At 42.2% G+C, this 126,308-nt stretch overlaps 4 protein-coding genes across 5 annotated transcripts; 1 reads left to right on the top strand and 3 right to left on the bottom strand.

The window, feature by feature from the left end:
* Window positions 1-16,669: 16,669 nt before the first annotated feature.
* ctdp1 (CTD (carboxy-terminal domain, RNA polymerase II, polypeptide A) phosphatase, subunit 1) lies at window positions 16,670-88,305 on the bottom strand. Its single transcript, XM_078290582.1, has 13 exons — window positions 87,434-88,305; window positions 85,608-85,691; window positions 84,375-84,468; window positions 83,670-83,798; window positions 82,702-82,852; window positions 80,871-80,961; window positions 80,288-80,454; window positions 77,408-78,460; window positions 68,720-68,861; window positions 66,647-66,877; window positions 63,267-63,420; window positions 46,888-47,105; window positions 16,670-18,541 (listed from the first exon to the last, which is right to left on the bottom strand). Exons 1-13 carry the CDS (start codon window positions 87,727-87,729, stop codon window positions 18,367-18,369), a joined length of 2,985 nt encoding a protein of 994 aa, XP_078146708.1. The 5' UTR covers window positions 87,730-88,305; the 3' UTR covers window positions 16,670-18,366.
* Window positions 88,306-88,468: 163 nt separating this feature from the next.
* On the top strand, window positions 88,469-97,913 carry adck5 (aarF domain containing kinase 5). Of its 2 annotated transcripts, none has more exons than XM_078290322.1 (15): window positions 88,469-88,526; window positions 91,570-91,656; window positions 91,764-91,913; window positions 92,950-93,025; window positions 93,621-93,821; window positions 93,908-94,048; window positions 94,309-94,422; window positions 94,525-94,656; window positions 94,752-94,835; window positions 94,937-95,018; window positions 95,141-95,219; window positions 95,309-95,400; window positions 95,679-95,931; window positions 96,490-96,606; window positions 96,700-97,913. In XM_078290322.1, the coding sequence occupies exons 1-15, from the start codon at window positions 88,522-88,524 to the stop codon at window positions 96,800-96,802; spliced, it is 1,716 nt and encodes a 571-aa protein (XP_078146448.1). In that variant the 5' UTR covers window positions 88,469-88,521; the 3' UTR covers window positions 96,803-97,913. The 2 variants fall into 2 exon arrangements, with proteins under 2 accessions (XP_078146448.1, XP_071769469.1); XM_071913368.2 differs by lacking the exon at window positions 88,469-88,526 and adding an exon at window positions 90,657-90,802 and having other exon boundaries at window positions 91,565-91,656.
* A 67-nt stretch (window positions 97,914-97,980) lies between these two features.
* Window positions 97,981-114,739, bottom strand: cpsf1 (cleavage and polyadenylation specific factor 1). Its single transcript, XM_071913367.2, has 38 exons — window positions 114,635-114,739; window positions 113,652-113,817; window positions 113,526-113,553; window positions 113,287-113,420; window positions 113,097-113,177; window positions 112,696-112,847; window positions 111,980-112,126; window positions 111,616-111,755; window positions 111,318-111,428; window positions 111,094-111,187; window positions 110,918-111,005; window positions 109,877-110,032; window positions 109,618-109,669; window positions 109,437-109,510; window positions 109,264-109,338; window positions 108,411-108,491; window positions 107,985-108,080; window positions 107,693-107,872; window positions 107,318-107,459; window positions 106,749-106,927; window positions 105,809-105,948; window positions 105,518-105,692; window positions 105,189-105,395; window positions 104,550-104,639; window positions 104,309-104,455; window positions 104,028-104,180; window positions 103,340-103,456; window positions 102,927-103,017; window positions 102,652-102,736; window positions 101,625-101,766; window positions 101,008-101,160; window positions 100,148-100,324; window positions 99,537-99,603; window positions 99,391-99,438; window positions 99,141-99,296; window positions 98,579-98,708; window positions 98,311-98,449; window positions 97,981-98,225 (listed from the first exon to the last, which is right to left on the bottom strand). Exons 2-38 carry the CDS (start codon window positions 113,793-113,795, stop codon window positions 98,178-98,180), a joined length of 4,419 nt encoding a protein of 1,472 aa, XP_071769468.1. The 5' UTR covers window positions 113,796-113,817; window positions 114,635-114,739; the 3' UTR covers window positions 97,981-98,177.
* Window positions 114,740-115,726: 987 nt separating this feature from the next.
* parp10 (poly(ADP-ribose) polymerase family member 10) lies at window positions 115,727-124,023 on the bottom strand. The gene is made up of 11 exons (XM_071913363.2): window positions 123,938-124,023; window positions 122,283-122,458; window positions 121,216-121,458; window positions 120,849-121,079; window positions 119,705-120,732; window positions 119,303-119,515; window positions 118,467-118,593; window positions 117,386-118,393; window positions 117,130-117,263; window positions 116,869-117,043; window positions 115,727-116,754 (listed from the first exon to the last, which is right to left on the bottom strand). The coding sequence occupies exons 2-11, from the start codon at window positions 122,455-122,457 to the stop codon at window positions 116,456-116,458; spliced, it is 3,633 nt and encodes a 1,210-aa protein (XP_071769464.1). The 5' UTR covers window position 122,458; window positions 123,938-124,023; the 3' UTR covers window positions 115,727-116,455.
* Between the last annotated feature and the right edge of the window lie 2,285 nt (window positions 124,024-126,308).

Here is a 126,308-nt window from a genome sequence, read left to right as displayed (position 1 = left end):
TCCGTGGAAAAATCCTCCAGAAAAAGGTACGGCTCGTCTGATGGGAAGTAGCTCCAGATCTGTTGCACAACAAGGCTGTCCGCCCACAAATCTGATCAAACTTGAAGGAGAACATTGAGTGTGAGTCAAAAGCCTAGATAGAGAACCAAAGCTGTGCACAGTAGGAGCTCATCTAATATGCCCGGAAAAAACCCTAATTGAAAAGAACTACAACACTCTCCTATAGTATTCCCTGTAGGAATAGTGTAATGATACCATAGTGATACCACAGGAGATACCAAACATCATAAAGTACCATAAGGTCACTGCCGAGTACCATAGACGCACTTTAAGTCCCTACAGGAGTATTATAGGGTTGTTATAGTGATACCATAGGAGAAAGAAAAACACCATAAAGTACCATAAGGGCACTATAATCTCACTAATTAAATATCATAGACACACTTTAAGTCCCTGCAGGATTATTATAGGAATGCTATAGAGATATAAGATAGGAAATACCATAAAGTACCATAAGGTCACATTTAAGTACCATAGACACACTGTAAGCCCCTAAAGGAATATTATAGGAACATTACAGCGATATTTTCTTTTTAAGGAACATAGTCAAAGAGTTATGAATTTTTTTTTTTTTTTAAGAAAGAAAAAACAGGCAGTGTGCACTTGAGCCACTGTTTGAGTTTCAGCACATCAATGGAATACAGACCTGTGCATTAAACATAAAACACCATAGGAGAACATATAACATCTGTTGAAGACTATTCAATCCTCATTACAGTTTCAAACACATCTGGTCCACCCGGTAGACACGTTAAATCATTCCGACAACCTGTGCGGCTCTATGGAGGTAAAAACGAAACTGGACGACTTTAAGAACAATATTATAAAAAAATTCTGGAAAAAAAAGCCCAGATGCTCACTGCTGCCGGACTTACCCGCTGTGTCGGGCTCGTGTCCATCTGCTTCAGCCTGCTCGCATGTTTGCTCCCCTCAATATGCAGCATGCCTTTAAGTTTTCCACGCAGATGCGCTGGGACATTGGAATACAATTAACAGCCGAGCTCAATTCGCAGGTATCGGTACAGGCGAGCACATCACACACTTGGGAGGGGGGGGGGGAGAAAAACCACATTGAGTTTTTTTAAGGCTAGATAAAGTCGCGCATCATTAGAATAAACATGGTTAGAATAAAAAAGCACTTAGTCCATACGAGACGCCCGAAGGGAAGATGATATTCCACATGAACAAAGTCTCCGTCAGGTTTCAGCTCTTTCCGTTAGAGCCGACGCGGCAGGTGTTGTGAGAAGTGTAGCTGTGAGCGGATTTGTCAGTAAAAGGGTGTTTCCAGTCCGGCGGTGGTCACACCGGTCGGATTGTTCAGGCGCGTCTTGGCGCTGCGCTCCGCTGTGCGCTGCGCTGCGCTGCGCTGCGCTCCGGCAAACTGCGTTTCTGGGAGACCACGACCGCTTCAGTAGTGTTTTGAGGGTTTCGGGGGTGGAGTGTTTAGTATGTATTTATTCTTATTGTTCCCTCGTAACAATGAAGTCTAATTATTTCTCATGCCTTGTGATTTGGATTGTTGTGCGTGGGTCTATGGTGAGAAATGTATAAGGGAGTCATTTCAATAAAACCTAAAATATGGTAAAGTCCCTGCATATGAAATCATCTAACTTCCAAAACCTCCTGGTATAAATAGATGACATTTCTGGGATATAAAGTGGAACAATTACTGCAACTGACAAGATGTGGTCAGTGTGATAAAGGTCACAGGGAACACGAATTTATATTATTATTATCATTATTATTATTTTTTATATGGCTTCCAAATAGGTTTCTGTGGATCTTTGCTCTGTATTATGATGATAAAAACTAAAAGATACAATTTTGATTCACTTACAATAAGTTAAGGTATTGACAGTGCCTCACCTTGCCAAACCCCATTGGCAGCCATGGAGAAATTCTGACAGAACTATTGGTGCACAAGCAGGACATACACAGTATTGACATGAATTTGGTGTTATTAACACTGTGGCTGTTGCTTTGAAGTTGCAGCAAACATTCCCATCCACCATGCTGGGATGTGCACACAACAGTCTAGAGGCGAGGCACACCTGGGCGATGCAGCAGGAGTGGCTTTTTGCATAGATTTCAAGCTACAGTGAGCAGCATAGGCCGCCGAGCTAAAAGCCTGTCTTACTGGCTGGAGCTTCCCTTTAATTTCAGCCCAGTCTGTCAACACCGTGCTAGCTGAACTGAGTGTATTCGAAAGCAGCGACAGCAGAGAGACAATAATTGCATGTGTTTGATTGATGCCAAAGTAAACAGTGGTGATGGCAGTAGAAATATCCATTTGCAAGGATATCTTGTTCTCTCAACGCCTGCTAACAGCTCAGGGTTAAAGCTGGCGATGCAGTGACACTAACCAAACTCATCAGCAGAGAGACACTACTTTCAACTTATTGAAAATGAGCCAAGGTGATTCATCTTTGGGGTTTTGAAGTGATGACAGGGTTCAAATCCCTGTGTTGGCAAGCAGCTGCCCTGCTGAAGTGTCTTTGAGCAAGCTTTCATACAAAAACAGGGGTAAAACTTCTCAAATTCATTCTAGGAGTACTGAATCCATACAAGAAATGTGTCACTGTATTAAACTTGGGTATAGGAGCTTGGTAGGATATCGACCCGAGCCTCCACTTCATGTGAAGAAGTGTCTCCTTCAAATGTCTCCATGCCACCAGGGGGCATCAAAGTGGCCAAGTGAGCATGATTGGACATGACCATACACAGGTCATTATGTGTCATAGAGTGTAAATCAGGTATTGGGAGTGGGCTAATTGCTTTTCCCTTTAATTAAGAATAGATATTCCTCTTCCTTGAGAAGCTCTGACTTTTAAGACTGCATTCAGCGATCATTCTGGGATAAAGAACCATAACACTCACATCTATTTTATATATATAAAAAAAAGGCCATTTAGAAATGAATGAATTATGTAGGTATGAATTATGCAGGCATTTCTCCTTTTGGTTGACTCTTTGAAATGTCACATTCTCCTTCCTGACTTTAAGCAGGAAGCGGGTTCATGAAGTATCTGTCAAGACCAGACCTTGTAGAGAGAGAGAGAGAGGGATGATGCAGCCTGCCGCGCTGTATCCAAAGTTGTTATGTGAAAAATGCTAACATCACTTGATGCATCACTTAAGGGTGAACAATCCCAGTGGGGTGACTGTGGAGGAAAAAAGCCACAAAGGTTTAGTTGGAACAGATCCTTAAAATTTGGAAAAGAAAAAAGGTAATTGGATTTTCCCCCGCCAAAAAAAAAACCCCTTTAGATGTCACCTTAAGAAGTGTGGCAAGAACTCTGCGAGTCCGTGTCTCTCTTTGTTTGTGTGTCTGACTTCAGTTGTGTTTCCAGAGTTAATTCTCGTTCCCATCGAGGAAGAAAAGATTCTCCCAGGCCCCTTTTGTCTGCTGACAGACATTATTAATCTTCCCTCCCTTCCCTCCTCGTATTCATCTGCCTCTCATGCTGAAAAGCCTCTCCCAGACCTTTCCAATACCATGCACTTTGTTATTCACGGTGTTCTCAATTCACTTTACTTTGCGGGTACAGGTGGACTTTCTGATCTTCCCTAGATGAAATGGAAGTTTGTTGTTTGGGGTCAAATCACATTTAACTTAACCGTTGCGGGTCTTGTCAGCTATTCCGGGCTATCCATCCACTACATGTAAAAAGCTTACCTGCTCATGAGAAAATAACAAATCGGCACAGTCTCCGAGATAAGTAAATATGAATTGCGTTGATACAGCTATTAGCCCCGCTCCACAAGACTCTGACATTGATGAATTACCATGCGGAGAATGTGCTGCGTCAGCCGCGGAGGTACATAATAAACTTTGATTTCATCATCTCGGCTCTCCGCTCCGCACCTCTGTGGGGGAATAAAGCGACCGGGCCGTGAGTAATGAGTTGCTGGACCTGTGATTATGTTGCCGTGTTTTCCAGGCCCGCGTCCTCTCGCGCTCCCCGGCCTGCGACTGCCGATTGTGCCGGGAGAAACAAAGGAGAAAAGAAAAGAGTCGAGGAAAGATGAGGCCAAAAGCGGGATGAAAGAGCGGGACGTGTGTGTTTGCAGTAGGGTAATGACGCAAAAACACGTCTTCCCTCGCTCTTTTAAGGATCGTTAGTCTCGTTTCCGAGTCGGAGCCGAGGAGGGCCGGCCGGGTCGTACTCATTACAAAGCCGTTCATGTGCTTCTTCTGGTGTCTTTGTCTCTTGCTTATGGGCTTTGAGTGAACAGTGCTTTAGATCTAGTGCTGTGCAGGTTTTGAGTCGGCCCCATGTAGCCCAGCTGGGGATATTGATTCACAGGAGGAGTCTGTTTTAAAGTCTTTACAGAGGAGAACTCACAACAGGGCGTCTGTCCAAACCGACTGTGTATGTGGCTCTAGCTGGGGGAACATACGTACACAGCATGTAAATTATGAATCAGCTAATTACCGAGTTTGGCTTTATGATTATGAACCCCCGTCCCCTCCCCTCCCCTCTATCTTGTAGAATATCTCACTATGATTCAAGGTCAGTAGAGAGGGCTTCAATATTAATGACTCAATCTGCTGATGAATGCTCAGCGTCCGTGTATTTACGGTTCAGTCCTCTGGGGCTGGGCTTACAACCGCAGCTTGCTGTCTTTCAAAGCACGTGTCCTCTTGAGTACAGCTTCATCCAAGAGCAGTGCATTTCCCAAAGTTCACAGACTGTGTAGATCCCTTTGGGTTTGTGTGTTTGGAGTGTTTTATTCAAACTCTGGAGCGTTCCTTGTGCTTATTTCCACTTGGTCACACAAGAATGCATACATTTAGACAGTACAATACAGCACACTATCAGACACAAACACACACACAAATACACATGCGGTTATAATTTGTCAAACATAATGGAATAGAGTTGTTCCATTATTGTTCAATTTTGGAAGACTAGTGATCACTGAGGTGTCAGCTAATGCTGGTACAGTTGTAAAATAAGTAGATGCCCATAAAGGGAAAAGAAGGACAAATATCAGCTATAAATGGCACTTATTCCCACATCAGCCTCTTACCTTTCTTAATTGCAAGTCCCTTTAAGCACATTCCTCTTCCTGCAGAAGCTCGAAAGGTCTAGAGCTCTGACTTTTAAAACTGCCTTCAATAATCACCCTGGGATAATGAACCTTAATGGTCACATCCATTAAAAAAAAAAAAAAGGCAATTTAGAATGAATTATGCAAGTATGAGTCATTGTGGCCGCTTTCTCCTTTTTATTGACGCTCCTTTGAAATGTCAGTCTCGTCCTGACTTTGAGCAGGAAGCGGGTTCATGAAGTACCTGTCAAGACCAGACCATGTAGAGAGAGAGAGATGATGAATCCTGCTGCACTGTATCCAGGGTTATTATCCTGAGTGGGAAAATGCTAAAGACAAACACGTATGCTGATTGACATGCACTTTGTCGTCCATATGAAATGTCTTATCCCTTGCCTTGCAACAATAAAAAAGGGAGAAAGTAGATAAAAAGGATTAACATATCTCCAAGAGTGTGGAAAGCTATTGTGAAATTCAATGCAGAAGGTCAATGTGTTGATAATTGTTCACATTTTAAATAGATAAACATTCAAGAAACTCAAACGTGAAGACCATTTGAGAAATAGCTTCAATCCATTTTTTCCAAAGGCGAAAAAAAAAATACAAGGCAACATTTTAAGTGGCTGGCAAGCCAAGTACCATGCAAAATTGAAGAGCGCCCACGTGAATTTGACCACCATGAGTCGCTCTCCACAGTCTCAACCTCTTTTATTATGAATTCACATCATCCAAGATGTGTGTATGCACCGACGAGGAAGAGAAGCATTCGATCAGAGAAACACAAAGTTGACCAGAGGCTCCACAGACAAAGAAGAAGAAGTGGAGTAGCTGTTGTTTGTTTGTTTGCTCGGAGGGGAAAAAAGGTGTATTTGGAATGAAAAGAAGTGTAGAGCAGCAGTAATCTCAGTATGGTAGACTTCTGTCAGGAGCTGCACAGACATGCGGGTGTCGGAGAGAGAGAGTAAATAATGTAGAATCTTCTGGCAAGGCTTTTTCCAAGAGATCACATCCCATCAGCGAGCAGGTCTTTCTGTCTCTTTATTGGCCCCATCAGTTTGACAAGAGCTCTGGATGCTGTTGTGCAATATTGAAGAGAAGGGAAGTTCAGAGAGGCAGAGAAATTCCCTGCTCATCAACATGACAAATGGAGGAAGACAAGCCACCCTACAGTACTGAAAGCAACATTTTTCTTTCTCTTTCATGTCACTATCACTTGTTCCTTGGATGGCAAAGAAATCACATCTTCACCAAGCCTGAAACTGAGGCTGCTGAGGTAAGATTTTTTGGGGAAATTGCTTCAAAGGTGTTTAATATCCCATTACTGTGCGAACAGAAACTTGTCTGGGATACTCGTAATGGCGCTTGAGTGAGTATTGATGTGCGTACACGTGTACGTCAGCAGGTGATTTGTAGATGACGAGAGGAAAGGAAAATGACACTTACTCCAACAATCAGCTGTTCTGCAGATTTTGTCACTTCCAACGATCACGAAAGTCAGGGAATAAAGTGTGCAGAATCTGACACTGTCCTTTTTTCATCAAGAACATAGACACACTTTTTTGTTAGTAAAATGAGTACAATCCTAAAAGGAAGAAAAAAATCATCCATAATTACATCGTAAAACCCCAAAATCTGATCTCAGAAAAATTTAACTGAAAAAAGCTTAAAGTTGAGATTGAAAAAAAAAAAAACATTTGAGAAAAAACAACATGGAATTTGAGAAAAAATAAAAGCAGATAGGTGTTTTGCTCATTGAAACCATACATTGAAACATCCTCTCAGTGCAGAAACTGTTATGATTGGTTCAATCAGGCGACCAATCAAAAAAGAGAGGAGGCGGGCCAATTTGAAACATCAAGTGGGGGCAGAGCAGGCATTGTCAAAGACAGAGGTAAGCTAACACAAATGTTTTTTATTTGTAGGTATTTCATTCACAATTTATTAACTTTCCTGTTAAATAGAAAGAGACAAGTGCTCAGGTGTAACAGTTTGCTGACTATGTAAACAAGTTGTTACTAATGTGAGCTGGTATAGTCACGGCCATAGAGATCAGTTAGACATAGCCAGCTACATATTCTTTGGTCACGGCTTGTGTGCTAGCTAACGCTGGCTTGCTACATAGCATAGTTAGTTGTATTTAACTTGTTTTAGGCAGAAATAAACACCTTCACCTTGCTTTTCCCCCAATGTGTAAGCAGTTTTGTCCTATCTGCCCCAAGCACAGTAGGCTATACTGCTTGTTCTGAGGGCAGATTTATTTACACTTAATAATACAAAGTTAATAAATTGTGAATGAAATACCTACAAAACATTTGTGTTAGCTAACTTACCTCTGTTTTTGACAATGCCAGCTCTGCCCCTGCTTGACATTTCAAATTGGCCCGCCTCCTCTCTTTTTTGATTGGTCGCCTGATTGAACCAATCATAACAGTTTCTGCCCTGAGAAGATAAAATGGACTTTATAGGATCGTAGGTATAATGGGCAATCCTCCAGTATTGGGAAGTTTCCAATCCTAAAGTTAAAGTCCCAACGTGCTCCAAGCAAGTTTTTTATTTTTTTTTTTAAAGAGGGATTTGGTGCTTGACAGTAGAGAACAACAAAGCTATTTTACCTTCATATAGACTTGAAGTAACCACTACTAGGGACACATGCATTGTTTTGGTGTCTATGTTCTCATCACTTAACAGGTAAGTTGACCAACAGTAAAGCCTCCTAATAACCTTGGTGTATTCACACACCAGTGCTACAACACAGTATTTACCGTCACTCAATTTAATTCACGTACTCAGATTTTCTGAGCTGAAGATCACAGCTGCCAAGAATGAATTATGTGGTTAAAGTCCAAATGCTGGAAATGTCAAAGTCACAGGGAGGGGCATTTTTGTGTGTGTTTTTTTTCCCTCCCAGGCTGTCAAAGCATGTGTCTGTCGTCTACGCCCTTCACCGTCGGGGCGGTCTGTGCACAATAAGCACCCAGTCAGTGAGAGGCATTCATGGGACAGCGGTGCCTGCCACATTTGTTACTCCTGTCACCGGCTTTGGGAGACGTCTCATAAATGGAGTGGGCTGTGGATGTCAGAGGACGTCTCTCTTGTCTCACAGTACCACCCTCCTCCCCCCCTCCCTCTCTCTTCCCCCTGTCTCTTTGCCCACTCATTGGTGTTGCGCGACATTGATCGAGGGTCAAAAACTGCACAGAATGCCGTGCGGTGGTTTGCAAACACTGGCAGAGTTGTGGCAGAGGCCTCCGATTTCAAACCAATTTCAATCCTCATAAAGATTTCATTCGGATTCCGTCATTTTGTTTTTATTAAATGGTTTCTTGAGGGTTCGCGGTATGTATAATGAATGACCGTGAACCTCCGAGGCTTTCAGGTAGATGCTGAGCGGTAGTTGAAAAATTGTGATGCTCTCTCATGCACAAACAGCAGTTTCCTCACCTTACGAGCTCTCTTTAGCATTAGGCTATACCTCCACTGCTTCACTGGTGGAATGTTAAAAGGCTGGTACTTAGATAAATGGAAAAAGGCCGGTAAAAGCAGCTGTTTCTCATCATGGTAATTGATGTAGCAGAACCTCAAATGAACCAGACGGTTTGTTGTCATTGCATTGAAGAACCATATGTATTGTTTTACACCAAACCAATAATTTACCCAGTTACAAGCCCCTGGAGACATGAAGATCATCAGGGCTAAGCATCGAGTATGACTCTGCAACTGTTGGAGCAATAGACCTTTTTCATAGCAGCCATTTTGACATGTCATAGCAGGTAAACACAGGTGTAACTAATAACATTAATGATGGTTCCATTCCATTCAGGTGTCCCAGTGCCAGGGCCTGGTATTGTGCATGCTGGCTCATTGGAATGGCACTGGAACCATCATTAATGTTATTAGTTACACCTGTGTTTACCCTGCTATGACATGTCAAAATGGCTGCTGTGAAAAAAGTCTATAGGCCTGGTAAAGACGCAGTAACTAGGTACAGCTTCTACTGTAGTGAAGCAGTGCCTGATTTACCTTTACCTTGGTCTCAATGCTTTCCCATAGAACTTGAATGGATAGAACATTCTAGGGCTGCCCCCTAATAGTCGACCAAACGTTAGTTGATGAGAAGAGTCTTAGTCGACCAAATTGTCAATGGTCAGTTAGTCGCAGGAAAAAAAAAACCCCAAAAAACCCTTCAAACTCCATTCGGGAGCTGCGTCTTGTCGTTAAAAAGTTATTAGACCAGGATTGCCAACTTTGGGTACCTGGCTGGAGTGAGATTTTGATGCCATCAAACTACAAAGCAAGGAATCTCTGTATGTCTGTATACGTATGTATGTATGTGTGTGTGTGTGTGTGTGTGTGTGTGTGTGTGTGTGTGTGTGTGTGTGTGTGTGTCCCCGCATATTTCGACAACCGTTCGTCCGATCTACTTCACACTTGGCGGGTGTATTGCTGGGGACCCAAGGACGTACAGTGTCGGATTTGGTGCAATTTGGACACGCGACACGTTCAATATTAATAAACTTTGAATAAACAAGCGAACAGCGCTCTGTGCAGCAGCGGGGCTCAAAGCAAGCGACTGATAGCCTACGCCTATTGTGTGGTTTTTTTGGGTGAACCAGAGTGTATTTCACCTGTGTTTCTGACCACGAGAAGCCGCGACTTGGGTGTGTTTTTTCAAAAAATATATATTCTCAGACTTGTCACCATAGCAACTAACCCTTAAAATGCCATAATCACCATTTTTTGCTGTACTAGCCAAATTACCATGGCAAACAGTGAAAGGACCGTTCTATCCATTCAGCTTCTGTGTGCTTACCTATCCAGAGAGGGAACACAGTGGCTTACACTGAGGCTTATAGGGCCGCTGGCTTTATGAGTGCCGTAAATCAAAGTGGCACAGATATGTAATTTTTTGCTTAACTCCACAAAATTCCTCATGAGTTGCATCGCTTTTGTTTTTTATTGGAAAAGAGGGGAATGAATTGCTCTGGCGGGCTCCTTGCTGTTTCTCTGGGTAAGAGTGCAGCGAATATATATATATATATATATATAATATAAACTTAATATATATAAACTTGTCTGTATATCACCAACAGTGTGGATGATATTATTCCCTCTGTTATGGTTGCCATCCCAGATGTTGTGTGAAATAGTAATTAGTACATTTCCCCCAATATGATTATCTCATTAAGTATCCAGTATGTATCTAATCAAATCATAATGATGCTTATATCATCGTGGGGAGTGCCGTTAACTCAAACTGTAAAAATGAACTGCTCTGATACCAGTAAGAGAGTGGAAGCACAGAAAGTTGATGAAAAACTACAAAAAAATCGAACCCTGTGTTTTTAACGTAGAGGGATGCAGACAGGAAAGCAGATGAGGCGCAGCGAGACACGGGTGTGTGAACATGATTGGAATATGTATGACCCATGATATTGCTCATCTTTCTGATACAGATTGTAGTTCTAAAGGTCATTTCCATAAAAGCCCCGGCCTCTGCAGAAGTCTCCGAGGCAGCGATCGCGCTCTCCAAAGGCTGCGGCGTTCAGATCGAACTGATAAGAGAGCGAAGGAAAATACAATTGGCTCATCATAAAACTGTCAAGCCAACCCAATCATCCACATCAGTGAACACAGTCACAAATAACATGCCTGCCGTTAATAAATCCAACAGGCTTCAGCTTCCCCCTTTTTTGCCTTGTCACTGAGAAGGTTGTGGGCTTGATTTCTCTGAAAAGCACTCTAATCGTTTCTGTCAGTTATGATTTCTTTGAATGGTTGATGAGACTTTTGAATTTCAAGCACACTGTGACGCGTGTTCAAATGATTTACATCTACAAAATTGTGTGGATGTCTTCTTGTCATTGTGAAATGAGCGCGCATAATCACACACAACATCCTTTAGTATTGACAGCCACCAGAAGTGCATGAACGGGGAAATTTGAATGAATTTGAATTAAACGTATTATTGTTATTTTCAGCTCCCTTTGGCATACGCTGCAAAATATTCCATCTTAATTTAGTCTAGTATTGAGTCTTACAATTTTGTTTTCCTTAGAATTAGCCAAAAAAAATTAATAAATCTGTCAGTAGGATGAGATAATTCCACTTGTTTCCAATGCAGTTTCACATTTTTCAAAAAATGTTTTTGTCATAAGGCATATCACTCCAGTGGAATCAAGATAATGTCAACTGATTCAAGAAATTGCATTGGAAACAAGTCAAATGATCACACAACTTTGGCAGATTCTTTCCCTTGTTTTGAGAAAAATCCGATTTTGAGACTCAACACTGAGTCACTTGTTAGGATGGATATGTTTTGCACTGCAAGAAGCCCAGTCATGCTTTTTGTTTCTTTGTGATCCCGAAAATCCCCATTACATAAACAATGCATAGAGGCACAGATAATGCAGTCTGCCGGTATACAAAAGCCCGAGCGGCTCTACTTTGATGTTTTCAAAGAGAAGCTGCAAAAATCAACCACGGCGCTGGACAAAAATATCCCGGGCATTAGCCACCGCTGTATTTTTGTATTGGAGGAGCGGAAATTGGCTGAGGTGTGGTGTTCTGATTAATATTCTCAGTCACTAATAACTGGTGGACCAGGGAGCTATTGGCTGATGAAAGATAGGGTTAGAGACCTTGATGTGGCGAGAAATATTCATTACGATCGGTCCTTGGTCCTTTTGGAGACACTCTGTTTATCTGTGCGGTGAGAGAATTGCAATCTTCAGACCGTAATAAAGCCTTAAACTCACCGTGGAAGGAAAACAATATGACACCATTTTTAGTAGCAGAATGGGAGTTGGCACATATTGTTGAACTGGCCCAGTTATCACACGGCTCTATGTCTATTAGTAGATTTACACAGCTTATTGAAACAGTGTGCCTCATTTATTTCTGGAGCCTATTCAGAGCAAAAAGCACCGAGCAACTCCGATGCCCTGTTTTTAAAAGTTGGCTTCAGCTGCTGAGAAACCCACGAGCACAACTCTAAATCCAAATGTTTAATGTGACATATCTGTCAACTCACACTGAGCTGATTTATCATCTTTCATTATGCACTTTTGAACTTTTGCACCAGCTATCTGCTGTGTAAATAAGACTAATATGCATTGGGGTCGATTGATTATCATGTTTGTATGTAAAGGAGTTTCAGCTAAAAGCACCTTGAATATTGATATTGAAGGAGTACATGGCTGAAAACATAAGCATCATGCTGAGTATGTAACACTGATATGGAAAGAAGTTGCCGTATTACTGAATAGCCCACAGGCTTCAATGTGCTCCACGCCACCAGACCATGAATTCAAGAGGCACACTGTAAACTAAGTTAGGATTTACTGTGGGATTGATCATTTCAAATAAAGATGAATGATGCTCTAAGTAATCACACAAGTATATGGTTGCCTCATGCATTTTCATGATAAGCCACGCTTATTTAACGGATGGAAGCAATAACGTGGGATGCTCCTGCAATAGGTTGCTAAACTTGGAGTAATCAGTCCCTTTCATTCTCTTATTAATGGAAGCTCCCAGGATGAAGCTCCTCGATTTACAGCCGCCTCCACCTCCCTCTGCTGCCCTACATACACTGAAACCTGCGGCTACTACTGGACTCTAATACCAAACTGTCTGAGAAAACATTTGGCAATCTTTGATCTGAGCCCTCTTTCACTTTTGTGCAGTTCATCCTTGGAGATGATCTTGCACGATTCATGATTTGAAGGAAAAATCCACTTGTAACACTGTTAAAAAGAAGTTATTGGTGATGTATCTTGTATTTATGGGTGTATTTTTATTATTCCTGTGGATAACTGGTCAAACGTAGATGATGTGACATCACGTCCAGATACTTCCAGCTCAGCTCCAACGGAGTTTGACAGCATAAAAGTTTTCAGCGATCTAAAACATCAGCGGTAAACATCAGGTTTTGATGTCAGTCCCTCAGAATCAAAGAGCAAGAGCTTCTTTCTAGACTCACCATTTTGCACCGACGTTCAACAATCATACAGGGAGAAATCCATCGTAGAAGAGGCAGAAAGACCAATTGCTCCACTGAGAGTAGCCTCAATAGACCAGAATGCAATGCAGCCACGAGACATGTTGCGTTCGATGGCATTTTTGTAATTCAAACAGCCGGGTGCGACACACCATGGCATTCTTCTCTCTCCACTCACTTTTTCTTGAGTGGAAAACATCTCGCTCTCTTGCTCTTACTATGCTATCACTATTGCTATCGCTCTCTCCACCTACATGTGTGCAGCACAGAGATCCCCCGTCTCTGGAGGCATTCTGGGTAACGTAGCAAATCACTAACCGAAGTAGACGAGGCATGTTGAGGGAAAGCGGGAACATCTTCATCACAAAATAGGAATGGAATGCATCACAGATTTCAAGATGCAGTAGAATGGCCGATAATCTGCAGAGTCTTTCCAACTGTATACCGTGGACTGAAATACTACGCTACAGCCAACACATTGTAACTGACACCTCTGGTAGGGTGGGACGGGGTAGAAGGTTAGGTAAATGGCTGACAAAGCCTGAGGGTTATTTTCCTCCTGGTGTCAGTGATAGACAACATTCATCAGTGTCTGCGGTCTCCTCCTCGCTCCTCTTCTCAAGGGGGATTCCACCTCTCCGGCTCCCTGCCCTAAAGCCACCACGACTTGCTGAGACCGGCGGAACAGAGACCTGGCATTCAGACCGAAGCTCCTCCCCGGCTTCAAGGCCCGTCAGTCACATCGACGCCGTGACACCTTCAGGGAGAGGACGAGAGAAGAAAAGCCGCGCTCGGCAGAAATAAGATGCGAGAGATCAAGGTATCCTTGGGAAGGCCGGCCGTCGCTCCGACCTTTAGGAGAGGAAGCCTGGGGGAAAAGAGCGATGAGTCTTCTTCAGGACGGGATTTTGTTTGACTGATACCCCCCCCTCATCTGCATTCCCAGTCTCGCTAGGCAGGCAGGAGCTTTGGAGGTATAGCTCCCAAAATAAAGGACATACATTTGAGTGTCTCAATAGGGCATTTGGCCCGCAGATATAGATAAGAAAGAGATGCTGCCTGTGTTGTTCGTTCCCAAAGCACAGCGCATGAGTCAAGAGCCTGCAGTCAGCTCCACCAGTCAATTGTGCATTCATGTGCCATCTGATATATCGTAAAAACGACTTTCCTACTTGGACATTTCACATGAGCGCCCTCCAGAGTCGGATGATTAAGTCGGAAACTTTTGCTACCCGAGTTTCCGAGTTATGACGCAATGGTGACCTTTAACCTTCTCAACAAGATGAAAAAGTTTTGTGTAAGAAAACACATACACATGCACCTTTATTGCAAGTTTGAAGTTAGCCAGACTAGACCACCTCCACCAATCAGAAGAAACACTAGCTTGCAGTCAGTTCCACCAATAAGAAGTAATGTAATACTAGTCTGTAGTCAGCTCCACCAATCAGAAGACAGACAATGAAAACCTCCCAGTCTTCTTTAACATAGATTATAGGTCTGGCACTGTTTCCTTTGCTTACACAGCCTCCATATACAGCCATGTTGTGACTTTTTGTGTGCAAATTCTTATTTTGTGTTTTTTTCTTTGGTGCTCAGCGCTCATTGCTGTGGTGTTTCTGCACTGCTCTTCCCAGAGATCACCTGTCAATCAAACAGTGTGTCCAGTACTGTGACGTCTTTCTCCTTGGATTTTCTGTTGATGCAGTTTGAGTTTCTGTAGGTGGCGCTCTGTTCTTTGTCTGTTCAGCCATGGTGGCTATCACTGCTCATCATGAGATCTTCTATCTATTCCAAACAAACCGCTGTTGCTGCTTCCAATGTTGTGGCAAAATTTGTATCCCCTAAAAATGTGTGTCCCCTGGTGATGTGTCTTCGCCTCGATTTCACACCAGGGAAGAAAATTACAAAACCATTTTGATTTTTGTAGATTGTTTTCCTATTGCTGGCAATTGGTAAAATGTTGAAAACATTACAAACATTACAAAAAATTAAAGTAGCCTACCCAAAATAACCTACCTAGTTGCCTCGTAATGACCTGAGGTCACACTTGTTTGTGATCTCAAGCCTCCATTGATTCAACAAGGAAGTTGTCAGGCTATTTATTAGTTTATCATTGACATTTACTAAGCTCATTTCCCCCGCAGCAACTTCCTTGTACAGTGGCAAAACAGCAACACACACCAAGGACAAAATAAAAACACACGGCCAGGGAGAACACATTTTCTAGGAGTTAGGGTCTGCCAGAGGATTTTTCCCAGGAAAGACCTACCAGACACCAGGTGTTTAGAACAGCAAATGAAACTGGCTATAGGTTGAGTCACTATTGTGGTATATCAATCAGCGATAGAGATTTATATGGATGTATTTATATGGAAATGTCACCACCACCAATGTCCTGCGGATGGGAGCAAATAGAGACCAGATAGAAATGCTTCACCACAGGATGAACAGCTCTCTATTTATTGGTGTGTTTACCTTGGCTTTTAAGGAAGTGGATGGTCCTAAGCCATGCCGGGAAAAAAAATGCACCCAGTGCCATAACAGACCAGATTCATGCTTTTATTACTTTATGACCCTGCTGTTTCCTGTGTAAACTATAACCAACATGGTACCTGAAGACCCATTACTTTGACCAAATGACATGGCATGATAGAGTGATCTAGAATATATATAGATTCCCATCCCTTTCTTTTTTCATTTATTTATAATGGCATATCATTGCCAGGCAAGACGTATAGAAATAAATGCAAAAAAGATTAACAAATTGCAATTATGAAATATGTTGTGTTAAATATGCTGCATTATCGTCTGTCTCTCATCAAAAGACAAACGAGGAAGACACGCCATGCTTTTACCGCGCAGAAATAATTCCTCCGAGTCTTACAGAGCGTCCTTTCCCTTCTGCATCTGAATATTGAAAGCGTCTAGTCGGCTGAAATGCTGATGACTTCTGATAATGAGACTGTTTGTCTCAGCAGGGACAATAAAGGTTGTTCACCGGCTGCGTACATACAGTTTCTGCACATGTATCAATCCAGAGAGCAAGACAGATTCATATGGCACAAGGCCTAAAGGTTCTGGTATGGATTTCATGACACAGAATCCATTTCTCATTAATTGAGTAGCATGTCCACATTAGGAATAACGTCCTATTGGGATTCCCATAATAGCGTATACATTATGATTACAATGTTAAAACCTGGCAGTCCTCCAGCAAAGACACTGGCAAAAGGGTAATGGTATTTATCTGGCGTATCATTTGAAAGTATGAGCACATCCAAGTAGTAATCACATTCAGGGAATATCAGATTAAGCAAAACATCTGATGGAAAACACAATGCTCACCTTTACAGTTCCTTGGGTTGCAAAAAAAACAGACTGAAGTAGGATCCATTACTTATAAAACACATCTTTATTAAATGAAAAGTATCTTTTCTCTCCGGGTCAAGTAGGAAATAGACTTTACAAATACTTTACATATCCGTTTTTTGATTGAAACCTAAGACAAAACCACCACACACAAACAAAAAAAAACAACAAAGAAACAAAATGTGATGACTGTCAGTATGCAAAAGGAAAAACTGGTTTATTGTTGGGTACAGTAGGTGACACTGGACAGTGGCAGTTAAGGGTGATACATACATGGGCAGTATGGGACCTGGACCCCAATGGGCATCAGGCCAATTAGTACAATTGTTAATTAGTATAACCTAAATGCATAGGAGGCATGATTAGGGCTTTTAATTTGAAAAGACTGGATAGACCACAATGTGCCTCTGGTTCCACCAGCAGACATGACTTCCATATACTGTATGTTTTATTCTGGACCTGTGCAATCAAAACATGAACCGAGAACAGTGACGATGGGTGTGAGTCTATTGAAACAGGAACTTGTTCAGTGAAACCTGATCCCTGCATATGGAAAAAAACAGTCCTAGGCTTTACTGTCTAGACACTAATGGAGGATTGAGTTCAAAGTAGTATGTTCATGGCTGACTAATGAGTGTGGACCACAGCCTTCCTGACATGAATGTAAATGGAAAATCAATGAGAGCAACCAATAGTAAGTCGTTGTAATGATACAATAATATAATGTACAGGGATGTAATATGCTCCATTAAAGCTGCACTAGGCAACTTCGCATGTTGGCGGCTCCAAAGAGGTAACTTTTTGAAAAATGTTAACTTCGAGACTCAGAAATCCTGTAAGGTGAGGTCAGTAAACTGCACACAGCACGCTCATGTTTACCAACCCGGCTGGTCTGTGATGCTTTATACCAAAGATACCAAAGAGACGAGAGAGGAAAAAGGTCTAACGCTGGTAAGTCCAGAATTCCATTTGGGCAAATCAGCACCGTCTCAATTAGTGGGGATGGGATGTTCTTCTACTGCAGCCGCACTTTGTAATTTAGGATGATAAAACAGGTTTATTTTTATATAAAATCTTGCCGAGTGCAGCTTTAAGGTAATAGGACTTGACCGGTTGTCAGAGAGTGGCTTTACTTCACAATCTCACAACAGCATTATGTCACCCTACATCTCACTCAAGACCTGCCTGAGCCAATGGAAATGAACAGTAACTGGGTGTAAAGTTGGGTTCAGTTCACCAAGGGGGCCATTTATCACAAAAGGCCGAGAACCTTACCTTCCATTATGGTATCAAATGTACAAACGCTATGAAGAGGAAGAAACGACTCGAGACCCAAGAAAACACATTCAAACGTCTAGATCTGCTGGTTGCAATGTTGACCCCTAAAAAACGGTGAAGGAGGCAAAAAAGGAAATAAAACATGAAAGTCAAAATGTAAAATGTTTAGCTGCAGGCTTGGCAAACCTATTCCAAACTCTTTGGCATATAAGACCAGCAAATTTGATGTTTTGTATTTGTTTTTTATTATCTTTATAAAAAAGTGAAATAGAAAAGGAAAAAAAAAAAGTAAAACAAAAAAAAAAAGTATCAAATTTCACGTCTTCTAGGTTATCTCAGGATAAAATGTTAAACGTCAAAGTGTTTTACGCCAAAAAGGCTCTAAATCGACCCTAAAAAAATCTCTAAGCCTTTATTTACACAGCGACATGACTCATTTCTGTACAGCACATTCATTTTTAGAACAGCACGCATTCATGGCTCATACATCCTAAGTACACACCGACTTCGAAGCAGAGAAAAATAGGAGATTTAGGTACCGCTCGTAGGGGGGCTGAGGGATTCCGGGGGCTGCCGTTTGTTGTTTCCCGTGACCGGAGTCCACGTCACATAAAGTCATTGAGCTCTGCCTCCAGGGCGGCGGCCATCTCGTCCGCCTCCGAGCTGCTGCCCTCCTCTTCCTCGTTGGAGTCCTTGGAAAACTCGTCGGCCGAGTCCGCCGCCGCCGCCGCCGCCGCCGCCTCCTCCTTCTCCGCCTCGTCCAGCTTGCGTTTGTGCCCCCTAGAGAAAGGAGACAGGGCGATTTCAGAGATGGAACTGTAAACCTTTCATCTCTGGAACTCCTGTACTGTACTGCCGCCGCCGCAAACGGGATTTGCATGATGCCGTTTGCAGCGTCACAGATTATAGGCATCTAAAACAGAGATAAGAGAGAGGCAAAATGCTGTATATTTTTTCTGATGTTACCCACAAAGCAAGTTATGTAATTCTTTTTTTCCCCCCACAGAGAGCAACCCAGAGAAAACATGCGGTCCTTGAAATAAAAAAAAAAAGAAGTCCACTCTGATATCAAACAAAACCACTGAGCAGACTTGAGTAAAAGATTGAAGCATGGAACACAAAAGAAAAGACTTTAACGGCTTGTAAATCTCGCCTAAATGCGTAATGAGACATGACAACAATTTGGAGTTTGGAGAGCAGACTTCCCATTCTTCTTCAAAACCCCCAAAAAAGAAAGAGATTTACCATCAGGAAAACAAAAGAAAAGGAGTAATTTGCACTGTGCCATACTGCCCGCTCGCCGCAGCACGCCCTCTTGAGAATGACATAATGTAATAAACAAGGGTCTGTGTTCTCCATGCAGACTGTTCCCACTGTGAAGTCTAACTCCCCCTCCACTCAAACGGCGCTGCGCTGATGAGGGATTCGGAACGGTGACGAACGCCGAAAGAGGGAGATGAGGATAGAGGAGGAAGCAGTAGAGGAAGAGGCGGAGGGGATGGAGAGGGGGAAGGATGGTTCGGAAGAGCAAAGAGAATGGGATGAGACGCTGATGCCTTTTCCCCCTAGCATTAATGTGCGGATAGAGCAAAAACACATAACATTTAGGTGTAAATGCACCCGAGACGCACTGAAGGATCTGATCAGAGATGCATCCGGACGCATTTACATCAAAGTGTAAATGGAGTACAATTAGTAATTATACAAACAAGCATAAACATCCAATAAGGAAGCTAATGCAATTCAAAGAGGCAGCAGGCACTTGGATAGTAACATACTTGTCAAGAATGGATTGTCAGGATACTGGATAGGGAGCAGGAGAGGAGAGTGTGAGTGAGAAAGTTTGAGTTTCTGTAGGTGGTGCTCTTCTCTTTGTCTGTTTAGCTATGGTGGCTATCACTGCTCATGCTAACTACCCAGTTCTTCTTCTAGTTATTCCAAACAAATCGGAAACGTAAAAAACGCATCACTTCCGGTGCAGCAGAGTATTTTTCCAAGGAAAGAGCTGCCAGACACCGGCTGTTTAGAACAGCAGATGTAAAAGCTTTCATGAACTGGGTTGAATCACTGTTGCGTTAGATCAATCGGCGATAGAGAGACTTTTATATATATGGAAAGGGAGCCGCTGAGATGAGGCAACAGAGTGTGTTCAAGATCAAACCAAAAAGTAGGGAAGGAAAAAAAACCAGAGAAGCGCGCATTGCCAAGTGGCTAAAGGCCTCTCTAACATGGCTGTAAACATACACCCCCCCTCCCCCTCCTCCCTCCACCTCTGCTCCAGCATCTCCGTGACATCTCCTCTGCAGAGCGGCTTGTTAGCATGATGCTAATGAGGCAGGTAGGGGTTTTTGCTGCATGATTGTGGCGGAGGGTCTGACACCGGTCCTGCAGAGAGGGACCTCTCATTAGACCGCACCGCTGTCAGAGGGGGGGGGGCCCTCGCTCGCCTCCCGCAGCGGCGAGAGGCTCTGATTGCCGCGTTCATTAAAGGTCAGATGTCGGCTAATATCGGCGGAGAGGCGCGGCGAGATGACAGTTGCGGCGGACCCCTGCGGATCGCTCGGCATGTAAGCGCGCGCGTGTGTGTGAGGGTGTGAGTGTGTGCGGTACAGCTGCACAGCTCTGATCCTCCAAATCGACGAGTGGTTTCATTCACTGGGGCTGGATGGTCAGAGGGTAATGGCGAGGTTCGGCGGTAATGGCTCAGAGACGAGCGATTAACCGCGTCTATTTATTTTGCGACGGCGCGAGAAAATGAGACGGGTGGCAATCCCTGACGTGCCGCCATCAGCGATATTGTTTCTGCAACCTGGGTTGGCTGGTGACACTGTATGAGTCACTGTACATGAGCGTGTGTGTGTGTGTGTGTGAGGGAGAGCAAGTGTAACTGAGTGTGTGCGTGTGTGTGTCTGTACATGTGTATTGCACCAACCCTCTCCCATCTCCAAATATTAACATTCGAGACAGCGGGGGGGAGTTCCTTCATTGCTTTCTGCTTCACATCATTACACCCAATCTGAAGCCTCGTCTATTAATCCAACCACCCACAGACACACACACACACACACTCAGACACACACACACTCCGGAAACATCCAGAAACTCCCACAACGTTACAGTTAACTCTAAAACAGGATTCAGCAGTAATCCACTTATATTAGATTTCACATGTCTTCGTTTTCTGTTATAACTACACACTTGATTTTAAACTGTCATAGATTTAAAGGCTCCATACTAACTTGCAAGTGTTGCACTGTTACTATGTGAAATGTATCAGCTGTGTGTATCATGTGTTTAGTTTCCTCTGTATCACTTTGTAACTTTGTTTAGAGAAGTGCTTTACAAAGGAAATTTGTATTAGTAAAATTATTATTGCTCAAGGACACCATGACAAAATGATCTGATCAGGCTGAGATGCACACATTTGCTGCCTTGGCAATCTGACCTTTCGGTGACTCTACCCACTACTTTAAAGGGCTTCACCTTGCAGCAGTGTTTACGATACCATAAAAAAGGGCCAGGCAGTGTGTGGCTGAGCAACACATATTCTGTTGTGCCGTGTGTGACGGATGAAAACAATCTCTAAACATTTAACCCAGCCTCTCCCGATTTCGCCGTTTCCTGCCTGCTTACCTCTATCTCTAGGGTAATCATTACCATCTCACCTTTCCAATGGCCTGAGGGGTTTGGCCTTCAAAGACTGGAGCGGTGTCGAACGCAAAGTGTATTCAGCGAGCTCCAGGAGAACGAGAGCTCCACTGTTTTAAATGGTTCCCCTGGAAATGTCAAGAGCTGAGCTGAACACTCCGGTACTACGGGGGGTTCGCCACTGTGATGCCGAATTTGTCTCGTCCTCTTTAAAATTAAACACCACAGCGACTCGGAACATGAGAAAGAAAGAAAGTCTAAAGTTAGACGGAGGCGAGGGAAAACACACCCAATTTAGGGGCCAATTCATCCCCCCCCCCCCCACCACCCCATTTCATGTTAAGAAGATGACTAATTCGATAGTTCCATTATTAAGAAGCTCCAGGGCTCCTTTTCAGAGGGAGCGAAGGGTGAGGCCGGTGTGGATAAAGAGAGAGGTAGAGGCAAAACCAACGAGGGAGAAATAAAAGTGTATGGGTTCCCCAGCTAGAAAGACAAAACGATTGAAAGATGAAACCATATGGGTTCCAAAGTGTCCGGTTCACTCACTAATTGCGAGTTTCCCCCATTATTCCCTTTCATACACTTCACGCAGTGAGAGTGCTCGGATAATAGGACCTCATGAAACATTTCCTTCATTCAAATTTCCTCATTACTGGCGCTCACATCGGCCAATAAAGCGGCACCACTGGCCTAATGGGAACGGGCCACCCAGCCGGCTCCAGTGAGCAAGTGGCTGCGAGGGAAAATGACATTTACACCATCACTACTTGGATTCCCAATGTTGCAGCGCTGCAAATGCAGTTGTACTTTTAAGCGCAAGCCAGCAGCCTCTCACTTGGTTATATTTCTCATCGAAAGGGGTTATCCACTGCAGAAATGATGGCATGCAGTCGTGGCATGTTGACAGATGGATGGATTGCACGGGGCCCAGAGTGTCGCTGGCCCTCAGCCCAGAGAAAGCACTTTATATGGAGCTGCTGTCAATGAAAGTAGAGACGTCGCAGCCCTGACCTGTCAAATAGCAATCATCAGGTACAGCTGTAGCCATTTATACAACTATTAAAATCTCGTTCGAAGATGTGCATCTTCGAATTGGCACCATATCAACAAAACCATTTGTCAAACAGCATACTGCAACTCCTGCATCAAGTCCTCTCCAGGGGTTTTTGGAAACAAAACTCATGCATGGAACCAAATTCATCCACAAAATTCCTGCTACTTCCACTGCTGATACCTCTTTATTTTGGCATTCCGCCTTTGTTAGATTCAAAGTAGAGAGAGAGACAGGAAAGATTGGGAGAGGGACTGACATGCAACAAAGGTTCTGGGCCGGATTTGGACCCAGGACGTCACATTTACATGTTTTGACATGTTGCACTGTCAGAAATGTTAGAGGAGCGTCTAAAACAACATGAGTAGTGGTTGTGATTGTCTATAGCATAGGCGCAGGTGTTGCGGTCATTACTTTCCAATTCTATTATCTCTGTATTCTGTGAGGAGTCTGATTGAGTTAGGGGTGTCAGGAGGACATGCTGCAGAGCGCCCGGTGGTGAACAAGTAGCCTGGAGCTGCACCCGCTTCAACACAACATCATTAGCGATACATAAGTGATATAAAATGACTAATATCGCTCAGGAAAACTGCATCTGCCCTGGGTCGAGCCCCATTTATGAGATTGTGCGCTTCAGTCACCCGGTCCAGACGGCACTAACGCTGCCCCGGGGAGCGCTCAGAGGGGCCAAGTAGTCTACAGAAACGGCCCGGGCTACAGTTTTAATCTTGTGATGCAGTGCACACAGTGTGGCGGAGTAACTACTCCCACTGATAAAGCAGCAGCGGGCTCTTGCTGAAGTCCCAGGCTCCAATCTAGGACTGGAGAGGAGGGAGGCGACAAAAGTAGGGAGAGGGGGGGGGGGGTTTGCAGAAAAAAAATGAGGAGAGAAAGAGAGAGAGAGACAGGAATTGTGGGGGAAGCCCTGCAAAAGCAGAGACTTCAAACATTTGACAGCTCTGTGAAGCTCTGCTTAGAGCAAAGGGGGGAAGGGTGGGGGAGGGAGGGACCGAGTGAGAGAGGAGGAGAGAAAGTGTGAGAGAGGAAGAAATAGGAAATAGGGAGAGAGGAGAGGGAGGTAAAATAAAGACCCAACTACACCGTTAGGAGAGAGACCCAGACCCTCTTGGCTTTCAGGCTTCCACCTGCGTAGGAGGTATGGAAATAGACTGCAGGGTCAACAGTGAGGTCTCGTCCCAAGAGAAGCTGCTCAAACTAAGAATCAGATAATTTAATCCACACTCCTCAATGGTTTTCAAATCCATAGGAGTCAATGACTTAAGGTAGCAGCTACAAATGACTCTATGTTATGGACTTTTTCCTGCCAGTGAGTTATTGCCTAACAAGAGTACAGTACGCTTACAGCATAACATTTTATCATATCCTATTCACAGTGGATTTGTCAACTGCAGATACATTCATATATACACACACTCCTCCCCCATACATTTGAATACTCCACAAGCAGAGAGCTGATAAGCAGTGCCATTAAAAGGTAGTTTTTATACCAACACCAACTTTCCCTGCCCCTCATTATATTATCTTACCATGAAGACTCAAACAGAGGAGGATGAAAGAACCAGCGCTGATGCAGGGATGGGGAGGGCTTTGTGAGACGTGACAGCTTCGCTTAGCCACGGAGATGCATGACCACGCAACAACAAGGGCCCACGTAATTACACCTATAATTACAAGTAAACACCATTCCCGAGCCCACATGCCCCTGAGCCCCTCTTGTGAAAAATACATGTTGGCAAAGTTTTTCTTCCACGAAATAAAGGTTGGCCAAGTTTATTTCCCTTCGCAACGCAGAGGAAAAAAAAAAAAAAAAAACTGCTGACGCCGACATCCCAGAGCTAAAAGTGTGGGGAAGGTGTGATGCGGTGTGTCGACTGTGTGAATCACTGTCACTGTCATTTATATCTCCCCGGTCTCCCATGTATGCATCAACCCCCCTCATCTCTGGCTCAGCCACATGCTGCAAAATCAGATTAAAGCCCCCAGGCTTCCTTTCATATGAGTTACATCTTTTTTCTGTCTGTTCGCTGGCAGCAGTGGCTTTGACAAGGCTGCAGGGTTTCCTTCGCAGCAGCTTGAGAAGGATTTAGACCTGGAGCTTTGGGCCCCACAGTTGGTTCAACAGCAGAAAAAAAAAAATAAAAAATCAGCCTCACCCCATACTGGAAGTTTTCAGGATCGATCCTCATAACAGCCAATGTGTCCATCAACAGCCATATCCTGTCAAAGTGGCCTTGAGCAAGTCACTGAACCCCCTACCAGCTCACTCATTTTTAGTTGTTCTGGATAAGAATGACTAAAATCTAAAATGTACATAATTGATTGATTTAGCCAGGCCTCGAACACAACAACTCTACAAAGATGAATATGGCTGTCTTTAGTCTGGCTGTGATTTTTTTGCTATGTTTTTTTAAAGGCAGTTGTGTTTGGAACCGTTCCAAAGCTGCTTAATTCTTTTATAAGCTCACAGTGTCCCCGTCCATAAAATATTTGAGATTAGTTTTTGCTTTGGGGTTTTCAGTCTCTACGCTCACTCTTACCGAAAATATGCAAACACTCCCGCTGCTGCTGATGTCTGCTTTCCCTCATCTCTCACAAATAGTAAAGCCTATTCAGGCAAGTTGACAATGGCAGGTGACACATGATAGGTAGGCTGAGTGATGATACTGTAGGTAGAGTGGAAACATCGGCGGATGCCTTTACCCAAAGCACCGAACAGCTCTTTTTCAGCGATTTTAGCAATGGAACGGGTCCCCAACCCTGGCAGTGAGTGTCATGCTCTACTGACTTCTGCCAGATTCATGCTTATGAGCAAAGTCAGTGGTTAGAAGACAGGGTATGCATGATTGCAGTGAGTGAAATTGCTTTAAAAACTCCACCTTTTAACACCAAAGTGCTAAAATTTTTTTAATTAATGTGTTGACTTAGCCACTATAGTTAGAAAATCACTGAGCTACTTCCTGGTATGTGGATGTACAGCGCACCAACCTCCAGTTGGTTGGTGCTTGTTTGACTTGTACCGTACTGCCTGGTGTATGAGCGCACACTGTATTTCCCTTTCCCCCGTCAGTCCATCAGCCATTGAACCACAACAGGCTGGAGCCTTCTTCGTCAACGTGCTGTTCTGCTCACACAGGACTCAATAACATTGACCATAAGCTTTTCACTATCATAACCACGGTGAGCCACAATACGGACACAAACATGCTGAGTCAACAGGTCGATACTGTGTGGTTGTTTTTTTCAACTCATCGGGTGAATAAAGCTGATACATAATGAACCATAAAAATAATATTGACATTAAATATTTGGCAGACTGAGATAAGGAATAAAGACCCATCCATGCATATCACCTTACAGGAGCTACGGTGGCCTGTAACTGACACAAACAATAAAGTTGTATCATCAAACGAGGAAAAAAGGGAGAATAGTGTACTCCAAAAACACCAAGGCACTCTTGGAGCCTTTATATCTTGGCATGTCCAATAAGGAGAGTAAAAACACACAAAAGGGATGTCTATCCCACGCATAGCAGCTTACCTCACCTTCATCAGGGTATGACATCCCAACTGGCAAAGGGATATACTGTATATATAGACATAGAGGGCAACACTAACAAAGTTGTATTTTCACAGTCGAGATGAGCCAGTTAGGTAAGGAGGAAATTAATAACAACCCTATCAATCCGCCGCAGATAGTTTATGGCCATTTGGTGCTATGGGCCAGTAAAAACCATACTCACTGCACCTTTAAGGTTTTCCTCAAGTTCACACAGTGGGCGGTCAGAGGCAATTGAGATGTCGATTCACACCTTTAATACAAGGATCTGCCCCGCTCACTGTCTGTATCAGGCTACCTGCTGGGGCATATCAACAACACTCAGATGGATGTCGTTTGATTGTACATGAAACAGAATTTTAGAACTTCTCTCACCGTATCTAAGAGCAGAAGTGAGAAAGGAAACATGTGGAGATGCCAGCAGGATATGGAACAAGGCCTACGCTACCATGGCCAATTAGGATGAGGCATAGAATATGAACATTGGCAACAAAGATCTTTCAGTGTGCAGAAGAAAATGGATAGATAACACACTTGGGGAGAAGAAAATCCACAGATAACATTAGGGTTTGACTGATATGGGTTTTTGAAGGCCAATAACAGTAATTTTTGAATTGAACAATAGAACGCAATAGAAGCTCTCAATAAAAGGACTACAAAAGCCAGCACAGCCTTGCAGGAGCGGTCCTGTCAGTGGGGCAGACGTGATACACGCCTAACTCCCGTCTTGCCGCTCTCCACCTTCGCTTCATCGGTCCATCCAGTGAGCGGAGACGGTAAATGAGCGGTGCCTGAGCTCAAAGCGTTTCCTCCACAGCCGGCTAATTGCCCCGGTGTGACGGGGCGGCTCCTAATGAGCTGCTCCTCTCTGTACACCGCCAGCGCTGGCAGCCTTCTACTGGGGAACAGAACAGCCAACAGTTTCTCAATGTGTGGCCCCCAGGCAGAGACCACACTCCGGGTCCCCAATCAGCGGTGGTGAAAGTGTGTGTGTGTGTGAGACAGCATGCACTTGTTTTGCTATCCTTGCGAGAACCACCTAGAGTTTGACATTTTTGCCAAGTGAGGTCATTGTGGCTGGTCCTCACTCCTTCAAGGGGTTAGTTTAGAGTTAGGACTGTAAGACTGTAAAACTGTAAGATTAAGGGAAAATCAACCCTAAACACATTTTAACACTGTTAAATAACTGCTATTGGCGATGTAACCTTGCATTTCTGGGGCCAATTTGTTGCATGGTGGTGTTTTTTTTTAATCGATTAAATTAAAAAACAAATTTAATGAAATATTAAATTTAATGATAATGAAAATAATCATTAGTTGCTGCACTAGTTGATTTGGTCTTTAAGGTTAGGGTTAGGGGTTAGGGAATGAATGTAGTCAACAGAAGGTCCTCACAAGTATAGCAATACAACATGTATGCTTGTGTGTATGAGGGAGAGTGTGAGTGTATGTACGTGTGTGGCTGTGTGTGTATGAGTGGTAATAAACACTGGATATTAACAGGCCAGCCTGCCCCCAGATGCCTCTCTTTGCTTCATAGCGAGATCAATCACACCCAAGCACATAAATAGAAAAACCGCCTGCATCACCACCTTGGAGCTGAGAACCGTGAGGAAAAACTAGGTCAGATTACTGCAGTTTTATTTTTCCTATTTATGTATTCCTCCTTCCTCTTCCTTTTTTATATGTGAAAAGCCTGAGTAAGCATTCCTATTTCTCACAGTCTGCCGCCCCTCTCGCGCTGCTGAGCTCTGTTTATCAGGGGCAGGGAGTGCTGGGATCATTGTGCCGCTTCTCCCTGCCGCTCCAGTGAGAGACACGCGCTGTCCGTTGGATTTGTGCACCCACGGGGGCAGCCGAGCAGCGCGGAGGGCTGTCAGTGTCCCTTAAACCCATGTTTAATCTTCCCTTTTGTGCATAGCATCTCTCATAGCGCCTTTGGGACTCAGGTGTCAGGCTTCATTGTCAGACTAACAGGACACCTGTGTGCCACATGACAAAATGTCCCACGGGCCAGGCTGCTTGTCACTAATGGACTCCACATGGGATGAGACAAGGCTTTCAAGTTGTTCCTCACAACACATACTAGAGATGGGACGATATATATCGAAACTCAATATATCACAGTATAAATGTGACAATATGCATTGTGGGGCAGAAAAATGAATCCATTTTCAGATGGCTTGCCCATCACAATTTCACAAGCTTTCCACAGAAATTATATTATTTGCAATTTGTAACAACATTTTCATGAACCTAATATCGCGTATCGAATCGTATCGTGACAAAAGCGTATCATCCAATTCCTTGCACACACTTGTATTACTATGCTTTTGAGGACCTTCCATTACTATATTCACTATATACTATACTATACTCTGAAAATTCCATGATATTCTAGAACTTGACCAGTGGAAACCCTGCTCATCTTTCTAACCATGATGAGGACACATGAAAGTACAAGATCCCCCCCCCCCCCGCCTCTCTCTCTCACGCACACACACACACCCTTCTAACTCCCTCTTGCATCTTCCAGAACAACTAATCTGACAGCTGACCTTATAACGACTTCAACAAACTCATCCTCACCTTTCCAGGAGCCATTCGTCTGAATACAAACTCTGGCCAGAGCTGCCTCAGTGCAGAAAATGGAGGCTTTGTTCACTGAATCAACAGCAGCACGAAATCAACTGTGCCGGCAAGGGCTGCCAAACAGCATTTGCACCTGACAAATCACATAACCGTGGAGCCCGGTCCAACAGAAATGGCTCTGGCTTCATGTCTCAAAAATGGAACAGATTGAATGCAGTCAGTTGCATGTAGTTATGTATAAAGCGCTGAGGCAAAACTGTTATAAGCGACAAACTAAATTCAATTAGTCTGTTTGTTTTCTCACCTCTCTGTGAATGTCAGACACCTGCATAAATTCCAGCTTTAATGGTAGACATTTAATTAATCTGCACACAGCATCAATATGCCCCACAGCGGAGGATACATATGAAAGCTTCTGCCTTCAGAGAGATTAAAAAAACAACAACAAAAATAACATCGCTTTGGGACAAACAACCGCGCTCTGTTTATCTGTGGGTAGAAAACAACAGGTTTCATAAATGCTAATGGAGTAATTTGAGCGCCTGTTGGATAAGTACAGTGCCATTACGACAGTCTTCAGGGTATCGGCCCGTCTTTAAAAACAATTACCCACAACAGGTTAGAGGACCCTTGGGTGCAAACGCTCTAATTGGAAAGCTCATATGTAGTCCAACTTACAGTACACACATGGTGATAACAGCTCTATTTCCCACTTTCCGCCCCATCATCCCCTCTCTTAGAGGATAGGGAGTGCGCTGTTCCACGATCCGTCTACTGAAATGTAATGAACACCACAATGAACCTCTCATCCAGGCAGTGTTTAATGGTAATTTCTTAACATTTAGCCGTGTTAACGAGGTGTCTGTGCTGAACGCAGAAACGGTGCTCTACGATGAACTGAAAGAAGGGAAATCGGGGGAAGATAGGCTACGTTCACACTGCAGCTGAAAATATCCAAATTCTAATTTTTGCAGTTGCATTGTTTTCAATTCCAATCTGGACCACATGTATATGTGGTAAAAAATCAGATCCTGAGGCATGTGACTTAAATTTGAATGCTCAAATTGGAATTTGTCAGCATTGCCATTACAATAAGTAAATCCCATGTCATTCACCATAATTTTGGTGCCACGGCAGCTTGGCTGAGCCAGTGTTAGCAGAGACATGAAGGACAGAAAGCCATGATGGATAGAAAGCCAAATAACTGACTTGATTGGTATTTGGGGAGACATCTCAATCTGGATGTGACGTATTTAGTTATTGTTGCTGTCAGTTCATATATATGTAATGGACAAGGGATACTGTATATCCTAGAATAGATATAAATCACCAAAAAAAACGAATAAATAAATGGATATCAGCAGCGATTCAGAATTGAGCATTAAGGGCTGCTGTGTGAATGGAGTCTTAGTGAGGACAAGCAAGGCAGTATTGACTAATGTTGGCTCAAAAGTATATTCAAAACACCATCAAAGAGGAATAGGAGCCCACACACCAGCCAGTTAGGGCATCAAGCCTCAAAAAAGGACATTAAGAAGCTGAGATAAGTAAGAAAAGTGCACAAGATGTACAAGTGAAGACAAAGAAAGTTTAAGCAAACCTCTCAGCCCATCAGGCTATCATCAGTGCTCTCAGTGCTTTTCATTTACTATCTCAGCCTCTTGATGTCCTTTTTTGAAGCGTGATGTCCTCACTGGCTGTTATACTATATCAGGAAATTTCATTCAATAGAGATTTCATCCTCCATTTGTGGGGCTAAAGATCTGCAGAAGTTTCATTTTTGTATCTACACTGGTGTCATGCCAATAATGACTATAGCCTATGAAAACTCTCTCTTAACTTAGTTAGACTGATGTGCTTTAAAAGGCAGTGCTAAATTAACCATCAACCCCATTTAAATTAACCTCAAACGTACCTTCTACATGAATATCCAAGCGAATTAAATTTTTTTTAGAGCAATTTTTAATTAGAGCAATCTAGTTTTTTCCACCCAAACTGTGTTGGAATGTGTTTAATAAACACAAGATACAATTCCTAAACAGTACTTGAGAGAGAAATGTCAGGCCCATCTTGATGAATGATAGTTTACCCCTACTCATATACACCCAAGATGTTAAAATCTAAAATGATGAACACCAAGACCTAAATGTACTGTAGCGAGGTATCAGAAAAACAAATTTAAAACTTTTTTATGCTACCTGGAATTGAATTTAAGACCAATTTAAAAACCAAATTAAAGAAACAAAGCTGGCAAAACCAGCTTACTTCCAACTGAACATAGCTGATGAAAGTTCTAAAACTAGGCTGGGCAGTAAAAGAAAAAGGACAACAGGAAAGTAATTGGTCAAGGACATGATGTCTAATTGTGTTCTGTAAAGCAGATATAATGAAAAGCAAACAAAAAACATATTTGCATATTGTACTACTAACCCTGTTCTGCATTATTCTAAGAGTGAACATGCAGCACAATGTAACCTGTCATTGCAAATAAAAATACATTTAATGTACATTTAATGGCTTTGTATTATATATAATATATTTTAGGTTTTTCAGAGTTTTTAATGACCCTCAGATGGGTTCACTGTAGGACTGTAGTAGCAAATGAGAAATAGTGGCTACCATTAATTACATAACATAGGGCTCCGTGTGGGAATTGAGGTTTCACACTGAATGATTAAAAGCGGGGGAACAAGGACAGAAATAAAATAAAGATCCTTGGTTTAGCAATATTTCATGAGAACATGTAGTCCATATATAAGGCTTTCTGCTAATCCTCAATATAAGGGCAGGGTGCCAGATAATACAGCCAGCTACCAACAGCACTGTAGCCTGGAGAAGAAGAATAAAAGGTACTGGGCGGGAGGAAGGGAGGGAGGGACAGCAAGCAAAGAGAGTGAGAGGAAGAAAACGAGAGAGAGTTCAATTCACAGCATAGTGAGATGGGCTACATTTTTACTTTTCCCTTTCATCTCAGTCAAAGCACAAATTGAACAAAAGGCAGCAAATGCTGATGAGATGCACAACCAGCCCGACCATGTTGTCTTAGCGCTGCTCTTGGGAGAGGAGCAAGGGATTTGAATAATCAGGCTCTACAGCGGTCCTACAGTGTTCTACCCCAAACGCAAACGGCAGAAATGCAGAACATTTTATCTTCTTGATTCCCCATTAACCAATATGCTTTGGTTGGGCTCTTTGAAATTTTCTCTGCCGCAGATGTAATTGTAAATGCTTGCTTGCAGATGTGGAATAAATAAAGTAGGGCAGCACCTAAAATCTAAATACTGCATATCGCATTATGTAACCCTGCCATTCCCAGGCAAGGCCGAGGTGGATTCGCAAAGCAATGTGGCTGTAAACACCATGAATGCATGCAACAAGCAATCATGGTGTGTATGTGTGTGCGTGCTAACCCTTCCTGCAAACAGGCTTTTTCAAATTATAAATTCTCACACAATAAATCTTGCACCAAATGTGGGAAGCTCATTCAATCTTAAGTATCCCAGTAAGTATTATTTATGCACAGGGCATAAAAGAACATCAGCTAAATTTGTGTTTACTAAGCCATGAGGGGGCAGTTCCATTACAATTTGATAAGGTGAAGAATGTCAAGTATGGTAATTTGGCTCCTCAGACTGTTTATTGAGACAAGTTGACACTAGAGAAGTTCTGCAATGTGAAAGCATCTATCATTTAATTGGAGATATTTGAGTCATGGTGGGCGGTCTGGGTTCGCTGCAGACAAACAAGCCATCACTGACACATCGCATTTTGCGGTCATAAAGATTGAGAAACACTGCAGGATGACACTGAGGGACTGGGACTGGGTATCAAACAATGATAGGTTTCCATTCTGTACTGATTTTTAATTCTGGTACCAGGGTGGGACATTTTTGATCCACTAGCCACTGTGTCTGGTAGATTCCTAAATTCTACCAGCCACAAGCTGCAAATTATAGGCTATCATTCATGTATTTATTCAAGTATGTTAATGGGATGCTTATAGAAGATAACATTGACAGTGTGACAAAAAGAAGCTGCTTAAATCGACAGTGGCAGCGATACTTGATTTGATTTGAAAATCGCGCATCAGTCGCGCATCTTGCCTCGCTTGTCCTGTCGACACTTCTCATTGAAATATCACTTCTCTTTTTCTTCCTCCAATCTCTCCTCCTTTGCTTGCTCTGTTATCGCTCCCTCTCTTATTATCTGTGTCTGCTGGTCTCTTAACTCCGACAATATGTTGCCACATTCTGCTTCTAGTTTGACGGTCTTATCTAGCCTCCGGGTAGACAAGCTAAAGTGATGCAGTGGGTGGTGAGCCTGCCTTGTTTAATGTTTTCCTTGGTAATGACGTTTCATATCAAAACCATTTGTTTTGAACGTTGTCACCCCAAAAACAGTAACAACAAAAACGCATATTGGAGTCCAGAGAACACTGGACTCACCTACATTAGATCTTTTGCCTCTCTCGTGACTTTGGTATCCTTCTGTACAAAGCATCACAGACTGGCCGGGTTGGTAGACATGAGCGCGCTGTGTGCAGTTTACTGATGTTGCATAATTTCTAGGTACTGAAGTTCAAATGTTTCAAACAGTTAGCTCTCGCTGCCATTTGGAGCTGCCAACTTGCCAAGTTGCCTGGTGCATCTTTAAACTCTACGAATGGATTTTGTGGGCTGTGCAGTGAAATGACTGGACCACACAACGGGGCGATCTGTCAGAATGCTTTCATCAGCGCAGGTGTTAAAGTTCACGAGGGCGGCGTGTAGTCTGAGGAAGTAGAGGTGATACTGCGCTTTCTCCCCCAGGACAAACAGCTCTGCCTTCTCAAAGAAACAACAAAAAGAAAGTGGTGGCAAGTGATGACAGCTGAATCAATTGCCTTTTTTTTGGGGGGGAATAAGGATATCCTAAAGCGGTGTTGAAATGATAGGGTGGATTTGGCGTTAAATGAGCTTACAAATGTGTGGATGGGGAGATACTGGGTTTGCTGCGTCTCTGGGGGAGGATGCACATTTCACATTAAAACAGATGTGAAAATGGAGAATCTTCAATGGTAAGGCTTGCCATGAATCAAAGGCAAGAGGATGGAAAATATTCAGACCATTCTCTATTGACCGCAATAGAAAAAGGACAATCAACTGACTGATGCAGAATAAATTATTCTGCCTTGACAAATTGTAATCCTAAAACTATCGTGGTGTTCTAACACTTCAGAACTTGTAACAAAGGATTGAAAATGTTTGCATAACATTTGTGTGTCCAGTATGTATTAGACAGACTTTCATAATATTTTGCCATAAGCTATTATGCAGGTTAATGCACTAGAATAACGACATTGTAAAAATATAGTGGTTCTATGATTTAACTGCTTTGCTTTTGGCTCAGCACCATAAGAAAGCTAAATTACTGTTCTGTGACCACTTTCACACCGGGGCTTTGGGCTGCAGAGTGATGGATGTATCAGTGAGAGGAGAAGGTATATCGTCTCCCTGCTGGACACAGAGGGAGGAACTAGTCAGCAGATTGGAGAGAACTGCTGCAACAGCCTCTTCACCACGGATATATGGTTGAATTTCTCAGCAGATAAGGTCCGGAGTCAAACACTCGCCCTTAAACACACCACTACCTACACACCCATGCATTCCCCATTAGACCGAATCTTTCTTGGGAGGATTTCTGGAGTTTGATGACACTGGCAATGGACTCAGTTCCCTTTGCAGGCTTGAAGAGACCTCAAAAGGAAAGGGGAAACTAACGTGACGAAAAGTAATGTTTGGGTGGTACTGCAGTTGGGGATATTGGACTTAATCTGGGACATATAACCAAATTTCATAAAATAACTAAAGCCCCAGGGCTCAGGCTTTAAAACAACCTTTTGTTCCGGTTGTTTATGTCCCCAGAGAGAAAAACCTGACAGTAACTATGTTTACATGCACAGAGTAAACTTGCTATTGGCCATATTGCGGTTAAGGTCTTATTCAGGTTAAGCTGTTTGCCTGAACCTTTGATACCCTGCAATCGAGTCTCCCTGTTGCCATGAATAAACCAGTTAACAGAATATTCCTGTCCAAAGATAAAATGGTGCGCCGGAAAAAAAAGAATGAAATGATGCAGTCGCCAGCTACTCCCTGCCGCTTGGACTGAGCAATAGCAGTTTACTTGTAATACATGGGAAAGGAATGATTCCAGTAAGTAATCTGTGCTATTTTCGTGACGCTCCTGACAAATAGCCCGATGTTATAGGCAATTGTAGTTGCTTATGGAAATGCACTCGCACCTAGAAATTTACTGATGATGCCAGCATGAAAAACCTGACAATTATAGACGAAAGCTGGGAAGCAGGACTGGTGGAAGATGATGGTTATGCTCGAGTTTACAGATGCAGAATGGAAAAATTACTTTCACACGTCACAGGCTTCATTTGTCAAGTTGTGCGGGATTATGGAGCCTATAATGCAGCCTTGCCATCTCACTGTGTGCACACCTACTGTACACCAGTTGCTATGAGAGTTGCACTTGTCTTGTATAAGTTAGGGAGCTGCTGGGAGTGTTGAGTCTGACCACCAATTCACCTCAAAAGTGGAACTGACATGTAGTGAAATTTACGGCGAGTTGCAGCAGGGCAAACATACCAGGAGCGTGTTTCCTTGTGCAGTCCAGCAGCTTTCCCTGAGTAAAAAACATGCACTACACGGACGTGAAATGACTCGTTATCCAAATTAACGAAAATAGGCTATACTTGCATAGTGCTCAGCAGCAGCATTCTGAGCCGTATCTTTTTTTAATGTTGTCTTTGTAGAAGGTGCTGACACATGGTTGATCCCTGTCAGTATAATGAAATAAAAATCCAGTTTCACGCTGTTCTCGGTTTTAATGGGTGCTCGTTTAAGAACGTTTTCATGTCTTCAGAGTGAATGCATGCAAGTGACATTATATCCTTAAGTCATTTGTGCGTGCTATATAGTCCCTTCTCTGACCTTGTGATAACTGTCATAAAAGGAAATTCACAATTTATATCCATATAGCATACGTTAACGACTTAACGGAAAATGCTTGGTGATTAAACGAGCGTTCATTAAAACAGAAAAGAGTGTGTGACTGGATTTTTATTTCATTATACTGACTAGGATTTTTTTGCAGCCATTGTTGTGACTTATGATTGAGCAATCTTTGAACAAGACTTTAGGACCTATACCTATAATAAATCTGTTTAAGACAGACATCCTAACCAGGTTTCTCATAATCGGAGTATGAGTTTACCCAAGAGCCAATTATGATCTAGAATTGAGCTAAAAAGGAGTGCTGCCGTGATTCCAATGGCAGAAATCTCTCTGATGTTTTGCCCTGCTTGGAAACCAAAATACACACAGGCCTAAGACCTACATAAGTAGGCTGAACAGCAGCTCATTTGGGATTACACTGCAGGGGTCCTAAACATCAGGTCACAATGAGGTCTGAAGAGACCTAGTTCTAACTCTAAATCTATATAGTACAGTATTGCCCATTACATGAAGACACAGAAAACCACTCACAAGTCTCCAAAGAGGTTAGTATGTCTATGTATTCGAAAGAACATATAAAACAGCCAGTACCATCGGGATTGCTAGAGGCTATGAGGAAATCTCATGATGACTAAAATCAATATTTCGCTCTTAAATAAAGCATTCCACATGTACTTATCATTGCATAAGGTAACCCAATATGGAAACAAAATTGATGTGAATGCTTTAATAATTAATCTAAACATATAACAAATACCGCTGAATCGGCGCAAATGCTAGTACTGCTCAAACTCTGTCAGTTCAGATGCCAGAGGCAAAATGCCTCCTGGGTCGTGTTGTGTTGTGCGCTCCCTGACGTTTAACAACAGCGGCCCATCTGGGTGAACCCATTTCCAAAATGTGCCTCGGCTTTATTGCTGAGGCACCAACAATATCAACCGAGGAAAAGTGGACACGCACCATTACGTGAAAACAAGTCCCTTGGCACTTAAAAACATGTTACTTAAGAACGGCCTCTGCGTCTACTTGCGGTGGCACGAGCTGACAAAGCACCTATAAAGACTTTTACAACAGCGGCTTGTACATACAGTCCAGCGGAACTGTGGTCTCTGCAAAAAAAACGTGGCTTTCTTTTGGTTTTACCGAGCAGAAACCCCGCCTTCGAATCAGAGTCATGAGCATGAAATGATGTGTCAATATTCATGAATGCGAAACAATAGCCGTCATTCTATAAAAACCCTCAGAGGGGAGAAAGAGGGCAGTAAATAATATGCAAGCTGTGCGAAAATACTGTGGAAATTCTGCGCTGTGATTGAATTATCAGTGAGCGTGCATCTCATACTGTAAGCTAAATGGAACATCTGTATTGAAAAACAGTGAGAGGGATGAAACAGCCTTCTCACCACATGACCACAGCTTACAAAACAGACATACTCTTCCTCTCCTTGGACACGCCAGGTAAATCTGAGAGGAATACGAGTGAATATTTCAGATAAGATGAACTTTATAATACACAGTAAAACCTCCATCTAAACTTTACAATGGGGAGAGACGGGAGGAAGATGGTAAAATCTAGTGGGCAATCTGGCCCATTGATCTTTTGCACTGCAGGAACAAAAGAGCTTCGCTTTGGACATTTACTGGAGTCAAAAATCAATCCAAAACAGGTAGGTACTACTGCCAGATGCAGGTAGGAATACATTGTCCGGCTTGTGTCAGGAAAAGAGGAGGCCATATGAATAAATGTAACACATAGGGGGGAGGGGGTGCAGACCAAGAGAGGAGACAGAGTGTGAGAGAGGAATGAACACACTTCTTGGTAGGTCCGGTGGGTTTGGCAGCGTGATTCATTCATTTTTAATCGGCTCAAACAAAAAAATGAGTCAAAAAAGAAGATGTGACTTCATGCCCTGATGCCCGGCAGCATATCTATCCCTTTCCTAATGAGAGTGCACAATTTGAGGAGGCAGAGTCTGTGTACGCAATAAGCCAGAACAGTAATACCCTGGGTGCAAGAAAATGGATTAAATCATAATGAAGATCCAAACACACCGCCCTGCTTCGCCAAGATGGCTGCTAAATGAAGGCCTCAAGGAGTTGTGGTCAGGTTTCCTTTCCTGTATTTGAGTCCCATCTTCTCTAGAATCTAAAAGAGTGGGTTAGAAAAGACCCGAGAAACACAATCTCATTGAGAATAGTACACATATTGTGTTTGATTCTGATATAAGCTTGGCTGAACGAGATGCTCATCTTTCTCCTCCTGGTTTCAAACAAAGCACCTTGCCATTTCTAACACAATTAGACGATCATCAAGTCACAGCAGCGCCGTTCCTCCGGAGCGTCAGGAGATTTCTCCAAAGTCAGTGTTTCGTAAACCCAGAAACTCCATTTCCAAAAGTTTTGTTGAACAAATTTTACTGTTTACATCCAGATCCAAGCACAAGTTGTGCTTCATGAAAATTTGATCTCCATGTCAAAAACAGTTTAAAATGATTTCCTGCAAATCCCTGTGATATATCAAAAGCTAAAAACATTTTTAAATCATATTCTTTATAACATCCAACAATTGAACCTCTGATAAAGTCAAAGATCTTTTAAAATATTGATTTTTAAAATGCGGATCCTGAAGATAAAGTGTTTGCTCCCTAGTGCTGGTTATGCAAAAAGTCTTAGTAGACGTACTGCAAAAAGACTGCTTTTGATATGTGCTATTGTGTGCTGCAGTATTGTAGCGCGAGTCTTAGACTGCAGAATCCACGTGTTGGTTAAGAGTCTGATGATCTTGATTTACTATAAATCCATGATGAGAACTGGTAAATAGGGGAATTGCTTCACACATACTTCAGTCAGACCTCCACAGCAAAATCATTGTTCCGGTTCTTCCTTCACAAACACATGGAACTTAGCCTAATCAATCCACATAAATGCAAGTCCTAATTATGATTCATTATGTGAAGAGCCTTTAATTTTCTATGTTGTATGAGTAGCTATGCACACATAGGAAATACATGTATGAACAAAGTGCATAAAACAAGAGGAATGCAACATCAGAGGAAACAAGATGCAAGGACCGATACTCAAAGGACGAAAACATACTGGCTACAATTCAATCAAAGTCTCACTGGTTGTGGATGTTTAAATAATCTTGTTTACTGTGAACAGGCCATCACTAATTACTGCTTCGGCATACTGCTGAAAAAAAAAGATAATGGTTCATGGTGAAGCCAACTGCACATCTATAGACTACATAAATATCACTAGCCTGTGCAAAGTCCTGCAGTAGCTACAGTAAAGCCACATTCATATGTTGTGGACAAAATGATGAATAAATGATTTGGATTCTACCTTGATCACAGCAAAATCTGATGTAATGAACACAAAAGACAGATGAAATAGCTGCGTCCGTGTGGCGTTTAACACTAAATAGGGGCTGGATTCACCAAGGTATGCATTTTTTTTATTATTATTTTTTAAACCACTCCACCCTCTCTCCGAATCTCAGTGTTCGGTCGGACAGCACAGTGACAGGGGAGAGAGCAGAGAGAGGCTTGATTGCACAGCGGGAGCCATATATAAACCCATGCAGTCACAACACAGACGCGCTGCTGCACCGATCCGCCAAGCCGCCGCAGCACCTTTGGGTTCAAAACGGACACATTTTGAGTTTCGCACTTTGGTGTCTGACAAGCTAAATGGAAACCCCCCACGCCACCCCCTCTCCACCCCCACCCCAATTCACCTTCTCCATCACCTCCGTTCTGCCAAAGTTATAATAACACACTCGCTCAAGCTGACAATTTCCCCCACATTCATTTTCACTCGGAAATAAATACAGTCCAGAAACACGCGGCGCAGGACAGGAGAGTGAGGGAGCGTCCGAGTGAACGCGCATCACCAAGAGAGACGGGAAATTAAAATGACGAGAGCAGACAACGGCAGACGCGTTTCAGCGGTGAATGGAGTTAATTGCTGTAAAAGTCATGAGCCGAAAATATGTGTGACGTAATACATTTAGCGGGAGGGAGAGAGAGAGCATCGGGGGGGAAAAAGCAAGAGGTGAGATGGGGAGATGGCGAGGCGTGGGGAACTGACTCGTTCATTCATCATTGACAAGAAATAAGTCGGGTATAACACCTCAGCCTCTGGAACCAAATGTAAATGGTGTGCTTGGCTGAAAAAAGTATAGAAGTACAAGTACAGACCCAAAGCCCATCTACGGAAATGACATATAGTCTTAATTGGTTTATTTGAATGTGATTTCATGCAATGTGGATACAGGTGCTTCAAGATTCACCCCCTACGAGACTGAAATCGTTTATTGGCCTGAGCAGGTTGCCTCGGGTCTTCTTGATTTTTATCATTTGTGTGATGATGTCAGCGTAGCCTAGATGTTGGGAATTATTGGAAATTGTGAATGTAGAATTATGCTTTAAGCTGTGATATTGGTCAACTTCACACAAAAACAAGTGGCAAGTTTGAAACTAGCAAGTTCTGTTTTTTTTTTTGTTTCAGTGCAAATTGCATTAATGTACGTATTAATACATACTAATTCACGTTGGATCGGGAAAGTTCCTGCGAGATTAGAGGTCTTGACATCAGTGAACTATCAGGAGTCGGCAAGATAATTTCAGTTATATCATTTAGTGTGTGATACACTATTCCTGCCTATTGGTCTAGTGTGAGAATATTTACGAGAGACAAAAAGTCTGTGGAAATGACATAAATTTGCTGGGGACCCCCTGGAACCCCCTCAAGGACCGCTGGTGGTCTCTGGACCCTACGTTGAGAACCGCTGGTCTATTGTGTCCCCAGCCTTAGCGGCACAGACCTGACCTTATTCCTGAGTGCAGGTCATGGGAGCTATTTAAGAGGAAAAAAATATTCCTAGGCGGCTGTCTGTATCGACTACACCACTGGCCACCACTGCACACACCAAAAGTGAGCAACCAGACGCATTCATAGACAATCTTGCTCATCTTATTAGTAGACATGCATCACTTGGCACCAAAAGTGCCAGTCACTAATCCCCACCTGGATGCGTGAGTCTGTGTTTGTTGCTTGGCTCCAGCTCCGTAATCAGTCCACCGTATGCAGTCTCATAGCCTCCCCCTGCTAGACTGGGTGTAGTGCCAGACAATCCCTCATGATAAAGACCCACTCTCTGCGTAACGTGCCCAAAGACAAATACGGGAAGCGCTGGAGCCAAAAGGATTGAAGTGAGCTAATGGAATGAATACACAAACTTAATCACAGTGTAAATGTCAACACAACAAGTAAATCGCTTCAGCTCCGCACCCCGGCAGAGACCCCCAGCTTAAGTGACATTTTAAACCACTTAAAAAGGAATCTCATGAACGATCACGTGACTGGAGGAAGATGCTGAAAAGTCCTCGGTGAAAGGATTTTAGCATTCGGTGTAGCAGCAGAGAAACACAGTGATCAGACTCCTTGACTTTTGGCACATTTCGCTGTGCTATGGAGTTATTTCACAATGCATGCATTTATTCAGTCTATGCTCTATACTCTATTCAGAGGTCTATGCAAAGCACGCTGTTCTATCAAACTGAAGAAATGTATGAATAAATGTATAAAATTCAAATAGCAGAGAAGTTGGGTTTGCAAAAGTATTCAACCCCTTTGTTCGGTTTGGGATAAACTGCCACACTAGCAAAAATTAAATTTATTTTTTGCTCACGTCATATTTAGATTGTATTTAGTGGCTCCGAACAATGTTTCCTCTCAAACTTTTTTTTTAATGTGTCTTTCTTGCTTACAAAGTGGAGAGCAGGCCTGTTCGCTAGATCTTAATGGGACTCAATGGGATTTTGTGAAACATGCACTGAGACTCCTTTCCTTCGATGTATGTTCCTGCTGCTCCAGCACCTTGGCAGAGACGGTATAGCTAGGTGAACGGTAGATTCCTCGAGACGTTAATTGTCCAATAAAAACTCAAAAAAAGTTATGGGGTCTGAATACTTCTGCAAGGCACTATATTTGCTGATGTAGCGCATCAGTGACACTCTCTCTCTCTCCCTGCCCATAGTGTCCCTGCTCGATAAACCCTATTTTAGTATTGTCATTCCAACTATTTCTGGTCAGCATAATTACATGCAAAATACAGCGCTGTGTTATGACAGAAGCTATGCTTTTTGAATTGCTGCACCAAATGACCGATATATTGCAAGCAACAATGAATAGCAGAACTTTTACCATACTACCTTCTTGCATTCTGCTATTGAATTCCTTCAATAGGGTTGTGAAAACTAGAATCTGGCTTTTACACCGCTATTTTTAAAGACCTCTGAAACATGGCTGTGTGTGGAAAAAACTGTGAGCATGTGTGTGTGTGTGTGTGTGTGTCCAAGAGTACATGTCTGCACTTCTGTCTGTCACTGCCTTTAAAAAAAAGCAAGAAAAACAAGAAAAACCAGAGTCCAAGAAAAATAAAACAGAAATCCACAAGGACTGAGGAACACACGAGTGAAGTTGAGGGGCAAAAAAATTAAACATGTTCCAACATCCATGCCCTACATACTGTATGTCTGGTTATATGTGTCAGCCAGTGTTATAGCTCCTACCAGGGCATTGTTAGGATATCAGAACATTGGAGGCTCAGCCCAGAGGCAGCTACAGTACCATAGTAATCCAGGGGCATCCTCCTCCAGAGAAAAGTTTTAAAATTTCAACAGCAAAATGCATTAATCTGGTGCACGTTGACTGCAGCAGGTGCAGTCTGGTGCAGTCTGTGCAGGCCTACAGTGATTTAATGCAGTGTGCCGTCTTGTCTTATCTGTTGCTGTTGCTCTCCTCACTTGGAACTCTTCACCTTGGAATTCCTCTCCTGCCTCCTCTTATTTCTCTCCTCCACTCATCTCTCTTTGGTTCTGTCCTCTTTTCCTCTCTCTTGTTCAGCTCAGGTTGGGCATAGGAATGTGCAAAAGTCTATTTTGTTCACGGCTGACTAGTCGGTGGGGTTGTCTGAATGACTATTTGACTAGTCAGTGTATACAAAATGCCAAAATTCAACATATGCTTATTGGGTTATGGCCAAAATAACCTCAAAAAATAACTATTAACTAATATTAACCATAAAAAACAAGGAGGAACTGTGCGTTTTGACTCCTGAAAATGCATGTATTAATTTATTCATATATCGTGCCTCGTCTTTTCCTGACTGATTGTGTTTTCTGGCTCTACCTTGCCTCCTCTGACCTAGGCCCAGGACTGTCTGAATAAAATCATGCATTAACCTTTAATTCTACTCAAATTAGATGATGGGAAATGGTCCATTTGTGCCCTGGTGTGTACCTCAATGCATCCAAAGCCACATTTTAAAGCTGGCTCATGTAAAATAACTTACCTTAAGCCATGAACGAAAGCCCTTAGACCTGTACGCCTGATGTATGAGATATGGCAAGAGTAACCAGAACAAAAGTTTATTAGGAAACCTCTCAGATGTATACATCCCCTAACCGAGCCACTTAGTCTGACACAGAAATCACACCACTTCAATCTGACAAGTGTACTACAGCGGTAAGTGTGACCGCATTGCTGCAATCATGTGGATGTGATGAGATAAAGAGTTTCTGTGAGTTGGTGGGAGGCGAGATTCACCCGCCTCTTGTACCTCACCTCCAACCTCCTTCTCCCTTCAATCCGTCTCTGCTCTTTTAAGGAGCCGAAAAGCGCTTCTGGCTGCTCGTCATAAATCATCCATATCAATCTTGGTAGACTAACAGCTAATAACCACCAACGCATCCATCAGTGGGCTGAAACAGCAGCTTTCCGGAGTTCCTCTAATTTCCGAGGCTTTAAAAACACATCTGACTGGCGTTAATGCACTTCAATGTCAAGCCAAGAGCTCAGACGGAGCGCCGATAGACGGGAACTTAAGGAGGTTGGGGTTAAGCTGGTTCAAGGCTGATTTTGATTGAACAAGGTCAGTATTTAAATTCTCCCTTTTGCTCAGCAGTTAATTGGAGGAGAAAGTAATGGAAGGGCTTACTAATAGTCTGCACAGGTGGTTCCCATGGAAACTGACCGCGTCAAAAGGAAAGAAATATAAGAAAGACTGATCAATCAATAGACATGTAGATGGAAGCATTTCTGGAACCTAGACAGAGCTATGCAATGAGGTACAAGGAGCTAACAAGAGCTGTCTATGGATATTAGTGCCATCATTTTCATAATGTACCAAAAATCATCTTTGTTGAAGTTTAATTATTTTGAATCACCTAAGTTAATGATGGCAACAGTATGGTGGATCCCAATATGATCTAAGCTTTCTATAAATGTGGATATGTTTGTATCTCCAATGTTAGCTTTTGTGTTTGTTGATGAATAGATTACAGTAGAACTGTCAATAAGAACTGAAAGGAAAGCAAAGTTTTTTTTTGGGCTAAAATTGCTGCAGATTTGCCGGAGTGAACTGGAACGGAAAGCAAGAGGGCAGCAGCAGGTACTAAAAGACGGCAGGAACAAAACACACGTTCACATCGCTACTGTATCTTAGCAACAGCTCCATGTGTATTTTGTGCTGAGTATGAGGAAGTGGCGGAGGGATGGAGAACGACAGAATGGCAACTATTAGGCCAACTCCCAAAGGAGTGCAGGTCCCACAGAGTCACGTCTAAATCAGGAAACAGCCATTTGACTTCTTCTGCAAACCACAAATTGCCACTAATGGCCTATTGAGCAACAATACAGTCAAATTCCTTTCTCTGTCAGACAGGAGAATTACATTAACTCGGCCTGGCAGACTTTAAGCGGTGGATTTCACATTTTATTGTCTTCAGTACCGCTATTAGACAAGCGATGAGGTTTATAAACTTCCTTCAGCCCTTCCAAAACTGGAATGTTAGGCTCTCACAAATACTCTTAAAGCTAATACACATTACTGTGTTACAATTCGTGACATAATGTGTTTTTAGTGATTTTAACATGAAGAAGATGAAGAATGCAAAGCTAGTTGACATGTGTACCGTATCCCTCCCATATGAGTAAACATGGCTGCTAGTGAAAGAGGCAGACCATATTTAGACAAAAATAAATACATTTCAAGCACATCAACAACTAAAACTACTTTCTCCTAAAAAGCCTAAAAAGGAACATTTTGAGAAAACTATCTGATCATGTTAGGGGAAACTTTAGATTACGTCTATCTGAAAGTCTAGCTTGTTTTCCATTTTTCTCTTTCCCCCTTGTGTGACAGGCTTTCTAATCACTTGACACTGCTTTGCACCACTGCACTGATACCGGAGCACAGGCTTTCAGAAGTTTTGGGCAGCGATTAAGCAGAACTCTGACAGTGTGTATCAGCCTCCGTTCATTAGCAGCAACCAAGGGTGTCTTTACTTGGGGAGATGAGTCTGACAGACCAGGTGCCCAACAGACCACAGACTGAAGAACAAATCCATCATGCCTGCTGAGGACCAGGCAGCCAGAGCGCAGACCCTTTGGACCAAAAAACAAGGGAGTAAACACTCCGTCTCAAATCTTCCTACAAAGTAGACACTCGACAGAAGCACACACAGAAGTAGAGAACAGGCGAGAGATATTTTTGAGAGCGAATGCCTGCACAGAAAGACACCACAAACAAGGTAACTATCTCCTTTCTGCAGCCTTGACAATCAGAGCAGTGAGGTCGAACATGGACATGCAGACAGGAAACTCAGGTCTGGTGGTCTACCATTAGGGCTGTTGTTAAGAGGAGCTCAGACAGGTGGGTGGGAGTCTTTGCTCGGCCAAACAGAATGCAGTGGCTCTTGTTCTTCGTTCTACCCATTCATCGCCTGATGTCAAACTACTGAAACTCACTCATCTACAACTCTCTGTTCAGATTACTTGAAACTTGCATATGAGAATTCCAGAAACCTATGTGACCGAGAGCGTCCAAAGAATGGCAATTGTGCAACATACTGTACAGAAACCCAATAATACGCTTTCATCACTGTGCAAATTAGCAAAAATTAGCTGAAAAGAGAAAAAAAAAAATCATGGTTTTGCACGTGGATGCACATGACAGTGCAGTAGCATATCAAGTGTTACACAAGATGGGTTAACCTGCTATCATTATTAAGAAGGAAACACTGGCAACTGCTACTTTTACTAATGACCAAATTACATAGTACCAGTTTGGCAGGAGTGCAAATTCTTGTGTTTTCCAGTCTGCCTTAAAAATTAGCTCACTGGCCATTACACATGCTACAGGAGATGGCTAAGTCTGTACTGTGGAGTGTAATCTAAATGTAGCCTCATGCTAAAATGTAATCTGGGTATTTTGATGTATTCAACATAATGTCTTAACTTTGAAGTCAACTGCAAAAGGTTTTAGTGCAAATTAGTTATTTAGATTAATTAATAAATAACTGACAGACTAACATAACAAAATAATCAGTACTTGCAGCCCTAGTGTTAACTGGGGAGCGCTCAGCCCTGTTCTGCAGCAATAGAGACTCTCATGTCCAGATCTCTCTGTCGGCCTGCTGTCTGCTTGGAGACGTCTCCATGGCAATCAACCAGGCCGTCTGGCTTCAGTAGGACATGAGGCATGGTGTGTGTTGGTGAAGCGGTTTTATGATAAGAGATATGGAAAAAGTGAAATCTATATACTTTGTAGCCTCAACTACATTTAGAGGATGCTCAATGGTTTTGGATTCTTGCAGACTGCCATAGTGGTTACATTGATGATACCGCTAATATGAGCCAAAGGATGTGACTTCACGTCAAGATATTTGCAGCTGCTACAATGGAGTTTGATAGCAGAAAATGTTTAAGCTTTCAACGGTAAACGTCAGGTTTTGGTGTCAGAATCAAAGAGCAAGGGCTTCTTTCTAGAGCCGCCATTTTGCACCAAAGTTCAACAATCATACAGGGAGAAATCCATCATAGAAGAGGCAGAGACCAATTTCTCCACCAACATTAGCCTCCATAGATCATGACGCAATGCAGCCACATGCTGCATTTTGATTAAGGGGCACAACTCACTTTTTCTCGATTGGAAAAAATCACTTTCTTGCTCTTACTGTCTGTACTTTCTGTACCTCTTTCTATACCCACAGTTGAATACAAGTTCACATCCTCTCTCTGGGGGTTGTCGAAAGGCATTCTGGGAAACCTAGGAAATCACTAACTGAAGTAGAAGTAGACGAGGCAGGTTGAGGGAAAGTGCATACGCCAAAAAACACTTCTTCAAGAAAACAAACAAAAGAAAAAACTCCTGGAATGCATTTTTCCATGAAGCTGTGTCTCACCTTGGCACACTAGCCGTCAGACTGGCCTCACTGGCTGGTGTCTGGATCCGCTCCTCCGTGCTCAGCGCCTGAGGACCCAGCCCTCCTGTGCTCTGCCCAGTTCCTGGCTGCTGCTGCTGCTGCTGCTCCTCCTCTTCATCCACCTCCTCATCCCCCGGTTTCTCCTTCCCTCGCCCCTCACTCTCGTTGTCGCTCTCCTCACCTAGGATGTCGTCCACCTATGTGAAAAGAGCTTTCGTGAGCTACGGTTTTGCTTTGGTCAGGACAGGGTCAGGGCTTCAGCGTCACCAACAAATCAGTCTATTCATATTTCCACTTTTAGTATATATACATATTTTTTTTTTTTTTACTTTGGATCATTCAGACATTTGGCAGCTACAGCATGCATACATGCCACGGCTGCAAATAATATCCTACCCTTTTGCATATGGATTAGACTGTAAATGAGTTTAATTAATTTCCGTCCTCCCACTGAACACCAATCAGATGCCATTTGGCCCTCTATTATTTTGCAAAGGAAATTAAGCAAATCAGAACCTGGAAAACTATACCAAAGATAATTGCATGCACATTCCATACCACTGGAAAAAAAAAAAGCTGAATTAAGAAAATTTCTATTAACGGAATACATTTCTGCTGAGAGTATCATAAAGAGGAACCACACATATCTTATCTTATCTATAACATTATAGCCAATTCCCTTGATGCATTGCAGACTGGATTCCAATTATGCATCTAATTATATCAGGAAAATGGTTTTGCCTCTGCAAACTACTGCGTTACATAAGCCTGGAAAGGTGATTAAACTGTATGGATTGTTGGGTCAGTGCATAATGGAATAATATTTATTTTGAGGGGGAGCAACTAACAGTGTTCTCCCAACTGGTTTCTGCCATGACGACACAATCCACGGCCTAAGACAACACAGCAAAAGTCTGTTCCAGTGGGGTAATCCAGTTGAAAGTTCCAAGGAAAACTGTCAGCTCCATGACCTCCCCATTCTTGATTCCTGCATCCCTTCAAGAGCTCATAAATCACAATGCCCGAGGTTATTGGACCACTTTCAACAGGTTAGCCGTTTTACAGTCTCCAGATCGACGTAGATAGGGATGGTGGGAACCTGAGGTGAATCCCACCAGAGCAAACATGTAGCCCTTCATCCAGTGACTCATTAGCAGCACATAATACTTTGTCAGTAGCTGAGGAAAACCTAGGATAAATGCAGAGGGACATTTCTCTTGGGGCCAAAGCTAGAATCATTACTGGCATCAAGCCAGGCTCATTAAAGCAATGTTGTTGGTTATTTGGACAGCCGAAGAGTGCCTTGGTAATGGTAACAATGCCTGAGGCAAGGCTGATCTGGAAACACAAAAGGGAAAAAAAACTCTAAACATGTTAGGCCAGTGTTGGTAGGCCTCCGATTCCATGCTTTGAATCAAATTCAAATTAGATTGACCCCACAGGGCAAAAACAAATTATTGGGTAAGAAACAAATGAGACAGCAAATGGGGGTTTGTTTATTCTGTACTGACAGCAAAAAAAGCACACAGGATCTAAGATCTCAACACAAATTGCTTTTTTCCACAGAAAAGTTTCCCTTCCTTAAAGCATTTTCCACATCACTGTCTCCCATGAGCTCTAACAGTGAGAATTTAATGGGTCTTGTCTTTGTAGCAGTTTCTGATAAATTAAAATGAGGTGGGGTCCATTTGTCAGTACGGATGTTTAACCACTCTATACATCACTGCACACAAATACCTGTAAGGACGACTTGCACAAATGAGAGAAGGGTCTTCAGCTACAGGCAGTTAAACAGCCAACATTCATCAATGAAGGTCAAAATGCTCTTGACTTCAATACTCAATGCTTATTTACAACAGTAAGATTCAAGTGTTGCTCTGTGCTTCAAAGTCCTGAAAAGACTGCTCTAATACATGTATTAAAAGTCCATGCCACCATCAACAGAGATTAGTAAAAAGTGACATCAGGAAGATATTTCAAGTAAATCAAGTCAATCTTCACAAAATCAGATCTACATCCATGGCACTCAGAAAGCAGAACTGCGTCCCTTGTATATAATGCATCTACAGCAACATGGCAGTGTCAATATGTAGAAAATTTCTGAGCAAAGACATGCAGGCTTAACAAATTGATAAGTAGATTCTAAAGGCAAAATGAAACTGCTGCAGGGTATGATTCAAACAGTTCATTAATACAAGGCCGTTAACCCTTCAGTAAAGCTTCATAACAGCCTAGAAGAAACCAGCTGTTTCATTCTTACGAGTTAGGCATGGTAGCAGGTAGAGATGTAACAACATACCGGTACTGAGGTATACCGTGATTAAAAACAATGATGGTAGTTGTAGAAGGTCAGAAATAAAGAGGATTGTTTGAACTCCAAATTCATCTCTTACTTTATCCAACTGTATAGGCAGCAGGCCTGCTGAACTTTAACGGTGTCTGTGACCCTTCATTTGCACTGAGTGAATATCAACATAGGCTACAATGTTATTCATGAAATTGCTGCATTGTCCTACAAGAATGTAATTGTTTTCATCTGCGCTACACATTCTCCCTCTCTCACACTGCGAGCTGTACATCTATAGAAGAAGAGATACTTCCAGGGGAATAGGCCTATATGTTGAACTGGGATGAAGCTCATTTTTGAGCACAGAAAACAAATAAAGGAGCAAAACACTGGAATGCAGTCTCTCACAGTGTAGCACTGCTGTGTTCCCAGTATGAATCAAAGCGATTCTTGTCCCCTCCTGACTACTGACCCATACCATAGAGGTAGATCGACAGTGGAGCCATGTCTTGACTCTGATCACTACCCTCTAAAAACCAATCCACAGTTCACAATGTCAGAAAGGGTCTTACAGCCTTAGCAGAAGTGGAGGCGTTAACAATCCCCAGAAACAGCATGGTCATCTTCACACAGTGTCCTTTTCCTGGCTGTAATAAGAGGCCAAGCAGAGAGCGCGCCACGAAACTTTCCAAAACACGGCAGTCCCTCAAAGCCTGTTCAGAGCCCGGCTATTGGTCTCGTCGTCGTAAGCAGCAAGTTGAGTTAGTGCAAGTGCGATTTTATTTAGTGCGGCTGCACAATTTTTTTGGCAAATGCTTCAGTTGCTAGTCGATTATTGAAGGGGGCACCATTTGTAATGGCCCTGTGGTCTACTGTGGTGATTTATCAGTTCAGAGGAAGATGTACAAGCATGAAATTTAGTCTCTAAAAGCATGCCATATGAATAATTTCTAAATCACTTAAAACCTGATTGTTTGATCATCTGCCCATAAAAGAACACCTAGCCTGTGAGCCTAACCATTTAAACCCACAAGATGGATCGCATGTCCATTTTTATTAAATCTATGTGGCTGTTCCAATGATGAACAATGCATACTTGTAACACATAGAGGCTAAATCTGTCTCCTAACAAAAGTTACCTTGGACTGCAACCATATCAAACAATAATACAGGACAGCAGTCAGACCTGAAAATTGACAGCAGGACATTAGAAGCTGCCCACACAGCTATTTGCTTTGATGCCCGAACTGCACTCTGTGTCACTTCAAATGAAAAATATGAATGTGTATTGATGAAACATAAGCAAAACATTCTGCTAGGAAAAATGTAAAGACCAGATGTGAAGTCAATGTGATTCCTCCTTGAGGAATACTAATAACGATTGGGGTGAAAGTTTGAACAAAAAAATAAATCTGTCTTGAGAAACACTGTTCAGTGACTGGTCAAAGGACATGTCAATCACAGTGACCGACAGGCGAGAGCCAGCCGGTCCAGCGAAGCCATTGGAGTTCACTTCTTAACAATGTGCACATTTCTGCTTCAGAATCAAATCAGGCCCGAGGCGCTATGCTTACATCAAGATGCTAATTAAATCCATTATGCACCTACAATGTCTAAGTGAGTACTACAGGGCATCACATGCTGTCACACTGAGCTATGGGACGTGCTACAATGTGCAAACATTATGTACTTTTGTGGCACTGATGTCCAAAATCATTAAACTGCATCACATTAATTAAAGTTTGTATGTAGGCTGCAGATGGGGAGAAGTTTGTGAGGTCACACTTGTGAAGATCAACCATGAACCACAGGTTAAATGTCGGCGTTACAGTGATGAATGGCTGGAAGTGGTGTACTGCCACAATGACTTGTGAGAGACAAAGTACCCTCTCTCTGGTTATCTGAAAACAGGAAGCAAACACAACTCCTCATCACTCCTATCCTGGACAGGCAGAATGAAACAGATCCATTTCTCACATGGGTTGTTTCTTTCCAACAAACAACAATGCTCTATCAACAGTAAATTCTATTGTGATACATTTTTTGAGGTGAAAGTTTTAACAAAAATCTGTCATTAGCAACACCGTTCAGTGATAGGCTAAAGAATAAAATAATCAAGACTGACAGGCAAGAGCCAGCTTAGACAGCTTTACTTGAATGAACTAAACAAATGATTTAGCATTTTATAGCATGAATTATTATGTTAATTCTTTGTAGTCAATAGATTAATGCTTGGGCAACCTCATAAATTAGAGTTTGAGTCCAACCAAGTTGAGTTCAAGCCAAAGTCTTAAGAGGCAAGAGGTTGTATAGCACGTCCTGGTCCAATGCTGTTTGCTCTGGATTATTGGAGAAAGAGCTCATGTCCTCACGAGACCAAGGACTGCTCAGATATAAATTTACACTGCAAATTCCCACTGAGGAGCGATTATACAACCTTTACACCCTGCCAAAATTACTGGCTTCAGCTGTGAAAGGTACCACAGGTAGTAATGGGGCAGATTGTTGATTGATGAATCAAGTAAGACAGTTGACGGGTCATGTAATGTGGGAACAGGGGAAGGTAGGGGATTTGCGTTTATAGAGGAAGGCTGACTTGATGCTCTGGGGTAATAAAACTGGGGAATAGGAAATTAATGCAAATGTCTAGGGAGACAGGAAGGCATGATGACAATACTAGTAAATCAAGCCACAGAAAAGTCTGGGAATCACTGGGAATGACCAAGGACTTTTAACGCAGAGGAGACCCGTTAAAAGGAGCTCCCATAAACTGTTTGATCACCTCCTGCATTTCATTTTTCAATTGCCAAAGGGAAGGAGAAAGCTTATAAAACTTGCAACAGCACTTATCTAATGATTCTGCATGCAGCTTAACCTCAACAGACCAGGGAGGAGAACTGAAGGGTGTTAGAAAGCAACGGTGGCAAAGTAGAATCACAGAGAGGCTCCGGTGCCACTCAGCTCATAACTGTATTCATCTCAGTTGTTGGCTAAGGCCAGGGCCAGATCAAAGGCCATATGCAATCCAGCTTTTGGAGCCAAGGGCCAGCCCCATTCTGATGGGAGCAATTACGACAAGAAAGGGAAGTGAAATTCATTATTACCTTCAAAGTCGCTCAGTCACTGTTTGCTCCGGCATCAGGGGAAGCCGAAGCACTCAAATGTAGAAAATACGAGAACCTAAGCCAAAGGACATGTCATGCCGCCTCGCTGTCTGATATCATTTTCTTAAGAGCGTCGGCAAACGGGAAGATACTCGCCCTTTCCCTCATCGTCTCAGCAAGACACAGCCTACAACAATGCACCTGAGGTTAGTCAAGGATAGTTATATAAGACTGAGCTGAAAACATCACTTTTTAATGGAACATTCTCAAATGTTCAATGACAGAGAATTTCAATGAGCACTCAAACTTTGAAAATGAATATCAATGAAGCTCTCTTTTGAATCTGTAAGGCTCAGACAACGCAAAAACTTTCCAAAAGTGACAGATGGATCAAGTGAGGACTATTCCCTAACCAAATTACTCTTAATAGAGTGGATCCTAATCTTTTGAGCAGGAACCAAAGCTGGATATCTTCCCATAGTCCTCTCCGATACATAAAGGTGAGGGTTGAACTGAGAAACTGAGCTTCCAGACAGTTCTGTCATTCTGGCAAGTTAGCCTGACAGTCATCTGTCAGATGACTGCAGATAGTTCTGTCAGGCTGCCAAGAACTGTGTGCAAATGGGAAGCTGATCAGAGGGAATATTCATGGCGCTCCAGGTTTGGGGACAGATGATGGAGTCAGGTCTGGATGATGGAGCGGCTTGTCCGGGGGTAGTAATTTGCTGGCTGTGTCAGAAGCACGGTTGACTGCGAGTGACCCTGTAGCGCAGGCCTGACCTTTTGTAACTCACTGCTCTGAAAATGTAGTGGCTGAGAAAAACCCATCAAGTGCGTGACCGTTTTCAGAACCACGGACAGCACCGCACACACAGAGCTTAGGGGAACAGCTCCTGTGAAGATTTTGCTACTACATTAACAGTTGCCTTCTTTGGCAGACCGTACATAATGCAGAAGACAAGATGTGAAAGTTTTCTATGATTTGAAGTATAGCTTTGCCATGAGAGGAAGATGAAGACGAACCGTCAGGCTACCTGTGGCATACCAGTGGTGTTGCTGACTATGGACATAACATTAACAAGACTAATAAAGCACCATGAAAGCGAAGACCCAGGCATCCTTCTGAATCGACAAAGTGGATGTAGTAAGCTCCTCACTGAGTGACATGTATTTGACCACACGGTCCACAGCTGTGTGTCCTCTGTAAATAACAATTACAGCCTGAAGCACTCCGGCATTTCATGACCTGCTCTGCTCTACCTGTCACTATGAAGTCTGCTCAGCACCAAGGTTCAACTTCACAAATATACTGTGTTTAACGCTGTCAAAACCCAGCATCTGAAGTTAACAGTGTTTCATTAAAGAAAAAGAAACAATTGATATGATTTAATCTAGCCTACTACAGTCCAAATGACATGAAATGACCAAACTGCAACACCTAATATTCATCTGCTAAGCTCAGCATATGAAAAGCATCAGTTGCCGTGTCTAATCTCCATAGACTCCACACCAAATGAAAGCATTGGTAGCCCAAGGCTGTTTGCATTCCACAGCCTTCACATCCTATCAAAGCTTGGGCCTTTTAGTTGATACAGCCTTTGGAATTAGAAGTTGACAGGCAGCGCTCTTATCAGGCCAGGGCAGCTTGGTCAGCCCAGGGGGAGTCCGATACTCCAGGAAGAGTAAACTTGAAGCCAAATTAAATAGAGCCTCTAATTCAACAGCAACCTCACCATCAGCAAAGGCAATTGCCCTGGACCATCTGTCATTTTGGACGGAGGGGAAGCTCCGCTGGAACTGCTGCGATTCTCCATACCGAGGCTACTACCCCTACTGCCCCTGCCTGGTTGGCGCATATTGCTCATGGCAGACTACAAACTTCATCGCCAGAGGCAGGAGATCCCTGTCCTGGGACCTCGCCAGACTGGAAGAATAACAGGTTCATCATGTCTGGTTGTAAACGCTACATAAAAGTTAGAAACAACAGATTTTCACAAACAAAACACTGCCAGACTTTCCCTGCCTTCCCCTCTGAAAAAATGCAAGATCCATGCTGTTGCTGATTACTTCCTTTTCCCCACCAGCATTCTTCACCACCTTTCTCCTCTTGTCATATGTAACACAGTGTAGTGATATTTCTCCCATCGCCCTGTCTACTGGTAGAGGATAGGAGGGGGGAGGAGGTGAGTACAAGAAGTGCCTCTCAGTTTATGTAATCTGTAGAAGGGACAAGACAATTCAATACCTTTTTTGTTCAACAATTGCACAAGTAAAGTAAAATAAAGTTAACACATGCACACACAGAGAAACACTATGGGGTGGGAAAGTGTCAACTTTTTCCATCTGCTGGTTGTGTCCACTGATTTCAGCTTGAACTTTCATATATCAGACATATATCAGGCACATTAGCTATGAATGAGATGAAACAACTTATGTTTGTTGCAAAGGCATAACAGTGCGTAGATGCATGTACAAAAGAACTGTAACGACAGCCTTGCTACTGGGTTGAACGAGTGGAAATAGAGGCATAATTACACCGCCTGTTGCGTAATTTGAAATGTGCAAAACATCCAATTCACCTTGATGGCCAGTTTTGAATGCAAACAGCAGGGGGCGACATGCCGACTTTCCCTCCCCATAGTCGTTTCATTACTCCCCCTCTCTAGCTAGGCTGTATGCCGTGCAGAGGAGATGGGGAAAGGTGCAGACGGCCTTCACAACAAAGAGACAAGATACAATGGAGCTATAATCTCACACATAAAGAAGCCCTCTTTCAGAGTTGCAGGATGCTTTGCAAAACTTTTCAGGGACACTGCTCCAGTCACAAAGTAACTCTTGCTTGGTTCTTTTGCAGGAGATTTGAAGGGGAAGCAGTGAAAGGAGTACTTCTACCATCAACGGACGGGAGGATGAAAGCGAAAACAGTCATTATCACTTCTAGTTGCGTAACTACTAAGGACCAAACAGAATGATTTTTTTCCCTGGCAAAACATAAGACAAAACACAACCCAAACGGCATTTGTAATGAATTACTAAATTTTCAACTTAAAATAACAAACTTCAACATAACTGTGTCCGTTCTTATGTGTGCAAAATACTACTGTGCCATCATGGGCTCGTTGGTGAATCTTGAAATGACTGTTTCTGCTATCAGCAGGCTTTACAAGCCTACAACACACTCAAAAAATGAAGATGCATGTTACAGAGATACACAAAACAGTCATCTGTGATGCTTAAAGTTGTGCTTCCATCTTAACAATGTAAGGACCTCCATATTCTGCAGCATCATGCAGAAGTGTGTCCTCCAGAGTCAAGATTAGATCTCACCAAGGATGTGAGAGATCAATACCTGCAGGCGTTGGGAGAGCAAGGATCACCGTGACTGATGACTTGGCTGGATCCCCTGTGATCATGGGCTTAATGAGCTATGTCTCTGAGGGCACGCATGGTGTCACACCGTGTCACGCCAACACTGGCTGTCTCTAAATCATCACCTCGTTCATGGTTGTCAATTCTTGCACTCAGAATAGGAGGGATAAAGACTGCATCAATTCAGCAATATGTAGGCTATGCTAGTCCTTAAATAAACATGCATGTCTGTCAAGCAATATAGGCTCTGCATGGGCCATGTCAGTATAACACAGAAAAATGTAGCCTGAACAAACTGATAAGAGGAATCCCTGACTCTGAATCACAAAAGGTGTTATTATAATCTTTCTCTACTGGTGGAATATCTGCATGGTCTCGCATAGCTGGACCTTTCTCCTCAGTACTTCATTTCACTTTGTTTTGTGTCAGTGCACTGGAGAGGTCTGGCTGATCCATTGTCATATGGGAATAAAGGCAAGAAAGAAAATCTCTCGTGGGAAAAAAGAAAAATCAATTTGCATTCCATTAAGCAATCATGCCACAGGAATGTGTTCAAAACTAATTGTGTGTGTGTGTGTGTGTGCGTGTGTGTGTGTGTGTGTGTGTGTGTTAGTGTGATTGCCATCTGCCAGCTCTGGAATGGGTAAAAAAAATCATTTCTTACCCTGTACACATCTGTTGAGTCAGAGCAGGAAACACATCTTAAGTACATTCAGGTGCTACAATAATGGGATAGTCAATTCTACGTTCCCCATTAAACATAATGTTTCTATATAAATGTACTATAAATGGACTGTCCTAATTTTAAACTGAAACATTGCAAGAAGTGAAAATTGGACTGCTGTGAAGAGCAGAAGAAAGTAAAATCTTGGTTATTTACATATTTAAAGCTTCTGTCACCGATTATATAAATCATTGCGGGGTATTGACTTTAAAGCTGAACAGCCAGGGAACGCAGAGTGAAAGTAATGGGGCGCCGAGCAAACGCACATCCCTCCGTTCTCCCTTTGATCCTTTACTCAAGACGAGGTTTCTTTTGGTGTGATGGAGAGGCTTTTGGTGGGTAAAAAAAAACACTTGAAAAATGAAGAGAAATGCATAAATGACAGCAAAAGGCCATTATCCCCTTCCATAGTGGTAGAAATATCCCGCAACATATCAGGAAGGATGGTGTGCCTGTCTAACATTTGCCAAGATATGAAAGGCCAGACAGAGACCTGTGATTGAAGAGCTAAGACCACACTACAAACCGAGAGAGAGAGAGCAGACAAGCCCGTCTCATTGCTCTGTCTACACATGGCTGAGCCACTTAACCACATTTCTCATTACACATCAAACACTGTGGGATTAAAGGAACTCCGCCTGTGATACATGATCAACTGACGTGAAGCCTTGAACTATGTTCTACAGGATGGCTTTTTAACTGTACTGTCCATCTAGGGATAGAGCTAATGAGCACTTGTTAGGATCATACTGTACTGTAGCCTGCATGGGCCTTACATTTGTACAGCTGGATGGTTCTGACGTGATATTGTGCGAGCTTCTGGAAACACCATTGACTTCCACTGAGGAACTCTTCTGAGGAGGCAAGTCAACTGGAATGCGTTGGTCCTGTGAGACACTATAGGTACTAGAAGCATTAACAAACGCATCTATTGATGTGTTAAAGGAAAATCCAAAACACTTAAAAAAGCTATTGGCGATGTACCTTGCATTTCTGGGTCCGTTGTTGTTGTCGTGGTGGTGTATTTTGTACCCAATGGAGTTTGATATCAGAGCACGGCGTCTTTCTAGACTCATCATTTTGCACCGACGTTCAACAATGGAAAGGAAGAGAGGCCAACTTCTCCACTGACAGTAGCCTCAATAGATCAGAATGCAGTGCAGCCACAAGACGTGTTGCATTTTGAGTAAGGGACATGACTTTTTCTCACCTGGAAAAATGCTCTCTTACTTTTACTATGCTATCGCTATTGCTCTCTTCACCTACTCATGAACCCACAGCTAAATGCAATAAGTTCAGGCACATTCTCTGGAGGTTGTTGAAAGTCATTCTGGGAAATGTAGGAAATCACTAACTGACGTAGGAGTAGACGAGGCAGGTGGAGGCAAGGCAGGCATACCAAAAAAGTAAATTACAACACAAAATAACTCCTGGAATGAACATCACAGATTGATAATATATAACAGTTTATGAGTATCTTAGGGTGGACTTTTTCTTTAACTGGATAGACAGCCAACACTGTGGCTCACATATGGTCCATTTTTCTTTAATTCTGTCATCTTTATGTGTGCATACATTTTGTGCAATAATTTTACCACTGATGTTACCCAAGTTTAAGGTAGACTGAGCAGTGCTACTGAAAGTTCACTGCAGGTATAACATTTGTATTGTCAGAGAAGAGCCAGACAGTGCAGTCAGAACTGGGCCCAGGAGCATTAGTGGACATTTGGCAGAGGGTCAGAGGGTTTACAGTTGTTGGCTCCATCCGAACCCACACCACAACTGAACCAATAAAAATGTAGTGGAATGAATTTGTGCTTTTCTGTTTTACTGGAGAGAGCAGACTGACACAGAGTTGCGTTCACCCACAGGTAAAGACCCATAAATGTGAGCCAATGTGGTGCAGGTGGTCGGTGCGACTGCCAGCAGCAGAGATAAGAGAACGCAGACAGTCCCAGTTATCATACAGCGCGCCGGGAAAGGAATTTCAAAGAAAGGTCACCTGGTTGGTACACTGCCGTGATTCTTTGCTGGGCAACTCTGCACATGTTGCTCCTGGTAAATTGACACATACCACCATGTAACCATTGGTGACATTTAAATGTGAGGCTGTCTACCTGACTCAGATATGTACCTAGCCTCGGCCAATTAAGCCTGCTTCTTTCCCTTTGCCCTGAAGATCTGGAGTGTTTAAGAATGTCACAGACCGCCCTTTAGCTGAGGCAGGCCGAGGAGGATGACATTTCAAATACACTGTATCTACAAGGGACCCTTCCTGCGAGTCAATTTCCTTACTGTTCTACAGTACAAAAGATGTTGGGCAAGGATTTACTTATGCTTGCAAGAAGCCAACATTCTGATTTGCTGCTTCAAAATTATGGCCGCTAGATGGTAATTTCTAAGCCCTTCGCGGTTGAGAGTTACTACCTGTCCAAAATCACTTTACTTATGAACCAGATTAGACTACATTTCATCATCTGAGAAAATGATGGTCACCACTGAAAATCTAATGATCTAATCACCATATCATGAAGAACATTATACCGTTCAGCTGTGAAAACTGCTGGCTTTGAACTGTTCACCCAGCTAACTCCTATGGGACAAAATTCCAGCACTTAAGCTAACCACCCTAGGACATTGCAGATGAGTTAATCATTTGACTGTGGACTCCCAAGCTGAAATAAAGATATTCAGTTCATCCTGAAGACATATTTCACCTGTCAACATACGGTCCTCAGAGGCAATCTACACACACGTAAATGGCTTGAATCGTTTAGAGACCCAGGGAGGACTTCTGAACTCCACTCAGTTTTATCTTCAACCAGTCCAAATGTCACATTTACACAACAATTGTTGCTGGTATTTTGGGAACAATGCCCAGCGCAAGCATTGCACAACAGCTCATTGGCCATAACCAGCTCGATCTTCAACCAATGACGGTGGTGCATAAGCAAGAGGCTGACCTTTGAGCAAGAATGAAAATCAATGCAAGGTTTGTGCTACCATGAGGTTGCTTTAATAGACCATGGTATTGATTTGGGTGAAATAATCTTTTGATGACCAAAAAAAACGGTGCTTCGGACGCATTATATGAGCCTTCAAGTGCTTTGAAATGAAAGCATGTGGAATCTATATGACACATGAAAGGGTTTGTCTCTGTGCCTCCAAGATGAAATAAACGAACTGCACATGGACGCAGCATCTGGCCCGATACTGATGCATCTCTACAGCAGTCCTGATGTTGCAAGCCGGCAACCTCCTACTTTACTGAGTGATTGATGATGGTGGATTGATAGATCTGTCTTCTCTCTGTAGGAGTCCTTTGAAGATGAGTAATTACTACATTAGCAGGTTCATTTCTCAGCACGTCTGTGACTGGGCGCCCATGGCATGTCCTCAGAACAGGCTATTAAATAACCCTAACCCTAACACGGTTAAAAGCTGCAGACATCCATAATTTCAACATGATTGCAACATGCTCACATCATCCTGATAAGTGGAGACAAATCCGTTAGTGATCCATTTATTCTTAGTTCAAGACATTGTTTGTAGAAATCCCTCTCTGATAATTCCTGAAACACGTTACAAAATCCAGAACATATTCATTCAACCATATTGTTGACAGTAAATCAATGGAGACCATTTCTCAAAAATTCACCAATATATTGACAAACATTTGTCTGATCATTCATTTCCTTGCCAATCTGCTTATCAAACCCCCATACTATCTAAGAGAGGGAAGAGAGAAATCCTTTTTCAGTCTAACCCACCATCTCTGTTCCCTCACTCAGTTGTGCAGGCACGCAAGCCTCAGACGCAATCATACAAAAGGCCTGGCCCGACAGCAGACATAATGTACAATTTCCAGATTAATAATAGAAACACAATTTCCAGCTCACTTCCTGCTGCAGTCGTGATGACGTCTAATAGGCACAAACAGGGGAGTGATCTTTGAAAATGTGTCCTGCCTTTGCAACAGCGATATGGAGGGCAAAATGAGCTGTAGCAGGCAGAGTCATGTTTGGGATGACTACTGCATGATGACTAGCGAGATGGGAAGGATCATACATTTCTGACGACCATGTGGTAACACAGCCTCAGTGGAAGACATATGAGTGATGAAAAAAAAAATATAGAGTGATAGGAGTGTTAGGGGAGCTTGATGAAAACATAACAGCAGTCCAAAAGATGCCTAAAATCCTGAAAAAAAAAAGAGTTGAAGAAGCCCAATTATGACTCACGGATTATGAAAGGTTTAACTCCAAGATGTGCAATATTAAAGAAATATCACCGTCCATTTTATGTTAGTATGTTTGCAAAATCATTGGATTACAACTCAGCTGCATTTTCAAACAGCCAAAAAGAGAGCGACTTATAAGCATCATACACCACCTTGAAAGCTGGGAGATATGTAACATGAAAAGAGAAATGTTAAATAGCTGTTGGCTTTGGCAGTATTTCTAGGTCAGTGATTTTTAGAGGGCATGTGGTGCAGCCTTGCATCTTTCTCAAACACGTAAGTGTAGAAGAAAAGAAGGGGCAGAAAGTCTATTTGCAGAAATGCATGCCACAGCAGTTTGTGACTGAGCTGCAGAGCTGTCCCCCGCAGCTAAAGAGTTACTTAACTTCAGTGTTCAATCGAACTAATAACCGGGCAGGCTGTTTAGCATCCCAGTGACAGGAGTCACTTCGTCATTCAGAGCATGACCAATCATACAGACATCTGAATCATTCAATTAAATTTTAACTAAACAAAATCCCATTTACTTGCGGGATCTATGACCTGTAGTCAATCTCAAGGTTAGAAGAGAGTGAGCCACCAAGCCACTTTGTCATAAAGAACAAGATCCTAAAATGCCAGTACAGTGTATTGCAATAATAAGAGCTAGGTGTGAAATAAAAGGGAAAAAGTAATCTAGATTAGATTCCTACTTGCCACTTTTTATCATCTCGACACTAGAGGGTCTTCTTTTTTTAGCAGTTTAAGACAATTACCTTGACCAAACAACAATAATAATAATATTAAACGTGATTAAAAAAACAAAAAACAAACACTGGCTATAGCCTACACTATTACCAACCTAGTCAAGTTCTGGGGTTGTGAGTTTAAATTGCTCCAACATTGTGAAAATTAAAAACGATACCAAACAAAAAGTTAATCATTACGGTGTTGCTCTCTCTAATATTGCTCCCTACTTTCATCAGATTAATAATTAGGAGGGAAGCAGGCAGGCCTTTTTGGCGATAAAATAATAACATGCCAATAGGAATCAAAAAAGCTAGGGATGCATTACCAAGGCCAATCTAATTAGCCCATCTCAGTTAAAAGCATCGTGACAAGATTCTCTAACAAGGCAGATGTGGCAAGGCACAAAGTTGGGCTCCCTTGTGAATTAATTACTTGCCACCATCATAAACAATGTAATCACTCCATCGACTTGCAGAAGCCAAGGCTCTTCTGTGGCGGGGATTGCTCAGCTTTATTCACCAAGCAGCATACAGTCTTCACAATAGTCTCGCCAATTCAGAAATCTCTTCCTCAGATGCATCTTTCTAGTCAGAGATTTTACCATTATAGGAAAAAGAGAGAAAATAGCCACCCAACACGTGAGCTCACTTCAAAGATGGCTCGTCACATGTCATGTGCCACATGTGAACAAGCCTGAAAGCTCTTTTTTCAGCCAAATGCGGCCATCACCTGCTGAGAGGCCCTGGACACATCCCAAGGATCTGTTCGGCACGTTCCTCCCCCCCCCCCCCCCCCGCTGGTGCATTAGCAGAATTCAGACTCCATTAAAGAGCATTATGGAAGCTGCAGGTGCATAGCTCTCAGACATTAGCGATCACTTCACCTGCCTAGCGGGAATGGCAAAAACACAACATGAGAGTGCAGAGAGTAGATGGGGCCGAAATGATAGCGCATGTAGGGATTTGAATAGCAGAATAGATGTCTTGAATGAGAAGGGACATCAAAACATGTGCTGCTCTGATGTTCTCCCTGCTACTTATACGTTTCGATGTATTTCTGTCAGACACTAATGAATGCCAAGCACTTCAACATTGGGAGCCCTGAATAGCACATGTGCCAGAGATCCCACCACATAATAACGCCCTGCTGGAAGCCGTGCGGGCACATGAAAATCCACACGTCAGAATGTACAGTACAACACTGGCTAGGTGTTAGTGTGCAACATGTATTACTATCCTAATTTAACACCCGCCAAGCATTGAATACCAGTAAAATCAGTCTTTGGTGAAATACGCTTCAAAATGCTCTCTTGTAATTTAGAAATCTGTTGCACTTGAATCATGAATTACAAACTCGATCCAATGCATAAGTTACTCATAGGGATGGGACGATATATATCCCAATTTAATATATCGGAATACAACATAATTATTGTGGTGCAGAAAAATTAATTGCAATATTAGCTGCATTTTATTCTGCTGTAGTAATCACAAATTCACAAGCTCTACATCGAAATTATATCATTTGCACTTTGTAATGACATTTGCTAGAAAGATTTGTGGTTCAGAAATAACCCTAACATAAATCTGCACAGTCAGACTTTGTTGTCATAAAATTTTATTTATTACATCGTATCGTGTTTGTATCAAATCGTGAACCCCATATCACGTATCGAATCGCACCGTGAGATAAGCATATTGTCTCATCCCTAGTTACTGAGCAAGTGTAAATATATATTAATTACTGTGGCTGGTAAATTATTGAATATTAATTGTTGGCATGAATTTGGTTTCTTTATTTGTTTACCAGCCCTTTTCGGACACTGCTATTAATGTAAAATTCTTTGAGTGCGGGCAAAATACTAGTAGTAATGTTAGGTAGTGCCTGTGTTTCCCCCTTCCTTACCTCTTTGTCCATGCTCTCCAGATCCTCCTTGCAGAGTGTGTACAGAGGCATGGTCTCCGACATGCTGGGCTGTCGTTTTCGGCGGGACGGTCCCGGCTGCTCGTCGTCTTGGCTGGGCCCCGCCGTCTCATCCTGCTGACTCTTCTGAGTTCCCCTGAGGCACGTCAACAAACAGAAACAGCTCATAAAAACACCAGAAATCTCAAAAGACCTTAAAGATCTTAAAGGCTTCTACTTATTCCACCACAAAAAGTAGATTTGCCTTAAAGCACACCTGATTTTGCTATCTTTTAAATCAAATCTATATCCAAACACTTCTCCATTTGGCTTTGAATACTCTAAAAGGCCTGTACAGCAAGTTTAAGGCCGTACTGCAATATGCAGTCAGTAAAATAAATTTGATACATAGTCCCCTATAAAGTTTACAGCAGCCTATCGCTTTGCACATAGCAAAATACATCTCCTGTTTACTTCAATTACATAAGTGAGATTGGAGAAGTTAAGAAGACAGATGTTGTTTTGAAATTTCAGTTTATTATACAATCAACTCTAGCCACAAAACATCACAAAACAGACAATGTAAGGATGCAAATCGAAGGGTGAAAGACTGAAGCTGGAGACTGGGGACCAATGATGAGAATGGAGTGATTTTATCTCTAACGAGGGCCCATCAGATGTACATCTTGTTCAAATGGGTGTTGTTTCCATACTTCCTCTTGGCAATCTTTAATTGGAAAGAACTTCTTTAACGATTTAAGTTTAAACCAAGTTTATGCAACTCCCTGAAAACCCCAATGTGCCTCTAATGCACGAATAATGTAGGGCAATTTTATGCTTGTGAGTTTTAATTACAGTATATCATACAGACAGATCCGGTTCAAAGCATTTCAAGCCACTGGCAATTGTCCAGTAAACAGATGGCTACTAAAAAACACCCGATTAACACAGAAACTTTTAAAACTTTTTGTGCCCGTTCTCCCTAAAGTGTTAAAAATAATTTAAATGCATCATGATCGCATCTTTGCGTGAAGAAGTGTCGTTAATTCCTCTGATGTTATGCGAAACAAATTCAGGGATGGAACATACAGAAATGGGACACTTGCTGTTGGGTTTAGTTAGCATCCATCTCCTTTGCCTCACTACTGTAACAACTCTGGTGATGGGGCCAATTTGAAACCTGGACTGAATTATGCAAGCTCATAAACTTAAAATTCTGCAATATACATGCCAAGTTATGTTTTCCACAGGATTTTAGCTGCTGCTGCGTAGCCCAATGCTCACTAAACAGGAATAGTTGTTCATTCCATAGCACAAGCCTGGCTGTCGGACAACAAGTTGGCTCTTCAGGGGAATAAAACTGGGCTGGTAAGACACAGAACATGCTGAAAATCATAGTCTACCACCAATCCCCTCGAATATATTCTAGTTTAGTAATGTGAGATGAAATATCACACAGACTGTTGCAAGCTCTGCCAGAAATCCTGACTCTGAGGCTTCAATAGATGATAAACTATCAATAATGAAACCCACAGTATGATGGCTTCCCCCTCTGAGCTCTTTCCATGCATCATTTCTATGGGTACATGTCAGAGTTGGGGAGGGACGTCTTGTGCGGAATTTGCAAGCGGGCACTTATCATCAGGAGGCAGAAACAAGACAAATATCCGCCTCTTGAATAGCCGGCTTTCCTGTGGCGACTGGCAGGGGTCCGGCGCCCCGATGACAAACAAATAAACAGGCAGAGGACAAGCTCTTCATTAGCATCGGTGACTGACTGCTGAATCTAAAGACAACTGAAGTGGAAGGTTACAGGGAGGTGACTCTTCCAGGAACTGTGAGGCTTTCCACATCGCTCTTGTCAAACTGGAAGGAGCGGTATTTCCCCCAAAACGAGATTGTGAAACAGTTCAATCGTAAAAAAAAAATATTTGAAAGTCAGCTTACTTTACAGGTTATATTTTTATGTTCAGACTTTTGGCTGTTTGTATCCTCACTCGTAAAACACGATTCGTACATACATAGACAGTGTTCTTCTGATTCTGGATCTGAAGTAATGCATTTTTTATTTTAAGTTTCATATTGACATTTTCAAAATGAAAGTTCTGGTTTAACCAGGCACTTTCATTACTACATCAGTGGATGGCAGCAGGCTACAACTTTAGCAAATTATTACACAATTCATATGAGATGAGCATCGTAACCGTATCTTCCCCAATGGAAAAAATAAGGCAAACATGAGACTTTTACAAACGTTTCTCGCCAAAACTCAGAAACATAATTGTGTGTTTCCAGAGTTGTAAAACAAAATCCGTGTCTGTCTTTATAGACGTAATCTGTGATTTGTAATCGTAAACTGAGGATTGTACCTGCAAAGCAATCAAGTTCACAATCTAGTTCATAGAATTACAGAACTGAGTTTTAGTTTAGGTATTCAAATTTGTTATGGGGGAAAATATACCTCGATAAAACTCTCGGTAGAAATAACGGCATGATTGGAAAATGAAGCATACTTCTTCTATGACAAAATGAAGGTAAAACTTTTTATTAAAGATTAGTGTCTTACACTGCTGAATAGAGAATTTCCCCCACTTTCAATTAAATTGGCATGTCAATTTTAGCATCAACATGTTTCCACCATAGCTATTAAGCAGGATAAAAATTAATGTCTTTAGAGCAAAGCTGCCAACATCAGCTACTTTATAGTGCCCTGATCTTTAATGTTGTGCGTTTACTTAGAACCCAAGATTCAGGTGGGGACAGATTGCACAAGAAAATCTAATCTGGCTAAAGAAGATGAAAGGCACACACAGCAAATCTGACAGAGCGATGGGCCTCTCAGGCCACAGAGCATATGTTCTCCCCTGGGATGCTTGTCTTAATGAAAGTATTTGGCTTCCTCTTTGCTACAGAAGTGAAAAGTGAATGAATCAGAAAAGCTCGGCTGGGGGCTAGAGGCTGCACACCTGATGGTTGACAGCTTGCCCCTGCCACTAAATGCTATAAACAACCCAGACACTAAACTGTGGAGTTTTATTGTGTTTCAGTTGATAGTTGGAGACGTTGCTCCATTGGGGCTTGTCCATAAAATGGCACTGCGCTAACAGCCATTAGTTTATGGAGAAGGAAGGGCTGGAAAAGAGACCCTGTGGGGCGATTCAAGATTAGTTATGAGCAATTTTGCAGTCAATACTAAACATAGAGAAATATCAGTATCATTTTTACATGCTTTCTGCAATGTTGCTCCACCCCCAATAGGCACTGTTCCTGGACAGATGCAGTGTGGAGGGACTTCCACAGAGTCTGTCAAGGATAGAGATGCAGACCCTAAATCCAAAGTGAAGAACAGTGGAAACAAAAAGTGAATTCTGTCCACGCCGTACCTGAGAGAAGACTGCTCTCTGTGATCAGAGAGCGACAAAGACCCTGAAGCCTGGAGGTAAGACGGCGGCCGCGAGGCCTGAGGACCCCTGCGGATCAGCTTCCCTGTGACGGGGTCGTAGGTCCGCAGCTCGGGGGCCGGAGGTGGAGGTTTGTGGTGGATGGGAGCTGGGTGGAAGAGGGGCTTCTGGAGGAACCCCTGATTATCGGGGAAAGCTGCTGGGCTGTTGCTCCTTCAAATAGACAAGAAAAAGGTTACATTTCTGTGTAATCATATGGTGATTTTTATGTAATACTTTTAGTATTTAGGCAGAATCTAGGTTTTAGTGCACTAACAGTATCTGTAGTATTGGGGTCAGCTTTGTTGCAGTATAAAACTTTTCCGGCGGGAGGAAAAATGTCTCCTGACCTGAAAATGTTGAAATGCTGCTATTTGTGAAGTTCATAGGCATAACAGCTATTATTTAGAAGGGAGCCTTGGCTATGCAGGCTAAATGTCAAAAAGTGTGTTAAAGAAAACAAGCTATATCATCTAGCCAGTTTTCTACATTATCATCTATCATTCATTTTTTCTATTTGATTGAGGATTGTTATAGGATGGCCATTTGATCAAATGAATAAATAAACGCTACTGATGCACTTGTTCCTGTAACTGTTATAATAAGCCAATACTAGGCAGCATGAATGACTGCAAATTGGGTACTACTTGGATTGGTACTCAGCCAATCTACTTCATAAATTACTTGCTATTTTTAGTAAGGGTGCTCCGACCACCGATTGTTATCGGCCAATATTCGTTCTAAATAGTTTGATCGGTGGTCTCTATAAAGGCCGATCAGAAGAGCTGATCAGATGACGCAAAACATGCAAGACAATTTCTCTACGCGCCGCTAAAATGGCTTCACCGGTCTGGCAGTTCTACCAGGTGTCTGAAAAAGACAATAAATTTGCAAAAATGTTAGGGAGAGACGAGTTGGGAAGAGATCCAAACAGAAGTAGTCTCTTTGTGCGGTCTGTCTCTCGCTCTCTCTCTCTGTCTCTCGCTCTCTCTCTCTGTGTGTGTCACGCTCTCTCTCGCTCTCTGTCTCGCTCACTCTCTCTCTCGCTCTCTGTCTCTCGCTCTGTCTCTCTCGCTCTGTGTGTGTGTGTGTGTGTGTGTGTGTGTGTGTGTCGCGCTCTCTCTCGCTCACTCTCTCTCTCTCTCTCGCTCTGTCTCGTTCGCTCGCTCACTCTCTCTCTCGCCAGACCCGTCTGTTCGCCTCCCATTGCACACGCGGGCGTGAGGGCTATTTTTTTTTCCATGCCAAGAAGACGACCGGCTGAATTCCCAAAAAGAAGAACTAAGGGTTATTAACGTTATTCGGAATACAGCTGGGTTTCCGAGACTAGCAGATTAGCTGTATATAGGCTACTGTAGGTGCTAGTCAGTATCCACTGAGTGGACTGAAAATGTTAATATTTACTTTTTAACTCTGACTCTGAATGTTTGCTCCCTCAATCCAGATTAATAGTGAAAAATATTTTGTTATGTTGCAGTTCTTCTAGTCTCTAAAGTTGGAGTAAATTGATAAAGGCCCTGTGTTTTCCGTCTATTGGAATTGATTTTTGTTGCCTCAGTAGGCCTATATATCATTTATTGTTCTAACTTGGTGTGTTGTGCACATTTAGCTTTTATTCTAATTTTTATTTTATAAAATTTTATTTATTTTATTCCACAGGAAAGCTATATTTGTTAAGCTCTAAGTTGCTCCCAATAACCAAGTGTAGGCTGCTATGGTTTAAGTTGTGTCTCTAAGAGAGAGAGTGGAATATGTTGCCTGCCAATAAACAGTTGTCAATTCATGATACTTTCTCATCTCATGTTGTTAAGAATAGTTAAATAAATAAATAATGCTACATGATGAATAGAAGGCTTCAAATAGACCCCGTGATCGGTATCGTCCGATACTGCTTCTGGCGATCGGTGATCGGTCCCAAAAATCCTGATCGGAGCACCCTTAATTTTTAGCAGTTTTGGTATCGTACTGGGTTTGGGACGGCCTGCGGACCCACGGGGCATTATTCAGTGCTTTTACCGTGGCGTCTTGGAGTAATCCTCCTTGAGCGGGTAGAGCTGCTCCTCCACCCTCTCCCAGCGCTCCAGGCAGCTCCACAGCCAGTCGGGGTTGACCACGTGGAGGTGCTTGCAGCCTTGCGCTTGACGGACCTTCTCAGTGCCTGGTTGACAGCAACAGCGAGGGAGGAGAAGGTGAAAATGACAATCAACGACTTTGTACAGATACAGACAGCAGAGGTCCGTTGAGCGATTCGAATCAATGATGAGACTTTCTGTCCTGGGAGAGAAAACAATCGCCTAGACTAAGAGTCAAAAGTGTCAATACGGATACAAAGATAGAAAAGATTTGTCATTTGGAACCATTGAACCACTGTCATTTCACTTTCTTGCCAACCCAATAGTTTCCTTAGAAAATAAAGAAAAAGAAGAAAAAGAAGCAGGAGTCTATGTTTTGTTCCAAGTCCACAGAGAAGAGCAGTGTTTTCTGCTTGAATTAGATTTATTGACGTTTGACACAAAGACACTAAATTGCATCTCTGAGTGCAGTACCTCATTAACCCTGGGTTATTTTACACATGGAGGGCTAACAATCACACACCTGTTCAGATATTGACCGGCTCTCTTCTTCGGGCACATTTCCTGCTCAATTGGCGTATATAGTATTCAATGGGATTTTTCGGTGTGGTGCTGCTTGTCATAAACTGGTCTAAACCCTAACCCTAACCTGATGAGAAACAACAGCTACTCTAATTCTGAATCCTTGAAAGACCACCAAGTTTGACATTTGTGAAATGCTGATGAGGAAAGAAGGCTCAAATGCTGCCTGCTAGTCCCACCTCTAGCTACAGAGCTGTGAAATCTCTCACCTCTCACCAAAGTATTGTTTTGAAAAATTGCAGGGCTAAGTTGCTTGTTTGGACAGACCTCACCTAGACCAGAATAGCACAGAAAGATGGAAGACAACAGCAGCAGCGGAGGAAGGTTTTAATAGGGTAAAGTCCCTCATGGTTGTGATATGGCTGAGTCACAATTTGCAGAGGAAAACGCCTAATGGGCTACCATGAGACCAACGTGCTGCACGACCACCAAAGAACTGTGGCCCCAGGGCCGGTCCCACTGTCACCCAACTTCCACAGCTTTAGTATCAAAGTCAAAATTCTGGTTTTGTGTGCATTCGGTGGGTCAGTGGTCTGAGGCGCGTACAATGTGACCGCATCATCCTGGGTTCCAAAAGAAAGGGGAGGGGAAAAAGGCAATGCAACACAACACTACAACAGACATCTATTGACCAGCCATGTGATGGAAAGATACGGCAATGTTAAGACTCTTAATCTTATTGTTTGCTATTACGCCACCAGAAACCCTGTCCCCATGTGTGTCTTCGAGAGCAACTCCACGGAACACGGCGGGAACAAGGGGATGCATTAGTCAGCCACTTTCCAAACATAGAGGTCTTGGCTGCCATCTTGTTAAAACGTATAATTAAATAATCAATTTTCCCATGTGAAATGGACATGATGAGTGCCTGTCAAACGTGTTGTTCTAACTGCTGACACAACAGGCATTTTCAGCGGTTCTTGCCAGACTAAGTGGCCTACCGCTGATTTCACCCTGTGCCCTCTCTGTGGCTGATTTTCTCCCCTTCTGACGTATAAGGTGGCTGATTGCTAAGTGCTGCTCTCAGTGAGGCCGGCTCCCAAGGCAACAGTGCCGCGTCCTGTGCTTGATTTCAGAGGGCACATTGGATTGGGATCAACACAGGCATGGGCTGGGTTTTTTGGTCCTTGTGCCGACCACCTGCAAGCCGGTGAATCCACTCTTGGTGCTCTTCAGATGGAATAGGCTTTCAGAAGCAGGAAGAAGCCACTTGTGTGACATTTTGAGTGTCATGGAGGTGCTTCTAAAAGTGATACTCCGCTGCAGAGGTTGTTATGCATCAATGTAATGACTGACAACGGCACACAGGTCACGTCTTGGCCTAATGCCTATGGTTGAAAACATCTGAAATAGAAAACTACATCAGCAAACTTAGCTTCCGTTGTGAGGTTGGCAAGCATTTGGGAAGTTGAAAACTAAATCCAGTTACTGTTGCTGTCTTGATACAGATTCTTCTTTTTATCAAACCAAAGTCATCGGCACTTTAATCAGTCATCTGATGTTGGCTGAAGACACATACTGCGCTACGCCAAGCTCATGACAACACTCACAGTGCAACCGAAAAACAGGTGTTTACCTCCAGAAGGGGATTAATACTATAGTGTGGTTGCGCCTGTAGCTTGAGATTCACTTTAAGCACAAAAATGATATTCATAATTCAGCCCACCAGAGACTTCATAATGTTGATTTACAATGGAGGAAATCCTCTTAGTCTCTTTAAGAGGTAAAGTCAAGTATAGCATCACTTCATCCACCCCATTAAACAGCCCATCTGTGGAGGAATGGTTGATTAATACAATCTGTTGGGGTCGCTGGATCGTAGAAATAAGCGCTACTCTCCTCTTATTTCAGTTCATTTCTGTGGCTGTGGACATCAACATTCATCAGACAGCTTGAGCTTCACACTAGAAACCATGATATGATAAGCCAAATTCTTAGGTAAATATTTTCCAACCATATTACCATATTTTTTAATAGGCCCATCTGGCCTGATCAACACCCATTATGCTCAGCACAGCGGGACATTTTGCAGGTCTACACATGATGGGCCCATCTAGACGAGACATATATATTTATTTTCAGCCTCCACATAATGTTTTCCACCACATGCTTGATTTCAAAAGTCCTTAACATTTGGGAACACAAACAGCCTCCAGCATTAGCATACACAAATCTCTTCCTGCTTCTGTAGTATCAGAAAGCATTCACACAGTGAATGTTTCTGTCAAACAAGCATAAAAAAACATTACATTTAAATTTGATTTATGGCGAAAGTACCTGTAACCAGGGGCGGAAATCACGGGGGGGACAGGGGGGTCCGGACCCCCCCTTCCTGGGACTAACAGAGAGTTGTCCCCCTCAATATATCATTGTAAACATAACTATATAATTTTAAATAATATAATAATATGCATTGAAAGCACTTGTGATAATTATAGACGCAAAACAATGCGTTTTTAAGTTTCGAAAGATTGAGTCCCTCTCTCATATGCCTCACAGTGGTTTGGTCCACTGCCTACCTGCCTCCCCGAACCCCCCCCCACACACATTAGCCCTCGGTACGAGTGTGTGTGGAGGATCTCTGGAAGTGTGTCAGTGGTGGCTGACCTCCAGTAAGTAGCTGAGGTTAACTTAAAACAAAGGATGTGTCAGACATTTTTCTTTACTTCTACCACTCAATAGAATAAAACACATTCACAATTGTAACCAGACTACATTTTGTTCCGTTACCTCGCGGTTGAATCTTGTGCGTCAGCGTGTTGGTACGGAGCCGCGTCTCCTAATGCATGTGTGTGTATGGAGGCAGGAGGTCTATCCACAATTAAAATCCTCATAACTCACTGAATTTTCGACCGATTTTCAAGCGGTTTGGTTTGTTACAAATGCCAGACATGTATTTATGATACAGGATACTTGGTTAAATTAAAATGCGGGATTTCATACCAAAATACTTTATCTTTTGTAGATGGTAACAGTAATATTTCTATAATATAATATTTAAGATTAACTTACCCTATGTAATTAGGTTCTAAGTATATTATTTTTTTCTTACTGCATGTAAAATGGCTGCCACTATGTTATTTTGTTCATAATTTTGGAAATAAATGAAGACTTAATTAATAAAAAAAACATAATTACAACAAACATTATGTTAAAATATAAGTAAGTTTCTGGCAGGCTTCATAGCGTTCTGGACTTTTACACATTGACAGCAAAACATTAGAGATCTGCTTTTTCGGGAAAACTAAATCTAATTAGGCATATATTAGCTTTAGTTCAGTTAATGGGTGTTGCATCTCACCTACTACTGTAAATAACCTGCATGCTGTGTGTGTGTGTGTGTGTGTGTGTGTGTGTCTATTTGTCAGCCAGCCAGGTCAGTTAAAATGGCAGAGAAAAGAAAAACAGACATCCGATCATTTTTCAGTGCACCGAAACGCCAAGTAGAAAGACCCCAGTAATATCAAAGGCAATTTGATAAAATCTTCATAAGAAAGGAATGAAGTGCTTATGGAAATGTTTCATAATGGAGCTCTATATACATTTAATACAACAGTACTTTTGGCGGCACCTTTGGTGTCCCCTTCAGGAATTGCTCTTGAGAAATTTTTCTGTTTATTGTCCCCCCCCAACAGTGAAATGAAATATCCGCCCTTGCCTGTAACCTCTCTTTCCAGGACTATCCAGACTGTTAAATGCCAATTTATTCTCACATGTTAACCAGGGCTGCGCTCAGTTAATTCTGCTTATCACACCTGCCCTGATCGGCTGACCTCTGAGACGGTGCATTCAGTCTCAATTAGGGATGCCGCGATCGATCGGCCAGCAACTGGAATCGGCCAATATTCAGTATAAATATGAGATCGGAGAATTCCGACAATGCTTTATAGTCGCCGATTGCAAAAACCGATCGATGACGCAAAACACGTGAGCCATGTGCGTTTGTTCACATAATGGTCTGCACTCTGCACCGCTGTCCACGGTGCGGAACTGGACGACAGTCGAGACCAGAGGTTTCATTCTCTGCCCGAACCCGAGCTGGGTCAGGTAGGAATTTCCCCTCCATTCCTCGGGCCGGTCTCGTGGTCAGAGATATAATGTCTTTTTTTTTTTTTTTATAATTGGGGTGGGGAGTAAGCTATTTGGTGTGATAATCAGAATGTTATATGTATTATAACATTGTAACCTTAAACCTTATGTATCAATCACTGTGATCGATACATATTCACATCTCAGTCAGCAGCGGCACAGCGTCTCCTCCTCTCCTCTGGCGCCGTGCGCAAGCAGGCAGGTTGATAACCATGGATCCCGTGCGTAATTCTGAACAGATTTCTGTCATTCAAATTTCTCTGTAATCTGCAAAGTCTGATTGTTAATTCCTTGTGTCAATTATGTTTTTATCACCAGTCAATCAAAGGTTACGATTAAAGTAGGCTATTCAGTAAGATCCCGCACGTAATTCTGAACAGATTTTTGTCATTCAAACAACTCAGAATTAGTTTACTTATAAACAGCCAACTTACTAGAAAATTACGGTTTTAAATCGGGCTCGGGCCTATAAATGCAGCCAATGGGACGGGCCCATGCCGGGCTCAGACAGAACGTGCACGGGCTCGGGTAGGGGCGGGCTTGTTTTTTTGGGCCCGATCTAAGGTCTGGTCGAGACCCTAACAGCGGAGAGGCAACTGAAAAGTCTAATTTCTCTCTCTCTTAAGAACATTTATCGGTATGGCCGATCGGTATCGTCAGATAACGATCGGCGGCAAAAAAATGTTATCGGGCATCCCTAATCTCAATTATTACCCGTTACATCCCTGAGTTTCATCACAGCACTAAGCTGAACATTTAAACACATCTCACATGACCTCTCTTGACCTCCAGCGTCATTACCAAAACATTAGTTGCATCAATCACGAATGACGCCCCTCGTGACTAAAATGAGCTGTTATGCAATAAAGAAGAAAGATAAATAACTACACAACAATTAAGTAAAAGACTCATATTTCAAATGCATTGAGTTGCAAATGCAAGAGTTATGTGTACAAATTTTGTCAGCACACAAGCACAACACTGTGAAGGATTTGAGAAGTAGCCTCCTATTTCTACGACTAAGGACAAAATATTCAAAATGACTGCTCTTGAAAGGGGATGAATCCTCCTTTTAAATCAATTGCTCAACAACAGTAGAAATCCAGTGACGTAAATAGGTTTTCAATGTAGTGGGTCCCAGGGAAATTGAGTGGGTCCCCAATAAAATTTGTGTTTTTTGACAAATTGTAGTGTTAAACTCGTGTTTGATGTTATATGGTTATAATTATGGTTATTATAATTATGGCAATGTTACACAGCTCTGGTTACACATTTCTTTATTCTAGTATATCTTTAATTGTACGTACATTTTTTGTTTTTATTTCACACTTGCTTTGGCAATGTAAACGTATGTTTCCCGTGCCAATACAGCCCCTTTGAAAAAAAAAAAAAGTGTAACGAGTAACATTAGCCTACTTCCCTAACGCTAACAAGCACAAAGCTAATGTAAGCTATGACACGACCAAGCGCGTTACAGTCTCGGGTCCCGTCGGGTTCGGGTCGGGTTGCAGACCTCTAATGTGTAGTAAATGAAACGACTAGTTAGTGAAATCAAAGTCCTATGTTGCAAATAGAATGGGCATTTTTATCTTGTGGCCATCCACAATGATATGAATCCATTTGAAGAAACATAGTGGCTGACGCACAGACATGTCAATCATGGCTTTTTTCCCCCGAATAATAACGAGCAACTTCGGGTAGAAGAAATATCTGTTTCCATCGCATTAGCCTATCTGTGCTTTCCCAAAGCACCTTAAAGTCGAGATGAAATGAAAAATGCCTTTTTAACCCTTTTAGATCACATCCCCGGTCATATTGTGCACCTATTTAACAATATATGCAAAAAATAAATAAATAAAATTTTTTTATTTCTTTGTATTCTTATATCAAAATTCAATCATGTTTTCTTCCTGTAAAACAAAATATGCTGTGTGCTTATGTAAGCAGGACTCAACCAATTTCAACCAATAATATCATGACATCCACCCATCAATCAATCTTCAACTTTTAGCACACAGAGATAAGATTTATTAGTTAGTTAGCTAGCTAGCAACAGCATGGTACTTCGGTGTGTCTTCGGATGTTATGACACGCCCACTTTTCAACATTCAAATCAAATTCCTCCCAACGTTATGTCCCGCCCATCTTTCCTGTTTCACTTGGAAATACGTCACGATACGGAAGGTAGATACTCTCGAAATGCCGTTTCATCTCGACTTTAAGGACCGACACACCAGTCTATATAAAGAATTTCGAGAGGTTAGCGAAAGCTCCCGTTTCAACATCACTGAAGCATTAAACATTTATCATAAACGTTAACGTACCCTGCACATCATCCGTTTTAGTTTAGCTAGCAAACCAAACGTTAGCTACAGAGCTAGCTAACGTTATCAAGTAGGTTTGCCAGATGCCCGGTTTTCGACCGGACTGTCCGGGTTTCAGATGCATTGTCCGGGCCCGGTCAGAAGGCTCGACCGGACGTTGAAATGTCCGATTAAAATCATTCTGTCAATAATAATCCACTAACTCTAGCCCTGCTGATTTTTCCCTATCATTGGTGGATATCTGTTGCTTCAACAAGCTAAAAGTGTTCTGATAGGCTGATGACTAGAGCAAGGGTAATCTGCTGTGTAAGTGCAAAGTTTTGAATGAGTTTTATTGGGCCTACGCTATGGAGAAGCTGTCTGTCTGTCTGTCCGTCCATCTGTCTCGTTTGCACCGGGATTTCCCCCTGCGTTGTCGGATATTAAGGGACTAGTTCGGGTCTCTGTCTGTGTTTTTTGCTTAGTTGCTTACAGTCTATGCTGCAGAGGCCAGGAGGCAATATGATGTTTCACATGCTTGTGCAGTATAAGCTCACTCCCCTCAATAAAAAAGAGCAAATCATGACAGCGATCGACACCTGTCAATCAAAAATGTGTTGTTTGATCTCAGACAACTTTAAAATATTGTTTTCATGTTAAAATATAATTTTAACTTGAAAACATTATTTGAAAAAAAAGATTGAAAATTCATTTTTCGCCCCCGTGGTATCGAAAATGGTATCGCATATTGATATTTTCCTGGGTATTGTATCGAAGTTAGAAATTCTAATATCGTGACAACCCTAGTAGCAAATGGGGATAACATCAGAAACACCATGCCTCTCATATGCAGGCTTGCTTGTTTTTGTTCCAGCCAAATCAAGAGCTACTCATATGGTTGTTGGCGGAGACTACAATTCAGTATAACACACTTCAGCAAAATGATCTTTCTAATTTAACAATACTGTGTACCATGGATTAAGATCCACACCCTTTAAACTTGCACATAATGTTTTATTTGATTACAAATCCCAGGAAGAAGACAACCTCATGCAAGTATTGGCCCTAGAAATTCCAACAGACTTTTCAATAAGGCACTAAGTCAGTAATGAACGTCAAAGTTTAGGACAGAATTTCAATGAGGAACAGAATGACGCATATTTGCGATTTACATGAATGCACCAACTTTGGCAAGTAAACTCTTAGATCAACTTGTTTCTGTGATGAGAAAATTTGAAGCATTTTTTTCCTCTGTGTACTTGTGCGCTATGGTGCTTTTCAGATGATGCTAAGCTATTGCTAAAGTGTTAACACCATAGCAAACTGTATAAGCACAGGACAGAGGTGAACTGTTACTAATCTTATCACACAATGGTACATTCATCAAAGACCAAAAAGTTAGTATAGTCCTTTAAAAGGCGATATTATTCAGTTTTCATGGTTTTGTTTTCAAATCTACTATAGCTCAGGACAAGAATAATGTTCTTCATGACCATTTCCTTGTTTTAAATTTTTATCTACCTTTTTCTGCATTTTTCATGCTGTAAAGCACTTTGTAACACCTGTTTTGAAGTGCTATATAAATAAAGTTTATTTATTATCATTAAATAGATCTATTGTGTTCTTGGTCAATGGCATACATAAGTCTACCAACATACCAGCTCTTGCTGCGATGAGATGCGTTGTCCGACTGGGATCTTTGTAGTTGAGAACCAGGTTCTTGCCGATCTTGGCCCCCAGTGCCTTGGCGTGGTAGCACTCGCGGGTCCTCTCCATGGGGTAGTTGGTAGGGTACAGGCCGCTGAACGCAATGGTGGTTCCCTCTAGTGCCTTGCTTTTCAGCTCTGGGACAATTTTGCGGATGTCCGGTGTCTCAGAGGCCTCCTTCCTCAGGTAGGCCTCGTACCGAGCATAGTACTCAGCGTGGATCCTGTCCAGCACTTCCTCCAGGTAGATCAGGTGATCGTCCTGGTCGTTGTCGACTTCCTCCTCCTCCTCTTCGTCCTCCATACTCTGGTCCAGCGACTCCTCCCCCATGGTAACCCCAGATTGTTCGCTGTTCTGGGACTCTGTTTCTGCCTCTCTCCTGTCCGAGCAGCCATTCCCCAGCTCTGGATCTGGGAGAAGAACTCCTGAGGACTCCCCCGTGTCGGAGCTGTTCTCTCCTTCTCCCTTCCCTTTACTGTCCCCTTCCCTCACCCCATCCCCGTCACCGGGCTCCTGCGTCGGGCCTTCCTGCTTGGACTTCCTCGACCGGCAAGACTTGCCCTCACCATCGCTCTCTGATGAGTGAGGCTTCTCTGTAATGGAGTCATTGTCACTGTCGCTGGACAGGTCAAAGTCCAAATTGTTGGCCTCGTGGCCGGGTGCAGATGAGTTTGCCCCACCCTGTGGTTCTCTTGTCCCCAGTGTCCTGTCGCTATCATCTTCCTTAACATTTGTTCCGTCATCCACCGGAGTCTCTTTCGCCCCCGCCCCAGACTCGTCCTCAGTCTCTGGCGCCTTACCCTGGCCCTGTTCGTTCTCCCCGACCCGTACGGGATGTGTCCGTTCATTTGTTGGTACTCCCTGAGTAGATGGGGATGTTGTGGACTCCTCGCTCCCGCCGTTGTTGTGGTCCTTCACCTTTTTCCTGAGGCCGTTATTCTGCTCATCGGCTCCAGACGTCCCTGCTGTTTCTGTGCCCTCTGCAGGCCGGCTTGGCGGGCTTCCTGCTGGAATACAACAAGGTAATCACCAACTAAACTGTCAATACTCAAGGACACATGCATCAGAATCATGTCACCTCACTGGTAAGGGCGTAGGAAGTGTCAACATCTGAAGATACACTGAGTAGCAACACACTAGAGGATTATCGAGATTTACACATTTGCCCATCCCAACATTTAGGGTGGAAATCCTAATTGGAGGCATGGTTGAGACCGATGGTGGGCAAAGATTATCTGGTAGGGTGAGCGGTTTACAGATTCAATCTTAACTAACCCGATTGACTCAAAGGCTGATCTGAGACACCACGATAATCATACTGGCGCATTCTAATAAGGGGTTAACCCGGATTTTAGTTCAGGACAAGCTGCTCACAAGCAGGGAATGGGTTAAAGTAGTGTAGAATTGTAGAAATTAGCCCTGGAATAATTATGGAACATGAAAAGGGACCAACTCTTAACCATGGAATAAAGATGTGCAGCATGGAAATCAGTTACGAGCTGTCACTGACTGACGACAGATTAAGATCAACAAGTCTCAGTGGATACACCATATGCTTCAACCATGGTTTAAGCTAATGTCTCACTTCCATAAAACACTCCATCTTGTAATATAGGCAGCTGTTGTAGCATGAGATCAGTACAACTAGGAGTCATCAGCTAATTGACATGACAGACTGAGAGTGGGTGTGAATGAGGCGAGCCCGGCAACAGACCCTAAGGAGACACACTGGCTGGCTCTGAGTGGCTTGTGGTGTCCTGTTGTAATATAGCGTCTTTGACAGGCTTTCCTTTATGAGGGGCCATCAGTGAGCAGTTGAGCACAGCGGAACACACAAAGGTGAAAGCACTGGAACCCTTTCTAACAATCTTTATCCTCATTCCCTGATGAGTGTCTTTGACTCATAATGAGGTTTGGGGGTAGAAGTGTGTAGGCTTATTATGTGTGCTCAGGACGCTGGCTGAGCATGAATGCAGCGCTGATGATTATCTCTTGTCTCGGTCGGGCCAGCGTGATTCTCTGTATCAAAGGATCTGACCGAGGAACTAGACTAATCATTAAACTGGCACTCACTATATAAACAGACCCAAATTAAGGATTTGCACAATTAAACAGTAGTCTGGAACGTCAAAAAACAGCATAACCTTTTCACATTGCTTAATGACACATGGGGGTAAAAGAGAAGTACAGTGGTCTGGTAGTCACATGACAAAATCTGTCCTGATTAAGGGGGGTATTAACAAACGATACCAAGTGGAGCTGTAATGATTTTGGTATCATTATTGATTTTAAAAGACATCAAAAAGCAAATAGTTGGGATTTACACTAGTAATCCACAAGATCACTGTATTTTTATTTTGGCGACATCTTTGTTGCTCAGCGCTCATTGCTGTGGTGTTTCTGCACTGCACTGCCCAGAGATCACCTGTCAATCAAACAGTGTGTCCAGTACTGTGACGTCTTTTTCCTTGGATTTTCTGTGGATGAAGTTTGAGTTTCTGTAAGTGGCTATCACTGCTCATGCTAACTCCCCAGTTCTTCTTCTATTTATTCCAAACAAACCTGAAACATAAAATGCATCACTTCCTGTGCGCCAGAGGATTTTTCCCAGGAAAGACCTACCAGACATCTGGTGGTTAGAAAAGCAAATGTAAAAGCTTTCATGAACTGGATATAGGTTGAATCACTAATGTGTTTTATCAATCAATGATAGAGTAGGAAAGTGGAATTGTATGGAGAAATGAGTTAGGATTCTGCAGTGATTCTATGGTGTTTCCTTTCATATGCTGTAAAGTGTGTGTGTGTGTGTAGATATTGTGTAGGCACTGTACCTTTCCTGGCCATCTGGGCTTCCCGTGACCCTGGTGGAGCATTGATGTCCCCTGTGCCCTGGAAGTAGATGTATTTCTTCACAGTGATGAGGTTAGGTGCAAACTTCCACACGTCCTCTCGGTCATCAATGATGCAGACCATCGAATCGCCACAAGGAAAAAGATTCCTGTCGGCAAAACAATGCACAAAACACCAGCAAAACTGTTCTATTATTCTTGACAGATTCTTGACAGCCATTACTAATCTCTCTTTGGTTCCAATGCGTCCTGACGATGCTCGTCGTCAATTTAGGAACAAACTTCAGCTTCTCTTCTACTTTTATATTATTAGAGACGCGTCACTGCCAACCATTCACAAGAGTTAACCATAAAAAAGAATATTAGATCTGTATTCCCTGTGCTTGTCTACCAACTCACCTACATGCGTTTCTCTCCATACAAGTGGAAAATGTGTCTTTTGAATTTGCTTTTAATAGTTAAACAAATAGTTCAACCTATGCAGGGTCTACATAGACTATAAAGTGTGAGAAAAACTGTGAGTGATTGATTTCAGCTGTCATCTTTAGCAGAATGCAATTCCCACCTAAGATTCCCCGTCTTGGAGAAAGGATCGATGCATTCGTCTCTAGAAAGGATCCGATGAGAGAAAAGCTTCTTTTCGGGGTCCAGAAAGCCTAGGATATATGAAAAAAAAAAAGCAAACAAATATTAAGATGCATTCTCCAAATCCTGCTGTATCTTAAGTTAAAGATTTGGTCAAGTAATTTCTGCGCCAAGGCCACAGAAGGCATTTTCACTTCTTTTGAGGAGTGCAGGTAGAAGTACTGCATTCACAGAAGAAAACATGCCATTTCACCAAAAGTCATATCTCTATTTCATCTCTGAGGCACATAAAGAAGCTATCCTCCAACACAGAAGAAAGCTTTTTCTTCCATTTTGAGACATTTTCACTGCCTTTTCTCCTGCTGCGTGTTTTAACTAGATGTTTTCATGTGATTTTCTTACACACACGAATCAAAGTTATCTGAAATATGTGTGTGTTTGTGTCTAAATATGTGTGTGTGTGTGTGTCTATGTCTTGGACACTCTTGGTGTATTCCGTAGCCTCTCATAACATCGAGGGTAGAAAACTAAATGTTTGCAGCATCTTTTTGGGCTTTCTTTTCAAAAGGCTGTCAAGTCCCATGTCTGAGAGGCAAAATGCAGTCTTTGATGAAACCTTGGATGGATTCCTACCCCGGCTGAACAAGACAGCCAGGCTAGGATCTGCTTAAAACAACAACAAAACTCCTCAATAGCTGGAGAGCTGTTCTGAAACACACTGACCTCCGTGCACCAGGGCCAGAAGTAAAATCCAATTCAAACTGCATTAAACATTCATCATAGGGAGGCAGAATAGTACTGGGCTGGGGCTGCTTCTTTTATATATATGATGAACGATTGCAGTCGGAATACCAAAAAGATGGCATATAAACGCAGTACCTGCACTTTAATCTAATCCCAGTTGTCAGCCTCTGCAAGTCAGAAACCTGTTGTAACCTTTTCATATAGGTAGCACAAAGGCTGGTAAAATTAGGCTGTGGGTGGTAAGTTTGTCTATTCTACCAGTCAATTTGGCAGGTAATCAAACATAATTTGGAGGTCATATTATATTCAAAAATTTGTCTGGCTTGTAAAATACTTAAATTGACTGGTGTATTTTAGAATTTACCAGTCCCTGGTGCCTGTAAATGAGTTAGTTTCCTGACCTGGTGGTAACTGAGACATACTAGCTGCAAAATAGTGAATCAACATAAACTCTGCTGGAACAAAAAACATGGGCAGACACTTCCCCCTTATGGACACAAACAGGCAATACAACAACAAGAACAAAATACGTTTCAAAAACTCAAACCCACTCAATGGAAGAATGCCTTCAAGTACATTCACTTCCCTACTGATACATTCTGTCTAGGGCTGCAACTAACGATTATTTTCATTGTCGATTAATCTGTCGATTATTTTCTCAATTAATCGATTAGTTGTTTGGTCTATAAAATGTCAGAAAATGGTGAAAAATGTCGATCAGTGTTTCCTAAAGCCCAAGATGATGTCCTCAAATGTCTTGTTTTGTCCACAACCCAAAGATATTCAGGTTACTGTCATAGAGGAGTAAAGAAACCAGAAAATATTCACATTTAAGAAGCTGGAATCAGAGAGTTTTGACTTATTTTTCTTAAAAAATTACTCAAACCGATTAATCGATTATCAAAATAGTTGGCGATTAATGTAATAGTTGACAACTAATCGATTAATCGATTAATTGTTGCAGCTCTAATTCTGTCATCACACACCCTAAGTAGACAAAACAATTTCTGACGCTGCCTGAAGTCTGGGAAGCCGACTTAAAATGTAAAAAAGAATGAGTCCAATACCAGCAATAGTGTGTGCATAAAGGCGGCTCCCAAATGTGAAGACATGTAACTCATAGAGTTTGGCAATTTTCTCCAGGAATTCCTTGCAGTGTGGGCGCAGTCGTGTATGCAGCATGGGCTCTCCCCGCCCGAGCTGGAAGTGGAAAATCCCCTGGGGAACATAACAAGAGTCTTAAGTATGACACAATCAGATTCAGAAAAAAAGAACAAAACAGATTTTGGTCTCCACATTTGCTCTCACACTCAGATTTAGAATAAAACTGTATTCAACAACAATGAAAGACTGACAAATATCTCACAAAAACTAAGTTCAAGAAATTACTCCAAGAAGATCTTGTATCTAATGGTATAAGGACTATTATCAGTGCATGTAATTGTAATGTAGTCATATTTAATTGCAGGTTTGCCTTTACAAACCAGGCAGCACTTTGCCCTAGTTCAGACACCAGAGAATAACTCTGAATCCGTTCACCTCCTCTGTTACATAAACCCAGGCGTGTGTAAACAGTTGAGGACCAATACCAATACCAGCACTAAATATTAGGCTGAAACCAACCTTAGGTACTCAGACTTGGTATCCATGAAGCCCACAAATAACAAGGCCTGAGTACTAGCGCAATGATTTTTGCTGACGCAGGGAAGTACACTTCAAAACATAGGGGATGCCATTTGATCGGATTAACAGTGCTGGTTAAACATTATTGTCTATATTTTTTTACATGATTATGTATAGCGTGGCCAAAATTATCAATGTCAATAAAAGGAGTCAGATCTGCACTCCTTATAGGTAAGCACTCAAAATGAATTAATCATACTTATACTCGATTAGCAAGGTAAACCAGTAAACAGCTGACAGAGCAACATCATCAAACCAGGGAAAGACAACAAAGTTAAAAAGTGTCAACCAAATGGATGTGGTCATGGGTGACAACGCAAACTCAGGACAGGATATTATGGTGGGGGGATACCTTATTGGACATGCGCTGACAGTGCTGCTCAGTGGTGTGGATCAGCGTCTGGTCCAGATCCACCATCAGGACCAGCTTCTTATTTCTGTGGAGTCTCTGCTGGTCCTCTCTGCCCAGCTGCTCTGCTTGCTGTCAGGGTGAGGGTGGGGACAGTGGCACGGCATATCAGAGAACAATCAGAGCAGCCTCCACAAGTCCAGCAATGCAAGTCAATATAAGGGTTAGACTGATATATTGGCCTTTTATTAAAAACATTGACATCCACCTCCGATATGATGGATATTCTGCAATTTATTTGATTACATATTGATCAATATTACACAGGTTGTTTAAGGGAACGCTTGACCTTAATTGATTCTACTGTGACATTTTGATTGGATTCTACGCATATCCCAAAAGTTTGTTATTACCATTGATTTTAATGGACAGTCCCATACTCTAAAACCGTTCCAGAGGTTTTGCCACCTGGATAAGAATGAAATTCTCAGGGAAATACTGAATACTTGTTATTTTTGAACATTTTTGGCATGAAAATGAACATCAGTCTAGCCCTAGTCAGTATGTGCCATCTTAGAAAAATATTGCATTGGAGCAGCACTGCGCATTCAAGCACAATGCATACACAGCAGTCTGGTGAAAGATGAAATGTGTGGTCCCGCTGCCCTACTAGCCCACTCTGCCAGGTATCTCCATCATATGGCTCACCTCTGAGCTGACCATCAACTCGGGGACACTGTGCACCATGGAGACTGTTGCCGTGGAGATGGGAGCTTGCTGATTCCCATTCGTGCTCTGCAGCCTGAGAGGGAAAAAAAAAAAAAAAAACAGGAGTGGGAGTCGTGCATTTTGTGGTTTGTGTATCTCTGTGGTCCTTGAACATATTGTGACTGAGAAGAAAAGCAGCTCTCACAAACATGCAAATTAAATTTGTAAGGCATATCAGCGGTTACTGACAGCTGGGTTGACTCAGAGGAAATGTTTACAGTGAGTTGCCTACAGCAAGTGTTTATATCAGTGCTGTTCACAGAAAATACTGAAGTTATTGAGTTTGCGATTTAGCTGATTGCCACCAAATCTCAGCTACTTCAGACCCACATTGACTACCGTTCAAAGCATAAAGCGTGTCATCTTATAATATGCAAAAATTACATTATCCTCTGCTGATCAAAGCGTTCCAGTCAATATTTTAATTTCATCATATACCAAACAGAGAGATATCTGCATCACCCCTAAGCTATGTGCTTTATACAATCTGTCACTGGCAAACTGACATGTTGCTTGTCTAGACAAATGCATTCCACGCATCTTTTAAGCAATAACTTTAATAACTGCCACCATGCTCCCTGATAATACATATAATACAATGACACTGGTGCTGGAATCTATGCACACAGGAGCACAAATGTAGCGTAGCTTGCACTGCAGTTGACAGCTTCACACATACCTCTTTCTCAAACACCAGGGAGAGTGTGAACACTGTTTTTAATTTCCTATGACATAATGAGTTTTTCCTGTAGCTATGCCATCTCTGGCGCCACCTGGTGGTTTTAAATGAAGGCACAAGCTACCACAAATACTGATAATGAGATGATTTAAGATACAGTGCAATTGGCACCATATTCAAGACAAATAGATAACTCATTGATCAACTTAGTCAGTTTTTAAGCCACAGGAATGTAATATCCTCATAAAAGGTCAATGACTAATCATTTCTAAAGTGCCCCTTTACTGAATGACTTGATCGTGTTAGCATGACATTTTAAGTATTATCCATCACACTCTCATAACAGAAATGTTTTGGCACCCAGCTGGGTTCACTGGGGACAGTCAAACTACCTGTTGAGCCTAAGGTTCAAACATATCAACCCTAGAATGAGCCAGAGACTGAAAAAACTTTAAAAGTTAAAAAAGTGAGCGTGTGTGTGTGCATTTCCTTACTGAGTCAGGTCCTGGCCACATTCGGCACATAAACCCTTCATTACTATCGGATGGCTGCATTCCTCTATCCTGACAATGACACCCCTGGAAAAAGAAAAGACACTCGGGTTAAGATTCTTACTTCAAAGTAAGCAGGTAAAGCAAATTAGTCCTGTCTCAGATTCCCATTTTCAGGGAGGATTCCCATTTGGGTGAGCCCAGGTATGAATACAGTCTAGTAGAAGATGTTTTAGCACTACTACACACCTCAGCTGTAAGCCTCAACATTGTCCCTTAATGAAAATGATTTGCCTTTGACTGACTGGCATACATTTATATATCACCTGGGAAAACCAGTTGTAAATCCGGTCGGCTAAACTTGCCTAACAATACTGAATAACATTGCATAATAGGCAGAGAAACTTTGCTTTGTAATCAAGACATCATAGTAGACCTGCATAGGGACATGTTGTCACTCCAGACTGTAGCATTACAAGGGTTGCTCAGTTACAGCGTGACAGCAAAGCAACATTGAAGCTCAGTGCTCATGCTGACTTTAAGTGCTGTTGTTTTTAATACATTATAAAACACTGCATGCATGATGCGCACTTTCTCCTCTTCAATCTGCTGCTGCAGCACAAAGTATCTCTGTGCCACTTGATTTCTAAAATAAAACAACAGGCACCAAACACTACATTTGTCACAAGGTCCATTTTGTTATTTCTGACCAAAAGCACCTGACTGTCCCAAGTATTTCCTCCCAAACTCAGGAGTAGGAGCTTACAATGAACACTTGAAAGCAGCAATAGCACTACACCCAGAGGTATGGCAACAAATAATTCAGTAGTTTTAAATCAGAGTTTTCAACATTCACTGATATCAGAACACCAGGACAAAGCCCATATTATGCTATTCCTGAGTATGTTTTGGTAGAAAAGGATTGTGGGAATAATAGGCGAAGCAATTCTAAAAGTTGAAATTGTATTGGAATAAGTGCTGCTTGGTGTATTGGATGTATGCCAAATTGACAAGTAGACCCTAACAATTAATAAAAGGTCTTAAGTTATTATGTTCTACCAGCTATCATTTGCCGAGAGTCAAGAGAAAATCAGACGGGCAGATTTTTGAATGGAGTTTGGCGTGACGTCCTCTGTTTACAAGAGAGAACAGGACGTATGGTATCCTCTGCAAGTGCGTTACTTTAGTTCCACAACCACTGAGCTATGCAACGCACGTACAAAGTGAGTGTTTGTTATGACGACAGATAATAAACAGCGACAGCACAGCCTTTCATCAGAGCTCACACGGCCAATTCAAACCTACATCACGCTCGCGGCAATCTAGCTGTCACCCATTGCTAGCTTCTACAGATCTGCGGAGTTTCGCGCACGCGATCAACAGCTGCGTCAAGCAAGCCAGAATGATACCAGAAGTTATGCGATTTTGCCTTCAAAATAAGCGTGAAAAATATGACATCGTGCACAGGCATACATGGTTAAGAATATATTATGTATGTATACATTACTTTTATTATCAGATTTCTACTTACATGTGATAGAGTTATGGTTATGTATGTCATAAAGGGTTTTATTTTGAAAGTTTGGGCCGAAAGCGTGACTGTTTATTCTGGCTGGCTTGACACTGGTGCGAGCAACAACATGGTTTGGCTAGCGAACATGCTAACCTCAACTTAGCACCGTTAGCTTGCTAGCTAGCTAACATAACATTACGGGTAACGTCAGTAGCGGGCATAGCGTTGCCGAAACTACAGCTGACATGTTGCCGCTATCCCTACCAGGCAGCGGACAGGTCAGCTAACGTTAGCTATACCGGGCTGAGTGACTCACCCAGGAGGTATGACTTGTCCAAGTTGACAGCATAGCTCCTTGACTACTCCGGCACGGTCCGATTTCACCTTCTTCTCCGGCAGCCTGGCAGTCTCGCCCCCCTTCTCCTGAGGAATGGGAGCACACAGCGCCAGCACGGAGTCCACATTGACGAGAGACCCTGGTTTGACTTTCCACTCCAGAAGCCGCAGAGGGAGAGCCCCGGTCGGCCAGCAGATATCCGCCACCTGCACCGCCGGGCCCTCCGCTGCTGCACCGCCGCCACCACCGCCAGAATCTGCAGGAGGATCCTCCATCTGTTTTGCACTCTCCAAAAATCCCTTTAACTTTTAGCAACGGTCCGCTTAAAACGTTTCTCCAGATCTTGCAATGCCGTGTCTATCATTAAAACATCCAAATTGTCAGCTTTGTGGTGGATAAAAACAAATGTGCTGCTGATTTAAACACAGTACGACGGTCAGCTTCGTTCGCTCTTCCCGCCCGTAAACAGGAAAGCGCAACACTGCAGCGACACGGTCTGTACAGCATCCGGTAGACCAGCGCCAAGCCAGCCAGAATGAAAAACACACAACTTCCATTTAAAATTTTCAAAATACAATCCGTATTGAAATGCCATGCGCTATGATACAATAAAACGTTATTAGCGTCTATTTAACAGCTATAGTTTCACTCCATACATCATCTAACGAGTCAACCGAGTAATTTGATAAAGTGTTTGTCGTTGTACACGCCCAAATAAACGCATATGTTTTTTTCCCTAAAAGTGAGAAATTTCATACTTTTATTTTGAAGCTAAAATCGCTATTTTTCCGGTTTCGTCCTGGCAAACGCTGTAAAACTTGACACAGCTACTCTGTAGACATGACAGAGGGGTGCAATCCACTGTGCGACGGGACAGTAAAATATTACTTTATTACACAAGTCTATGAATGTCATATTAATAAAACATATACCCTAAAAATTATGTCTAATAACAAAATCTATTTGTCGTCTTGTGCCCTTCCAGTTGTTTTCCTCTAACTATTTTCCATACAGCTTGGGGGACAGATGAGGACCACTGGGACCCCTTGAGGGTTACCTGATGTAAGATGATGTAACATAGAAATAATACTTGTTCTCCTGGTCTCATGGGGCACAGTACAGTAGAAGTGTGTGTGTGTGTGTGTGTGTGTGTGTGTGTGTGTGTGTGTGTGTGTGTGTGTGTGTGTGTGTGTGTTGTTGCATGTCAAGTCATTATATTCAAACAACTTTACCCAGTACAAGCCTGACGCCAAACTCTATTCAAAAATCTGGCAATTTATTGTGACCTTGCTAATCGGCATAGCTAGATACCTCATCAAAATGAATTAAGACCTTTCCTGAAGCATTAGGGTGCCATTCTTCATTTTGGCATGCATATAAGCAGCAATTGCTCCAATAAAATTTAAACTTTTACAACTGGTTTGCCGTTTATTCCCACATCATTCTTCCGCAGGTAGCGAGATGATATAATACTTCCAGGGTAGCGAATGTAAACCAATTCTAAAATGTGAAATTTTATGGAAATAAAGTGCTGCTTGCTGGATTATGTATATGCCGAATTGAGGAGCGACTCCATTGGTTCAGAAAAGGCCTTGAATCATTTATGGGTTATATATTTTTGCCATAAGCAAGGTCAAATTAAATTGCCAGATTTATGAATGGAAATGGGCGTGACTTTCTACATCAGGTGCTCTGCCTATAATTCCAAACTGGATGTTGATTTGATTTAAAAAAAAAAAAGATATGTTTTTTTTATTTTGCTTTTCTGAATCTCAGACCAGTTGATGTATATTCATTTTCGTGGTTTGGTCATTAGTTACTAGCCTCAACTAACTACATTATGCTGTACCATGCTGGTGCAATTTCTCATGTTTTTGGGAGGTAAAGAGGGAGGAGACATGAAGAACGAAGAAATGGTACGCGGCCATGCGTCGAACCATTTCATGTGATCCATGACGTATTGTGTGGCTTCCTCCTCTGCCTCCTCCAGGCTAAACCAAAGACGGTGCACTTTCAAGATAAGTCACGCCCAGTGCAGCCTGTGGAAAAATCCTTGTCCGCTAAACCGGAAATCGTACAATTGTCTAAAATTCGAATATTAATATATCAACTGCAGGAGCTAATTTTGCAAGAACCTTCATGAATATTAATTACTGACAGTTATCACCATAGTACGCGTGCGCGTGAAACAGGAGCACCTGCTAAACAAAAAGTTTTTTGTTTTTTTAAGCAAATGCACAGTGGCCGCAGGAAAAAATATGTCATGTCCCTGATTTACCACACTGAGGCACAATGTGGATGCGTTATGAAGGCATTGGCTATTAGATGTGCATCTTCAAATTGGGCCCATAAGAATAAGATAAGTATATTGGGTCAACACTTAGAGCTCTCCAATACATCGCAGAAAAGTGTTTAACTAGTTACGTGTATGCGCACGTTTTATATCAGTTTACGGGTGTTAATGGGCCTATTGTGTGCGCGCACAAGTTAATACTTCAAGTTCAAGACTTTATTGTCCCTGAATGGGAAATTTGGCTCGTAGGAGGTAGTTATGTTTATGGCACGCAATGAAGAAGTTTTTCAGTCTATTGCACATTACCTAATCAATGACAGTTCCCAGGTATTTGTAACTCTACAAATTCGATGCTCCGGCCCTTAATAAAAGTTACAGAGGGTGGCTGAGACTTCTTCCTAAAATCAATAGCAATGTCTTTTGTTTTTAGACACATTAAGGCACAGAAATGCATCAACACACCACACTGACACTTTCCCATTTACCCTCACCCTCTGAGAACGACACATAAAAAAAAAAAAATCAATAATCCAACGAATAAAACTTGTCATGATTGAAATAAATTAGCAATTTGTTGGCTAAAATTACTGTATTGTATTTAAAACAAATGAAAAATACAAATAAATCCAACACGTAAAAGCCTAGCATGTGTTCATTACAACGCAATACATTTTCCCCCTTCAGAACAGCCACTCCCGGTCTCTGGACAGTTTTGGACAGATTAGTCTCTCTCAGAAAAAAAGATAGCAGACCAAATGTGAGACACTCTCATTGCCTCCCAGCCAAAAAGAAGCGGTTTTGTCTGCCGAGCGGGATTTAAACGAAGACGGAATAGGCGGGGCTGAACTCTCTCGCTTTCGCGTTCTTACTCTCCGGCTAAACCAACTAGTAGGTAGTGGCAGAGAGACATCCAGGCTGATGTGAAGGAGTGAGGAGCTGGTGCAAGTCCAAGGTTACAGTGAAATTAGGAAGGATACTCCAGATATTTATTCATTTACGGTGACCGGAGCTGTGTTAGGAATCCAGGCAGCATGACGGGGGAGACCTCCAGAGTGGTAAATTCACAGTGGTTATAAGTTATTTGGGGCTCGGCGTTAGCTAATGTTAGCTAGTTGCCAAACAGCTAATTAGCTGGTCATGTTAGCAGCAGATATCAATGTAAAAACTGTATTTGTTGATAAACGTAAATGACAGCTGAACGTATGAGTATAGGAAATTGTGACATTCAAAGGAATAAGATTTGCTACATCTCACAGTCTCCTTTCCATTACTGTTGGCAGCTATAGCAGGTTTGAAGAGATAGTTGATGCACCTCTTTCCATATAAAATTCAATGGTCAGTTCCATGTTGTTACAGTATTGCAGGAGATCAGATCAGACTCTTGCTCACTGTCCCTCCCCATTCAATTTTCTATTCTCATTCACTGAGGTGAAGAGAAACTGTCCTTTTACAAAACTCATGTCTTTTCTGTTCAGTGTGAAAGTGACTGAGAGCTGGTTTGATATTTCTGTGCTCAGGTCCCTGACACCAGTGCTATCTGTACATCAATTTGTCAGCGGTGGAGACATTTTGTCCCTCAGATGTCTAGGCTTGTCATAATGGCCTTGATGTAGACTCACCCCCCCTCCAACAAACACACACTAGCTCTCCTGTTACTATTCAAACACACCGTCTGGTTAGATGCTCACTCATGTGTGTGTATTTGCAAGAGAAACATTTGAGGAAATAATTTGTTAACGGTTTTGTTGGATTACTGAATTGACTCTGGCTTCACCTTCTGACCTCTGACCGCAGTGTTATGTTTTTGTGTTTCCCAGTTAAGGTTGTGTCTGCATCACCTGGCCCTGCTCCGTAGACGTCCACATCCTGGCTCACTGCTCCAGAGGAGCCGATCCTTCAGTTCACTCAGGTGCAGAACGAGGGCCAGGTCCAAACCACAGCACGCAGATTCACCTCCATTCACCACGATAGCGCCGTCTCTGTCTCGTTATAAATGGGGTTGTTTCCTCGTTCCAGGGAAGGGAAGCGCAGGGGGCTGCTGTGGAAGACGTGTGTCGGCGTCTCGGTCGGCGTGCCGGTGGTGGCGGGGGTCCAGTATGCTGTGTCGGCACCTCGAGAGAGGAGGAAGATGAGGATTGTGATTGAAGGATTCGGTCGGTTCTGCAGGTTTGTCTGTATTGTCATTATCATCTATTGTTCCCAGAGGTCACATCGGTGACGTGCACAGGCTGTCACAAGGACAGGAGCTGCCAAGCTATGAAAACGGCACTTAAGACAAAACGTGATATGTTGTAACAACAGACCTACTTGCTATTTGCTCAATCTGAGGCGACACTAATATATGATAGAGCTTATTTGGATTTTTTGTCAGCTCATCCATCTAAGTGACCCAACTGCACTTAAGCCCTTTTTATCCCTAACTTAACAGTAGAGAGGGTCTAATGGTCCTGATTGCTAGAAATGATCACAAACTGACAATGTAATCCATATGAAACTCTTCATTCAGTAGTACGCAATTATATCCAACAATTTAAGAGACTTCTGATACAATATGCTTTTTAATTTACACATTTATACTTTACACCTTCAGTTGTGCTTTCACACATTTTATTCAAAGGATACAGCTGCTGCCCCAATGCTCCAAAAACTAATTTATGGACTTTATGGATGGATCATTAATACAGTGTCTAGTACATTATGTACTGGCTGTGATCACTGAAAGGCCAGTGAGTCACAATGACCATAGTTTTCATAGAAATAACAATTCAAAATGCCATCACTCCACTGTGGCCAGAGCTTTAGGTAGCTCCAGTTAGCAGGGAGCACTGAACCCAAAAAGCAATTAAAACTCTGTCCTGCTCTCAGTGATAAAAGCCAGTACAGAAAGTACCAGATACTGTATTAATGATCCATCCATAAATGACTTTTTGGAGCATTGGAGCAAGAGCTGTATTCTTTAGAAAAAATGAATAAAATGTGTAAAACCACAGCTGAAGGTGTAAAGTATAAATGTGTAAATTAAAAAGCATATATACATTGTTGAATTTAATTGCATGCTACCAAATGAAGAGTTTAATATGTGTTACATTGTCAAGTTTGGGCACTCCTAGATCTTATGGCATGCCACCGGGTCACATATTGCAGTGTGAGGCATAATTGCAACCTTTTGAAGGTAAAAGCAGCCTCTTAACTCTGTCCTCAGATCTCTCTCTGTTGGACTCTTCATCTCAATGGATTACTGGTGGACCACAAATGTGGCACTGCGTGGCCTAGATGAGGTAAGTTGTTTTTTTTTGTCCTCTATGTGATGAATAGGGGGGTGGCTGGATGGCCAAAACGGGCTTGGCCCAGCACGTTTTGGTCATTTGCACATATCAGTGGCGTCTGAGATATCACACATGACCCGACACACAAGCGAACGCACATAGAAAATCTGTACTCGCATTGTATTGTATAACTTTCAATGATTAACCCAAACAGTGATCGCTTCATGCTTATATATTAACCTGGGTCCAGACCATTGAATCTGCCCACTCCACCAAGTTGACTGTGTAACGAGTTGACAATTCTGTCTGATATCAGGCAAGCTTGTATAGTCTTGGAATATCTTATGGAAAACAAACTCTATATATTACATCGTAATGCAGAGCAAGAATGTGTTTGAATAAAGTTTACTTATAATGAGAGAGAGAGAAAGAGAGAATATGCTGCGGCAGGTAGAAAGACAGTAGCCTATAGCCTGTCTAAACCTACTAACAAATTAAAAACTTAATAGCACAGATATCAAATTATCTATACATTATGAGATGATGATTCCTTTGATAAAAGCCCTTAACCCAACACTACGCTTGTGCTTCTGTCCTCCCCTGCCAGAGCAGCCCATCCTACCTGGCCGGGATGACAGCGTGCCACCAGAGGGCAGCAGATCACATGGTGGAAGGAGCCGTGAGGAACGGAGGAATATACATCAAACTGGGCCAGGGTCTGTGTTCCTTCAACCACCTGCTGCCCCCGGAATACATCCGCACCCTGCAGGTCCTGGAAGACAAGGCCTTGGACAGGAGGTACAAAGAGGTGAGGCCCGCACCGCCAGTCAGGGCAGATGGTTTCAGAAAAAGAGGACAACTTGAACGTTTCAGATGGCGTTTGTGTCTTAACAGGTGGACGCTCTTTTCCAAGAAGACTTCAACAAAACCCCAGAGCAGCTATTCAAACAGTTTGACTATGAACCCATAGCTGCTGCCAGCTTGGCGCAGGTTCACAAGGCAGAGATGTTTGATGGAACCCCCGTCGCTGTGAAGGCGAGTAATGGAGCCCCAAACCAGCATTTTGATTGATTTTTGACTGACAAGTGTGATGACCTGGGTTTCAATGGAGAGTTTTACTGTCACATGGTCTAAATGCTGTTTCAGAGGCTTTTCCACCCTGACGAGAATAAGATTCCTGGGGGAAAAACACTGAATAGTTGCACATTTTTGGCATGAAAATGGTCAAATTTAAAGATATTGAAGATTGTCTACTTTTTTTTATTTGTAAGTGTAATTTTTTTCCATTCCCACAGGTGCAGTACATTGACCTCAGGGATCGGTTTGATGGTGATATCAGGACACTGGAGATTCTCCTGGATATTATTAAGTTCATGCACCCCAGTTTTGGATTCCGATGGGTCCTCAAGGTCAGGCAATAGATTGACTAGTATTTCATATGATGCTTAATCTATGTACTTTGGGGCAGAAAGATGCTTTGGCTGATATTGTTGTTGTTGTAACTGTTGTAGGACTTGAAGGGGACGCTGGCTCAAGAGCTGGACTTTGAGAACGAAGCCAGGAACTCCGAGAGGTGCGCAGAGGAGCTGAAACACTTGAAATTCATTGTTGTACCTAAAGTGTTGTGGGAACAAACCAGTAAGGTGAGCTCATGATGTATGATATGGAACAACTTGACTTCCATACTTCTCCTTTAGCCTTGGCCAAAACGTTGTCACTTTTTCTCCCCAACTCAAAGCGAGTGCTGACAGCAGAGTTTTGCGAAGGTTGCAAAATCAACAACGTGGAAGAAATTAAAAGACAAGGACTAAGTTTGAAAGACGTAAGTTGATGCAGTCTGTACCATGAATGATACCTGGAGTATTATCACTGACGTTCTGAACATTCTGATATAAAATGTCCCATCACATGTTTGGCTTTCAGACCGCTGACAAACTGATCCGGACATTTGCCGAGCAAATATTCTACACTGGTTTCATTCATGCTGACCCTCACCCTGGCAACGGTAGGTACATTTTTGTGTGTTACCATGCAAAAGAGAGTTTCCTGAATCGGATCCAGCATTGCACATGTATTCACATGTGAATTTTCTATCAACCTGTATGGAATGATGACCTTGTGTTGCAGTTCTAGTGAGACGAGGCCCTGATAACAAGGCAGAGCTGGTACTCTTGGACCACGGCTTGTACGAATACCTCAGTCAACGGTACGATGTGCATTTGGTTAAAACCTTTGCAGAACTTTATTGACTGAATGTTAGTTTGAAGCTCTAACTCGTGACCTTTGAACTTGCAGGGACAGAATGTCTCTTTGTAAACTGTGGAGGTCCATCGTCCTGCGAGACGAGACGGCCATGGAAAAGTACTCCAACGCCCTCGGGGTCAAACGTGAGACTGTTGACTTCGTTTATCATATTAGGATTCACCCCCTTCTTGACTGTTTTTGTGCTACAAAATTAGTTCAATACATGTGGGATTTTTTGGTCTGAAATCTATGCAAATCTAAGCAATTATGTTTAAGTATTATCGTCAATATCAGAAAAATCAAGTTGTCTCCCACAATGAAATTGGGAAGGACTATGGATTTGTTTATCACGCAATATCTCAGACACACACGATTGGACTTTTGAATACTTTTACAAACTTTTCTGATCTTGGAATTTCAGAGTACTTCCTCTTCTGCGAGATGCTGCTGCAGCGGCCAATCAACATGCGGGAGCTGGGCCTGTCCAACATCCTGAGTCGAGAGGAGACGAGCTACATGCGCCACATGGCCATCCACCGCTTCGAGGGCATCATGCAGGTGCTGAAATCCATGCCGCGGCCCATGCTGCTGGTCTTCCGCAACATCAACACCGTCCGCAGCATCAACATCACGCTGGGAGCGCCGGTCGACCGCTACTTCGTCATGGCCAAGAGGTTAGCGCTTCTTCTCTTGTGCTGTGTGAAGTGCACTTTTCCTGGTTTTTACTGCCCCGTAGCACTAAATTATACCATCATATACCTGCAGGGGGGGTTGATAGGGGTGTTGATGAGCACAACTGCTCAACAGTGGAGGACAGTGCTGCAAGCAATCTGCATCGGAAGACATTTCAGCTACGAAGGCTAAATTTCATTAAAGCTGCAGTAGGTAACATTTATGTAGAAGTAATAAAAATAAATCTTGGTGGCCAAAGACGAGCAGGATAATGTTAGAATCTCAGAAACACTGGTAGCCCCATTCCTCTGCTATTCTTATTTCAAAGTGAAATGTGTGGAAATGCAGCCGACCAATGAGGAGAAGTCTGAGGCAGAAGGCGGGACTCTGTCATGTCAATCACTAGGAGAAGTGGGAGGCGTGTCGTTCCTTGTGTTGGTTTGAATATACTGCTAACAAAGTCAATGGCGTACAGGTACAAGGTGTAATGCTTGATGTTCAGTTACCAGCATCTTGAAATCTCACAGTTTCAAACACTTGACGTCCCTCTTGGTTTTCAGTGCGGTGCGAGGCTGGGGGAAGATCCAGGCAGAGCGGCCGGGGATCTTGCCCAAGCTCTGGGTCTTCCGCTGGATGTGGACGACCTGGGAGAGCCTCAAGTTTGAGGTGGCTTTGAGGTAAGGACTGCTGTAGTTTGGATTCATATCATCAGTTTATTTTCTGTGTGTGCGGGTGTCTGGAAACGCGTTAATAATCCGACTCCTTCACAGATCGGAGATGGCAATGATGAGTCTGACGCGGTCGTTTGTGAATGTGCTCTCCTACTTCGGCCTCGTGTCTCTGGATGCCGAGATGTACGAGTACCTGAGGTAGAGCGCAGCCTGCCGCCCTACACTTTAGAAGAACCAGAGATGAAGGACCTGTTCTGTACAAAGCACAAGTGAATGTAACTCAGATAATAGAAAGAGTCCATTAAGGAGATTTTCGCTACCACAGCAGTTCCAAATACTGCTAGAAATGGTGCTACTTGAGTTTCCACTATTTCCACACCAAATCAAGTCCTGGACTGTGGTATTTAAAATGGAATGTGATTACTAAATCGCAGGACTGTAAAGTACCAAATCCAATCCAGAATTTCACACACCAGACTATCAATGTCATTCTGTAGTCTGACTCCAGGAGACAAATGTTTTTAAACTTAACAAGCTATTTTATTTCAATTGTAAGAAAGTTACAATTATTTATCATGTTTTTTTGTATGATTTTAAGTCATTTAAGATGTGTTAGCATAACTTTATTAAAGCAACTTGTTTTTACATCCAAATTTTGAATATATTTAAAGCTGCAGTTTGTATGTTTTCAAGAAATCGGTGACTCTATTTGGCGATGTATTCTCTCGGGAATTATTTGTCGCAGCTGTATCCGTAAATGATAATGAGTGGCTGTATTCCATTATGAAGATAATTTGTAGTGGTGATACCTTGGCTGTAAACAAGAAAGCTACACTTAAGTTGAGCAATCACGATTAGCTTCATCCCTATGGGAGTGAGTTTAAATCTTGAAACCATTTTAATGAGGCAAAAAGCAGTGAAAGGCTTTTTGCAGAACAGCAATCTGTTCATGATGGTCCTTGGAATATTTCAGTGCGTCAATTCTAACAAACTGCAGCTCTAATGACAGCAGTACAAATTGCAGTAGTAAATGTTTACTTGCCATGTTTGTCAGTCTGTATAAAGTATGCTGATGCAAGAACTGGTCTGTAATAACCTGTGTAAGAAACCATTTCAGGGTTGTGTTGCTAAGAGAAGCTAGTGAAAACAGGAGGCTGCTGGTGTCTTTGTTTTATCAGGTCAATCTTTTACTTTTTTCCACTCCCGCCTCATTTTTAGCAACAAGAAAACAGTCAAATGCCACCCAGCCAAATGTTTTTAAATTAAATAATTTTAACAAAATGTTAACTAATAAAATGTCCTACCTCCTTTTTCTCTGGCATTCTTGTCTTTATCCCTTTGATGAGCTCAATGTGGCCAAATCAAAGAGACAAACCAGGATTATGTAATTAATTTTTAATTACTTTGTATACAAAATATTCTAAGAAAACATGATGGATCTCTTTTTTTTTTTTTTTTGTCTAACGTAACAAAACAATTCAAGTTTCCATGACGATGACCATAACAAAGCATCCCCCCCCCCCCAATTCAATATAAAACAGCATTCAGTGGACGATGAAGACGTGGGAATGTGGCGCTCAGAAATGAGCCGTTACTCTGTCAATCTCCAGAAGGTCATCCAGGATCTAGAGAGGAAAATAGAACATGAGAATGAAAAGAAAATCAGGAGGACTAACTTCACTGCACGCTTGGCTCTGTCTGTGTACTCACAATGTCTTGAGTGGTACCAATCTTCTTGGCCAGCTCGCTGCGCTCCATGGTGCTCAGGTACAGGTACTTGTTGAGGAGTTCTCCATCCAGGATGTTCCGCACGGCGTTCTGCAGGGTTCGTCTGTCGCTGTGCAGCATTCTGGACGCAAGATACAAATGTGTCAATTGTGGAACAGCGACCACCGACGTGTGTCAAGTACTGTACGAAAGCATTGATCCATTTCGGTCCCTCGGGCCAGAGATGAACCCAACATAAGCAGATCCGAACCTGAAGGCCTTCGGGTTCAAGCCGGCGTGATGAGGCAGCATGGTGGTGAGAGCGTTCTGCAACATCAGGAGTCGGCGGTAGGTCTTCTCCTGCATGGGGAGGAGCAGCCCAACCCCTCCGTCCAGTGTGGCTGTGGGAGCAGGGAGACGAGACAAGGTTTAGTTCACATTAACACACCGAACTTCCCACAGCATCAGAGAGGGGCTGTTGTTTGACCCAGGGACACTACAGAAAACCACCACAGCATGAAATATGTCCATTCGTTGACATGAAAGAACAATAACTTGCTCAATCAATTCTTTAGACTTTCCATTTTTCTGGTGGATGCGTCCCCCCCACCCACACATACACATTCAGGACGCCCATTTATTTCCTTTAACCCACTTGATGGAAACGCACCTGATTCACATGTAGGTTTTGCAACAGAAGCTCACTTAAAATTTACTTGAGAATTGGACAGAAATATAGCAAATCTTAGCTTCTAGGTGTCTCATCGGTTGACAGAATAATCTAGGTTGTCACCCATAACAACGGGAGACAGCTTGGCCTCCTGGCTACCTACCGAACCATGTGATGTGCTTGTTGTCCCAGGTCAGAGACTTCTTGCTGGCAGTGTCCAGGGCTCCTCTGCAGGGCATCCTCCAGAAGGTGTTAATGTGCGCTCCGGCGTTGAAATCGGCTCGCCTCAGCAGGCGCATGCCGCCAAAGCTCTCTTTGGCTGCAACGGTAAAACCACATACAGGATTACATGTCACCTGTCACATGACGCATCTGTAGAGGTAGTTCCAAAAATACTAGGCTTCTATACCTACCTTCAGGTAAATACATGTATACAGACAGATTCTTGTCTCGATCTGACACTAAAAGTAAAAGGAAAAAAAAAACGTTAATGAGAAGAGGAAAAAGTTCAATCAATCATTCTGTCATTATTTTGTCCAAAGGGCGTTATTCACATTACCTAAGAATCCAAGCTGGTTGTTATCCACCATGAATTCAATGCTGTAAACCTCCAACGGCTTTGCATCCTGCGCTCCCAAAACAACAACGAGAAAAAACAGGAATCCCATGAGATTTGGAGAATATGGCTATTGGAATAAAGACAACTACAGTCAGAAAATTATCTCCAGCTGCCAGTGCTGCTCGCTTGAAGATAAACTCCACTAAATCCTAATTCCCGCAGGAGCCACAGATGAAAACAAAGGGAGAGTTTTCACCATGAATACTCAGCTGGGTTGTACAGTTGAATCAATAAACACTAAACTGCATGTACTGCAGCCCACAGGTAATACTTAATCTCCCTTGTCACTTGAATACAATACTTCAGCCCTGTTGTTTGAAAGCTCCCCCAACCCCAACTCTAAGGGGGAAAAGGAAATGCCTCCAATTATTGAGAAAGCTTGTTTATGAGGGCACGTATGAAATGTTTTAGCCCAAACCTACAGGAGTGTCTTCTTCTTTTCATGGACACTTACTCTCAATAGCTGGGTTTCCATCCAAGTATATTTATTTATTAGTCTCAATTCTAACACAACTATAGCTAGCATGAGGACAGTGTCGTTATAGACGCACCCTGCTGACGAGCGACAGGGTCTTGCTCTCCTCCTGGTAGCGAAGCAGCGAGATGCTCTTCATGAGGTCAGCAGCCAAGATGAAATTCTTGATGCTGTACATCTGGTGGATGTAGAGCTGCGTGTCGATGAAGGCCATGCCGGTCAGGTCGTTGTCCTTCAGGCTCCACAGAAAGATCTGCCCAAACAGAGGGTGTGAGAGATGAAAGGGTCAACAAGAGTCATGATGATGTAAATGCTGTATTAGTTGATTACATACATACAGTGGCTATTAAAAGTATTCACCCCCCTACATTTTTCTGTGGTACAAAATTAGTTCAAAACATATTTGTTAGGCATTTTTGGTCTAAAATCTTTCTATCCATGTGGAGTGGAAATTCAAGAAATGAATGTGAAAGTATACTATCAAGTAAACTATCATCCTTCAATTACTATAAATGAAAGTACAGAGGGTTTTTCTGTCCAATTTATTCATTGACTTCCATAGTAAAAGTAGAGCAGGCAAAGTGCACTGATATGCCACCCAATGTACTTCAATAAATTGTGATAGAAGGATGATAGTTCTGTGGACTGGAATCAAATGTCATACCTAAGTCACACAGGTATTTCACACTGTGCTCCAGCATTATGAAGCAGAAAAAAAACCCACAACATAAACCCAAAATTACCATTAAGATGCATTAAATGGACTTGGTATAAAACTTCCTAGCAAAAAAGGTAAAAGTAGAGCAATTCTGAAGAGAACACATGCTCAAATTGCCTGACTATCACTTAAACATGAAGAATGAAATGAATGGATTTTTAGCCACTGAATGAAATGTTCCGTGAGATGTACTGAAAAAGTGACAATGTGTCTGAGACCTTCTGCCCGATGGCGGAGACCAGGTATCCGCTGCAGTGACACAGAGCTGTGACCGGTCCCTTCTGTTCCTTCTCATAAAGGACTTTGAACTTGTTCTTGGTGAGGGGCTGGCCTGGTTCTGGCACCACTTCAATGACATCTAGGATCAGAATCTGAACAAAACAATCAAATATATAAAACGGTCAGAGAATGACTGAAGCAAAAACGACGCTATCAACGTTTTAGTCAACATGAGAAAAGAAGGTTATAACCCGACTATGAGGTTTTCGTGGGAGTTTTTCCTTGTTCTCATTGAAGGTCTATGGTTGGGGCTGGGGTTGGTGTCGTTTTCATTTAGTGTTTTCATAATGTGGCCCTGTGGAGCCCTTTGAGACTAACTGTGATTAAGGGCTATACAAATAAACTGTGCTCAGTGTCCTGCTCAAAGACACAGTTTGATATGACACATGGCTGTTACCAGGGTGTCAGCAAGTTAAATTTAAGGCTTTTTAATACCATTTTAATGTCAGCTAGAATGAACTTTAAGGCCTATTTTTTAAAAATTGCAATTGAGCTGTAACTTTGTAGGATTGTTGTAGCTAAATGACAGTGTGATGGTATTGGTGGAGCTCCTCACCCGGCCCCTACAGGTGACCTCCTCCCCCTGCATCAGGCAGGTCCCTGCTGCCACGTAGCCCTTCAGCCCAGACACCGTCTCCTGACTCTTCAGGGCCACCGTCTTCATGCAGGTCACGTGTTCCCACTCCTCCAGGTCGATCCTTATGGAGACAGGAAAAGGTCACAGTAAAGTAAGGACGTCTCAACACATCTCTTTTTACCACGACACTGTGGTGTTCAAGAGGAAAAATCAGGTCAGTCAGGGTGACACTTCATTATACCTGTACGCCATCAAATTTCATCACAGTATCATAAAAAAATATCATAAAAAAAAAAATAAAAAAAATCACAAAAAGTCTTCATCTATTGGTTTACATGGACTGCTGCAATACAGTGGCATATCACACACTGGCATTTTATAATACAGCACATTGTTGCTAACATTAACTATCCAGCAAAGTAGTCTAACATCACTGTATTCTCCACTGAAGAGATGAAGGCAGCTGATCAGTAGGGAGCCAGAGAGCTGAGATCACTTTCAAATAAACTGATAATGAATTAGGCACACAAATACATTTTACGCAAATGTCCTATGGGACTGTATAGAATTTTTTGTGAGCCGACCAATCCCATCAAAGAAGCGGTGGGGTTTCACAGTACATAGGCAGCTGACAGTTTACTCTAACAACAACCAGAATGAAAGTGGAGAAAGTAGCTGTAGAAAAGTTGGTAGTAATTGCACTGACTGTGTTCTGTGTTGCTTCTGGAAAGTGTCTGAGAGTTGGCCATAAATACAGCTTGCTGATAGTGGAAGCTACTGCAGCTGGTCATTACAGAAATAAACCCGCTTTTCATTATCAGCTCAAAATGTGTTTCTACAAAAAAGCAGAATATGAACACGCTCTGACTAAGCTTGTGTGAAGTGGACCTCTTTTTTTAAGGTCGCTACTGTTCCATTAAAACAAGACGCTCTTTTTGTTTTTGAAAACTGCACTACATCAGACGATCTTCTTTACTGTGTAGAAGACAGGCTAGAGATCTATTACCGTGTGTTGGGGATGGCCTCCCAGCTGACAGGAGAGATGAGCTGGATGGAGAACTTCTCCTGCTGAGGGTTGATGTAACGTTCATCTGCAGGACGACAGACGAAAACCAACATTTATTATCACATTACAAAAAAATCATTAGCCTTTTGAGAGCCTCAAATAACATCAGCGACACAGAATCTGACGCCACACATTTCGAAAAAAGGACAAAGGTGAAACATAAAATCTCTGAATGTTTAAGCGAGGGTAAATATGAAACAATGCTCGTGTCTGACCTCTGTCTATGACCTCAAACTCCTTCTCTTCACCAGTCATCCTGGGGATGCGAGTGCACAGCTCTTTCACACTGGTGCACACGGCATACACCTGAGAGGGAAAACCCAAAATCACACAGAAGAAACTCAGATCAAAAGAGGAACCCCTTAAAGTTATTCTCATTGATTTTTTTCTCTCCCTGACAGAAAACTCTGGGGGGCCGCCGAGCGCTTTCATCTCCGAGTTTGAAAGCGGTCCGGTCAATATGCTTTTGTTTTGCATCACCACCACATGAAAAGCGCTGCTACACCTCAGTCTAAGTGATGCAAGTGTAGGTGTGCGAGTCCAGGGAATGTGTTTCAACTTCAATGTGTGTCAGCTAGCTGCCTCGTTGTCTCTGGTGCTGTGTGGGTTGAGTCAGAGGGGCCCTTGCCTTGGATTCGACATGGTAGGAGACGTAGTGCACGGTGCACCGCAGTGGGATTTTCCTCACTGGCCAGGGGGCATCGTAGGACAGATAGGTGGGCAGGACGCTGATCCTCAACTCTCCCTGTGGGGAAAACACAAACACACACAGACACAAGGTTTAACATACCAATACTCAGAGGGCAAGGCTTGGAAACACTTCAAATAACTGAAAACTAGGTGAAAGGAAACCTAGAAAACAACAGAAAATTAACATGAATGAAAATAAAAACAAGAAGGTGAACAATAGCAATGATCCAAACCATTATGAAAATATCTAATAATAATAATAATAATAAAACAAGTAATTCATACTTCAAAAAGTCTCATTAGAATCAGATCATGTTACTCAGAGACAACCAGTGTAGTACTATCAAAGTGCATCATATTCATTATACGCTATTTTGGAGGACAATGTTAATACATTACAATTACATTTTATTTCATTTAGAACCAGTAAGGGAATATTATCCTAGAAAAGAGTGGATTGAGAGAACAAAAACATTGTATTTCTGTTGGCTCAGAGTAGAGCAACTGGTAAATGGTAAATGATTCTGTTATCAAGACCTGCCAGAGAGGAGAATCTTCTGAAGTCGGGTAGCATACAAACACCTGCATTATCACCACCAAAGTAAGAATGTGTCCATGGGTTGTACCTGTTTGTTGAAGTAGAGGAAACCTTTGGGGCAGTTGATGTTATGGAAAGGGGAGAAAGACTCGATGGAGCCGTCGATGATCATGGGGTGAAGCCTCATGGCTCCCCGAGAGGTGACCAGCATCCAGTGAGGAGACGGTCCACAAATGAAAACCTGGGGTGACAAGGAAACGTGGGAAAATGACTTGGGTTATCAAAGAATACATGAGAGGGATGTCAAATCGCTTGAGACTGTGGATGCTGCCGTTGTAGCCCTCAAATCACCAACAAAATCCCCTTTACCCCCGAGTATCCGGAGATGTCCTCGAAGTATCTGAACCTGGCCACCCGGCTTTTCAGCGCTGGACTCTCGTCGACGGCGCCGCCCTCCGCCTTCTTGTCTTTCTTGAGCTTGGATTTCTTCTCTCTGAAGTTAATGTTGTGCGGCATCTGTGCACAGCAGGGTACAGGCATTTTAAATATTCACTTTATCCAAAGCTGTTGACTTGATTTGGCCAATGTTTATCTACATCTAAGCTCTTACTTTCTTGAAGCGCACTTTCAAGTTGCTTTGAGCCTGCTGCTGATCATAGGGGAAAGCTTCGTAGATAAGAAGCTCTTGCTCCACATGGACCTAGAAAACGAGAAAACACTTTGTCACATCCTGTTTTCATTAAATCACACGGATTGACATTCCCTCTTCTGATGCAGTTAAACTGAATTTTATTCATCCAAATGTTTATTGAGCTTAAAGAGGGTGCATGCTGAGTTCTGCCGTTTTAAGGTTTACACAGACATTTGATTTCACATTTTCAGGCATTAGCTTGCTGATGTCAAATTAAGGGATCCAACTTTTCAAATTTCTAAACCAACATAACACATGTGGTGCTGCACATGTCTCCTGTACGTTTTCCTGCTACTAATCAGATGCCAAGTTTTAAGTGATCTGCTTGTGTTTCACACTTTGCTGGCATACGTTTCCGCACATCAACCTGAAACTGAGTAATATAATGTATTTCACCTTCATTATTATATTTCAGAGGACAACTAATTTTAAGAAGAATATGCTTTTTTCCCTCCAATCACACTAAACACAACAGATTTCACTGTTTCATTGTTGACCAAGACAAGCTGTAATGATGAACTCTGTATGCACGTCTCAGTTCTGAACTTAAAAACTCACCAGTAGGTATGGTCTGCTGTGATTGTAGCCAAGTGAAACCAAAGACACCTCTTTGACCAATGGGATCTCTCCCTGACGCGTCACTTCCTCTTTTTTACCCTCCCCCTGTGTTGCTGATTGGCCGGAGGAGCTGTCAACCAGCACTCTCTGGCCAACGGGGAAGTTCTTCACCAGGAACACCAATCGCCAATCTGGGAGCTGGTAAATCTGCAATAAAAGAGAGTGAATACAGCAACAGTATTACCATGCATTACAAGTGCTTTGTAGAACACATTTTGTTCTTGCCATTGATGTGTAAAGTATATCAATATCCTTATGGTGCGCCATACCTCCATCACACCGTTTTCCCTCACTATCATGCACCAGTGGGTGGGGTCTGCTTTGCCCGAGCTTCCCTCACTTCCGTAGGCCATCAGTGCTGAAGAGCTGCGGTTGCCATCGTCCTTTGTAGGCGTCGCACCGGAGTCTCCATACAGCATTTCCTCCTCATCGTCCACTGTGTTACTACACAAACACACACACACACATTCCACATCAGTCCATTCATTGTGAGCTTCTGGGTTGGAGATAGCAGTTGGGGCGACTGGTAAATTGAGTATGGGGGCCCTATACATTCTTACCTGAGGTCCTGGATGACTGTCTCTGTCTCAGACTGGCTCCTGGCTATGGTGTCCTCTTTGACTGAGCAGCTCACTTTGTTTTCTGTGGTGAACATCCCGCTCACATCTCGGAACGCACACAGCGTGATCACGCGTGATTGCTGTGGGAAGAGAGGCAGTCCTGACGAGGTTAGTGTCAGTTACCGTTACAAGCTACTTGAGTGAATCGTGCCAATCTGGTTGTACAGAAACACCCCCAGATAATGAGGCTTTGAATTTCCGTCACAAATCTCCAAGCAACCACAGTTGGCACTAGCATGGAGGTCCAATTAAGAATTAGCTGTGTGCAAATAGTGTTTAGATATGTAACAAATGGGGAGATGTGAAAAAGATGTGAAGTTGTGGACGTGGATCCATACAGTAACATTATTATTAAAAGTAAATAGTCTGATAACGTAGATTTGTATCCAAATTTAGTTTACTATGACACAGTAAACTGTCTTGCCTTTGGTCCTAGTCTGAACTCCAAAACACTCTGACTTGTACCTTGTTAAAAGTTAGAAGAGTACTCAGGTAATTTAAACTGTTGTTTGCTTTGTTAGTAGCTAATTAGCCAACAAGCTAACTTAGCAAAACAACTAAAGTTGATGTTGACATGCAACTACTAGCCACGTAACGTTAGCTTTTGTCCAAATCAGATGCGTTAACAACAAGACTTTGATGATTAGGTCGAAACACAAAATCAATCAGATCAATCAGTGAAGAAATGAAGTCTCCAGCCAACACAGAAACTAATCATGTCTATTTACTGCTGAGACGGCCAAGTCGTACGTTTAGATATGCAATCAGCTCTTTGTAGCCACTGTTGCCCAAGAGCTGAGGACCTCCAATATGGCCGCCAGAGGGCGTGTTATATCAACTGAAAGCCCTCTATCAGCATTGATGGGTATGATTCACTCACAGTGGGGATCTGTGGTTTCTGCAGGGCCAGCCGGTGTGTCTTCCCCATGTACGAGTCACTCTTCAGCACAAACATGGTGACCACTCCCTCTGCGGTCATGATGACCACGAAGGGGTCGGCCACGGAGCACTGCACTATGGGAGAGCCCAGGTCCACCGGGATGAAGTGCAGCTGTGTCACTGAAAGCAGGGTTGGTGAGAGAGTACATGCAAGTGAAATGGGTGACAGAAAGAATAGGATTACTCCTTCAATAAAAGATGGATATAATAGATCCTTAAACCATGGAATGGGTGAGTATGTGATTTGGATTGACTGGAAGGTGCCCATTATTTTTCGAATCACTCCAAAACAACTATTGGACATCATTCAAAACTGATCATCACATTTTGCATATCCTGTATATAGGCTGTAAATTCACATCTTTTTTCCCTTCATATTTAGATATTTTCTCATTTGTTATATATTGCATATAGGATGACATTTTAATCATTTCCATTTTTTGTATATTTTCATATTGTAACTGCAATGACTCAATTTGCCCATGGGGATCATTGAGGTTTCATGTTTACCTCCTTCCAGCAGCCGTATGCCCATGGGGGAGACCTGGATGATGTACTTGTTGTCCCCGATGTTTCCAGCGAACACAGTGGGCCCCTGGGTGGCGAAGCCGCTGGTGTCCAGCTCCATGATCTCCTGACCTGTCTGAAGGATCTACAGGAAAACACACAACATAATCATTATATTACATAAAATCCTAATTAGATAACAGATAGTTCCCATCCTCAGATCTGAGTCATGTTCAAAACCATTGTAACAATACCCCATTAATGCACACATTTGACCACATAATAGTTTATTTAAATAGTAATGATATAATATATATTCTTATCTAAACAAATCACAATTTCAAGAGATAAGATGTGTGTGCATGCGTGTGTTTCTACCATTGTCGAGTCCTCTCTGCTCAGAATGAGGAAGCCATGCTTCTTTTTATCATCCTCCAGGGAAGGCTCCGTCTTCTCCTCATCCTCTTCCTCCTTGTCCTCCTTCTCCTTCTCTTCCTCTTCACCGTCCTCAGCGGCCTCCGCCTCGGCCCCGTCCTCAGACTCGCCTTTTTTTGCAGCCTGGGAAACAAAGCATCCGTAAAGAAATGTCTAATTGGGGAAAAAAATCGTCCATCACGCAAATACTGCAAAATACAGTAAAAAAAAACTTGTTAAGGAGAAATACACTTACTTTTTTGTCTTCTTTGACCTCATTTGAGATGACTGTCCACATGTCATGACAACCTGGCAACTCAAATGTGGTGACTACTTGGGGTCGGATGCTTCTCTGGTAACACAATTGAGAGGAAACAAATCAAAGCAGGCAAGGAAAAGGTCAGAGAGAGAAAATAATGAATGACAAAATCACACAAGTATATATTTCCTTCTATGCATGTAAGAATAAAGCTTGCCAGCCTGTGTCTGGGGTGTTTACAGGCTACTCCATTGATCTCTGAGGCAGCCCTGGTAAACCCAGACTTCACTGTAGCACCATCACTGGACCTGTGGCAGACGTCCCTCACGACCACAGGTTTTAGGACAGTGCGGCAATAATTATACATAAACATATCCATGTTCAAATGTGTAAGAAACAAAGGAGCTCAGTGTGTGGTTTTACCTGAAGTACAGACAGTGCACCGTTTTTGCCATACCCAGAACATACCACAACCTCCAGGTCAGGCTCGGGGCTTCCCTGGAACTGTGGGTGAGGCAAAAAATTGAAGTCAACAACTTCAAAAGACAATTCTTGAGATGGTAATTTCATATATATAAAATATATATATATATATATATATATATATATATATATAAAATCTTGAGGAAAGATGCCAAAGCTGAAAGAAGGATTAGATGGTAGCAATGGCAAAGGATACAAGACAACAGTAAACATCTTTTATACAAAAAAAAGGTCAAAGTTTCAAGTTCCATTTCCTTTGCATGCTAGTCTTCTCTTGTGATTCTCTCTTATTTGTGGTGACCCATATTGGTTGATTGTACAAATGATGCAGTCACCCCTTGGGCCAATTAGTGCACAAATGAAAAATGCTTGCTATATTGGAAAATCCAATATTTGCAGAGAAAAGATAGTTGGATATGGGCACCAAATTTCATGTCATTCCAACATGCAGTGTGGGAGATATGGCGCGTTATTTGAATTTTTCATTTTCCTCTGTAACTGTAGCGCCCCCCTTGGGCTAATCAGTGTAATTCTGAACATGTCGGAACATAGTGGTGAGATGCATCATTCCCCCAAGTTTCATCAAAATCCGATCAGCTTTGTCTGAGATATCACAAGTGATGGACGGATGACCAAACAAACAAACAAACAAACAAACAAAGGCAGAAACGGATGGAGACCAATTCCTAGTCCCACACCAGATTTCATCATTGGGGCAAAAATCCATAACTAGATCATATTCAATACAACCATGATCTACAAAGACACCAGCATGAGTTTTAAGTTACTGTACCTCTTCAGACAAGAAGGCAGGCTCACCCATGGAGGCACTGGCACAAGGTCCAATGTTCAGTATGCTATCGCACACCTGTAAGAAAACCCAGCAAAGACCTTATATCACATTTCTTAAACCTAAAATAGATACTTAAATAAATAATAACCAATAAAGCTGGTTGGTTTTTGTACCTCAAAGGAATAGGTGGCCAGCTGAGTGCCTGACTGGGCCTCACTACCATACACTTCGATCTCATCCACCTCATCTGATAAAACAAAGGTTAGGTGTAACACATATTATATGATTTATCTGTTGATCGGTAGCTACCACACAAATTTCTAATATATAGCAAAATTAAAATTGTCAGCATACCAGTCCAGTTGGTGGAGGAATCCATCCGCTTCTTTTTGCTCGGTGGTTCCTCCTGAAATTGTCATTAGCAATGATTTAGCATAAAGATCATATTGGACACAAACAAGCAAATAAATCCTTCCAAGTGCAGTGACAATGTGATATGCATTTACAGTGCTGGACTGACATCAAAAGAGCAGTGTCTTATTTAAACGAATGGCTGAAACATTTTTGACAGTTGGACAAGCACAAACCAAAGTTCAGTCAAGATGATACTTACCGGCTTATCTTTATCCCTATCTTTCTCTTTTTCTTTGTCCTGCTTTTCTTTCCCCTCCTCCGGCGGCGTCTCCTGCAGCTTCTCTGTGTACTTTAGGAGCAGCGAGTTTCCGAGGCGAGAGCCCAGGAAAAGGTAGCCTGGCTCCATGGTCATCATCTGGAAGAGCAAAGCCCAGAGTGAGAGGCATAATTGCAAAAAGAGGGCAGCAGTTCAGCACACTGTCCATTCTAAATCCTCTCCGGGCTGACCGCAAGCACAGATTGTTTACTTGATAGCCTTCAAGGTCAGCCAGCAATAGACGACATTCTGCCTGTGGTCTGTGTGCAAAGATCTGAGGGTGAAATGTGAGCAAGCTCTTCATGACACAGCGCGATTCTGATTAAGGTTAGACTGATATATTGGTTTGCTGATATACCGGGCCGATACTGGCATTTTCTTTTCTTTTTTTTTTTAAAAGGATATTGACCAGTCAGTATCATCCACCTCTGATATGATGCAGTTTGCTTGAGTACATTACAGTATTTATTGTATATTTGATAAATACTACACAAGTTGTCTATGGGAAGCCCTAAACCTGAATTGATTATAATGCAACATTTTTATTAGATTCCACACAAGTATGCATCAATATGTTATTATTATTATTATTATTATTGTTATTATTATTATTATTATTACTATTGTCAGTAGTAGTAGTTGTAGCAGTATCCTGGGTTTCCATGGAGAGTTTTAGTGTCCCATGGTGTAAATGTTGTTTCAGAGGCTTTTCCACCCTGCTAAGAATGCAATTCTAGGGAAACACTGAACATTTGGAATTTTTGGCATGAAAATTGTCGATATTGCCTTTTGGCAGCTTCAATCAAAAAATATCGGTATGGGCTTTCAAAAACCCATTTAGCTCAACCCCCCCCCCCCCCCCCCCTCCATATAGAAACTCTCAGGTAAAGGCTGCCGTCAGCACATCTTGAGCATGTAGAAAAAAAACTGCAATTGTCCAGGATTACTCTCCAGATAGAGACTGCCTGCATCATCAGCACTTACACAGGTGGTCAGGACGCTGGCAGCTGCCTTGTCAAAGTGGAAAGCCCGGACACTCCTCATGCCATCAGTGATGAGGGTCAGCACGTAACTACACAGAGAGGACAAGACAATCGTCAACCATGTCATAAACTGCCATCATGGTTGATGTATTGTATGATGACTTGCGTTCCACTCACATTTCTCCTCCTTTCAAAGAGATGACCATCTTATCATAGGCAATAAAGGCGGACTGGGAACAATCTAGTGTGATCTTCACTTCATCTTGCACACCTGGATGATAAAACATGTTATCCAGTGATGAGCATCGACAGATATCATATGGCATTTACAGTAAAGAGGCCAGAGTTAGATATCAAAGATACCAGTGTAGATATGTGTGTTTTGAGGTGATGACACTCACGCAGTGGGAAGGCCGTGGTCCCAGTTGTTTGAGAGTTGAGAGAGACTCCATATGGCGGAACACTCTGGTTTAGGTACAGCAATGAATTCACAGCAAACACCACGACACCACCTAGAAAGATTTGATATGTAATCAGCATGCAAACAAGCTACAACGTGAAACATTATTACAATCAAGGACACATCACTCATTTTAAACAATCCTACAGATAATTCCTTTATGATGAATTGGAAACATATTGGCCACACAGCTGGTGAGCAGTGACAGAGGGGATAATGTCCATAAATGTTGAGCTCACCGATGGGCTTGGGGACAGCCATGACCTGTGTACAGTCAAAGGGCAGATTGCTGAGAGACCAGATGACGGGATGGACCTTCTGCATGATGTTGAGGGAGATGGCAACGATGCTACAGGTGTCCTGCCGCACAGCCACACGCCTAGAAGAGTGATCAGACAACGAAAGTTAAAGGTTGAATGAAATTTGATGTGCTTAGAAGCACAAAGACTAAGTTGTAGTCATATTTATTGCATACAAGACACTACTTACAATGATGTTATATACGATTGTTTAATAAAGCTACTGTTTGAATTACATTGTAAGTCACTCCGGATAACAGTTCAGTACATATCAAAGTAATAGACAATGTTGTGGTAGACTGACCCAGGCCATGTCTGGTTGGGCTCATACAGGATGAGCAGTGTGGGCTCGTAGTAGCCATGGAGGAACTTCATATCAATGATGTTTAGCAGCTTCTCATCCAGCTCACGGACATCAATGATGTAGCTGGGTAGGAAGCTGGATTTGGGTCTGCAGGAGAGATATACAGTTAAACATGCCTGCAATTAGACAATTACACATAAATACATTTTATATTAATTAAAGCAGTGTTTCTCAACTGGTGGAAATGGGGCTTTTTTCATTTTTGTTATGACAAAAAAAAAAAAGTACTGCATTTGCCCACAGTTAAACACACCACTGACTACTGAGTGTTAACGTAAATACAAATAGCAGCAGACAAAATGGAAAAGTTGAAACAAAGGGCTCAGTTTTAACTTATGTTCCATCCTTTCTTTTGTTTTTCTTATGTAGGAAATACATTTATTGCAACTACAACGTAAAAGGTTATTATTACGAGGGAGGAGGGGTGTGAAATTCTCAAAGGGGGGCATGACGGGAAAAGAACCGCTAATAATTCTATTGGCACCTTTCACAAATTTGACACCAACACTGCCAAGATTAGAGGTTACAATACCACTGAGGACATCCATACTTAAAATGTATGCACTCATGATACTGTGAGGTTCTTTGGATAAAAGTGTCCACCACATAGCAAAATTAAGCTAGTGAGCAGTAGGTGTAGTAGAATGTGCACATACCCTTCTCCAACTACACCCTCCTGTTCATCAGTTAGAGTGTCCTTTCTGAACGGCAACACCACAAGTTTGGTGCCATAAACCAGCATTACAGCACAGCGATTCTCTGGATCCACACGAACGATGGGAATGTGTACATTCTGGACAAATCCATCCTGAAATTGAAAAAGAGGGCAAATTAGTTAGATCATTCAGGTAACAACTCAGTATGTTTTCTTAACTTTATAAAACATTATCAGTGATTGTGTCCACTAAAAATCTGCTAAACTCAAAGTGATTGATTCGCTTGTGCATGTAAACATTTTAATCCAATTTAACTAATTTTTGTCCAACTACGTGCTGGATAGATAATGCAGTTGAAACATAAGTATAAACATATTCCCTGAGTTCTTGTTTCAACATACTCTGAGCTCTGGCTCCTCGAAGAAATGAAGAGAGAGAGTCTTCAGGTCGTGTGTCCCTGGGTCATACTCCACCACTGACAACTGAGAAGAGAACAAAAAACCCATTAGTCAGTGAAAAACGCTTCTGGGTGGGTAAGTGTAGCTCCAACAGGAAGGCAGTGGGACTGTGCAACTGGTCAGATGCAGATACCTTTGCATCTTTGAAACTGAGCAGGAGCGCGTCTCTGCTGGCTCCTACAAGCTGCACACTGGCCATGGACATAACATTGCCAAAGAGAGAGAAGGATGCCACCTGCTCCAGCTTCTCCTTACGAGACTTGGCATCTGTAAGGGAAGGCAAGAGTGAGGTGTGAACACAAATAGACCAAAACAAATGTGTCATTTATCAATGCCAAAACTATGCAATTTGAGAAAGATGTTTGACCATACCTGGAGACTTGTCAGTCTTTGAGGTATTCTGAAACAATGAAGTAAATGTTATACACATCGTAAGGAGCCATACCTTTTTATGCATACAATTTAAGAAAAGACCATGCTCAATAGTGATATTTTCACCTCCACATCATGGATTATCCTGTAGACATAAAGTTGAGATGTTCCAGCAACAACCAAATTCTTCTCCTTGTTGGATATGAAGTTGCAGTAGACAGAGAACTCCACTGCAGTGGGGGTGTGGGCTTGTCTGTACACAGCATACATCCTGGAAGGCTGCCGTCAGCATCTGACAGGGGATAACATTCACATCAGTCAACAGAACAGCACTTGTAGTCAGCAGCAATCATTGCTGCTGACTACAAGTGCTGTTCTCTCTTTTAAGGAGAGGACTTTACATTGACATTTAATGAAATAAGTGCCATTTGGTAGATAATCTATATGCCGAATTTACCATAAGACCCTCACGACTCATAAAGGTTACTATGTCAGGGTCTATTAGGTATGTATGTTTTCCAATAAGCAAGGCCAAATTAAATGGCCAGACTTTTGAATTGGGTTTGGCGTAACGATCTCTCCATACAAAACAGAATGGCACATATCTGATTGCCATAGACTAGTTATGGAAAATTGTCACATAGCTAATTACGATAATACCGTTAATATTACAGCAGGGATCTTAAATTCAAGTGTCCGGTGCCATATTGACTAACTACGTTAACGGAAATGAAATAATGTTCTCTAGTAATAAAGGATTGCCTTATCAACTCATGCCATGGATGCGCAATGATGCTTCCCTGCTTTCAAATAACATTAGCCAATAAGTTACCTAAGGTTAGCTTGGACAGTTAATTCATTAGCTTTCATCCTGGAAACAAATACTGATTTTATGAAATATACAACTATAATTAGCCAGTCATGCTACTGTGACTATATCCCTGGTAAATAACTTGTGGGGTAACGTTATGCACCAGGCGGTAGCTATGTTAGCAACATGGCTAATAATCCAAATTGTAGCTAGCATGGCACCGCAGCACCTAACTAACGCTTGACTGTAGTTTTTCAGGTATGTTTTGGCTAACCGTGAATTAAACTTGTCAACATACCTATGTTAAACGTGTTATAGTTTCCAGTTTTAGTCTTCCGTTTTCTGTTTATATCTAGTATGTCATATTTCATGGGCTGCTAACTCAGCTATCTTCTGATAGCCAAGTAGGCTAGCTGTTGTGCTGCTGTTGGAGCTCTGGAGCTGCTCCGGTTTCTTCCGTTCTGTACCTACTTTTCAAAATAAAAGTCTTCATGACAATCTTACTAATTCGGTGATTTCCAAACTGGGGTTCAGGGACCATCATGGGTCCTTGTGAAGGTTAGAGGGGTCCCCAGCAAAATCAAGGATAGTTTAATTTCGGTATTATTTCATTTGCTATAGCAAAATAACAAATGTACAAGAATGGCTCTATTTGTCTTAAGTTTCACTGTCCCCACTGTTAATGTCCCTACTGTTATAACTCTGCACAGTCATATCTAATAACAAAAATCTTCTCAAATTGGGATGCAGTCTTATTAAGAGTGGGTATGTAGTCTAATGCATATCTTTTGGGGGGACCATGATGTAAAATAACGCGGATACCCTGTATTTATGCAGTGTTTCCCACTTCTCTTTCCTTCTACTACCATTCTACTCATAGTAATTATTTAACTTGAGGCTTCGATTCAAAATGTATTTGGCCAAATTGTAGGTACCTCTTCTCACATACATCTTAATGAATATGGAGATGTGAAATGTAGCTTTTTCCAAATTTAATAACCCATCATCATTCAAATCACAGGTCCATTTAACCTTGTTTACACCCATTTAAAGCTTGTAAATGGTATGTTTAGCTGTCACATACCATCAGTTCTTGTATTAACAGTCCAGCAATTTGAGGATGGAAAACTGTCTTCACTTCAATTAATCAACACATAAACAAAAACAGTAGTGAGACTACAGGGCCCCATACTGCTATTTCAGATTTATACTAGACTAAATACCAAGTCAGCAATCATTCACACTAATAAAAATATGTGGGAAGCCCCTAAATCAAACCTTGCTTAGAGCCTGCCAATGGCTAAGGATAGCCCCGATACTCTGCTCTTCTGATGGACGGTCACTTTATACTAAAACCTTCCCCAAGAAATTCCTGGTCTCTCAGCCGTAATCCAGTTTGAGGACTTTTATTTTCTTACAAATAAAGACAACAGTGATCTTCCCCAAGACTGCAAATTAATCATTTTGTAAACATGAATGATTTTCTTAGATATAAAAAGTAAGGCTGAAATGAAACAACAAAAACAGGTGGTAAGCACATTCCCCGCCAGCAGTCACATAGAGAACAAAGCAGACATTTGTGCTCAGAGCGCTTCATTAATGAAACATGTGCATAAGCCTCCTAAACCAACATTGCCATTCGATCCTCTTTGCCCATGCCAAGTTGCAATGCATACTGAGCATGCCCACTTCTTATTCTTAACCAGAATTACTGTATGTACGCTGCACTAAGTAAAGGGACAGGGGAACTGAAGGAAGACAATCAAGAATGATCGCATTTTTACACGTGATATATATGGCTTAAGTAACATCTGACTGATTTGGTTTATTATAACAAGAAACACAAATCATACACAGTGTGTAGTGCACAGAAGATGTGATTGATATGCTAGGGTTATTATTTGCAATACAACAATATAGGTAGCTCAAAACTAAAAAAAAAAAGCTTAATTACATTAAAAATAAGATAAATGCTAAAATAAAAAATGCAAAATGTACAGTATTACACATTAGCCCTTCTCATATCAGTTGCAATAGATTTATCAATGCAGAACAATTACAACAAAAGCAGTCCTTTCTTCAATTTTTATTATTGTGATTTACCTACTAATCAATTCCCTCAGCGGTGGATTCTCTGGCATGTAATAAGGTATTCTGGAAAAGCCTGTGTATCATTGAAGATGACAAACAGCGAGGGCTTGGTGATGCTGTCTGTCACACTGTCGTATCTGAGGGGCATGTCAGCGCTCTCCTTCAGAGGGGCCGTCTTCATCGAGTGGCAGCCTTTGGTGTAGTCTCCTGTTAAAACCTTCGACACAAAAACAAACTTGTGTCCATCCGCATTTGGAGGGGAGTACTGCTCCTGGACAGACAGTGCAGAGTTCACGGCAAAATACACTCCCTGACCATAAACGGTGGCTGTGGAAAGAAACATCAGAAATTCTTGAATAGTTGCCCAAGATTAGGAAGTTGACAGAAGAGACAAATACAGTGCAACTCAAATGGGAAAACAGCAGTATTCAATAGTCATACCGTTCTTTCCACAGAAGCTTCTGTTGAATCCATGAATGCATATCTCTTTCACACTCGTCTCGCTTGTGCCATGGTAGAGAGTCCGCTCCACTTCCGGGTACGTGGCACTCTGCAATATGCTCGCCTTCTTCAGCCTGTACTGATTGTACAGCAGTCGGTTCATGAGCTTCTCCACCTGGGAAAAAAACGCATCCATGTCATTACTTACTTATTAAACAAATCAAATCATTTGTTTCCAAAGTATATAGTTTATTTTTTCACCTGTATGATTCTGATTTTGCTGTGGTATTCTTGTATGCTGTCATAGAAATTCTTCACCACATCCTGGAATTCATCGGAATCCTCATCCACCTTGGATGCTTGTGGCAGGTTTGACAATAGAGAGTATTCCTCTTCTGTTAAAAAATATTTCATTTGTAAGTATATACACAGACAGACAGAGAGAAATCATTCTGCTGAATAAATATAGAGTGAATATTAAACATTACCATAACGGCACAAACAAAGTTCCCTTTACCTGACACATCTGCGTTCAAATCCTGTGAACTGAGCATTTTCCTGGAGATTTTCACAGATTTCCCGGAAGCTATGTTGTATTCTTGCATCTTCTCAAAGTTGATGATGTGGGGCTGATTGTTTAGCAGGATGTCAATCTTCTTCTGTTTCATCTTCCAGGCATTCTCGATGAATACTATAACATCAGGGGGATAAGGTGTTGTGGCTGAGGAGGCCGGATCATGCTGTACCCACTGGATCGTCCTCAGGATTTCGCTGTCAGAAGGAGTTTTGGCCATTTTCTCCAGCAGCCGATTCATATCGTGCAGTGCCTCGGCCACATAGTCCTTGAACCCGGAAATGGTGACTATGGTGCCCTGAATCTGAATCTCCACTGCATGCTTCCTCTTGATCATCTCCATGCACCTCTTGTGGAACTCTGATATCCTCTTCAGGCTCCTGTGCTCCAGTTTCTCCTCAACCTGCCTCAGGGTAACCTTCTTCCCAAGAGCTATGTCCACTCGGATAAGGTCACAGGTGTAACCTGCAAACACAAATATCTGGATTGTGTTGGCTGCCTTGATGGCATCCTGTAGGGAAGTATGGATACCCTTGTCCAGTTGAACCAGCTGGGAGCTCTCGTCGCTGCGATCAGAAGAACCTTCGTGTTGGACCATCTTCTTGGACAGCTCTAGGACTTTCTGCAGCTCTTCCTCCTCATCAGCGAAAGACCTCTTAGTCGACTCCATAGAGTACTGGATGGCTAGGGACAGTTGGGCCTCTTCTTCCAGATCACTAGGAAGGCCCAGAGCTTCATCACTCGGCAGGACAAAACTACTTGTAACAGGCCTGAGGGCCTGGGGAGCATCGACAACTACTACATCAGTGTCCTGGTCTGTCAGGCTGGTAGGTTCCTCTGCTGTGTACAGATCCTCTTCCTCCACGTCAATGGGTTTGTCTGAACTGGACTGAGTCACTTCCATTTCTTCATCGATGACTGAGACAATTCTCTTTGCCTCCTCTAAAAGGCCTATGAAGAGGTAAAGACATTGTTAGAGATGCAATGCACAGGAATAAGACATAAACAAAGAGACAAACAGTACCTCTGTCTGGAGCTCCACTATGATTGAAGTTCTGATCAGTTTGAATTAAGTCCTGTGCAGAACCATCCAAAGACACTTGCTGGAAGTTTTGGTGGGACATCATTTTCCATGCAGCTTCAAATATGTCCTGGAAACAAAATAATACATTTCTAAGATTAAAATAGTAGATAAAACTTTTCTATAAACAAAGAATGTTGCTGCACCAGGGAAGCAGTAGTAGACGTTGTTGTGCCTGTGGTTTAATTTTAATGAAATGGGCTGATTCCTGATTTAATGCTACAATATTCAACTTTTTTGACATTAAAATAACAATAGGATATATTATACATTATCAATCTGTGTCTGTCTCTGATCCTGTATGTTCATGCCTAAATCCCCCCGTTTGCCTGAAATTGGCTTTTCAGTTATGTTGGGGACGTTTTGGGGAGTATACCATTTGTGTGGCCATGTCGTATGGGCTTGGCCAGCAGTGAGCTGGGTTGTGGCTATCAAGATGAGGCTAGCGGCCACAGTGCAGGAAAGTCATAGTAACAACAACAATGGAGGAAAGCACTACGAAAAGAAAGAACAGGGAAGCTAAACGTGCAGCAAACAAGACCCGTTGAAAAACACAGTGAAAATCAGCATTGTATTATTAAATTGCAGTTTCTCTGCGTTCTCAGTCTGCTTCTTCAATGCCTGTGGAGGCTTTATGGATGCCGGTTACCTGAGCCTCAAGCTAGATGCCGTTTCAAGGAAGACAGCTCAAGGCAAAAAGTTGCATAATGTTGCATTAAAAACACAAAAGCATGCAAAAGATTAAAAAAACACTACACTCTGTCTCATTGTTACGTTACCTCATTCTGTAGAGGTTCCCAGTGCACCTTGTCTAGGTTGATATAGACCTGGAACTTTGTCTGCATCTCCTTCAGGATGCTTTTGCACTCTTCTCCAAGCAGGAAGCGGGCCACTCCTGGCGCATTTATTGTGATGGTTCTGGTACAGATAGAGGAGACCACACCTTGCAACACCTCATCAGCCATTTGGCAAGCAGGAGCATTGCCGTGGATCTGTCAATAACATCCATAAATATGAATAAAGATGAAACATACAGATGAAACAACCCGATGAGTTGAATGAATGAATTTCAAAAAATAAAACAATGAAAAAATGGTACCAGGAATGAAGGAACTACAAGCTTCAAGTGATTGTAGAAATGTAATGTGTGTTTCTACTTGTGGTATTGATGCACCACATACCTTTAGTCCGCAAACCTCCGCCCCCTCTAATGGAAAAATGGATACTTGATGCATGTCTGCCAGCAACTGATGGCAATGGATCTGGATGTACTTCAGCATGCCCGGCTCCATAGAGATGACGGTTTCCCTTTCAATAGGTGTACTAAGGAACTCCAAGATTTTGGTCTGCTTCTCACTCTCCATCCCTTTCAGAGTCAAAACATCAATCTTCCCTCCTGTTTCCGACACCCTTACCGAGGAGAAACCCAGAGCCTGAAGGAACTCGGACCACTCCTTGATATATAGCATGCACTCATATTCTTGATTCACTGGTATGCTGAAGTCAGACAGTTGGGATTTCAAATAGCTACACGCCTGGCTGACTGAGTTTCGAGACAGTGACGTTAACACAACAACACAGTCTGATACAGTGTACAGAGTGGGCATCCCGAGTTGATTCATGGTTTGCAGTAGCCTTTCTTTTACATCTTTGTTGGCCAGGAACTGAACCTTCTCTGGGTCAAAGGTCAAATGTGTCTGAGCAATACTGCCAAGAAACTCCAAGATGGTGTTCTTCAGTTGCTCCACTCCCAGTTTGTCAGGTCCTGCAATGTGCACGCCATCGTCTTTGACTTGGATGTCAAAGTTTGGGTGAGCCTGCTGAATGTCCCGTGGAAGAGTACTGAGCTGGAGCAAGGCACATTTCACTGGGTCAGTGATAGCAATGTGGCTTGAGAGTATCTCTATCTCCTCTGTGAGGTCCTCCATGACTTCCTCTGCTACCTCTTCTACCGCTCTGTGGGCAGCTACAGGTTCCAAGGCCGTCTGATGGGAGGACTGGCTGCTGGCAGCGACCGCTGTGGGAGAACTGGTCTGTATCTGATTATGACTCAAATCTGGTGGGCTGCTATCAGTGCTACTATCTAGGCATCCCGTTTCAGAGTTCTGTGATGTGACGCTTTCTGTAGGTTGAAGAAAGTCAAAGTATGGCTTCACAGTTAGGTCAGCATCCTCCAGTTTGTGTAGAAGATTCACGACAGGGACCACAGCTATTGAAAAAACAAACATAAAAACACATTTTGTTCATTTAAAAATAAACTATAATGAAGCAGCAAAAGACAATGTCAAATGGTGATCCAGAGGTCTATAGTACTGTAACACTTACATTCAAACTCGACAAAGGACACTCTTGCTGCACTCTCGGATATCATGATGACCTCCTTCACCTTCTGATTCCCACCTCGCTTGCTCTCGAAGTACAATGTAAGCATATCCCTCGTGATGCCAGGGTGCAGGTTCTCCACTAAGATGGAGTCTGTCTGCTCAATTTGCTCAAGAGTTATCTTGGATCCTTCTAGTGTCTTACTGGAGATCTTCGCAGTAAGTGTTTGGAAATCTATAGAGTAAACAAATAACATATTGCATTGATGATTACTTTCATTCTTTCTTAACAATGTCATGAAAGAAAGATACATCAAGATACATATCTGGAAACAATTTGAAACAATCAGTAAGTTGTGCATTTGTTGGACCTTTGGAGAAGGGTTGGTGGAAGTGGATGAGGATGAGATCTCCCCTCGGTGAAGGATGCAGGGTGTAGTCATCTTGATCCAACCCCATATTGTTCTCCACATAGAGCTCTATCAGCTCGATTTCAGTGTTGGGGTTGATCCCACGCAGCAGTAGTCTGCAATGGTCCTTGGAGGCGGGCTTTCTCACAGTCAGTTCAGCATTATGCAGAACGTGGTGGCCTTTAGACAGCACTGCTGCCGCAGCTGTCAAAGACACCAGTTCAGAAAGAATGGTTTGATTATCAAATGGCACTGACGACAAATTACTGGGCTGATTCCATTCATTATCTTGGATGACCTTTTTGCTTTAAGCACATTAACATTGGGTATGGACATTGGGGAAAGGGGCTTCTGGAGATAGCGAGGATCAAGTTCAGTGGCTTTTTAGCATCATTATGTATTTACCTGCATTTAATGAGAGGGAGGTAAACACCATGGTGGGTAAATAGTCTGGAAGTTAAGGGGGTCTGGGTCATTAGAGGGAAAATTTAGGGTGGTTGCTAGAACTGAGTAGACTATGAAACTGTAAGATGCCGTTCCTCCTTGGCTAGCTAAATTTAAGTTGCAGTAGCATATATTAATGTGAGGATAATCTAGCAGGACTGGCCAATTTATTGTTACTTTCCAGAGAAACCTCAATCTCCAAATGTTCGATGCAACATGCTGCAACATCTGGGCTCTCTGGAGCAAGCAAAAGAAATGATTATTTTACTCTGTCTATTCCTCTCTCTCTCTCTCTCTCTCTCTCTCACCACACCAAGGTAACAGAAGTGGGGTGGTTTGTGTCTATGCTGTGGGCCTTGGGGTAATCGGAGTATGGGAACACACTCTTGATGGGGATAGTGTAATGGTATGGTCTGCTATCTGCTCAGTCAAGTGCAGATAGCAGCCTACAGATTCCCAAGTCTACAAATGTCAAAGGTTGACAGATCACAAACCTACGGGTGTACACTTAAAAATTTTCTACTAAAGAAATATATATTGCCCCTCATCATTATCTTGTGACAATACAATGAACTGCCTCTTGCCTTGTGCCTCTTCAAACACCAGCAAGGCACGGTCCCCCTGCTTCTCCACGGAGATGAGCGGACCTCCTCCAGAGCGCCGCTTATTCTCGAAGTACAGACACAGCAGCTCCTCTTCGACTCCTTCAGGCAAGCCCAGCACCTCCACCGTCCTCTGCTCTTGGTTTTCAACAGGCATCCTGACATGTACAGAAACATGTGAATTGAATTTAGCAAGGCCTGTGACTGATGGCTAAGGGTGGAAGTAACGCATTACAGTTACTGCTGTAATATAGTAGCTAGTTTGTGTACTTGTACTTTTTTTAAATTAGCCATTTTACTTTTAATTAAGTATGTTTTGACTTCACTGTCCCCAGTAAAGAAAAGAAAGAGAACAAGAAAACAGCGCAGAAAAAGCAAGAGAGGTTAAAAGACACAAAGAGCTGTACGACAGAGAAATTGACAAAAGTGAAGAAGACAGACATGAAATAAACACCAAACGGAACACGGTATGGGCTATGGCAGTGTTTAATGACTGGTTAATCGAAAAGAAAGTGTCAACAAACTTCACCATCAATGGAAATGTTCAGTTTAACGTCAATTATAACGCTAAGTAGGCTAATCTTAAGAAGGCTACAGAGTTTACGTTGCTATGGACGCAGTTCCAACCGTAGAATCTAACGGACTATTTTTTGTAGCGGAAGCAATAAAATCATTTTTAAATCAATATTTTGTGTCAAATTATTGATTTCTTTAGTAAGTAGCCGTGTAAGTACTTACTTACTTAGAGTACAAATTCGGTAGCCTCTCCATAAGCATTTTATCAGAAACTGGCCTAGCACTTTTTGTAAAATGTTTTTTTTTTTAATCATTTGAAAGTATCTAGTTCAAACTTTATGTCCCCTCATCCTATATGTATTGCATGGACAGACCACACGTTAATTTTCTCTTTTGTAAAATAGTAACTCTGTGACTTTGATGTAGTACATTTGAATAAGCAACTTTTTACTACTACCCAAACAGATTTTTACACCAGTAAATCTACTCCTACATAAATAAAATGTCAGCCAAGTAACGTTAACAGTATCTCTACTTGAGTTGGATATTTTGATACTTTTTCCAGTGCAATTCAAAGAAGTGCTCATTATGGGATGTATAAAGTAAAAGTGCACAGGGCATACAAACTAGCTAGCCTAATGGGGATAACAGAACAGACCGACACATCCGATGATCATGTTAATAGATTAAGCCTCTGGCCTGTACAGATACAGCACCGAACCTGTAATGTCACATAGCCTACCTGACAGGAAGACAGGCCTTGACTGGAGTAACAGCTAACTACTAGCTTTTAGTAGCAGGAAGGATAGTGGGGTGTGTTAGGCTTGCTACAGGAAATATCTTCAGAACTAAAACATACACAGGCTTACAAATGGTTTGAGTTAATGCAGCATAACTTGATACTTTTAACTTCATAGGCTTGCGTAGTTGAGCTAACGTTCATGTTAGTTAGTGCTCGGTCATGTTCCGAGAAGTAGAAAGTGAAACCACTGGCTAGAATGTTCGCATGCTTTTTCTGGGAGCTGTAGCTGGCAGCAATAGCTTTTTATTTTGACGATAAAATGGTCGAATGTATTTCCACAAAGGCCATATACTTTTCTAATGCATTTGCATTCACTTACCTGCGCTATTAAACGACACATCTGCTCATAAAATCATCCTGTCGAGGGAGTTGAACTGAGGTGTTTTCACTCTGACTTCCTTGTTATGCCGCTTGTTCGTCAGCTGGTGGCGACAACTGTAGAACATGTTAAAGGGGAATGCCACTCAATGTAATAAGGCATTATAATGATGATGATAATGATGATTATATCATCAATAATTATTTGGATAATAATAATACCAACAATAATAATAATGGATTTGCATACTTATTTATAATACATGTATTTATTACAATGTATTATATCATCAATTATTTGAATAAGCAGAAGAAGAAGAAGAAGAAGAAGAAGAAGAAAAAGAAGAAGAAGAAAAAGGAAGAAGAATTTGTGATAACAGAATTCATGCCTTGCAGCAGCATTCTAAATTCCGTTGGGTACCAGTTTGTGGTTCTTGCTCCATTGAAGTCTATGAGAGAATTAGGGAAAACTCTCTTTTCAGCAAAAGGAAAAGTATCTATCTACTAAGAAAGAAGTTAGTGTGCAGTTATGTTATGCTGCTATGGGTTGCTATTTGTTATAAACAATTATTTGAAGGAAAGATTCCATTTAGTGTAACCTTTGTTTGTTTGGAGACCATTTTTCTGACCTCTGCTGCTTGGCTGCATACGCAGTTGGTTTACATCTAGTGTTGAATCTTGACAGTTTTTTTTTTATTTTTTAGTATAAGTTAGATTTTTTTTTTAAATCTTTTTTTTTTGCATTGTTTTTGCATTTTTTAAGTACTTCTATGTAGCCTGAGATGATGCTACTCCTAATCTAGTAATATTTCTAGTTGACAGCTGAAAATGCTTTCCTTTGCTTAAATCATGTTTTTAACTGTTTGTCAGTGATGAGTGACATCTCTCATAACAAATTAACAAAGAAACAAAAATGTGTTGAATGTAATCACACTATTTTCACACAGAATTGACTGTTCCACCCAGGGGTATTATCTATTCTAGCAAAAACTGTCAAACAATTTTTTTTTTTTTTTAGGAAATAGCTAGATTTTGTTACTTATACTTACATACTTCATATGTTATGATAGATGGAGTACTGGTATCCAATGGAATTTAGAATGCTGCTGCAAGGCATGTATAGAATAGAATAGAATAGATATGATATGATATGATATGATATGATATGATATGATATGATATGACATGATATGATATGATATGATATTATGTCATTTTATGGTCTGGGACAGAGTCATGTAATTTAATAATGAACATGAACAAGTCTCTCCCAGTGCAACCAGAAAACAGCTGTGATGTGAAGTCAAGCTGTGAAAGTCTGAGCTGCTTCATAATGAATGAAAAGGGAAAGACGGTGCAGGTGCTGCAGCACCCAGGGCCAATTTCTGTGGAAAACAACTGTACTTGTCTGCTCATTTGGATATAAAAACTCAAACAAGTATCCTGTTCAGCCACAGTTTACTGGACACTGTTTACATCAGATTCTATATCCTGATGACATCACATCATGGGGTTGAGTCTCAGGGTCTCTGGTTTCTGGCATGAGGATGTGAGTTGTTCATACTCACAGATATTGATTGGTCAGTTCTAGATCATAGACATAGCATATTAATTCTTATGCTGAGTGAAATGCATCCTAAAATAGATTTCACATTAATTACTCCAGGAAAATTGAACATCTGTAATATGAATGCAGAGAATTACACTTTTTTGTGATATATTCAAGAGCAATTCTGAAATCCTCGTGCTGCATTCAAGGAAACTCAGATTCTCAGAAACTAGGACTTGCTTTCATTCAATAATTAAAGCTGACAATGGACAATGATTCTGTTTTCATTCAGTTGCTTTAAAGGGGAACACAAATTAAAAATTGAAAAAAGTACTGCCGGTATAACACAATCCAATCAATATTTATAAAGAAGAACAACTCTCTCCCAAAGGCAGAGAACTAAGATTCAAAGATGTTGTCATCAGGTATGAAATCTGGAAGTATAAAGTCTTTTTACAAATCTTGATTGGACTGTCCAGGGCCAAAGAAATATCATATAGGAATTCTTAAAATGAGTGACATTTCTCATCAAATCAGACATTTTATAGCTATTGAATTGAATTTGCCTTTCTCCACTGTAATAGAATTTATTATCACTTACTGTACCATCAACATGTGTGAAGTGGAAATGGAAAGTTTCCCATGTAATGCCTTTTGCTGTGCAGAATAGATCACTGTAATATAGTGTGCCATCTAATTTAGAGCTTGCCCACTCAAAATGTGTATAAAGTCAGGAAACATTTGCATTAAGATCATTTATTATTAATAAACTTGCTTGGTGTTTGCAGAGATTTCAGTGAAAACTCACACGCTTTTATTTGGA

The sequence above is a fragment of the Centroberyx gerrardi genome, chromosome 19 (genome assembly GCF_048128805.1).
Source record: "Centroberyx gerrardi isolate f3 chromosome 19, fCenGer3.hap1.cur.20231027, whole genome shotgun sequence".
NCBI classification, from domain to species: Eukaryota; Metazoa; Chordata; class Actinopteri; order Beryciformes; family Berycidae; genus Centroberyx; species Centroberyx gerrardi.
Note: the sequence above shows the minus strand (reverse complement) of the source record. Positions and strands in the feature narration are given on the sequence as shown.

What these genes read in the sequence shown, in the direction of transcription:
- adck5 (XM_071913368.2), top strand. Translation starts at nt 90,779, where the DNA reads ATGACGGGGGAGACCTCCAGAGTG. An exon ending in CGGGGGAGACCTCCAGAGTG is followed by an intron (nt 90,803 to 91,564) that starts GTAAATTCACAG and finishes TGTGTTTCCCAG; the next exon opens with TTAAGGTTGTGTCTGCATCA. An exon ending in GGATTCGGTCGGTTCTGCAG is followed by an intron (nt 91,914 to 92,949) that starts GTTTGTCTGTAT and finishes CTCTGTCCTCAG; the next exon opens with ATCTCTCTCTGTTGGACTCT.
- ctdp1 (XM_078290582.1), bottom strand. Translation starts at nt 87,729, where the DNA reads ATGGAGGATCCTCCTGCAGATTCTGGCGGTGGTGGCGGCGGTGCAGCA. An exon ending in TCCAAGACGGGGAATCTTAG is followed by an intron (nt 80,455 to 80,870) that starts GTGGGAATTGCA and finishes TTTTGCCGACAG; the next exon opens with GAATCTTTTTCCTTGTGGCG. An exon ending in AGCCCAGATGGCCAGGAAAG is followed by an intron (nt 78,461 to 80,287) that starts GTACAGTGCCTA and finishes GTATTCCAGCAG; the next exon opens with GAAGCCCGCCAAGCCGGCCT.
- parp10 (XM_071913363.2), bottom strand. Translation starts at nt 122,457, where the DNA reads ATGCCTGTTGAAAACCAAGAGCAGAGGACGGTGGAGGTGCTGGGCTTG. An exon ending in CCACCAACCCTTCTCCAAAG is followed by an intron (nt 121,080 to 121,215) that starts GTCCAACAAATG and finishes TTTACTCTATAG; the next exon opens with ATTTCCAAACACTTACTGCG. An exon ending in CGGAGGTTTGCGGACTAAAG is followed by an intron (nt 119,516 to 119,704) that starts GTATGTGGTGCA and finishes TGTTATTGACAG; the next exon opens with ATCCACGGCAATGCTCCTGC.
- cpsf1 (XM_071913367.2), bottom strand. Translation starts at nt 113,795, where the DNA reads ATGTATGCTGTGTACAGACAAGCCCACACCCCCACTGCAGTGGAGTTC. An exon ending in AAAGACTGACAAGTCTCCAG is followed by an intron (nt 113,421 to 113,525) that starts GTATGGTCAAAC and finishes CTTCCCTTACAG; the next exon opens with ATGCCAAGTCTCGTAAGGAG. An exon ending in TTGAACCCGAAGGCCTTCAG is followed by an intron (nt 98,450 to 98,578) that starts GTTCGGATCTGC and finishes TCTTGCGTCCAG; the next exon opens with AATGCTGCACAGCGACAGAC.